Below are 144,179 nucleotides of genomic sequence, written 5' to 3'. Positions count from 1 at the left end.
TGGAACTGGCCTGAACCATCTCATTGTTAAAAAGAGCCATGTCCATCAGAATTGATCATCGTATAATCTTGTTGTTGCCATGTATAATGATCTCCTAGTTCTGCTCATTTCACTTAGCATCAGTTCATGTAGGTCCATGAGCACATCTTTAAAAGGGGAAATGCAACCTTGGAGGTCTCTCAGAGGAGGAAGGGAAAGCACCAGGGAAAAATTTGGTAGCTCAGAGGAGGGATCAAGGAAGAGCCACATGAATGCGTCTAGCAGACCAGGAATCAGATCTGTCTAAGGATAAAGCAAATCAATATCTCAAAGATTGTTTAAAGATGCCCAGAAGTTGGAAAGATAGATTATGAAGGCTGATAAAGAGTTCCAGGCTTATAATATACAAACAGGATAGTCTGGGACTTGGTTATGACTGATACTAGCTGGTTGGGTTTCTTCCTCACAAGGGAAGAGATTAAACCCAAAGTCCACATCAAAATCACTTTTGAAATTTAATGGGTACAATAAAATGCTTATTTCATAGAATTGTTATGAAGATCAAATGAGATTATATATGGGAGAATATTTTTAAAATTGAAAATTGCTATATAAATATAAGATATAATTAGCGAAGCATATCAGCAAATAAGCTTTTGTAAAACACTGATATCATTTTAAATGCTCTAGGTGGGAGAAGAGATAAGGACTGAGAAATGCTGGGGGGTGGAGGGGATCCCAGTTTGGATTAAATAGAATATGCTCTGAACCTGTGGACAAACCCTGAAATCAAGGTATTTCTCTAAGGGTACTCTGGAAACCTAGTACTAGTTGGGGATCAAGATCAATTTCATCTCAAGGGATCTATGAATTGTAGCAAATATCTCTTAACTGTCCTGGTTAAGGAAAGTTAACAGATACTTTGAGATGGTCATACCTCAATACCCCAGCAAAAAATCATAAAACCTCAGAAGGCATCCTCTCTGATATCCAGACTTTGTGTGAAGGCCTGGTAGCAAAGCATAATCCCCTATTTGCCTAAGTAGCCAATTCCTTTTTTAAGTCACTACTAATTAGGAAGGTTTTTCTTACATTAAACCTAAATCTGCCTCCCAACAGTTTCTATCCATTCTTCTTACTTTTACTCTCTGGGGCAAAGCAGAATAAATTTAATCCCTACTTAAAAAATGGAAGGTGCTAAATAAATGCAAGTTTAACTGTTGTTAACCATAAAGTAGCCAAATATTTTTCAGTCACTTGTAAAATAGAGAAATGAATCAACAATGTATTCTGTGTGTCTATATATACAAATGTAGCTACACACATTTGTTTGTTTGTTTGTTTTTCAGTGTAACTTTACAAAACAAATGAATAAATCTCAAGAGGGATTGGGGAAAAATTTTGGTTTGGGTTTTCCCTCTAAAAGCCATGCTATCCTATGCATACCAAAGGGGTAAAATAAACTATTTTGTTGGTTGGCTTTCAATCAATGATTTATTCATTGACTAATAAGCAACTCCCAATGTAAAGGAAAAGCATGATAATTTTAATCAAATCTTGAATTTTTAAGCAAATAATTTTCCTTGCTCCTCTTGCTAAAGTAGGATTTGGGGTCAATGACAGCTGAGCAGCTCAGTTTTAAAAAGACAAGAAATACTTAAAAAACCATTTTATTCTCCATAACAGGAATACCTCAAAAACTTCTATTTATATGATCCTGAAGCACGACTAAACAATTTAGAAGACAAAATAAAAGAAATGCAAAAGTTCTTTGGCCTCCCACAAACAGGAATTTTAAACACCAACACCATGGAAATAATTCAGAAACCTAGATGTGGGGTACCTGATATTGGAGAATTCACTTTGTTTCCTGGGAGACCTAAATGGCCTTCTAACGTAGTAACCTACAGGTTAGTTTTACTTTATTTCATTCTGGCAAAGAAATAACAATGACAATAATTTTGTAAGGTATGTCAAATATTGCTTTCTTGTCTGGCTATCAGGATTCTCTCTTATACTCAAGACCTGCCACGATCAACAGTGGATCATTTAGTAGAGAAGGCTCTTGACATGTGGAGTAAAGCTTCAACACTGACCTTCAAGAAAGTGAGGAGAGGAAATGCAGATATTCTCATTGGTTTTGCCAGAGGAGGTAAGGCTTTTAAATACATTCTTTTTTTTTTTTTTCATTTTTATAGTGAACTTGAATAAATACAATCATTTTAATATGTAAAGAATAGAAGAAAATCTCTTATGAAACAATGAATTCAATTACATTTGGCTATTTTTTAAACTTATCATAAATTTAACATCAATTAAAATGCTGTCATTCTTGTCTGTTATTTTTTTTCCTGAACATTCCTTTTCCTGTATACATTTTCTCAATTTTCATGGAGATTTATTTTTCTTTTTTTTGTCATTACTATTCTTCCTTCTCATAATTTTAATACCATCCTGAAATATGCAACAGATCAATATTTTAAACATTTTTAAGTTATTTTCCTAAATGTTAGTATAACATTGAGAAACCATTGCTTGAGTCAATATGGGCTAAAATACAAAACTTACTCTACCTACCTAAGGAATCATTATGCCCTAAACCCAGGAACATAGTCAAAAACAATATCAGACCTGTAATAGTCTAATTTCAAAGGAGAAAGAAAATATATATACTTTCTTTTTTTACATTGTTTTGTGCTTTTTTTTTAACCCCAACACATGGGACCACATCAAATGGGGTAAGTAACCCCAACATATGGTTTAGGATTAGCCTTAAATCTAGGGTTTCCCATGACAGGAAGAGAAAGGTATTCAATATTCAATAAAATTCAGGCATGCAATAAGTATTCATTTCCTTCATACAAAAGTCATGCTAAAACAAACAATAAGACTTAAACTAGACTGGTAACAGCATACCAAATCCAATCAAAAAGTTGATACTTAAAACCATCTAAAACTAGACAATTCATGGAACTACTGATTAAAGCTTTTACATTACTTAAAATCATCTAAAACTAAAGTCGTTTATGGGACTATTAAAGCTTTTTTACTCTGTACTGTCCAAATTCCTGGTACATGACTTCTAACAAAATAGGACAAATTTGGATCGATCCTCTTTTTGGTTGTCTTCTCCAAAAACACTAAAACCTATCTGCCTCAGTTTCTTCACCTGTAAAATGGGAGGGGGGAGATTAATGACAGTACCCACTTCATAGGGCTAGATCAAATTGCAGTAAAGATTAAATGAGATAGTATTTGCTAAGTGGTTATTAAAATAAATGGAACATAATTAGTGTTTAATAAATGTTTATTTTCTTCATCCCTTCTTGATAACACACATAGCTTGTCATAAAACCTGATATGTATAACTAGCCATTTAAGCATTAGATTTCTTTTAACTCTAACTGCTTAAAACAAAATACCTTTTTCTACCCATGGACTATCAATGGTAATAACTATTTATGTTCACATAACTATGCACACATAAATATATGTCACTTAGCTGCTATAAATAAATATATATATATACATATATATATATATATATAACATATCTTAATTTTTATTTGCCTCAGTTTCCTCATCAGTAAAATAGAGAATAAAAGCACCTACCTCCCGGGGTTGCTATGAGGATCAGATGAGTTAATAATCATAAAGCACTCAGGACTATAGAAATGCTAGTTAACATTATTATTATTAAACATGTGAAATATATGTATCTATCAGTGATGTAGAGGAGTTAGAGATACAGATTATGGATATGAATGTGGGTAGATATGGAGACAGATACAGATAAAAATATGGAAAGACAGATATAAATATACTTAACCTATGAAGAACCAGCATGGTATAGTAGATTGGAGTTGGTCTCAAAGTCAGGATAACCTTGTTTTAAGTGCAATCTTGCTTTTTCTTTGTTTTGCTAGCCCTTGGCACAGTGCCTGGCACATAATAAGTGCTTATTGAAGGTCTGTTAATTGACTGATTGACTGATTGACATATACTAACTATGTGAGCAAGGCAAACCACTTAACCTTTAGGGAGTGCCTAATACCATTCTAAAACTATAAATTACAGTGTGGTTGCTAGTCTGTATGGGGAAGGAACTCCCCAACTAAGGAAATAACAAGTCCAGAGCAAAAACACAAGATCACTCCTGGAGGGAAGTAAGATAAATAGGTAGTCTTACTTCTTCTTAGAAAGGGTAGATAGGTAGTATTTGCACTTCACAGATGAGAAGGATAAAGACTTCCAAATATGAAACGATTTGCTTAGGTTCATACAGCTAGTAAATGGCTGAACCGAGGAATCATAGTCAGAGCATAGAATTAGGGAACTTTAGATTTAAAGAAGGATGAAGCCCAAAAAGTCATCTCATCTAGGTGCCTTATTTCACAGATGAAGGAACGGTGAGTCAAATATAGGGAACTTCCAGTTCTACCAAGCTGCCTCCAGGTTTTAAGCTCAATGCCTACAATATAGTCTCTAGCTATATAAATTCAATCATTCAAATATTTCCACAAGTTTAAAAAAAAACAGTTTAACCCTAATTCCCATTTTCTTAGGCAGGCCAATGACTGTTGTTCTTTTTCCTTAGCTCATGGGGACTTCAATCCATTTGATGGAGCAGGAGGAATCCTGGCTCATGCATTTGCACCAGGAATAGACTTAGGAGGAGATGCTCACTTTGATAATGATGAACAATGGACTGATGGCAGCAAATTAGGTAATGATTTTCATGTTCTTTTCTACCTAAAGTAGAAAACCTGAAGGCAAAATGTCTCACTGGGTACCTAGAATATGCCATTTAAATATGAAAATGGGAAAGTTATGATACTAATAAATATGTTAAACTTTGTTTGACATTTACACTTTGACTACTAAAGAGATGGAGCAGAGATATAATACATCCTATTCAATTCTACAATCATTTAAATGCCTTCAGTGTAATAGGAAATGGGCAATGGGTTATACAAAGGCAAAAAAAGAATATATGTCTTATCCTCAAGGTGTTTACCTCTACTAAAGGGGCAGGAGAGGACTCTAACTTGTAGCAAATAAGAAGAGACTTCAGAGCGGAGCTTTGGGTTTGACATGTTCTAAGGAAGCCATGGCACTTCAAAATAGTGAGAGCCAATGGAATTTCACTGTGTCTTCCCAGAGCAAGAGAAAATATAGAGCTGCTCCTCTGTTCAGATGTCCCTGTATATCAGAGTAATTAACTCAGACAAATGCAAGGCAGTTCAAATTCTGATGTCTCCCTTTAACCTTGAAATCTAACTAGCTCACCCCTTACCAAGAGGTGAAAGTTCATTTTACATATAAGGAAACTGAGATAAACAGGCAAAAAAATCCAAATAATATTTGTTGCAGTTCCCAGTCTAAACCACTCTTCCTCTAAATCCACCCTAAAACTCTGTTAAAAATGTAAATATCCATCCTGCAAATAATTGAGAATTATATTTTAGGAAATTCTTGAGTTGTAATAATTTAATGTCATGTTGTAATTATAATAATAATAATTTTGTAATAATTAAATCTATCTTCTTTTATTGTAGGAATTAACTTTTTATTTGCTGCTACTCATGAACTTGGACATTCATTGGGGCTAGGTCATTCTTCTGACCCTGATGCTGTGATGTATCCTACCTATAGCTATAAAAACCCAAAGGACTTTGGTCTGTCACCAGATGATATTAGAGGGATTCAGAAACTTTATGGTAAGGTTCAGGAATTTTGACATAAAATTTCACAATTGTCAGAATTTTAGAGCAATTTCCATGACAAACTTGAACAGGAAAAGCTGTGAAATGGGCATGAACTTGGAAAGAAGTTTTACAACCTGGGATTTTTTTTTCTTTTTTAATCACTGAGATCACAAATATTTACAATCTAACAAAGCCATTTTCTTTTACCTCAACAGATTGATACAGAATGTTTAATAGATGAATGGTTGGTCATTTAAGAAGATTAAAACATCTTATTGATGAAATCAATAATAGTTCATCATTAGGTAGAATGTTGTTCACAACACTATAAATTATGTAATTTTCATCAAAACTCAGGAAAACTTCCTACCTTTCTAGTCCTCTTACACTTTATTTTTCTTTGCATAATCTATGATCCAAGAACAAGGCTTTCTTCTTCTTCTTCTTCTTCACACACAATACTCCTTCTGCTGATTCCAAGTATTTTCATTGGCTATTCTCCAGCCTATAATGCTCTTCTTCTCATCCTTGGCTTTATTCAAATCTCTGCCAAAATCCCACTTTTTTCCCTCAGTCCTCCTTAATTTGAATGCTTTCCATCACATATTATTTCTAATTTATAGTGAATAAATTGTTTATATATTACTGTTTCCATGCCCTATTAAACTGTGGGCTCTTTGAGTACTGGCACTAGTTTTTGTCTATTTTTTAAAGCCTCTATACTTAGCACAGTGTCAGATAATAGGCACTTAATAAATGGTAGCTGACAAAGGACCTAAAAGGCACCTAGTCCCACCCATACCTGCAGAAGATATCCTTCCAAACAAGTGCTCTTTTATCCTCTACCAGAAAGTTCCTAGGCCTCCTATGGCAGCCCATTCCATTATGAATAGCTTAAGTATTAGGAAGCTTTCATTACATCAAACTTCAATCTGTTTGGCTATAATCTTTCACCTATTTTTCCTACTCTTTGGCCATCTGAAGCTAAAGTAAACAAGCTTAGCCACTCTTCCATTTGATAATCCTTCAAATATAGCCATCAATTATTCTTTCCTTCATGTTCAATATCCCTAGCTCTTTCCACCAATCCTCACATGGCATGGTCTGGAGGTCACTTTCCATCCCGATCACCCACTTCTGTTCTTCAACATGACAATGTTTTCTCTAAACTATAGCATCCAAAACTAAATCCAGTTTCACTATGTTCTAACCAAAGCAGGATAGACAGAATTTAACTTCCTTCATACTAAACACTGTGCCTGTCAATTAGCCTAATATAGTATCTCTTCCAACAGCTCTGTTGCCCCCATTGAATTATATTGACCATGTTGGTATTTGGTTATTTTTCAATTGAGTCCAACTCTTCGTGATCCTATTGGGTTTTTCTTGGCAAAGATACTGGAGTTGATTGTCATTTCTTTTTCCAGTGGATTTTACAAATGAAAAAACTAAGGCAAACAAAGTTAAATGAATTGCCCAGGATCATAGCTAGTTAAGTGTCTGAGGTCAAATTCAAACTCAGGAAAATAAGGCTTCTTGACTCCAGGTCTGGCACTCTATCTATTACTAACTTAACTGTCCCTTGATTTTATGATAGCCCTGGGCTTCTTAAACTTTTTTCTACTCACAACCCCTGAGAAATTGTTACATGACCCCAGGTATATAAGTATATAAAATAGATGTGCAAATCATAAATTCAGGCCTTCCTGGTTTCAGGTTCATCACTGAGTCACCTAGCTGCCTCTTTAGATTTACCAGTCTGATTATTCTATCAATAAAAGGTCTGGGTTTAGTCTGGCATGAATTTTCCTAGATAAAATCATTCTGTCTGTTAATGATCAGCCCTTCCCTTTCTAGATGCTAATGATAATAACAACCACCACCACCCCAATGGCAGCAGTAGCAAAAAAAAAAAAAAATACAGACATTCTAGAATTTTGCTAGGAAATGAAGACAGGAAAACTCTCTTTGCAAATAAGGAAACTGTGACTTAAAGATTAAGTTTTACTCAAAACCATAGAACTGGAAAGTATTAGAGCTGTGACTTGAACCAGACTTTCTGATTCTCAATCCGGGTGTCTTTCCATTATACCCCATTGCCTCACCTTGCATTGTGTTTACAGCAGACATATATTCCTCAACTAACCTTTGAGACAACTTTTAAGGAAGAAAACAACAATTATTAAGTGCCTACTATACCCTAAACATTGTACCAAACAAAGAAAGCTCTAAAAACAGCTTGTAAACTCAAGATCTCAGAAGGATAATGAGACAACTTGCATACAACTAGGTATAAAAAGACAGAGACAGAATAAATTGGGAATGTTCTCAGAGAGAAGGCATTAAGAGTAAGAGAATGGGGAAAAATTTCTAGCAGCAGATGATACTCTATATGAGACTTGAAGAAAGCCTAGAAAATAAGAGGTAGAGATGAGAAGGAAGAGAGTCCTGGCGTAAGGGACAGACAGTAATAACGATGAGATTAGGGTTCCTGGTGGTCAAGAAGTTGGGTGATGAGGTTAGTGGCAGGTTCGGGGTTCAGGGAACCAAATGAAGAGTTTGGCTCCCTAAGTCCCCTTAAGATACAGTGCAGGGTAAGAAGTTGTGGGAACTCCCTTCAGGAGGTGCAGAAGTCCTTTGTAAAGGAATTTATGAGCCCGAAAAGTTAGAGTGGCAAAAAGAAGTTTATTATTAGCATTGGAAAGTCAGCCTTTGCTATGCATGAATAGAAAGACTGAATTCCCTCATGGCAAGGTAAAGTTCCTAATAAAGAAATCCTGACAGAGAGGTATAAAGTCTTGTTAAGGAAATAGGTGAGGAAGATAAAGAGAAGGTGATGCTGAAAGAGAATATCATTTCAGGGGGCAGAGATTGCTGCTATGCATGGCATGGTATGTTAGGTCCTCTGCAAGAACTTAGTTTTAAATTGCCATTTTTATAAGAAAATCTGAGACAGAAGTTTCAAGCAAATGAGATTCCTTCAATGCTGTCTAGCCCCCAGGTCTAGATGAGCTCATTTACTGGGAGTGGTTTCGAGCTAGAATTAGAGAAAATTTTGGAATTGAATGAATCTCTGGGCTAATCTTCAATTGAATAGGGTTGGAATTCTCCAGCTCTGGACTCAACTAGCTCATCTAGATAACAAAATGAAGCTGTTTGTCCTGTTTCCCTTGGGCGGGATATTGCTAGGATTCAAGGAGAATCTCTCCATCAAGGAATTTTAGAGAGAGTTTCGTGGCTCCCCTTGTCAATAATATCCATAGTTAGGAGATGAAATGTCATGGGGAGAACAATGAGGAAACCAATGTTCCTGAAGTGCAGAATATATAGACGAGAGCAAGATACAGGAGGCTTAAAAGGGAAGGGAGGAAGGGAGGACGTTATTAATGGTTTTAATAATCAAATAAAGGTTTTATATTTGTTTCTAGAGGCAATGGAGAGTCACTGATTTTACTGAATAAGGATGAGATATTCAAGCAAAGGGCAGCTAGGTGGTGCAGGAAGATTAATCTTTCTGAGCTCAAATCCAGCCTCAAACACTTACTAGCTATGGGACCACTGGCAAAGTCACTTAATCCTGTTTATATCATTTTTTTCTTCTGTAAAATGAGTTGAAGAAGGAAAGATATTTAAGAGTTTCAAGCCAGCACATTTCTTTCCACTACCTACTCTCAAGGATCTGTCCTAAATTGTTAGAAATGGCCAAATTGCCAATTTTCTGGGGGGACCTAAATGTACAGGAATAGGATGACTGAATACATTGAGAGTGATAACCTGGTATATGGTTAGGCCTTTCAAAAAATGTATTTATGCTGTTACCAAATTCATAACACTGGGCTAGATAAAGCACAGGCATATTTGGTCTTTGTTTTGTCTGTGATTTTTTGTTTTGTTTTGTTTTATATGATGTCATAATATTCTCTTCTGTTCTCTCAACAGGAAAGAAAAGATAATTTCAGAACAATTACAAACAACAGAAAAATATACATTCAACACTCTACTACATTTCTGTTATTTCAAAATGTTTTTATTTTGTCTTGAAATCCTATACTTAAATGCTTTTAAATGAATGGCTTTTCATAGAAATCAAAGGCTAAAACATGAAAGTACAATGTTTTATTTCATTAATTCACTGATTTTTTTTTCCAACAAACATTTGTCAAAGGCCTACTAGGAACAAAGAGCTCTAAGAACTTGAACCACAGCCTGCCCACAACATTAAGGATGACTGATCTCTTAATGTTTATTCATGTTCATAAAGTCCTGCGATTGGTACCGATACCAGAGCTTCAGATCCTCAGATCCTTTTCATAGCCAAAGTAGAAGCAACACGATCAAAATTGAGCTGGCAGTTACCCAGAACAAGGGTAGGTTTCTCTTACAGAAGAGAATCCCACAAACGAGGCCTTGGCTAGATAAGTGACTTGCTCCAATCACACAGCAATCTGATTACAGAACTAGTAATGCACTTTGAGGGTCCCAAACCCTAGCCTGCGTTCTTTCTACCACACTATTCCCTCACCTCACTTTCTTGAAAAGGCATCCCAATTCTCTGCCACATTTGTAACTGCCAAGTGGTGATATTAAACTCTGCATATGCCGGAATTCCAAATTTTTCTTCTGCTCCTCCCAGAAAAAAATCTAGATCCACTTTGGAAGTAATCACCAATTATAGGCATATGTATATATAATAGCTTTTAACAAACAAGAGAAAAGAAAATCAAGTTCTTTCATTTTATAGCCATTGTCCTTGGGAATCTGACAAAAGTTCTATGTAGACTGACAGGTATGGAGAGTTCTTTGTAGTTTATCACAGAAGCACTCTAGAGATCAATTAGATTATCTCTAAAGTTCTTTTCTGCTTCCAGTGCCAAGGTACTATGAAAGTTCTATGATTGGAAGCTCTATAATACCAAGGCTATAATAAATAGGGATATAAAAGTGGGAATACACTTTGAGCATTAAAAATAACAGAATTCTAGGTGCTACATAAACATTTTTAAGCTATTTAACTTGCCTAAAAACAAGAAGGGAAGGAGCAGGATAAGATTTATTCATAAAATAGACAGTGACATTCTTGATTCTGGTATATTCCCCCAATATTAATCACTAGTAATTAAATATTTCAGTATCATTTGTCAGTGCCAGTTAATATCACTTTTGTTTCATGTAACCAGTAGATTGCTCTTCAACAAGCAATTAACATCAATTAACTTTTTAAAATTTAAATTCAGTTTGAACTTAAATACAAAAAGATGAAAAAAATTCCCATGTACATGACACAACACAAAAAAGGATTCAATATGAAACCATGAATATCCATTCACACTGTTTACTTTTTTTTAAAAAACTATATAATAAATACTTCACATTGTTTTTAAAACTATACTACTTTTCTGTGCTTTCTTCTGAGTTTTATTTTTTTCTCTGGAGTATACTGTTTTTCTCCCTTCCTCCCTACCCTACATTAGAGAAGGCCACCATTTAGAACAGAAATGGACAGCTAGAGGCAAACTTATTTGGCTTTTCCAAAGTTTCAAAGCTCACAAGGTCATTTTATCTCCAATACTCTTTAATTTATGATTAAAAAGAAAAATAAACACAAGATACACAAAAGAAACAGCAGGGTCATGCATTCCCAGCTACAAAGCAGCCAAGAGGAGACAGGATAGCCAACTTTTCTTCCCATATACCTCAGGGCTTATTGCTGTTCTAATTCACTCAAAAACTGCCAGGAAGAGAAACAGCTAAAGTTTCTCCACTGGAGCCTTTATAAGCCTCTCTCTGTTCTCTCCAAAGGCCATTGAAAAGCTACTCTTCACCACATAGCAAACATATGAGAAACAGTCACCAGTTTGCAGTATATACTGTGAAAAAGGCAGGGACTCCATTACACACAATAATGCATTTCTGAAATCAGGTACCCAAGCATCTACATTGGGTGACATCAGGTATAACAGGCTGCATCTGCTTAAAAGATTGGGCCCCTGTTGGTCAGGTCCCACTTACCATCCCATTAACCCATTTGAGCTTCACTACAACTCCGTGAGGTTTTTACGTGGGTATTTTATTTCCATTTTACAGGATAAGAATATGTAGAAATTCCCTAATTTATGAATATACACATTACAAATGACACACAATTGTTAAACTGCTGCCCTCGTGGGTGCTCAGGCTTTAGATTAAAATTAGTATTATAGGTTAGTTATGATTTAGACTAAATAAGTTTTTATGGGTTTGTATATGTATATTATATTGTATTATTTATGGTTTTTAAAGCATTACTATTTAATGGTGATATCATTTCCCAACAAACCCAGTGCAAAGGAAATAGATCTGAAGCATATGAACCTCACTCTGCTTTCTGCAGAAGGGAAAGTTTAATGTGATTGAAAGAATCCAAAAGAGTCTAGAGGCCGAGGTGAGGGGGTGGAGCATTCCAGGCATGGACAAGATCTAGAGGAAAGTTAGAATATTGAATGCCATGTGCTAGGAACAGCAAGAAAATTATTTTTACTGGATCATAGAGGATATAAAAGAGAATAAAGTTTAAGAAGACTGGAAATATAGGAACTGGCCAAAGAATGAAAGCTTTCAATGCCAAACAGGAGATTTTATATTTTATCTTAGAGCCACAAGGAAATACAGAACAAAAAAAATTGGTTAGTAAGAAATTGAAACACAAGAAATGTGGGAAAATGGTATAAAATTACCTCAATGAAGAGAATGAGTTTAAATTATTCATCTCTAATAAAATATATCTCAAGTTACTAAAAGAAATTACCAGCATTATTGCAAAATTACTGCAAATTGCTTTTTGAAATTATGTATAATAGGAAAGGTTCTAAAGGGCCGGTTAGAAATAATTGTTGTCCTGATTTTTCAAAAGGTAATGAAGGTGAATTCTTCCAACTGGGTTAGAACTGATTCCTGATAAAATCTCAGAATGTCTTATTGAAAGAATGGCTTGCATAAACTTTGAAAATGAAATAATCATTACTACAAAACAGTACAGGTTTTTTTCATGTAATAAAAGCAATATTCTCATATTTGTGCTTCTTGGTGGGCTACATTAGACTAGTGACAAGTTGATTCCTATTTGCCAGAGACAGATGACAGCATAAGTCAGCTATAAATTTCACATAAATAACTAGTCAGAGAAAAGAGATACAAGTATAGATATTTAATCCAAAAGGTCTTATGACAATCATTGTATTTGCAGAAGGAATGAAATCTGTCTATAATACCCACAAATGGAAATACAGTTGAAAGTTTATACTTTGATACGATTACATGCTAGCAACATACATGAATTTCACTTCATTGAATCTTTGCTTAAGTTGCCTTGTTGATGAATAGAGAAGAAAATGGATAGCCATTGAAAACAAGTCAAAAAGCAAGTTGCCAGTGTTGATTCAGGTCCCAATTCCTTCAAAACACTTTATTATTGATAGAATGGCAGAAGATGATATGCATCAAGATATGTATAAGACTGTCACTGATCCCATAAATGATCCCATAAATCCCCTACCACAGAAAGTATTTGTTGCTACTCAAAACATAGCATTCATTCTAGGACCAGGAAAGCTCTACATGATAAATTTGGACATAAGATTTAGGACAGGATACTAGAGCTAGTAAGAAATAAATTTTATTGGTCAAAGAAATGTGAAACATGTTCATTGTATGCAAAGAAATATACTACAAATTTTCATTACTTACTTGATTAATACAAGTACCAGAAAACCTTTGGAATTTGTGTGCTTTGAATTTTATCTTTAGGAGATAGAAAGAATGTCATATACAAACAAATATATATATATATATATACACACACATGTGTATATGTGCGTATACTGATGCATCAGTATACATATATGTGTGCATGAATGACATGTTTTATTATATGACATATATCATATTTTATTTCTATGACTTATTTTACTAGTGGTATATACATTCATAGATTGGTGGTAACTAACCACTTCACAAAATATACATAGTCACACTTAATCAGAAACCAGAAATTTTCCATAGTTACTAAAATATTGTGAAGGAAGTATTTTTAGTACATAAATTGCATGTGACGATCTATTTCAGGATAGAGTATTGACCCGGAAACAAGAAAATCTGAATTCAAATCTGGAGAAGAAAATGGTAGACCACTCCAGTATCTTTGCCAAGAAAGTTCAAAAGGGAGTCACAAAGATTGACCACAATTGAAAAAGTGATTCAACAACAAGAAACAAAATAATCTATCCAGATTAAGGAACTGACTTTGAAAACACACAGTTCAAAGAATTGTGAACTTCAGCTCACATCAGCAAGTGTATAATAACACTTTATGCTCCTCCTTTACATTTTAGCTGCCAACTAATGAAGAACTAAGGAATAAAACTAGAATAAAAATCTCAGTAAAGTCAACATGTGGCCTCTTTCAGATATCTCCCTGGCCACTTGATATCTAATTCATTTACCCACAGAGTTAGCCTATTCTACTATTCCATCACTCTGAGGGCTTCAGGAAGATTTTCTAATAGTAAGTCTAAATTTTCAAGTTCCATCATAGCTTCTAATTCTTTCTTCTGGAGCCAAGCAAAATAAGGCTGATCCATCTTACATATGAAACACTTCAAATGCTTAAAGATAGAGAGTATGCTTCCCTCTAATCCTTCTCTCCTCCAAGCTAAATAACCTAGTTTCTTTTGAAGCAGTTGAGTCAAATTTTGTCTGTGCACTTGTATTGGAAGAAAAGACTGCATGCAACAGGAGCAGGAGAAAGTATGTCCCAGGAAATCCCTGTGCTGCATCAAAAAAAAACATCTTTTCAAGGGAGAAATTTATAAAAACTTTAGCGGCAGTATGGTTTTAAAGAAGTTTCAGAGTTCAGAAAAATAATAGCTGATAATGATAACATAATAATAATAGCTAATATTAGTTAATAATAACTAAGTTTAATTACTATTATGTCCATCTTCTATTCAGTTATCAAAGAGTTCTTCCTGAAGCACAGATCTCATCATGTCTGAGGGGGAGGGAAGGAGGGAGGAAGGGAAAAAAAGGGAGACAGATAGACAGAGAGAGAGAGAGACAGAGAAAGAGACAGAGAAAGAGTAAGAGAGAGAGAGAGAGAGAGAGAGAGAGAGAGAGAGAGAGAGAAAGAGAGAGAGAGGAAGGTGGAAAGAAGGAGGGAAGCAAGAAAAGAAGGAAGGGAGGGAGGGGAAGAGAGAAAGAGGGAAGGAGAGACAGACAGACAGACAGAGACAGAGAGAATTAGAGGAGACAGAGAGAGAGAGAGGAAGACAGAGATAGAGGAAGGTGGAAAGAAGGAGAGAAGCAAGAAAAGAAGGAAGGGAGGGAGGGGAAGGGAAAAAGAGGGAAGGAGAAACAGACAGTAAGAGAACACTTTTAATAATCCCCGGTGATTCCTATTACCTTCATGATCAAATATAAAATTTTCTGTTGGGCATTCAAAGTCTCTCTTACCTCCATTTTGTGATCCAATGTTTCTGGCATCCTTGCCATTCCTGAAATATGACACTTCATTTCCTGACACCAGACATTTTCACTGGTTGTTTCCTATTTCCACAATGCTCTCCTCCCTCATCTCTCTCTCTCCTCTGATTTCTCTAGATTCTTTCAAGTCTTGGCTAAAATCCCACCTTCTAAAGAAAGCTTTTCTTGTCCCTCCTCTTCTCCAATGCTAGTGTCTTCCCTTTGAGATTATCTCCTGTTTATAATATAAGGTATTTGCATATGGTTTCCTCCATTAGGCTGTGAGCTCTTTGAAAGCAGAAACCATATTTAGCCTTTCTTTGTATCCTCAACACTTAGCACAGAGATTGACTGACTGGCTGTCCCCCATGACTGAAATGTTCTCAACTTTATATCCACTTCTTAATTTCCCTGACTCCCTCAAGTCTCACCTTAAATTCTACCATCTGCTGGAGAATTTTCTGGTCCTTACATCTATTCCCAGCTCCTATGAAAAGTGTTCTTCATTTTTTATGTCATGAACCCCTTCCCCAATCTGATAAAGTCTAAGGATGCCTTCTCAGAATGTTTGTAAATGCACAAAATAAGATGCATAGAATTAAAAGGAAACAAATTTTATTGAAGGACAATTATTAAAATATTATTTAAAATAAGTTTATGGACTTCAGAGTATGAACTCCTGTTACTGCCATTCATTCTCAAATTCCTATTTACTCTGTACATATCATTTACATACTCAGTTATTTGTGTTTTGCCTCTTCATTAAATGTTACTTCATTGGAGGCAGAGATTATTTTTGGTTTTGCCTCTTTTTGTATTATTAGTAGTTAACACCATGATTGGCACTTAGTGGGAACCTAATAAATGCTTTTTGATTGATTGATAAGAGAAAACCAGAGAAGGATGCAGGAAGGGAGGAAAAAAACGGAGAGAGGAAGTGAAGAAGAAAGGGATGAAATAAAGAAAAAGGAGAAGAAAGGAGAAAATGAATAAATACTGAGATTCTACCAGTTGTGTTTCGTTGTTTTCTATAACATTCCACAATTGTTCTGTGTGCTTAAATGAATTCCTAGAAAAGGTTCTTGAGCAGAACAGAATGCAGAGACTTTTAGACACATTCATACTTGAACATACTCTCAAGTTATTGTTTGAATTTGCAAGTATGTTCAAGTATGGATGTGTCTGAAAGTTTTGTACTATGGTCATTTAAGGTATTCTTATGGAAGAGAAGTCTTAAGGGCAACTAAAACAAAACAAAACAATATAGAAAGTATGGAATTTCTCAGATGGGGTATATATAAGTATAATTATATAAGTAGAGGCAGAGAAAAACTGGTAAGACTTCTCTTCCATAAGAATACCTTAAAATGACCATAGTATAAAACTTTTAGGGAGATGACTGCACAGGGGCATCATGAGTACTTACTCCAAATAAGCCCTACAAAACTAATTCCAGAAATGCTACAAAGAACATTTTTCAAAGCCACAGCACAAGCAAGATAAATAAACCTTAAAAAAACAAATAAAAGAAAACCTAACATAAAAAACTCTGCAGATTAAAAATACTAGACAATCAGACTAAGGAAGAAATAGATGCTGTGCCAAGTACTAAGATGAGAGAAACTCTAAAGGATAAATTTCAATGAATACTAGGTATCCTCAAAGAAATAAAAGGAGACAAACAAACACAGAAAGAGTTGAAAGAAAAAACTAAGAGACTGGTAAACACCATGATATAACTTTAAAACATCATCTGAAGTATCAGCAACAACAAAAAATAGCATTGACACAACCAAGCAGAAAAATAACCCAAAATAATCAAACCTCAAAATAATAGGTTTTCCAAAAGAATTAGGCACAATACATTTTGAAGAAATAATTGAGAAACCACTTTCAAAGTTGAAAAGAATAAACAGTAATCTTCAATAGATTCACAGAGTATCTACAATGGAAGAACCCAACCATATTAGTCATACTCCTGAACAATAAATATAAATGAAGGATTCTTTAAGCAATGAAAAACAAAGAAATTGATATACCTACATGCACTAATTAAAATCACAAAAGCAAGGAAAAGGAAAATAAATCAAAATATTTATGGCTAAAAATATGGCCTAGACCTAATTAAAAAGGGAGGGGAAACAAAGGAAGAAAATAAAAGTACACATATATATACCACCTATCAAACACAGGCTATTCACCAGCATTTAAGTACTCAGCCCAGTCCAGGCACTGTTAAATGCTAAGGACACACACACAAATACACACATAAAGCAAAAACATATCTCTGCATTCTATGAATAGAAAGAGGAGACAACATACTAACAAACTCTCTAACTCTCTATATGTATATATCTACAAGATACATTCAGAATAAATAAGAGTTAAACTCAGAGGAAAAGCAGTAGAAATGGGGTAAGACCAGAAAAGGCTTCTTCCATGAGGTAAGGTTTGAGTATCTTAAAAGAAGCAAGGAAAGCCAGTAGGTAAACATATAAAAACATGTTTTAGACAAGTGAGATATAGCAATAAAGAAATGTGAAAAATTGGAATAATTAAACAAATCTCAAAGCACAGTTATAAGCTAGTAAAAGGTAATATAAAGTTAAAGTATGCATATATAATTTTAAAGAATCAATTATGGGAATATGATATATTTTAAATAAGATAGATTTAGGAAAGTTAATAGGATAAGTAGATCAATAAAAGATATTCTCTTCCTAAAAGCAGCAGCAACAGGAGTATAGCAGTAGTAAATGGTAGAAGAAAGCAAAATATACTTCCATAGTCCAATATTACATATCTGTGATCTAACAATGTTTGTATCCATGTTTGAGGCATGGCTCTAACCCTAGCACTCCTACTTTAAGTTTGATCTGGAGACAAAATGAGGTACCTGTAAGTCATTAAACATTTAACAAAAGGAGGGTTATTTTGCCTCAGCAGAAAAAGGAGAGATATGATAACACTTATGTTCGGCTTTGGTAGATGCAGCTTCCTTCACCAACTCACAAAAATACAATTGATTTACCAGATCATCAGGATATATATGTGATTTTAGGTACCCATCAAATCTTCATGGGGTTCAGGTTGAAGCTGGAATCAATCAGATTCCAAGAACAGTTTTGTCTTCTTTTAAGTAAAGCCTCCCCACATTGTAGATATGAAAAGAAGCTGTATCAGGGAAACTGTGGTCCTATCACAATGAGCTTCAATCATGTACATCACAACCCATGCATAACTGTCTATTCTATATGATTTCTATTCACAATTTCCTATAAATCCACCAAATTACCCACTAAAACTACTGGAGGTCTTTTTTTTTCCCATTTTCTTGATATTGTGTGAATATAAATGGAATATGTAGACTGTCTATTGGCTGGTTACACTACCCTCATTCTCTGATGGCTCATTTTTATGTTCAGTCATACATTTTCTGATGATATCCTTTATGCCACTCAAATAAAATAACTATGATACTAAAAGTTAATGGGTTAAATCCTCTTATTAAGAGAAATATGCTGACTTTTTTTTTAATTTGTAGAATTAGATATAATAATAACAAAATTCATTAGAAAAAATGATTTGAATGTCAAGAGAAATAATGAAGAGATAATTATGAAGGAGAAAATATCATTTCTAGGCATCCAACTTTATTAAAAAGATTAGTCATCAAAACCATTTGGCATTTGTTAAAAAATAGAGGTAGATCAATGGAAAATGGAAAGACTAAACAAGGAAGGATCAAACAACCAATGTTTAAAATCAGAAAACAAATTACTAAACTAAGAATTCTATTTGATAAAAACTTCTGGGAAAACTGGAAAGCAGTTTTGTAATGGGCTGAAACTGAGTTGGTGCACTAAGGCCCTGAGCACTTAAGGCTAATTACCAATTGGACAATACTCTATTAGCATATGCTTGGAGAAAGAATGGCCCTGCTCACTATTCTGTGCAGGCATGATCTGTTGTATAGAGAAATTGGGTGGAGGATTTAGAGGGTGGAGTGAGAAAGCCAGAGTCACAATTCCTCTCACTTTATATCGCCATTCCTCTCACTTTGTATCACCATTCCATTCACATCCACAAAGAATAAAGATCAAGGACTTTTGCTGATCCTGACTCCAGCTGATTCTAAAGTATCCAGGGTGCTAATAGGTTATCACATAATTTGGCAAAAATTAGGTTTGGACTAACACCTTACAACATATTCCATAATATAGTCTAAATGAACACATGAACTTAATATTACAGATCATACTATTAAAAAAAATTACAAGAGAAACCGTTTATATACCTTTCATTGCTATGTACAGGAGATGTATCCTTAACCAAAAATGGAAAAAAAGCAATTATAAATGATAAAATGTATAACTTTGACTACTTGAAACTGAAAAGTGTCTGCACAGACAAAATTAATGTACTAGAATAAAAAGAGAAGCAGTCAAATGGAGGGAAATTCTGTGTGTCAAATTTCTCTAAAGATATCTTTACTAATTGACAGAAAGGTATCTATAATGAAATATCTCACCATAATTACAATTCTATTTTAACGTTCATTCTCTACCATGTATGTATCAAATTCATACTTGGAATGATGGCACATTCCTGTAACCCTGCTACCAAGAAGCTGAAGCTGAATAATCTTTTGAGCTCAAAAGTTCTAAGCTGCATTGGGCTCAATCAATCTGGTGTCTGAAGTAAATTTGACATTAATATGATGATTCCCCAGGATCAGAGTTTCCTGAGGAGAGGAAAACCAGTTCACATTGCCAATAGAATAGGGCAAAGCTCTTATGCTGATCGATAGTGAGACTGGACCTGTGAGTAACATCTGCACTTCCAGCCAGAGCAAGATAGGGAGACCAATCTTATACATTTGTTTGCTTAAAGATGCTTTTTAAATTATTATTAATATCACATGAGCCATAAAATAAGGAAAGAGTTCCTTTCAAAGGTATTTGTCATGACTACTTAGAATGGTCAACAGAGATCCCAAGTCAAAAAAGTATTCTTTGTAGATAGTGAGTTTCTCCAGATAATCTTGTTTGTGGACAACAAGGTGGATTGCCTCAAATTCTAGAAAACTGCAGTATGATAAATGAGATCCATAATCACTCAAAATAATTCAATCTAATTTTCTGCACAGGAAAAATGAAGTAATTTCCAGTTTCTTCTTCTATAAAATGTAAGGATTGAATTGAATGACCTCTAAATCCCCTCCAGAAATTTTTGATTACTTCCTTTGTCTTTCTGGTCACTCAATGTTTCTAAACTAAACGTAAAATGCTTTCTGGATGTCACAGCATATTGTTAATTCAGAAGTTAAGCAACATGCCCTAAATCACATGGTCTGTATGAGTCAGAGGCAGGATTTGAATTCATGGTGTCTGGAATCCAAGGCTGGTCTTCTGTCCTCTCCACCACACGGCCTCTCCCCTTCTCTTTCTCCTACTTTCCCCCCCCTTCTTTGTCATTTCCCTTCTCTCTCCCTTTCCCTCTCTTCCTCTCTTCCCCTCTCCTTCTCCCTCTGTTTTATTTGGTCCTTTAATATTCAGAAACCCCACAAGTAGTACATAATAAACATTAAGTAAAAAGCGCATTCTATCTATTTTATCATAGATACTTTCAAAATAAAGAAGAAATAATATATCCAGAATCAAAAATTGGATGTAATATTAATAACTGACATTCCTATTTTTGTGGTTTGGTCATATCTGACTCTCCATGACCTTATTTAGGGTTTTTTTCCTAAAGATACTGGAATGGTTTGCAATCTCCTTCCTGGGTTCATGTCCACCTCAAATGTTCATAAAAGATTTCACCATACTTACAGTTTCAGTTTAAGGTTCTTTTTTAGCAATGTCTCTACCATTTGTATTTGTGTCTGACCTATGGCGAGCATTCCAAGCTCATATTGATCAGATCAGCTCTAACATAGAGATGTCTTTTTGGTCCTCTTCAAGAACAAAGGACAATAACTAATCATTTTACAGATAAAGAATGAGGCCAACAGGATAAAGTGACTAGCCCAAGGTCACACAGCTAGTAAGAGTTTAAAGCTGGACTTGAACTCAGTAAGATGAGTTCCCAACTCAGGCTAACACTGTCCCATCTAGCAGTACAGTACCATTTGTGTAGCACTTTATATTTACAAAGCATGTACATTATCTCACTTTGAGCTTCACAACTATCCTGTGAGAAAGGTGTCCAGATATTATTTTCCGCATTTAAAATAGAATCCCAAAAATTTCCTATGGCTATGCAGTTAGAAATTATCAGAAATAGGATAAAGTCAAAATAATTTCTAAACTAAATACTATGGTTCAGTCAGTCCAGATTTTATCTCACTTAAAGCTATAATAATTATGATAATTACAATATTATGTAATAAGCATTTATAAATGATTTTAAGGTTTTCAAAGTGCTTTAAAAATATTGGTTTATTTTATTCTCATATTCTCCCAGAGAAGCAAGGGATTTTATAATTCTTCCCATTGCACAGATGCAAAAACTGAGATTACAAAGTATAAGTGACTTAATCTAGTTAGTTAAGTGTCTGAGATCAAATTTATACTCCAGTTTTCCTGACTCCAGGTCTAAAATTTTATCCACTGCTCTACCTAGCAATCTTGTATATTGAAATAAGACAGATTTGTCTTTCTTGACTCAAGTAAAATGCTAGGGATTTTCCCTAAGAGAAAACTTACAAAGAAAATAATCAATTAAAGTTTCTGATCAAACCTACTTCTCTACACTTCTATCTTAAAACAAGCAAGAAATGTGTCAAAGAGAGCAAAAGAACACCCATCAAAAGAAAACAAAATTCAGCAAGAGAATCCCCAGAGAAAATTTAAAATAATAATAATAACAGTGACATAAAAAGCTTCACAATTAGTCTCATGTGCCTCCTGTACCTATTTCCATGCTATTAGCTTTAGTGACTATAATAGCTACTCCAACTATAATCCATATATATAGTAGCTACTCCAAGGAAGTTTGAAAGTCTTGAATGGCAAGGTGAAACAGTGAGTCAAGCACCAAATTTGTGTCCAAATTTGACCTCAAACACTTACCACTTATAAACTGTGTGACCCTGAGCAAGTCAATTAACTCTAATTGCCTTGTCAAAAAAAAAAAGACATTAACTCGGAATTGGACAACTACCAAGAGTCTTCACTCCTCCACTCAATCCTAATGTAATCTATCCTCAACAGTGATTCAATCAGAAATATAAATTCCTCAAAAAGAATAAATTCAAGAATCAAAACCCATCAAAATGGAAGCACCACTCTCTCCTACCCCTTCTTTTTTGTCTCTCTTTGTCTTTCTTTTCTCTTTGTCTGTCTCTTTCTTCTCCTCCTCCTCCTCCTCCTCCTCTTCCTCTTCCCTCCCTCCTGCCTCCTCTCTTTTTCTTCTTCTTCTTCTCTCTCTCTCTCACAGGAAAGAGACCCATAGGCTACAAAGTTAAAAGGAAGTTTAAAGATTATTTAGCTCAACTCATTTTATAAAGAAACTAAATCTCAGAGACAGTAAGGGACCTGCCAAAAGTCACACAGCTTCCATGTCAGTCTTCATCACAGTAGAATATGAAGTATCCTTATAAACAGAAATCAAGTCTCCTAAGATTCAACCAATACTCGATTGAACTATCTGATAGAACAATGAATTAAGTCTTCAACTTTTATCATAGTTTTTAAATGGAAACAAATGTGAACCTGAAAAAGGATCCTGCCTCCATCTAGTGGCACATTTTAAATATCATTCCCCCAAAATTAAATAGATTAAGATGAACTTGTTGCATTTTTTCTACTTAGAAAGCATAACTCCTTTTCCAATGCCTTGATCAGAAAAGGTATTCAATATTTATTCATTGATGATTGACGATCAAATCTTATTATTACCAAAAATTTTGATGAATGTGTTACTTTATATATAGTCTCAATGGACTTCTTTGCAGACAAGGCTTTTTATTTATGTGGTAATCATGATAGAGGAAGTATTTTAACGATAAGAGGAAATTTGTAACTAATTCATTCTTCTTGTGAAAAATTCAGCTTCCATTTTGAAGGTCTTTTAAAAAGAATAACTCTTCAGGTTTCCTAAGGTAGAGGTCCTTAAACTGGATCCATCAAAAAAAATTTTCATATTTTGATTATTGTATTTCAATATATTTGATTTCCCTTATAATCCTGTATATTTCATTGTATTCATTTACAAACATTATTCTGGGTGTTTCATAGGCTTCACCAACTGCTTAAAGGGATGTATGACATAGCCAAAAAAATTAAGAATCCCTCTTTTCATGTCTCATCTTTTCATTGCACAATATTGTGCCAATTATATATGTATTTGGATTATGGGTACAGAATCACTAAATCATATGATTAGAAGGGACTGATAATCTAAAGCAGCATTTCCCTTGTAATACTTGGCAACATATTAGAGACACTTTTAACTCACTAAAAATAGAATATATGTCTGAGATTTCTGATTTAGCTACAAATCTTTCAATTATACTTCAAAAGTTACAATGGAAATTGAGGATTCAAAAAGAAAGAAGAAAAAGATATAAACATGCTTAGGTCAAACTGATTTGTTGAAGATGTTTAATCTAACACTCATCTTTATATAATTGATTATATATGTATATATGGGTACATATATATATCTATATGCATGTAAAGAGCAATTTAAATATAGATATAAATGTAGATGCAATTATATCACAATCAAAATCTGGTCTACTTTCCACTATCCAGAGAAAGCAAACATTTATTAAGTACCAATTTAATTGCCAAGGGGCAACTAGGTAGTACAGTGGGTAGAATACCAGGTCTAGAGTGAGGAAGCCTTGAGTTCAAATGTGACCTCAGACATTTATTAGCAATGTGACTCTAGGCAAGCCACTTAACTCTGTTTGCCTCAGTTTCATCATTTATAAAAAAATGACCTGGAGGAAGAAATGGTAAATTATTCCAGTTTTTTTGCCAAGAAACCCCCAAATGTGGTCACAAAAAGTTAGACAAAATTTAAACAACTGAACACACATACATAGTGGACATCCAATTTGAGATGCATAAAAGGCAATCAAAGATATACAATTGTAGGTCAACATAGGGAATGGAGCAAGATAGATAGTTCAGCATAGATAGTAATTAAATTTATGGGAGCTGATGAGATCACCAATCAAGAAGTAAGAAAATAAGAGAACTTGGGACAAAACTTGAGGGATCTACAATTAAAAAATATGATCTAGATGAGGATCTTGGAGTAGGAGCTTTCAAAGAGGAAGGAGGAAAACCAAGGGAGAGTGGTAGTGTCCCAAAAACCTAGAATGAAGACAATATCAATGAGGAGAGAGAGAGTGATCAGCAATGTTATGGACTGCAGAGAGGTCAAAAAGTGAGAAGTGAGAAAAGGCCATTGGATTTGGCAAATAAAAGATCATTAGTAACCTTGGAGAAGGCAGTTTCTTCAAATATGGAATTAGGGGTAGAAATGTGCACAGCTATCATCTGAGAACCAGCAGGTAAATTCATTTCCACAATCTTGGCTACCAACTAAGGATTATTTTTAGCTATAGCCGATCATAAATATTTTTTCCCAAGGTATAAAATGTTATGATCTGTATTAAACAAAGAGTGTATTCATACTATTAAAATCATAGATCTTGAAAGTGGTCCTAGATTTCAATTTGTACTATGTGGGGAGGCAAAAAGGAATTAGTGAAAGAATCTAAACAAGGTGCTAACAAAAGAAACATATTATTTCTAACATAAATATTATCCATCTTTATTCTCTCATGTTATCAGTGTATCATGGTTTAAAAAAATATACCCTACCACATTTTGCATATGTTTTGTCATTCTTGATAATATTATTTGTTGATTTCCTTTTATTTCTATTATAAAAATTTGTGAATTTCAAAAAATATTATGATATAGAAAATTCTGTCATATAACTATCAATGTAGAACTACTGATAATATTCTAAAAACAGAATATAATGAAATGTTAGACACCTATAGGTATGAAATACTCAAATGTATAAAAACATGTATATATATACATATGTATCATGTTTAGGACCTACATTTCTAAATAATGGTCTGTGAATTTATAGTGTGATTCAAACATTTCCAATTATTTCTGAATTTATATGAATATTTCCTTTTGCACTCTAACAGTATGAGAGTGTCATCTCATCTTATGCATACTCACAACTTTCTTTAATTGATTATTTTCAAATGTAGGAGTTTCTATAAATCAAGTTCCATTTTGAGAAATGTAGATATAATTTTCTTATTATGAGAAAATATTCATTTTTAATGCTTACTCTTTAATTATAAAAATCTAAATTACTTACATACATATTCTATAAAACTTCTGATTGTTTTCTCAGTTTTCCTCAGTTTTCAAATATGTAAGATCATATATCAAAATTACAAAACTATAACATTCTAGTGAAAAACCATCAGTTACATTTTGGAAGTAATTAAGTGTTACATTATATATTTCACAATTTGATAAAAGTTGCAATTTGTAATTTGTGAGTACTATAATGTGACTTATAATAATGTAATATATGTGATTATGAAATAGGTTTTTGTGGTTTTTTTAAATTTATATGTGTTCTTTAACAATATATATTTTTTCTATTTCATGTTTCACTTGTATGCCAGACAGCGCATATTTGGGATTTTTTGTACATCAACACAAATCTCATGTAAAGATTTTTTAGCTGAGTCATGAGAAAAGAAAGACCCTTCCCCTTTCATCCTCCCCTCCTCTGTAATCCAATTAATTTAACTCCCTTCAATTTTCTCCTCTCTTTTCCTCAGCCTTATTGTTTGCCTATTCTGGGGAGGGGATACAGGGTGAGTTTCACTGGGATCTGAACATAATTCCACTGGCCCTATGAAAGGCACCACAAATATTATCACTAAATTCATTCTTATTCAATTCAACCTAATATGTTTCTAGGCCTTTTAAAATTATCTAGTTAGACCTACTCATTTGCATAAAAGGAAATCAAGTTTCATAAAGAGCTTTGGATGAAAGCATCATTTTCTAGGATGTACTCTGGACCTTTACTACCTTCCCCAATTCTTCATCTTACACTATCTCTCTCCTCTCCTGCATCATTTTATGCACTATCCTCCTCCCCATCAGAATGTAGGCTCTTTCTAAGCTGGGATTGTCTTTTTTTCTATTCATATTTGTATTGCCAGCACCTAACACAGTGCTTGGCGCATAGTAAATGCTTGATAAATCTAGGTGACTGACTGACTGGAAGGTGAAGTAGTTCTTATTTCAACCTAGTCCTCTGATTAAATCACTCTGGTTCATTTTAATCTGTCAAGTACTTTATGCATCCTGGTTCCATTGTCAAATTATTAGCTATTTTCTCCCAGCTGGGTGTCATCTGCAAATTTGACAAGCATGTCACCTATGCCTCTATCCAAGCCAGTGATAAAAAAGATGAAGTGGCCCAATGCCAACTGCACGTCTCTGGGGTATTTTCAGATTGGCTCCCCAGAGGAACAGAAGTGAAGCATAAGAAGTCTGGAAATGTAAGAAAGGATGGGTTTTGTAGAGCTTTAAATGCCAAACAGGAGTTCATATTTGATCTTGGAAATAATAAGGTACCCTGAAGTTCATTAAGGAGCAAGGGTGGCAGGGTCATACCTCTGCTTTAGAAAAATCACCTTGACAGCTGAGTGAAGGAGAGAAGAGACTGGGAGACACTTAAGGCAAGGAACAATTAGAAGGCTATTTCAATAGGAGAGGAGATGAGGGCTTGAACTAAGGCTGTGCCCGTGTGAGTCAAGAGGAGATATATATATATGTGTGTGTGTATATATATATATATATATAGAGAGAGAGAGAGAGAGAGAGAGAGAGAGAGAGAGAGAGAGAGAGAGAGAGTGTTTTGGGGAAACTAGAAATAACAAGATTTGGTAATGAGTAGAATATATGGGGTGACTGAGAATGAGAAGTTGAAAACCAAGGTTGCAAGCCTGAATAACTAGAGGCAGCTAGGTGGTACAATAGAGAGTACTGTGCATATAGTCAAGAAGACCTAAATTCAAATTTAATCTCATATACTAACTAGCTTGGACAAGTCATTTAACATCTTCTTCTTCAGTTTCCTCAACTGTAAAATGGAGATAATAATAATACTTACTTCACAGGGTTGTTATGAGGATCAAACAGAATAATGTTTGTAATGTGCTTAGCACAGGGCTTGATACACAGTAAGTACTATATAAATGCTAGCATGTATTATTATCAACATTATTTCTAGGACAGTGGTATCCTAGAAAGTATTAGTATTAGTAGTATTACCAATGTCCTTGTGGGGTACCCAGAATTGATTACAGTATTTCTGACTAATTATGGAATGGGGGTGGAGATAGAATAACTATTATTTAAACAGACAACTTCAAGTTTAGAATCGTGGACTCAAACTGTTAGAACTAAAAGAGAGCTTGGAATTATTTACTACTAGCTAATTTTACATATGGGGAAACAAAGATAGAGAAGACAAAAATTCTGACAGGATATAGTCCATTTATATATTTACTTTGATGAAGAATGGTTGGTGGGAAGAAGAATGATCAATTGCCAGTTGTCAGCTTTCTCCAAGTCAAATGTAGTTATCTACAGAGAGATGAAATAACTATTTCAGCAGGAGAATCAAATTATACTTACTATACTACTTCACATTTGCTTAATAAATGTTTGGAGAGCACTTGAATTTAGCATATTGAAGGAATATTCTCTTCATGTTTTTGTGAATGATGCACTTAAATGGATCTGTGGATAAGACCCTGGACCTGGAGCCAGAAAGATCTGAGTTCAAATCCTGCCTCACTTACTAGCTATTTAGTAGTGAGCAGTTCATTTAACTTCTCTCTACCTTAGTTGTCTCATCTATAAAATAGGGATAATACACTAGCATTTAGTTTTAGGATTATTATGAAGATAACATTAAATTTGTAAAGTTCTTATAAAGTTGTAAAGCTGTTCTAAAGTTCTTATAAAGTCTGGCTATTTATTAGTATTATGTTCTTGCCAAAATGGATTCTTTTCCATTTCCCATTTTTATTCTTCTTCTATCTCTGTACTAGCACCATCACTTATGACTGGAATGGACTGCAAGATCCAATACGGGCACCACCCAAGACATGGAACATGGAGGATATTGGATTTGGAGTCAGAGAATTTGGGTTCAGAACCCAACTCAGCTATTCATTGTATTTATTGCTTGCACAACTATGAATAAGTCATCTTTTGGAGTCTCAGTTCCTTTGTCTATAGGATGAACCCAGAACTATCCCCATACAGGGCTCTCAAAGCTTCCTCTCATTTGGAGCACTTTAGGGATCAAACCATTGTTTACAAGATTCTACTGGTATATTTGTGTTTACTAGACCAACAAAAGAAAGCATTAAGGAAATATAAAAGATAATTAATTAAAGAGCTTAGTTCTATAAAGGCAAAAAGGATGCCTTCCAGCACAGCAGATCCATTCTGGGATAATCAGAGCATTTACCACTAGGGACCCCCTATCTCCTTGTTCTTCTCCTTGTTCTGCCCCTTGACGAGGGACTGAGACTGGAGTCAATAACTCCATTCCTTCTAATACCACAAAAGACCACCGACCTTCACCATATTGATGCCCTACTATTTATTATCTCCTAAGATCCTCCCTGACAATCCTCCAGGATTGTCATCTTAACTTAAGGACCTCTGGATTTTATCATCAACATCATCACTACACATTTAAGGTTTCCAGGCTTTTCTATATGCTTTGCAGCTGAAGTTTTTGCCTCCCCCAATCAGAGTATGAGCTCTTTACTTTAGCTTATTTGTACACCCAGTACTTGGTATAGTGCATGACACACAGTGAACTCTTAATAGTCCATAAATCAATAAATATTTATTAAGTGTCTAATACATGCTAAATACTCCACTCAGCACTGAAGATGCAAAAGGGTAAAAGACAGTTCCTGTCCTCAAGGAGTCTACAATTAAATGGGGAAGACAACAAGCAAATAAATAAGCATTAGCAAAATATACCCAAAATAAATAGGAAATGATTAAAAGAAGGAAAGCAATAGAATCAAGAAGCATTTAGAAAAGCATCCTTTAGAACAGGAGTGGAGAACCTTTTTTTCCTGCCCAGGGCTATTTGGATATTTATAATATTATTCATGGGCTGTACAAAATTATGAATTTATAGAACTCAAGTAGTGGGGTATTATCGTACCTAGCTTTCAGCTCATCATCACCTGGGATTGCCTTAGCAAATGATTGCATAGGTCTTATATGGCCTGCAGGCCAGACGTTTCTACCCCTTCTATAGAAGATGGGTTTAAATTGGAACTTAAAGGAAGGCAGTAGACAGAGATAAAGAAAGAAAACATTCTAGGCATGTGAGCAATCAGCAATCAGGCCAGTATCTTGTTTGTAGAAGAGCAAAGCAATATGTGGCAAGAGGTATTTTTCATACATTTGTTTGTAATCTCTAACATTATAGATACACTTTCACACACACACACACACAAAGAAGGGCACACATGATCAAGGGAAAATGTCTGCAGTGCTGTTACTTGTCCCTTCAAAGAATTGCCAAGTATCTCTGGTGATACCCTAGGGCAAGCTCCTTTCTCCAGTGAAATGGAGTGCTCTGCTGTGTTCCTCTCTGCTGAACATATGTTGTACATATTATATCCAAAGTAGTTCATATTACATGAGCTCCATCAACAGATGTCATCTGCACAAGTGTGTCAGGCCTTCCCCAATACATCTGACTCCCAAGTCAACATGGTCATTGGCCAAATGGTACTGGTATTTCTGCCATGACTTGTAAACTCAAAACCCTTAGCATCCTCGGACCCATTCACCTGGAGAACCAATCTGAGGTTGGAGATGTCCCAGGGTAACTTCAAATATCCCTGAGTCAACTGGTCCATTGAACTAGAAAACTTCTCATGTCTCTTTCAAATCTAAATCTACTATATAACCTATTGGAATTTGAACAAATCAATTGGTCTCACTAGATCCGTTCCCCAACATTAAAATAAGGGGGAAGAGTCCTTCATGGGGTAGTTTGGTGACTCATTGGATAGATTCATCTTCCTGACTTCAAATCTACATTTGACAGACATTTACTAGCTGTGTGATCTGAGCAAGTCACTTAATCCTGTTTGTCTCAGTTCCTCATCTTCAAATAGAGCTGAGGGAAATGGCAAATCACTCTAATATCTTTGCTAAGAAAACTATAAATATGGTCATAGAGTCAGATCTGACTGAAATGAAAAAATAATAATAAAAATAATAAATAATAAAAAAGCCTTCATAGGGAGCTCATCCATTTCTAAATCTATGATTTTGTGATCTCCCTTTGTGAAATTTTCATTAACTATCACCCATCCTACATCCTCACCAAGAGCATTTTATGCCCTAAAATTTACCATTAAATTTTGAATATCCTTAGAATTAATCATTCTTAGGCTAGTATTATATTCTACATACATATAAAATCATAGGATCCTATATTTTAGAGATGGAAAAGATCTTAGAGATTATCTAGGTTTTGTTTTTTATTTTTTAGAGAAAACTAAGTAGAAAGAATTATCTTCAGTCACATCTGCTATTAGATTTTAAATTCCTGGAGAGCAGGATTTCTGAGTATATTTTGAAGTGTTTAGATGTTGTAAAGTATCTTACACATAGTACATGTAAATACTTAATACATATTAATTTAAACTGATGAATTAGATGGTTTACTGTCAATTGAAATAATAAGTAGATAATATAACATACTTATTCCAAACAAGTTATGCAGAATCCAACTTCTTTGCATAATGCAGGGGTGAAGTAAGGGAGTAAATATATCCTGTTCTTGTTTCCCTTATTTCCTTCTAGTATAATACAAAGCCGTTAAACAAGTACTGCTAATGTTATACTACTAGGATTGACTATATCAACAGCAGCTGAGGATCTGAGTTACAGTTTCCTCAACACTGAGTGACCAAAGAATTGCTCTTTTATCTTTGGGGTAAAAAATACTCAATCCTGGTAGATTTTTTAAAATAAACTATATTTTTCATGATTTTATAAATCTAAATTTAGTAATTATTAACAGAAATAAACATTTAAATATTTTTGGACCAGGCTATGATTCATTATCATAGGAAACTACTTCTACCAGTGAAGATTAGCAAATTGCTCTGCAATTTACAATTTACCTAGAATACTCCAAGGTTTAAGTGATTTGCTCATAGTCATACAGTATGAATCAGAGCTATATTATAGCTATAATATGAGCTATAATATAATCAGAGCTATAATATGAACCAGGTCTTGCTGAATCTAAGGCCAATTCTCTATTCATTACTTCTCCTCTGAATATTCAATTAAAGAAATAAAATAAAAAATGATTATATAACAATAGTAATAACACCCATTTATATAGATCTTCAAAATCTGCAAGACATTTTTGTGATGACCACGTATTTAAAATCAGCTGGAGTCAGGAATTCAGGTTAGGGGAAAATCTTCGATCTTTATTCTTAGTGGAGGCAAAAGGGGATCAAGATCGCAATGTGAACAGCTGTGACAAGAAGTCAGTCAGCAGTTCCCCGCCGCCCCCCCCCCTTCTTTCTCCTCTGCCTCCACCCACCAAACTCGTCATTTCCTATACAACATATCAGGACTTGCACAAAGAGTGGGTGGGAGCCATTCTTTCTCCAAGCATATATATTAATTAATAGAGTATGGTCCAATTACTATTTAGCCTCACGTGCTTGGGACCTCAGTGCATCAACTCGAGCTTCAGCCCATTACACATTTTATATAATTTCATTTATTCAAATGGAAAGTCCCCAGATTCCAACCTATTCACAGTTTATATTTTCAATATGTAAACTTAAACAAACAAACAAAAAAAACAAGTTTTTGTTTTTGCGATCATTTCTGATTTTTATTGTACTTATTTTTTCCAAATTTTGTTGGTACCATCATTTCTTTGTAGAAATTATATCCAATGCCCATCAATTGGAGAATGGTTGGGTAAATTGTGGTATATGAATGTTATGGAATATTATTGTTCCGTAAGAAATGACCAGCAGGATGAATACAGAGAGGCTTGGAGAGACTTACATGAACTGATGCTAAGTGAAATGAGCAGAACCAGGAGATCATTATACACTTTAACAACGATACTGTATGATATATTCTGATGGAAGTGGATTTCTTTGACAAAGAGACCTAATTCAGCTTCAATTGATCAATGATGGACAGAAGCAGCTACACTCAAAGAACAAACATTGGGAAATGAATGTAAACTGTTTGCATTTTTGTTTTTCTTCCCGGGTTATTTTTACCTTCTGAATCCAATTCTCCCTGTGCAACAAAAGAACTGTTTGGTTCTGCATATATTGTATCTAGGATACAATATATTGTATCTAGGATATACTGTGACATATGTAACGTATAGGACTGCTTGCCATCTAGGGGAGGGGGTGGAGGGAGAGAGGGGAAAAATTGGAACAGAAATGAGTGAAAGGGATAATGTTGTAAAAAATTACTCTGGCATGGGTTCTGTCAATAAAAAGGTATTATAAGAAGAAAGAAGAGAAGAAGAAGAGAAGAGAGAAGAGAGAAGAGAGAAGAGAAGAGAGAAGAAGAAGAGAAAGAAGAAGAAGAAAGAAGAAAGAAAGAAAAGAAGAAAGAAAGAAAGAAAGAAAAGAAGAAGAAAAAAAAAGAAAGAAAAGAAAAGAAAGAAAAAAGAAAAGAAAGAATTACGAATAGCGGAAGCTATACACAAGGAAAAGAATTTGTTTCAATAAATATGCATTCTAAAGATAACAATCTACATTTGGATTTCTTCTCTGGTAGTTTCTTATGAAGCCTTTAATTACTTTTTAGTTCAGTGACAACACATCAAACATGATGCTTCAGTCAGTTCCAAAGGACCTGGCCACAAACCTTGAAGTGAGTATTTTTTAATCTATCTTGGAGTAAAAAATGGTCAAAGAAGGAAAAGAGATAATTGAATAGAGTAAAACAATAATACTGAAGGCGGAGAGAATAGAGATGTTTAATTTTTATTTTGCTTCTGTTTTCTCAATCAAGAAGTATCTTTGGACTGGAAGGAAAAGAAGGAAGATAGTTAACAACACCTACACATCAGGTGATAGATAGTAGAACAAATAAACAGCTGCTGCCATTGATATCCACCAGAGGGCAACCTGACCTGAGAAAGGTCAAGATTTGAAAAATAATAAATTTCATTGTGCCCTGATTTTATTATGGCAGAGGTGAAGTCAATGTTCCACTGTCTTTGTGGAAAATGTGGCCAGCATGGTGCTATTTAAGCCAATACTTTTGGGGATAAAACCCTATACTCGGAAAAAATGAGAGTGAAAATGCTGCAAATAACATGCACAAATACCTCAGCAATGATGACAGCAGCAACAAAACAAAACAAAACAAAACAAGCTCACTAGTAAATGATGATAGTTCATCAGTTTGCTGGTTTGTATCATAGTTCTTCAAAACAATTCATATTCATTAGTTAAATGAATTACATGTATTAAAGTTAAAACTTCATTTAAAGTAATATGAAAAGGAAAACTCTTAGTGATCAAGACAACATATGTGAGCTTTTCTGGCTCACATTATATCCAGGATGTAATTCAGGCTTTACTTTGGTTGTATTTTACAATGCACTTCAGGACCTTATCAGAGGGAGTTAGAATTGTGTGACAAATTATTCCACAAAATAATTGTCTTGCTGTCACTCAACATCCCTACTTACATCAATTTTATAACTACAATAACCCTCTAAAATGTGCAACTTCATGACAATTATACACAGAGACTATTTCTGTTATGTGAGGGCTCTATATTTGAAAAGGCATTAAAATCATTTCAGAAATGGGCAACACATCTCTTCCAGAATTCACCTGGGAATCAAAGCAAAGAGAATCCCAGAATAGATTTGTGAAGGAACAAGTATTTATGGGAGACAACTTTTAACTCATTTTATAAAGTGTAATGTATGATAGTTTATAGCATATAATAGGCGTTTAAGTAGAACTTTCTTGGCCAACCCGTGTAAAATAAATGTGGCTATGTTCCTTAAAAAAAACAAAACAAAAAAAAAAAAAACTATTTGGTTAAACAAGGTGGGGAGGATTCAAGTCACTGGGCCCATGTACTTAGGCGAGGAATGACAGATAAGAATGTTCAGTCATTCTCAGTGTTTTTTTTAAAACTATGATGAACAGATTAGAATAGGGGGAAATATTACCAATTTTCAAAAATAGAAGAGAAGAGAACCTGTAAATTATAGGATGATAAACTTGATTTGAATTTCTGACAAAATTCTAAATGAATTATTAAAAGAATAGTTAGTGACCATTTAGAAAAGAAAGCCATGATCAGCAAGAGTTAATATGACATTAAGATTATATCATGCTAGACTAACCATAGTTCCTTTTTGGACAGCGTTATTAAACTTGAAGGGCAAAGTAATGCCCTGGATGTTAGTCTACTTTATCTGGATATCAGAAAAAATATTTGTTCTACTATTCTACATATAGAAATATGAGCCAGGCAATAATACAATTAGATGAAATCAAGTCCCTATCAATTTGGGAGAATGTTAAGGACCACGCCCAAGTGTCCCCACAGCTGTGATTCATAACACCCTTGAAGGAATTGCAAATCATCCTTTATTGATTCAGATGTTGCTTGTGAATTGGGAATGAAATAAATCAGAGGTCAGAGAGGAGAGGAGAGAGGTCAGGGAATGAAATTGCCTCTCAGTCTCCTTGTATCGGTATCATCCTCTCCCATGAAGGGATCTATTCTGCTGGTCAGAATTAGATCCCCAGCAGCCACTAACAGGTGGCTCCTGTAACACTCAGCAGCCACTAGCAGGTGGCTCCCGTCACAGGAGTTCTCTAATTGAGTGTCCCACAATTCTTCACTTGGCCCCAAGCTGTTTAACATAATTTGAATAAACACAAATATAGACTACTTATCAAATTTTCAGCTGAGACAAAGCTTGAGAAAGATAACCAACACACTGGATGACAGAACCAGGATTAATCCAATAAAATAAAATTTTTAAATGTTAAATTTTAAGGCTTACTCTTGAGTTTTTAATAATCAGCTTCACTAGTACAATTTGGGGAGAAGCATTCAGAAGATTATCTGAAAATGAACTAGGTATTTTGAGAGATTTACTGGTTCAATTAAAATCCATGGATTGATATGGCAACCAAGAAAGTAAATGTGGTACAGGAAGAGAAATGCATCTTCCAGGAACAAAGTGATAATAGTCTCATTGTATTCATCAGATCTGATTTTTACTTCTGGATGCAAAGTATAAATGGGGGTTTTTATTAGGTTTTTTAATTAATTTTTTAACACTCATTGCTTTATGAATCATGTTGGGAGAGAAAAATCAGAGCAAAGGGGAAAAGCCATGGTAGAGATTTTTTAAAAATAGAAAAAAGAAGTGACCATAACATGTGTTGATTTACATTCAGTCTCCTTAGTTCTTTTTCTGGATTCAGATAGTATTTTCTGTCTATTGGGATAGCTTTGAATCACTGAACTACAGAGAAGAGCTAAGTATTTCATAGTTGATCATTACATATTCTTGCTGTCATTATGTACAATGCATTTCTGGTTCTGTTTGTTTTGCTCAGCATCAGTTCACATAAATCTTTCCAGGCCTTTCTGAAATCAGCTTGTTCATCATTTTTTAATAGAATAATAATATTCCATTATCTTCCTGTGCCACAACTTGTTCAGCCATTCCTTAATTGATGGGCATTTGCTCATTTTCCAATTATTTGCTACCTCAAAAATAGCTGCTACAAACATTTTTGCACATGTGGATCCTTTTCCCTCCTTTATGATTTCCTTAGGATACAGACCCAGTAATGGCACTTCTGGGTCAAAGAATACTCACAGTTTTATAGATCTTTGGACATAGCTCCGTATTGCTTTCCAGAATGGTTGGATCATTTCACAACTCCACCAACAATACATTAGTGTCCCAGTTTTCCCACATTCTCTCAAACATTTATCATTATCTTTTCCTGTCATCTTAGCCAATCTGAGAGATGTGAGGTAGTATCTCAGAGTTATTTTAATTTGAATTTCTTTAATCAATAGTGATTTAGAGGATTTCTTCATGTGATTAGAGATGGCTTTAATTTCATTATCTGAAAATTGTTCATATCCTTTAATTATTTATCATTTGGGGAATTGATGAGGTTTAGATTTAGGGAACCAAAATGATATTAGAGTTTCTGGTGGTCAGGGAGTTAAATGATAAGGTCTAGAGGCAGGTTCAGGGAACCAAATAGAGAGATTTGGCTCCCCTGCAGCCCCTTGGGATTCGGCACAAGGATAGGGAGTTTGGGGGACTCCCTTCTGGCAGTGCAGAGGTTCTCTGTAAAGGAATTTACAGACCAGAAAACCTAGATTGATTAAAGAGGTTTATTATAGGAATTGGAAGTAAAGTTAGAAATCCTGACAGAGAGGCATAAAGTCTATTTAGGGAAATAGGTGAAGATAAAGAGAGGATGGCACTGAAAAGAATATTATTGCAGCAGGCAGATGTATGGAAAATGGAATTTTGCACTGAGAATGCAATTCTCAATGGGCAGAAGGTCCTGGCAGAAAAGGGAGCTGCAAAGACCTTAGTTGATAGAAGCTCATTATATTGTCTTGGTGGGGATTGGGAAACCTGAGCAGATCAGAACCAGTGGAGGGGCTGGGCAACCCAAGCAAGTCAGAATGGGGGCTGGGACAAATGGAACAGATCAGAATCAGTGGGGGTTGGGAGAGCCCAAGTTGGCTCAGATCCACTTGGGGCTGGGACAAGCCCGGATCTCCTATTGGAATTCAAAGGGATGCTTTTGACCAGGATTTGTAATTGAATCAAAGGTTTGGGCATCCAGGAAAGACAACTTTGTCTGGGGAGGATATGCTTCAGCCAGGAGGTGCTGAGAATCTGAAAGGAATCACAGATCAATAGGAAATATAGTTTCTTAAAGGGACCCCAACCCGCTTCAGAATGACTTGTATTCTTATAAATTTGACATAAGTCCTTTATATATTTTAGAAATGAGACCTTTATCAGAAATACTGATTGTAAAGATTTTTCCCAGCTTTGTACTTCCCTTTAATATATTTTTGTTGGTTTTGTTTGCGCAAAAACTTTTAAGTTTAATGTAATCAAAATTGTCCATTTTACCTTTCAAAGTGTTCTCTAGTTCTTTTTTGGCCATAAATTCCTCCATTCTCCAAAGATCTGATAAGTAAATTATTCTTTGGTGTCCTAATTTGTTTATGGTATCATCCTTTATGCCCAAATCATGAATCCATTTTGAGTGCCATGTGTAAATATAATGTTTATACGCTCCAAGGAATCTTACCCAAACTCTGTCACTGGCAAATCAGGTCCCACAGCAAGACAAATCTCATTGGCAAACTGAATAAGGAAGTCCTTTTTCCCAATTCACACTCACATTCACAATGCTATTTTCCCTCTGAAAGAAAGTCTACATCTTTCCCTTAGGGCTCTAGAAGTAATCCTGTGGAGCTGGTGGTATCTTTCTAAGGCTATTGATTTAAGTCCTATTCCAGCATGCCCTCCATTCCCATTCACCAGTTATCTCTTCAACATCATCTAATTAGTAGAAATATTTCTTTAATGTCATCAATAATTTTGATCAGCACCTAGTATCACTTAACAATTCACATCAATTAGCTTTCCTAAAAGTTAATTACTGAGATGAAGGACAGAAAAACAAAACATTCCCATCAGGTCCTAAGGGCATACTGTTTCTTCTATCACCTCAGTCCCTAAAAATAAGGAGCTCAAATTTAAATGGTTGCTACAAAGAATTCATTCCATTAAACTCATTTCCAAACTCAGCATATCCTTTCCACTATATTGTTTTCTTATTTTTGAGAAAGCATTATTTCTTCTTAGTTTCTATTCGCTGGTAGGGCAGGTCAAGTACTAGTAAGTTCACTTCTCACTGATCTTGACTGCTCCGAGACTCTGATTTGTATTCTAGTTCATCAATACTTGGTCTTTTCCAACCTTTTGAAGTTTATAAAATGACTGTGTACAATATAAAATATGTAGGAGTCTACCTACCTGCTAAGACAAACCTAGGAACTACATGTACATAATTACAAAATACTTTTCACACAAATAAAGTCAGATCTAAGTAATCAGAAAAATAAGAATTTTTTGTGGGAATTTTAAAAATTCATTTAAAAGAACAAAAGATCAAGAAAATCAAGGGAATTGATTTTTCAAAAGTGTAAAGGAAGGCAACTTAATCATACCAAATCTCAAACTCTATTACAAAATAGTAATCCTCAAAACAATCTGGTACTAGATAAGAAATAACATGGTAAATCAGTGGAACAAATTAAGTACATAATACACAGAAAGAAATGATCATGATAATCTTGTATTTGACAAATACAAAGATCCAAACTTTTGAGACAAGAACTCACTATTTGACAAAAACTGGGAAAACTAAAGAACAGTTTTGCAGAAACTAGATATAGATAATAATGCCTCATACTGTATGCCAAAATAAGGCCAAAATAGATACCAGATTTAGAAATAAAGGGTAACATTATAAGTAAACTAAAGAAATATGGAATAGTTTACCTCTCATACCTATAAATAAGGGAAGAATTTATTACCAAACAAGAGACAGAGAATGTTACAAGATATAAAATGGATAACTGATTATATTAAAGTAAAAATGTTTTGTACAAATGAAACATTGGGGTAGATTTACAGCAAACTTCTCTCATAAACTCCTCATTTCTCAGATATATAGACATATATAGACAGTAGGAGTCATTTCCCCAAATGATTAATAGTCAAAGGATATGAATAATCAGTTTTCAGATGACAAAACCAAAACTATCTATAATCCTATTAGAAATTGACTACAGAAATACAAAGTAAAACATTTCTGAGGTATCACCTTGATAAGGTTTAGATTTAGGGAACCAAAATTAGATTAGGGTTTCTGGTGGTCAGGGAGTTAAATGATAAGGTCTAGTGGCAGATTGGGGGTTCAGGGAACCAAATGGAAAGATTTGGCTCCCCTGCAACCCCTTAGAATTTAGTGCAAGGATAGGGAGTTTTGGGGACTCCCTTCTGGTGGCACAGAGGTTCCCTGTAAAGGAATTTACAGACCCAAAAACCTAGATTGATAAAAGAGGTTTATTATGGGGATTGGAAGTAAGGTTAGAAATCCTGACAGAAAGGCATAAAGTCTCGTTAGGGTGAGGATAAAGAGAGGAGGATGACACTGGAAAGAGTATTCCAGTGGACAGAGGCTCCTTAGCATAGCATGGCATGTTTAGAACCTCTGCAAAGAGAGGGTTTTAGTTTGGCTCTTTTATAATGGGAGCTTTGGCTACAAGCTGAAGGAAACTCGTGGGCAGAGTCCCAAATTGGCTCATTGCTGGGTTTCAGCATGAACTGGAATTTGAATTGAATTGGATGAGTTTCAGGACTGAGCAGACCCCCAAGGATGAAACTGTTTGTCCTCAGGGCAGGGTACCTCACTGAAGCAGAGTTGAAGGAGACTTTCTCCTTTAAGGATTTTTAGAGTTTTGGGGTCCCCTCTTCAACCTCACACCCAAGAAATTGGCTAACATGACATAAAAGGAAAATGACAAATGTTGGAGGAATTAGGAAACTGGAACACTAATGCATTGTTGGTGGAGTTGTGAACTGATCTAATCAAACTGAAGAATAATTTGGAATGACTTAAATAAATTGATGCAAAGTGAAGTGAACAGAACCAGGAGAACATTGTCCATAGTATCAGAAATATTATATAAGGAACAATTGTGAAAGACTTAGCTTTTCTTGACAATACAAAAATCTGAGACAATTATGAAGGACCTATGATAAAAAATGCTAACCACCTCCAAAGAAAGAACTGATGGAATTCGAATGCAGATTGAAAAATACTGTTTGTCTTTATGAGCAAAATTACAGACCACTTTTCACACAAATTAAGTCTGATCTAACCAATTGGAAAAATATTAAATGCTCTTGGATAGGGCGAGCAAATATAATAAAGATGACAATATTCTAAACTAATCTATTTATTTAGCACTATACCAATCAGACTCCCAAAAAACTATTTTAATGACCTAGAAAAAATAACAACAAAATTCATATGGAAAAAAAAAGGTCAAGAATTTCAAGGGAATTAATGAAAAAAAAATCAAATGAAGGTGGCTTAGCTGTACCAGATCTAAAATTATATTATAGAGCAGCAGTTACCAAAACCATTTGGTATTGGCTAAGGAATAGATTAGTTGATCAGTGGAATAGGTTAGGTTCAACAGTCAACAAATATAGCAACCTAGTCTTTGACAAACCCAAAGATCCCAGCTTTTGGGATAAGAACTTACTGTTTGATAAAAATTGCTGGGAAAATTGGAAACTAATATGGCAGAAACTAGGCATTGATCCATACTTAACGCCGTACACCAAGATAAGGTCAAAATGGGTTCATGACCTAGGCATAAAGAATGAAATTATTAATAAATTAGAGGAACATAGGATAGTTTACCTCTCAGACCTGTGGAAGGGGAAGGTCTTTATGACCAAAGCAGAACTAGAGATCATTACTGATCACAAAATAGAAAATTTCGATTATACCAAACTGAAAAGTTTTTGTACAAACAAAACTAATGCAGACAAGATTAGAAGGGAAGCAATAAACTGGGAAAATATTTTTACAGTCAAAGGTTCTGATAAAGGCCTCATTTCCAAAATATATAGAGAATTAACTCTAATTTATAAAAAATCAAGCCATTCTCCAATTGAAAAATGGTCAAAGGATATGAACAGACAATTCTCAGATGAAGAAATTGAAACTATTTCTAGTCATATGAAAAGATGCTCCAAGTCATTATTAATCAGAGAAATGCAAATTAAGACAACTCTAAGATACCACTACACACCTGTCAGATTGGCTAAGATGACAGGAAAAAATAATGATGATTGTTGGAGGGGATGCGGGAAAACTGGGACATTGATGCATTGTTGGTGGAGTTGTGAACGAATCCAACCATTTTGGAGAGTAGTTTGGAACTATGCTCAAAAAGTTATCAAACTGTGCATACCCTTTGATCCAGCAGTGTTACTACTGGGATTATATCCCAAAGAGATTATAAAGAAGGGAAAGGGACCTGTATGTGCACGAATGTTTGTGGCAGCCCTTTTTGTAGTGGCTAGAAACTGGAAACTGAATGGATGTCCATCAGTTGGAGAATGGCTGAATAAATTGTGGTATATGAAAATTATGGAATATTACTGTTCTGTAAGAAATGACCAACAGGATGATTTCAGAAAGGCCTGGAGAGACTTACACGAACTGATGCTGAGTGAAATGAGCAGGACCAGGAGATCATTATATACTTCAACAACAATACTAGATGATGACCAGTTCTGATGGATCAGGCCATCCTCAGCAACGAGATCAACCAAATCATTTCTAATGGAGCAGTAATGAAACTGAACCAGCTACGCCCAGAGAAAGAACTCTGGGAGATGACTAAAAACCATTACATTGAATTCCCAATCCCTATATTTATGCCCACCTGCATTTTTTTATTTCCTTCACAAGCTAATTGTACAATATTTCAGAGTCTGATTCTTTTTGTACAGCAAAATAACGGTTTAGTCATGTATACTTATTGTGTATCTAATTTATATTTTAATATATTTAACATCTACTGGTCATCCTGCCATCTGGGGGAGGGGGTGGAGAGTAAGAGGTGAAAAATTGGAACAAGAGGTTTGGCAATTGTTAATGCTGTAAAGTTACCCATGCATATAACCTGTAAATAAAAGGCTATTAAATTAAAAAAAGAAAAGAAAAGAAAAAGAAAAATACTGCTTTTTAATTTTCCTCATTTTTCAATAGATTTTTTTGGCTTGTATTTTCTTTCAAAACATGACTAAAATGAAAATATTTTTGCATGGCTGAACATGTATAACCTTTATCAAACTATCTGCTTTCTTGATGAGAGGGGAAGGGAAGGGAGGGAAAGAATTGGAACTCAAAATTAGAGTGGATTTAAGTTGAAATTGTTTCTTTGTGCAATTGGAAATATATAAATATATGTACATGTATGTGTACTTTTCCTATCTCAAAAAAATTCTAAAGTGGAAAGCAGGATATTCAATTACACATTTCAAGAAATTGGCTCATTAAACATCTACATGTCTTCCTGGCCCTCACTGACCATTACACAAAAGAGAAAAAAAGGAAAAGAGGAAAATAATAAATTGTAAGTATTCAGAAAGTAGTAGGCAACTAGGATGGCGAAAAATGTAGGATAAAGATCTGCGGCTGGACTTGAGTAAAAAGTCTGAGAAAAAGACTACAACTCAGAGTAAATATGGGTAGGGGTCTTCAAGTATATGAAAGTAGAAGCGGGTTTAGAATTTTGCTTGCTCCTGGGAACTGAATAGAAATTAATGAGGGGCTTTTAAAGTAGGTGCCAAGAAACACTTCCTAACAATAAAAGCTATCTAAAAGTGAAATGGCCTGCCTCAGATGATATTGTATTTCCCCTGATTGAAAGTCTTTAAGCAAAGACTGGTGAATACTTAAAAAGATATGTTATAGAGGGAATTATCTTTCAGGTATAAAAGTTGAATTGAGTGGCTTCTAACTTCCCTTCTCACGCTGAATTCTATAGTTATTTATTTGCCTCTGATTCTAATTATGAATTATCTATTCTATTACATTTATCTATTTTGCTAATTTTTATTCAGTGTGAGATAGTTTTCATAATTATCCCTTTTACAGTATAATTTGAAATCTATCAGTGCAATTCTCCCTTACTAATTTTTTTGTTCATAATTCTAGTTGAGATTCTTAACTGTACTTTCATATAAACAATCAATTCATCTACTTCTATGAAATAGCACATTGACATTTTAACCAATTCTGCATTCAATCTAAAAATTAATTTAAGTAGTATAACTTTTTAAAAACTATCAGCTCATCCTCGTTTTATATATTGAATATCCATGTAATTATTCAGTTCAGTGAACTGAATTTTTAATTGTCTTTATATTGGTATTTATTTAATTCTTGGTCATTTAATTCCCAAGAATTTGATTCTTTTGTTATTATAAATGAATGGTATTTCTGTTTCTGTCAATTTCTCTCAATCTGTTAGTGACATGTCTATTGACCTTCCAGTTTTGTATGTAAATGCTTTGGAGATTGTCTGGCTTAACTGGGTCTCAAATTGAGTTTTCTACAAATTTATTTTCCCCTCCACTTTATCTCACTGTTTTCATGAGATACTGTTTTTGTGCTGCTACTCATAATCTTTCACCAATCTTCCATGTAACATCCAATTCAACAAACATTTATTAAATATCTGATGTGTAAAGCATTACACGAGATTCTGAGAATATAAAGAATATATTTTAAAGTTTCTACTGTGAAGAAGCTTACATTTTACTAGAGAGAAAGAATATGTTCACAGACAAATAAAAAGTATATACTAAGTAATTTCAAGGAAAGCTGATGAACTTACAATTGGGGGTGGAGTGGAGGGATCAGAAAGCAGTGTCATTGGAGTCAAAAGAACAAAGCATGTAGCAGCAGGGAGTGATTAGCAGAGCTAGAAGTTGAAGAAATAGCAAGTAAAATGAGGATACATAAAAGATCACTGGAAGATTTAGGTCATAGAAACTGCAGAGGTTGATGAACTAGGAATCCAGGGAGTTCAAGAGGATGTCAGCATGTATATCCAAAGATAAGAAAGAGTGGGAGGTGGGTTGAAAAAGAAGATTGAGCCAAGTAGTAAACTCCTTGAAAAAGGAGGGAGAATGACTTGGAGACATAGAGATGGCATTATTTGGAGGTAGTAGTGGAGAACAGAATACTGGAGTGATAATGGCAAAGGAATAGCCTAGAAGCAAGAGTGATGAACAAGGAACAAGATTTATGCCTCCTTCTGACCTAGGGTTCAGAGAGTCATGAGAGAAGGAATTCTGAAGAGGATGAAGAATCTTTTGGAGACAATCCAGAGCCTACAAAATCTGAATGTGAAGTTTAAAGCTACAGGATAAGGGACGGGTTTGTTAATAAGATAAAAGGTTCCTTAAAGATGATTCATTTTACAAATGAGTTTATATTCTAAATTGGTATTGTCTTTGACTTTCACGTGTCTCCATTTGATTAAGAAATCAAATGTTTGCTGACTGAAACACTTTCAAGGTTCTTTTGAACCCATAATGATTATTACAACCTTTTGGGGCAAAATCTATACTCTATGTTCTTTTTTTTTGTTCATTTTGTAAATAGGTCTACCAGAGCTTTTATAATTATACATATATAATATATATGCCACAATTTATATTATATATATATATATATTATACAGACCATAATTTACCATTCCCCTACATATTATTATTATATATATTACAAAATATAATTTATAGTTATATAATTAAATATAAAAGAACATTTCTTATCTTTGACCTTTTGAAAAATTTAAAAATTTATATACACACACATGCAGCGATAGAAAGATTTATACATAGGCCTCCCACTAAACTCTAACAAAGCAAAATAGTTCAGCAAAACAATTCAATCAAGCACTCATGTCTGAATATATTCCATACCAATGGTCCCTGGATCTCTCTACTACAAAAAAGGAAAATTTATTTCATTGTCTGTTTCATTACATCAAAAACAGTCATTGTAATCTATCAAGGTTCAGCCATGTTTGAATATTCTTTTTGCTATTTGGCCATTGTGTGCTTTTTCTCTAATTTATGATTTCTTCACTCACTCTGTATCAGTTCATACAAGTCTTCCCATGTTAAATCCCCTTAAGTCCCCTTCCTGCTAGCCTCCCATGACATCATGCCCTTGATTAAATCTTCAAAGTCCTTCAGGCCTACTCAAACTCTGAAGTAGATGAAGCCTTACTTGATTTTCACAACTGTCTTGAAAGATCTCACCTCATCTCATTCAAACTTAATAGGGGTAAGGGGGGAAGGAGGTCTGTTTAGGAAATCTGAATATTCATGTCATTATCAAATTTATATTTCCTTTTTCAAAAACTGCCTTCACAAACTTTGACAATTTCTCCATTAGGGAATGAATGCATTTCACTCATTTATCAGTTCCTAATAGATTGTAAAAGCCAGTCCTTTTTCTGATTCATTTATTAAAAATATATTTCCTACTACATCTTTTCTTTTTAGTCTTTTAGATATCTCTTTTTCTTATAAAATCCTTTTATCTTATAGCTCACAGACTATTTCCAATGGCTTTTTTTCCCCCATTTGTTTGAATGATAAATAAGTGTCCTCTCTACAAAGATACAAATATCTTATTTCTTTTTTCTTCTGATTTTATATGATTGTTTTTGAATTTAATTGATCCAGTTGGAATTTATTGTAGCAGATAGCGTGAGGTATGGATCTAAACTAATTTTTCGCTACACAACTATCCCATCTTCCCAACAGTTTTCATTGAATAATGATTCCCCAATGTTTTTAGTCATGAGATAGCAAATGCTAATGTCTTATATACATTAGGGTTTCAGTTCTGCTTTTTCTATTTTGTTCTATTGATCTTTTTTTCTCTTCCCTGCTGCCCCCAGTGCCAGAGTGATATTTATAACTGTTGCTTTATAATGCACTTTTTGAAACTTAGTAAGCAAGATCCCATTCAACTATTCTCTTTTTTATAACTTTTCTTGATATTCTTGTGAAATTGTTTTTTTAATATGACAACTGGCCTTTATAATGCTTAAAGGTTTATAAAATACTGTATATCTATTATCTTATTTAATCTTCAAAATAACCTTTTATGAGGTAAGTATAACAGGTATTATTATATATCTTTTATGGATAAGAAAACTGAAGATCAGATCATTGAAGATATTCATATATGTAAAGAGCCAGAGCAAATATTTGATACCTATTTCTAATTGTTATAAATGATATTTCTTTTTTTCCATGCTGTATCATTATTTATCTTCCACACCAATTAAATGTTGCTATCCCCAAAGGCTCTGTCCTGGGGCTTCTATCTCTATCTCATCTTTCCTGGTAATTTTATGAGCTCCCTTGGGTTCAATTAATAAGTCTTTAAAGATGATTCCAAAACCTAATCTCTCCCTTGAACTCCATTACCATATAACTATCTGATCTTTTTTTTTTTTTTTTTTTGGCAAGGTTAAATGATCTGCCCATGGTCATACAGCTAGTAAGTGTCAAGTGTCTGAGCTTGGATTAGAATTCAGGTCCTCCTGAGTCCAGGGTCAGTGCTCTATCTAATATACAAACTCAAATACAATATGCCCCAAAACATCATGTTTCCCAAAAAACTCATTCTTCCTCTAAACTTCATTATTTTCATGAAAGACACCATCAGGTTCAAACTTTGGAATTATTTTTCATTCTTTTCTATTTCTTCTTTTCCCCCTGAAGCAATTGGGGTTAAATGACTTGCCCAAGGTCACACAGTTAGAACTCGTTTAAGTGTCTGAGGTCAGATTTGAACTGGGGTCCTCCTGACTTCAGGGCTAGTGCTCTAATCACTGCGACACCTATCTATCCTCATTCTTTTCTATTTCTTATAACATACTCATGTCTGTTATAGCCAAATTGTCCAATACACTGTTCTCCAAAGGAATATTCTTTTTCCTACCTCCATATTTTTGCACAAGTTGTGTTCCATGTCTGATATCTGAAAAACAAATATTCAATAAATGCTTATCAAGTTACAAATACTAGGAATAAAAATAGATACAAATAGGAAAACAAAATCACCACAAAACTCTTAAGATTACGACTTTTCTTCAACGATTTTAGCATTCTTTTCTTCAGCGAATTATATTGTACTTAATTATCTGCATATGTATAATATCTATTCAATAGAATGTAAACTCCTTGAGAGTAGAGATTATTTCCAAATATTTCTTTTTGCTAATCAAATAAGCAAAAACATTTAATAAGTGCCCATAGTATCTACTATGCCAAACACTAGGAATATGAATAAAAACAAAAAGCAGTTCTTATCCTAAAGGAGTTTACATTCTAGGAAAGAAGAAAATGTATATTTGCATAAGTACAAACAAGATACATGCAAAATAACAAGGTAACTCTAGAGGGGACAGTTCTACCAGCTAGGGAGCAGGGGAAGACTTGTTACAGAAAATAATGCTTGAGCTGAGGCTGGAAAGAAGTTAGTAGTTCATTAATTAGAGAAATGAAAATTAAGACAACTCTAAGGTACCACTTCTTACCTCTCAGATTGGCTAAGATAACAAAAAAAGATAATGATGAATGTTGAAGGGGATGTGGGAAAACTGGGACAATAATGCATTGTTGGTAGAGTTGTGAAATGATCCAACCGTTCTAGAAAGCAATTTGGAACTATGCCCAAAGGGCTAGCAAATTGTGCACACCCTTTGATCCAGCAGTGCTTCTACTGGGTCTGTATCCCAAAAAAATCAAAAATGTTTGTAGCAGCCCTTTGTGTAGTGGCAAGGAACTGGAAATTGAGTGGTTGCCTTTGAGTTGGGGAATAGCTGAATAAATTATGATGTATGAATATAATAGAATATTATTGTTCTATAAGAAATGATGAGCATTCAGAAATGCATGAAAAGACTTAAATAAATTGATACTGAAAAACAAGATTATGCAATGATCAACTGTGACTTGGCTCTTTTCAACAATTAGGTGATTTAAAGCAATTTCGATAGACTTATGATGTAAAGTGCAATCTGCAACCAGAGAGAAAACTATGGAAATTGAATGTGGATCAAAATGAAGAGGGTTACCCAAAATTCTGAAAATCCTTGAAGGAGAAAAGATCCTTCAATTCTGCCTCAATAAGAGACCCTGCCCCAACTCCTTTTTCCTTTAAATGAATTTAAATTTTGACTGTTTGAGGGGGGAATGAAGAGGGGACCCCAAAACTCTGAAAATCCTTAAAGAAGAAAATCTCCTTCAACTCTGCCTCAGTGAGGGACCCCCACCTCAAGGACAAACAATTTCATCTTTGTTATCTGGGTGGGGTCCCTCAGTCCTGAAATTCACTGAATTCAATTCAAATTCTAGCCCTAGCTGAAACCCAGCCAGGAACCAACTTGGGACTCTACCCAGGGGCCCCCTTTTAGCTAAATCTCTCATATAAAAAGAGCCAAACTAAAATCCTCTCTTTGCAAAGGTTCCAAACATGCTAGCTATACCATGCTTGGCAGCCCAAGGAGCCTCTATCCACCGGAATACTCTTTCCAGTGCTATCCTCTCTTTACCCTCACCTATTTCCCTAACCAGACTTTAATCTTACTTCCAATCCCCATAATAAACTTCTTTTATCAATCTAGGTTTTGGAGCCTGTAAATTCCTTTACAGGAAACCTCTGTGCCTCCAGAAGGGAGTTCTCCAAAACTCCCTACCCTTGCGCCGAATCCTGAGGGATTGCAGGGGAGCCAGACCCCTCTATTTGATTCCCTGAACCCCAAACCTGCCACTAAATCTCATTTAACTCCCTGACCACCAGAAACCCTAATTTTATTTGGGTTTCCCAAATCCAAACCTCATCAAAAGTATAGTATTTTCACGTTTTGTTGTTCTTGTTGATTTTTTCCTTTCTCATTGTTTTTTTCTCCTTTTGATCTGATTTTTTTTTTTTTTTTTTTTTTTTGCACAGCCTGGAATATATTTAGAAGAACTGCACATGTTTAACCTATATCAAATTGCTTGATATCTTGGGAAGATGATGGAGGAAAAGAGGGAGAAATTTTTGAAACATAAGATTTTGCAAAGGTGAATGTTGAAAACTATCCTTGTATATATTTGGAAAAATAAAATACTATTAAATTTTTTCTAAAAGAAGTCAAAAGTTCTAATAGGCAGAAGGCAAAAATAGCCTAGTTACTTGGGTTTTCTAGATATAGATATAAATAGATAATCAATATAATGCAAAAACTGATATTTTAACTTCTTTAATGCCAAGGCTTATTCTTCTAGTTTTATTTTCATGCCCCATACTTAACATTTGTAATATTACATCATTTAGAAGTGGCAAGACTGGGCACCTTTGTTATATCCTTGTTTTGCTCATAGAATTATAGATTTTAGAGTTAAGACTGTAATGCTGGAGAAACTGAGGCAAAATAGAGATTAGAGAGTATTTAATAATTCATTTAAAAGGGAGAGATTTACTGGGATCAAATGGATCCATGGTATGAGTTCTCAATGACCTACATACACATGACTCATACTCAGGGAGGTAAATGAGGCGGGGCAGAGTCCCAGAGCTGAGAGTAGTAATGGGGCTCTAACAGGGTGGGGTGAGCCTCCAGAGATGGGGGGAAGCATCTTGATAAAAGGGTGTCTGACATAGATAGATAGCTTGGAATGGGGAGAGGCATTCTGATATTCTAAAACATAAGATCTTTTATCCTAATCAAATATTCAGGTAAAGAGGGAGGGGAGGTTTTGCAGGACTGAGCTTTGAGCTGATAATTATAAACTGAAGCAGAACAATTAGAGAAACTGAGTCAAGACTGGGTCAGGATAATTAGGGAAATTGAGTCAGGACAATAAAAGAGAACTGTGACATAACAAGACTGCAAAAATCACCTAATTGAGCCTTCTCTTTTTATAGATGAAGAAACTGAGACTGAGGGAGACCTATCCAAAGTCATGCAGGCAATAAATAACAAAACTAGAATGTGAACCTAGTTGGTTCTTCTAATTCAAAACTCTAGATTTATTGAGGGTTTTGTTTTTTTTAACGATCTTTATTTTGGTCATTTATAGTTTTGGTACTTTGGGTCTTGAGCGTAGCTAAGTGGTAGTCAATAGATAAAGTTCAGGCCCTACAGTCAGGAAGACTCATCTTCCTGAGTTCAAGGCTAGCCTCAGACATTTAGGATCTATATAATCCTGAGCAAGTCATTTCACCCTGTTTGCCTCAGTTTCCTTATCTGTAAAATAACAGGAAATGGCAAACTACTCCAACATCTTTGCTTAAAAAAAAAAAAAAAAAAGTTCCAAATGGGATCACAAAGAATTGGATACAATTGAAAAAATTGAACAGCAGCAATAACAACTATTACCACAATTTGGATTTTCATCTTTTTAATGAGATTTGTTCCATTACCTTTTTTAATATACTTTTTGAAATAATCTGTTCATTTACTCCGATATGACTTAATATATTATTTTTTAGTTTCCACATGGACCTCCATATTTTGCTCAAAGTATTATTATTTATATGTATAGCCTACCTAATTTTTGGCATTTTTACCTATTTTTTCATTAAGATTAAAAAAGCGGTCAATTTTTGCATTGATTCTATCTCTCTTTTTTAAAAAAAAAATCACACCATCTCATTGTTGAAGGAGAATCTTTTCTACAACACGCCTAAAGAAGGTTTGAAAACAATCAGTGAGGAGCATCTTTGAACAACTCTACTAGTTAAGGAGTTTATCCATAAAACTTGGCTAAATTTTCCTCCATACAATCCCCCTCTTTGAACTCAGTTGTATTTTATGTGACTAAGCAGAACAAAGTCTCTTTCTACCATATGATTGCCCTTCAAAGTCTTGAAAACAGCTAATAAATCTCCCCTAAAATTTCTCTTCTTCAAACTAAACATCCTGGATTTTTTAAATGACATTTATAAGGTATGAATGAAGCTCTTCCTCCTATGAAAATCCTCTCTAAAGGTGATAACCAGAATGGAATACAATCAGAAGAACAGATATACAGAATACAATGGGATAATCACTTCCCTAGTCTTGAACAGAATGTTTCTCTAATGAAATCTAAATTGCATTCAATCTATTTTCCACCATATCACTGCTAAATTCATTATCAATCCTCCACGATCCCCTTTGAACTTAATGGTTTGTTTCTTTGGTGGAAGGAAATCTTGTGAGCAAACTATCTACCAGTGATCATTGATACATGTTTTGCAACTTTTTACATAGGGTCATATAGTTAATATGTATCTAAGAATCTGTACCCAGGACTTCCTGACTCTGAAGCTGGCTCACCATTTACTATACCACATTGCTTCTCCTTGTAATGATTTTTCAATCCACTAGAACCTCTGAGTCTTTTTGAAATATACACTGAGTCTCCCAATCTTGAACTTTAAAGCTTGAACTTTTTTCAACCTTTATTTTTTTTTTATCCTTTTTAAATCCAGTCTTTCAAAATTTGACCTGATATTCTATCCTGGGAGGAATGAGTAAATCTCAGTTTGGATCTTCATTGTGTTTGCTATCACTCCTCATTGTATCATCTGCAAGCTTAATAAACATGTCATTTACTGTTTCATCTAAATTATTCATAAACAACAATACAGAACAACAACATTAAACTGGACTGAGAATAAATCTTGGAAGTACTCTATCATTTTGAAGTATTGCATATTTCTCTTTGTTTCTTGTGATGGGTAAATAATCTTATCTAACTGGGATATCTTGATAAAGATTTTCTTCTTCAATATTCAATTCAAGTCATTTGAACTATGTTATGATGATGCTCTCCTTATATTCTCTAGTTCTTTGTTTATTTCTTCCTTCCCATTTATACCTTCCCTTTCACCATTAAATTTCTTGATCACATTGTTAATATTTGTTGCTTTTAATTCCATGCTCTCACTCTCTCAACCCCTTAAAATAAGTCTTTGGCACCCATCATACTACAAAAACTGCATTGTCAAAGGTTCACCTCCTGATTGTTAAATCAATGATATTTTTTCCAGACTCTTTGACCTTTTTGCTATTTTTGACACAACTGATTCATCTCTTCTCTTCCTTTAGGTTCAGAGACCTCTCAGTCCCTTAATTCTCCTCTAATAAGTACATCTTATCTCTTTCAAAGATATTGTTCCCCTCCTCTTACTATGAGGATTTCACTAAGGTTGTCTCCTTAACCATCTACTATCTACTCTCTGACTTAGAAAGTGTTTACTTATGTCAATTTTTGGTCTGGAATAATTAGTATTTGATCCTTTAATTTTGTCAGCTTGATGTTTGTTTGTTGGCATTTTTATTCCTAAAGCTGACAGTAGAATGAAATTATATATATGATAGCACTTTGAAAAATGTTTTTAAAAATAATGGTAATTTTTGCTTGTTTTTCAAGATCCAGTTCAATTTCCTTTTGTTTTCTTTTAATATCTTTTATTCTATTTTTTAGGGAGCAGCTAGGTGGCCAAGTGGATAAAATGCCAGGTCTGGACTCAAAAAAATTCATTCTTTCGAAACTCAATTATGGCCTCAAATACTTACTAGCTATGTGGACAATTTAACCTTATTTACCTCAGTTCCTCATCTGTAAAATAAGCTGGAGAAGGAAATGGCAAAACACTCAAATATCTTTACTAAGAAAACCCTAAATTGGGTCACAAAGAGTAGAACACTGAACAATAACATTTTTTAAACATCGCTTTCACTTTGCAATGCCTCTTTTCATCCAATAATGCTATCTTGTAACAAAAAGTATAATCAAGGAAAATAAATCAACACACTGGCCATCAAATGTATGCCTTATTCTGCAATTATAGTCTACTATCCGTCTGTCTGGAGACAGGAATTTCCATGAAATCTTACATCCACCTATTGTAATCTATCTTTCCTATTAATTCCTACTGGCTATAATCTATATAACTTAATGTTTACCACTATTTTATACTGTTATGGATCTTTGAGGTTGCTTTCAGCTCTAAAATCTCTTGATTCCAGTATTCCTACTACTGGAAGATAGTAGCATGTTTTCAGCTGTTCTACTATGGTCTTGTATTATTATTTAACTTTTCATAAGTAGTTTCAGGGTAAAGGCCAATGTGATAACTCAATAAATGTAATTATTAAATAAATAAAAGTTATTTCAGGATCATCAAAATATTAGCATCATTAAGAACTTCAGGAATGGAGAGTGGATTGGGAGAGGAGGAAGTATATTTCAGAAATTACCACTAAGAAAAATTTTTAAAGTCTCTCAAGAGAGGAAAACGGGAAATTCTCATCTTATTAGTGGGTTATTTCTTGCTGGGTGAAGAAAAATCAAAAATAAAGAATTAACATTCAAGTGAAACTCTCATCCAATAAACTGACCTTGGAGAGAATGGAAGTACAGACACACCAAATAATAAGTTGCAGATGGGAAAACTGAAGCCCAAGTGACTATCATCACTTAGGAATCTTCAATAGTCACTATACTCATTTTTTGCCTCCAAACTATACCTATAATGTTCTCCCTTCTTAGAATGATCTTATACCTTCTCTGGATCTCTCCAAATTTTACCCATCTTTCAAAGTTTATTTAAACTCTCATCTCTTCCAGAGAACTTTTCCTGAGTATTAAGCCTACTCTGATTTCTTTTTTCTTTGAATTCCTGTTCCAGATAAAGTCAATCATAGATTGTATTTGTTCACATCATTCACATTATTTTTGTCACAACTGGAGTAAGTTCTCATACCTCTTTTTTATTGTCCCTAGTGCCTAGTCTACTTTGGGAGCACATGGTAAGTGTACAATAAATACTTATGAAGTCATTACATTTCCTTTCTATTAACAAATCTGACTTATTGCTATGTACAAAATGCTATGTTAGGCACTGGGGGTAAAAAGACCAATATGATACAAGTCCTCTCAAGAAGCTTACAATCTAAAGGGAAGGGGGAAAGTACAAGAACATAACAAAAAATATGAAACAAAAGAGAGTAAGATGAGTGCAAAGGACAGGTTAAAGCACAGTGCTCTAAGAAATTTTAAGGGAGAAAGCACTCTTTTGTGTAGAGGATAGTAAGACTTCATAGAGATGGTTTCTACACTTAGCACAGTGTCTGGCACAAAACAGATGCTTAATATATATTTGTTGATTGAATTAGGAAGGAATCGGACAGAAATTTAGGTAGGGATAAAGAATAGCATGTATCAAGTCATGGAGATAAGAAATGACAAGCACACAACATGGAAAATCCAGTTTGACTAGAATATGCAATGTCAAAGGGAGAAGTGAAGAATATAAAATGTCAAGGGAGGAGTGAGGCTGCACTTAAAGTTAAAGTCACCTTGTAGAACATGCCTTATGCTAGTATTACAAGTTTATATTCGAATAGAATTTAGACTTGGGAGAGAACTTAAAGGTCATCTAGTCTAACTTCCTAATTTAGATGAAAAGACTAAAAGAAACCAGAGAGTTTATCTGACTTATTCAAATCCATTTCTTTGTCCTTATAATTTACACTTAATTAAATGAGAAGCTATTGATGTTTTTTTTTTTAAATGTAAGAGTAACAAACTCATAGTAGTACATTAGGAAGATTGTAGTGAAAGTATTGTGGAGGAAAGATTGAAAAAAAAAGATAAAAGACAGGAAGATCATTTGGGAATCCTTTATAATAATGTAGGCAAGGATTTATTTGAAACATGTCAAGCATTATTTTGTACAAGGTACTAGATAAATGAAGGCCAAAAAATTAAAATAGTCCCTATCCTAAAGGATTTTATATTCTATTGGAAGAAAAGTGCCAGAATTAGATAAATTGCAGTGTGAGGGGAAATTTAAGAAACGATATATATTTCAGAGCTGAAAATTTCAGGACTTTACACTGATTGAATATGGGCGATGTGGGAGAGAGATTACAACATTATTAGTTTGGAAACCATATTTAGGACTTTCATGAGAAGTGAGAAAGAGGAACGGGCATAAGAGGAAAAATAAGGAGGGAACCTTAAATACTAGGTGAGAGGATGGCTAACGAACTATATTTAGTGGTTAAAGAATGAGGGAATAGTTTTGCAGATGATATAATAGTTTATTTTTAAAATCCTAGGGAGCTAACTAAAAATTTATTGAAACCATGACTTTAGCAAAATAATGGTTTGATAAACCCAAAAACTCTAGCTTGGGAAAGAACTCATTTCTTGACAAAAAGTGCTAGGAAAACTGGACAGCAAATCTGGCAGGAATTAGGTGCAGACTAACACAAAATAATATACTCAAGATAAGCTCCAAATAAATATGTGACCTAGACATAAAAGATCACATCATAAACAAATTAGAGGAACAATGAAGAAATTACCTTTCAGATCTGTGGTAGGGAAAGAAGTCAAGACCAAATAAGGGATTAAGAGGATCACAAAAAATAATATTGGATGCTTTTGATTTTTTGATTTTTTTTTCATAAATAAAAACAATTCACCTAAACTTAAGAAAAAAGCAGATAAGTGGGGGGAAGTAAATGTAATAACTTTTTCTTATAAAAGTTTCATTTTCATATTTGTGGAGCCATTCCCCAACTGATAAAAGAAAAAAGACTACATAGAGTTTTTAAAGGAAGAAATACAGGCTAAATAACCATATGAAAAAATAATACTCTAAATTATTAGAGAAATGCAAAATTAAAGCTACTATGAGATTTTACCTCACACTCATCAGATGGGCAACAGTAACACAAATGAAAATGATAAATGTAGGAAGTGTCAAAATATTTTGGAGATATCCTGTTTTCCAGAGCTAAGGCCCAGCAAGCAGTCTGTGTCCTGAATTTGGCATAACAATAATACTTTGTACTCAGGATGAGATCACCTTCTAACAAAGTGTATTGTTTGGACCAGTACCAGGTGTTCACTGAGAGATTTAGCTCCCTCTATTTCCCAGGGCAATCACTGTTCCTTGTTTTTGACAGGTACTGCACTCCTGATCCCATCATAGAACTTTGGTCTATGGCCCGAAGGATAATCACAACCCTCAAGATTTGAGACAATATCATTCCCACAGTGTCTGTGGGATGAGTAACTAAAGACCTAAAAATGACTATGTAATAATTCAGCTTACTCGTGGTATACAAGACCTGCCTTTGCTCCAACAGGCTGTCCTTCTCAGGAAGCAAGGCTTCCATTTACAAATGCCATTTTTCTCACTCTGAAATTAATTAAACTTCTGTTTGTATCCTGACTCTCCTGCCTCCAGCCTGCTTTATGCAGCTCCAGATACCCACTGGGTAGAGGCTCATTCCAGCCTGGTTGACAAAAGGATAAAACTGCGAATTGATGTTCTTGTGCACACCCTCTGACACAGTAATGCTCCCCTCAAAGCCTATATTCTAAAAAGAACAAGGAAAGAGGGAAAGGATTCGATTACACAAAAACATTTTTGACAGATCTTTTTATAGTGGCAAATAACTGGAGACTGAGGTGTTACACATCAACTGAGAAAGGGGTGAACAAAATATCATACATGAATGTAAGTAACAGAATAATATTATACCGCAAGAAATGATGAAAAGGATAGTTTCAGAAAAACCTGGTAAGTCTTAATGAACTGATGCAGAAAGACTGAGTACAATCAAAACAGTTTTCAAACCGTGAAAACAACATTGTAAAAAAAAAAAAAAAAAAAAAAAAAACTGACAAACTTAGGGTATTTGACCAATGCAACAAAAAACCCTAAGTGCTGAAGTTGACACAAACAACCATTTCCTGAGAGAAGTTATGAATTCAAGATGCAGAAGGACAAACATTTTTGGACATTACCATTGCCAGAATTACTTTTGCTTGAAATGCATAATTGTTACAAGAGTTCTGCTTTTCTCTTTTCCTTTTAAATTGAGAGTGGAGTGGATAGAAGAAAGAGAAAATAGATGCTTGGTAATTTCAATTTAGAAAAAAAATTAGTTAAAAAAGAGAATGAGGGAATAGAATGGAAGTCATCAATGGAAGTTATATATTTGGACTTACATGGGCAAAACTGCAAAAGAAAGTTTCCCCCAAGGAAGGAATAGATTCCATTCTCTCTCAAACATTCCATGAACAAAAGCTATCTGTAAAAGCCACTTTCTAAATGTCAATGATCTGTTTTTCCTGGAAAGACCCTAACACCACTTATAACATGTTTTCAACCTGTTGTAATAAGAATTCTGACTAAAATTTGGCACAAATGAGGAAATGGCTCCATGCCAAACATACATTCTTATATCTTTCAGCTGCCTCGGGCCATTTGCTGCTTAAAACCTCCATGGCTGAGCTGACTTTGAATTTTTACTCATGAAAATATCCCTGAGACTGATTTATAACAGCTGAGGTATAATTATCTATGAACAACAAAAAGGCCCAGTCCTCTCCTCTCTGCCCCGTTTCATTCAATATGTGTGGAAATTACTATGGATTCTAAATGACATGCAGTATTACAAACTGAAGGCTCTAGTGCTCCATTTTTTTTAACCTCTAACCTCAAATAAAAACACGAGACAGGCTTCTACTATAATATTGTCTAGAAACTGATCCACTTTCAAATCATGTCAAAGAGTCATGACATCAAGCAAGTCACTTCTCTGGGACTCTTGTCTCCTAGTATATCAAACAATATAAAGAAATCTGTCAAAATCTCCATCACTGGTGGAATTGTGAAAGGGTCAAATCATTTTGTAAAGCAATTTGGAATGGCACAAAAGTCACTAAATATTACATGTCCTTTGACCCAGCTGTGCCACTTCTAGACCTACACCCCAAAGAGATCAAAGAATGAGGAAATTCAGTCCTATATGGATAAAAATATTTATAGAAGCTTTTTTGTGGTAGAAAAAAAATGGAAAATAAGGTTTTGTCCATCAATTAGAAATGACGAGGAACAAATTAGTATAGACATGTTACAGAATACTATTGTTCTATAAAAAATAAGAGGGGGAAGAGATGCTTTGAAAGAGATCTAGAAAGATATATGAACATGCAGAATGAAATGAGCCAAAGCAAAATAATTTATATTATTCAGAAATATTTTTAAATTAATAATTTTGAAAGACTTAACAACTGATCAACTAAGTGATCAACCATAATTTCAGAAGACTTATAGAAAACTATCCATCTCCTGAAAGAGAAATAATGTATTAATATGTAGAATAAGAAATTCATTTTTAGATGTAACCATTGTAGGAATGTTTTGCTTAACTATGCTTATGTAATAAGGGGTCTTTTCTTCCTTTTTCCTTAATTCCTTTCTTTTCTTTTCTTCCTTCCTAATCAATATGTAAAATAAGATGGAAAGATGTCATTTTTACCTCTATTTATAATCCATGCTATGACATATAGGATAGGTAGTCACCTAACTTTTTCTTGAAAATACTCAAAAAGGGGAAAAGCAACTACCTGGAAATCTACTTTTGAATAGCTTTGTTAGCAAGTTTTTCTCAAAACTAAGTTTAAATATAACTCTTTTGAACTTCTACCCATCTCCCAATTTTGTCAACTAAAGCCAAAAAGAGCAAATCTGGTCTCCCTTTTGTAAGACAGACTTTCAGATCTATTTTGTTGTTGATTAGTCACTTAGCCATGTCTGATTCTTCATGACTCCATCTGGGGCTTTCTTGGCAAAGATACTAGAGTGGTTTGCCATTTCTTTCTTTTGCTCATTTTACAGATGAGGAAACTGAGATCTAAACTATACTTCTAAGTTTTCTCTTGTGCACACTTCTGGTTCCTAGCTCCCATGTGAATATCTGCTTGGGCAAACTCTGAGCAGAAAATAAATAGTCAATTGGAATTAGTGGAGGGATTTCTGAAGAAAAAAACATAGAAAGTAAAGATTTCAGAGAAGATGACCAACAGTGCCCTTTTTTCTTTCTGCCTCCAATACTATTGTCCCATTCTTTCTTCCAACTCCCTTCACATATTCAGATTGCTTTCTCCAACAGGAGAGTCTGCACTCGATAAAACCTTAAACATAGAACATTTCATAGCACATGTTGCTCAGCATCTATGGAAATACTAGGAAGAAACAATTTTCTGCAATTAACTATTAAAAAAAGATGAGTTCTGCTTTACCAATTATCATCTCTGCATATGAAACTCTGATCTTTTTGTCCAGTCCTAACAACTTTCTCAATTTCTAGTCTCAAATCTCCAATTACTAGACACCTTAAACTGGATGGATGTCACATTGACATCTTAAACCGAACATTTCCACAAATGAATTCATTATTTTCCCAAACACTTCCTTCCTAATAATTTACCTAATATTTTTTTAGCCATTGAGTCAAGCCAACAAGCATTTATTTATTAAGTGCTTACTATGTACCAGAAAATGAACTATGTGCTAGGAATACAAACACAAGAAGAAAGAAACACAGAGACAGCCCAGAAAAAGCTTACATTTTAATGGGGAAAGGAGAGCAAGAAAGGGCAGCTGAAAAGGGTAGGAAAGAAGAGAAATAGAGTGAGTGCTTTTCCTGAGAAATGACAAAAACTAACCATTTAAGAGTGCAGTCTGGGAAGGAATACAGAAGTGGCTATTCTGGAGGCCTGGAAGGAATTATCCAATCAGAGGAAGGAGCTGCAATGGTGGAGGATACTTCCAAAGTGAGAAATACAAGAGTAAAATGTACTTCCGGATTGCAGAGGTGTCTATAACACTTGGAAAAGTCAAGAGAAGCATAAATGTAGCCTGCAGAGGAATGAAGACCAGTTACCCCAGACACCCAGATTTTCAATGTATCATCTCCAAGCTCTCTCCAACTCCCCCCCCCCATAACTAATCAATTATCATATTGTCATTTCTACCTTCCTATCATCTCTCTCATACACCCACTTTCTCCTCCACATAGCACCATGAATTACAAGTCTGCTGGTTGGACTGACACAAGTCTCTTCCCATTCCCATCTATCTTCTGCTAAACTGTCAAAATGATCTTTAAATGGGGCAGCTAGTTGGTGTAGTGGATAGAGAGACTACCAGCCCTGAAGTCAGAAGGACTGAATTCAAATTCAGCCTCAGACACTTAATACTTCTTGGCTGTGTGAACCTAGGCAAGCCACTTAACCCCAATTGCCTCAGGAAAAAAGAGAGAGAGAGAGAGAGAGAGAGAGAGAGAGAGAGAGAGAGAGAGAGAGAGAGAGAGAGAGAGAGAGAGAGAGAGAGAGAGAGAGAGATTTTTAAATACACTTTTGACCCGGTTATCCTATCAGTAAATTTCAGTGAATCTCCATCACCTTAAGGATAAAATGATAAAGTCCTCCTAACCCAGCTCCCTCTTACCTTTCCAGTCTTCTTATACTTCATTCCCCTCCAGGTAAGGTACTCTGTGATGCAATGACCCTGGTTTCCATGACCTTCTTCCCACAAGATATTCCATCTCCCAATCCACATCAGAAGGGAAACCTGTTTGGGAAAACCTGCCAGAGCTTGTCTTCTGCTGACATAGCCTTCTAGCCCCCAGGGTCACCCGCACAATTAAGTATCTGAGGATTTTAGCAAGGGTAATTTATTAATTATCAGGGTTTTAAGAAAGGTAGAATGACATATAATGTATAGATAATAATCTTGGAGTCCAAAAAAAAGACTAGGACTCAAGAGGTGAAGTTTTTGACGCAGCCTACCTGTGTGTCTCTGAATAAGTTTTTTTAATCTCTTAGTGCCCCATTCTAAACTGGAGAAATTTCTAGGTGGAGATTTTCATTGCTAGAGAAAGCTCCTCTGGGTGAGCTCTCTGCATTGATGAAATCATAGGTCACATCAAAAACATCATCACAAACAGGTTTTAAGACAAGGACTGCACAGAGAACAGCAAAAAATATGTTCCTTGCTTGAGGAAGTTCAGGAAAATTCTGTCTGAGAATGACATTGGATCCTGATTGAATTTCCACATCAACACTGCCTTCAAAGAAGTCTAGCAGTTATTTTCCCATGTCCTCCATAGCATATCATTGTACTTCTCATCTCTGACATGGTAACAAAACTGTATTCCAGCTCACTAATTTACAAATTCAAGGGGCTTAATAATTATAAAGGCACTGGCTCCTCTCCTCCCCCACCTCCTACCCCAGCTGCAGATGTATGCATATTTTCAGATCTTTTTTCCTTGCCAACCCAAAATTGGAACTGGAGCTGGGATCTTGTCCAGCTTTGGTTAGTAGTCACCATAGATCATCTCAACTTCTGCATATGGAAATAAAATGTAGATTTTGGTGGGAGAAAATGTGTAAGGCAAATAAATTGCCTAGACAGGGCAACACGGGAGAATACTTGGAGTCAGAAGACCTGGCTTCTGTTGTGCAGAACCATTTTATTCATCTATAAAATGGGTATTATAATAATAATACATGTGCTTCCTGCTTCACAAGGTTTTGAGATACATTCAAATAAAATATGCGACAGGTTTTTTTGAACATGGAAAGTGCTCTATAAAAATCAATTGGAATTAGTAGTAAGTAAGCTTCCTATATCTAGCCTTCAACTTCTTAAACTGTGGTTCAAGATCCCACGAGTCTCATAACTGAATGTGGAGGTGCAAAATTATGATTTATTATAAGTTATTGTTTGATTTGTACACCTAGTAAGTAGAGATTTGTACACTGGGTATCTTATATACCCAGAGTCACATAAAAAGTGCTTCACAAAAAGGAGTCAGGAGTGGAAAAAGTTTAAAAATCCCTGATCTAGCCTAACAGAACCAGTCTGGGCCAGTTTATATGATCCCACAGAAAGAGAAAAGAAAGGAACAGCAAGGGGCCGAGATTAGGTTCTGCCTTAAAACAACCATTCTCCTTTGTTTTGTAGCTTATTTCCCCTACTCCAAATTAGACCACTACAGTATGTACATTGGATTATACTATCTATATACGATATACAGTTTGGTCCTTAATCAAAGGTAAAAGGAAGAAGTCTGTTTTCTTGGAAGTCAAGAGAACTCCAAGGGGCTAAAGTAAGTTAAGGTCACTCCCCACCTCCACTGGGGACTTTAACTTCAAGGGTCATCATGCAAACTAATGAAAATGAATGTCTTCAAATCAAAGTTCTTTCTGTAATAAATGAAGCGCTATGTGTCACCTGGACGAAATAACGGAGACCCACCCGCACCGGCCCCTCGGAGTAGGGGTGGGCAACTGCACCAACTCCTTTTTTTTTCCCCCAGCCATTCCAGCCACTTTTGTCTTCTCATTTTCCGTTGCAGTCTACGCAAACAACCTCAAAGTCAGCCCTAGTGAAAACTACTTTTCAAAGACTTCCTCTTTATCGGAGCGCTCCGAACCGACCGACAAGGTCCACAAACAACAAACCTAGATCGATTTTATCTAAACTAGAAAAAATTTCCATTTCCGAAAAGAAAGGAAAACGTTCACACGCACGCACTAGTAGGCAAGTTTGCAAGACGGGGTGACTCCACACTCGTCCGTCCCCGTTCCCTTGCTCTAAGCTTGCCTCCGCCGGGAAGCGGAGGAGCCAGCCTTCACCACGCCCAGTATTGCGCGCTGGGCCCCCGCAGCGCTGCGCTCCGCCCCGCCTCGCGTCCATCTCGCCCTCCCCGGCTCTTCCCTCCCCGCCCGCCCTGCGCAGGTTCTCGGGCTGCTCTAGTTGCCCGCCCTCTTCGCTGCTCGGGGGCTCCCGAACCCTATTTGGTCATCCGGAGAGAGCGCGGAACGAGCGAGCGAGCCAGGCAGCCTGCGCGGAGCCAGCGCTGCGCGCAGGAGGAACGGAAAGGACCACGTTGCGGGCTCCGCTCAGCGCTTGGGGAGCGAGGACTGGCGTTGGCCGCAGCCTCCGCGCAGAGCTCGCGCCACTCTGTCCCACCGACTAGCCGGTGGCCTGTCTCCTTCGGAACAATGAGACTCCCCGCCGTAGCGACTTCAGCTCCCTTACTCGTGGCTGCGCTGCAGGTGCTGTTCCTCTTGGGAGCTGCGCACAACTCAAAACCCAGTAAGTAGAGCGAACCCTAAAATGGGGAGCTCTGGGAACACCTGGACAGCTAAAGCCCTCCCGGAGGGGCACCCCCCAGCCTAAAGTTGAGACCTCCGTTGTTCGAGCAAGTTCAGCATCTGGCAGTGTTCCTGGGTGCTGAGGTTGCCAGTTCCTGAACTCAGAGAGCAAAACTGGGAATCGGGGGAGTGTTGTAGAGAGGATGGAAATTGGGGTTCCGAAAGCATCAGTTGGACCTTCAGCTTTAGCCAGTTGTTGAGGAATTGTACCGAACTCAGCTACATGGCTCATCCTGCCTAATGATGTGGTGGCGTGGATTCTTACCGACTAGATTCGAGGTTTGGGGAGCAGATGTATGTGATCAAAGTTATGACTTCACTTGAGAAGGAAAAGAAACCTTTGTAGCATTTGATCCTGGTTAGTGTTTGCTGGAGGATTTGTCTGAGGCTCACGTTTGGAAACGAGATGATGAAATAGGTTGGAAAAGCTAAACGTGTTGCTTGCCTAGTTTTATGATGTGCGAGGAGGGATTAGGCTCTCCATCTCTACGCTTTTTTTCTTAGTAAGTAATAACGAGCCAAGTCATTTACAGTTTTAAGGAATCATAAGGCTAAGTGTTAAGAAAAATAATTCACTTTAAAAGTGAGATTTTAGGAGTCTGAAAAACTGCTGTTCTTGAGTTCAATAATATGCCCAGATACCTTTTCATCAGCATAGTTAAGTAAAGTAAGTTGCTTCCTGCTCCTATGTGCAAGAGACATCTTGTCTTAGGGGGCATTTGTTGTTGTGAATTCTTTCAGTCCTGTGACAACAACACTGAGATAATGAAAAATATCTCTGGATCTGGGCGGAAATTAAAACCCAATTCATTTTAATATTTCTCCACTTTTTGTGGTGTAATTTTTAATGTTTCTTTGCTATTTTTACCTATTTCCTTTTTGATGTTTTGGGGGTATTACAGTCCAATCCTAACTGCACATTTTGTCTACTTTTCGTCAACTGGTATAGGACTTCTGGTTACTGGGGAATGAGTCATCTAACCCAGATGCAGTGCTCTGATCAGCCAACCAACAAAAACTACTTTAAAATAAGTGAACTCGGGTATTTCTTTGTCATAAATGCTAGTCCTAGCCATTCTTCCAAAAAGAATTGTTTGTATTTTATGTTCATTCTACCCAGCCAAAGTTAAGTGGAGAGAGAATCTGCAAAATTGCCAAGACGGTTTAGGCAAAACACCTGCCTTTGCTCAAATAATCTCAGTGAATCAGACAAAATGGACATTTTGTCTGCATTTGGCAGATAACTGTAAATTGGTAGACCTGGATTATCTAAAGTAGGGATGTGGTTTATTCTCAGCCCTGGCTGGGCCCTTCATACTTTCCTTTAACTCATCAAGCACTTAATCATAAAGAAAATTGCTACATCTGTTGTGTAACATTGCCTAGAATCAAGACTTCTGAAATCTCAAGACCTGTCTTCTTAATACATAAATAAACTCATGCCATTTCTGTAGTCATGCTCTTAATCTTCCAAGTAAAGGCTTCTTCTCTCCATTCATTTGGCCTCATAGCGTATACTTTTTGTTCTTTCTGAATACTGGCATTCATGTTCCACCACGAAATTAACATAAACTTCCAAACAGCACTATTAAGATCCTATTCCCAAAAGCACAACCTTGGTAGTCAGCCTTAGTCAAATTGAGACCTGGGAAAGATCTTAACCTAAAAAGGCTAAAGTCTCCCACTGCATTCAGGGCCATCTCCAGTCATTCTGATCTATATCTTGCCATCAATCCAATTGGCTATGGAGGAGAAAGTGACTGTGCACACCCTTCCCTTCCCTCACCTAAATCCAATTCACTTTAATTTTATTGTGTTATCCTTTTGATATCATGATCTTCTTTGAGAAAGAAAGGAGGACAAACAAAAACAATCATGGTAAATCACATTGAGAGCTCTGGTCAGTCCTGAATATCTCAATCCAGATAAGAACTGCAAAGTGGTATAATACGGAATATTCATCTCTCAGATCCTTGTTTATTGATTTTTTTTAAAATTCTACTATAATTACTTAACTTTTAGCAGTTATATATCTGTAGACTCATTCTAGGAGGCTAAAATGGTTTGGTCAATTTAATAAATACAACAGAAATCCAGGGAAATGTTGGAGATATATATATAGTTATTATAGTTATTTGGATTCTTTTAAGACTTTTACATAAATTTGTTCTAATTGATAAGCAACATCTACCTCTGGCATTCAAGGTCCTTCCTCTCAGGTCTACATTTCTAGTCTTAGTTTATAATGTTACTTTTTACACATTATATGTTCCAGCTTAATTGAGCTATATTTCCTTGATCATTATCCAGCTTACTTCTGCTTCTCTACATTTATCTATACTACAATCCCTCCAATGTCTGACAAGGTCGTCTTTCATATCTGTGACTGCAGAAATCCTTCCTTTCCTTCCAGATTCAGTTGCTACTGTTTTCTTCCTTCTTTACTTCCTTCAGGTTAACTTACTTTCTTCTCTCCCTCCCTTCTACATTTTTATTTTGCTGTCTATCATTCGTATATGGTTATATTTGTATCAATGGATTTATTTTAAACTTAGAGGGCAGTGAATAGGTTTGTGGAGATTCCTTATGCAGAGCAGTTAGACCCAAAGCTTAGGAGTCCATAAGTATTTTACAGGTGGAAAGAACCTTAGAAATCATCTGATCCAATCCTGTCATTCTCCAGTTAAGGAATGTGAGATCCAATCCTAGTATGTGATAATGAGTTTGGGGACTTAAATAAGTTTTCACAAAAATGCCAGACAAGCTAATTTTTCAGGTAATGGGCCTATATCATATCACATTTTAACTCTTATAAGCTCCTAGGACTTGGGGAAACAGGGCAAGATAAGATGAATGGAAAGCAAAGGAATTTCAGGAGACTCAGTCCTTGAAGCCTTCGGGTCCCTGATAGAACCAACTGTAAGCCACATCAGAAAGAGATGGTCATTTATGGTGCTTCTGAAAGACTGCTCTTGAATTTGGTGCACGGAGATTTCACCAACCTTTCCCCCTCTCTTCCTAGTGAATGTGTAGGACACTTGAGTCCTTTATTTCCTCCCTACAGGACAGCTTGGCAAGAGTAGCAGAAAGTCATGGTTTTATGGGTGTTGCGGTTTCTTGATCTGATTGGTTTTTCCAATGTAACCAGAAGAAGATAGTAGAACTTGACCCTTGATATTGCAGTCATACAAGTTTGAGACTGGTTACAAAAGTTTCATGCTTTCCCTTCTGCTGAGGACACAGGCGTTTGACATTGGGGAAAGAGAATGTGGAAGTGGCCACATTCTGCCACTCTATTTCCTTTCTTCCTCCACAATGTATGAGCTCAGTTTTCTTGAAATAAAAAGCTTCCCTCCCTGCTAAGAGGGAGTTGGAAATGGATGGTGCAGGTGGATTGAGAGATTTTGTAGTGGTAATGGCAGGGAATGTCACAAGGAGTAAACCCTGAAGGTAAAAGAATTTTGGAATTCTGCATAGAACTTAGGAATCAGAGAGATTGTGCAGAGCAGATTTGTGGTTGATCACATCCTGTTGTTTGACTTCATCCAGAGACTATCTTTAGCAGATGAGTAGGATTGAATAGGTCCTTTGTGGACCTCATCTGCAAATGGATGGTCTTTTTGAGCCCTGGACTTAAAATCAGGAGATTTGATTCTGAAAATGAGTTTTGGCACTGTGTCACTGTGTGATCTTGAGCAGAACCCTTCTTTCTACACCTGATTGTCCTCATCCAAATAATGGGATTGGGATAAAATAATCACTAAGGTCCCTTCCTATTCTAATAATCAGTGGAGTGCCCAGAACACAGTAAGTGCTTAATAAATGTTTACTGATTCATTAAAAACAAAATTTTTTTTTAGAATTACCTAAGAGTTGGTTACATTCTTTTGAGGTCTCAGGAGATTTGGGGTTGGAGAACCTGGATGCACAACCAGACTTGCTGAGTAGTGACCTTGGGTTTTACTTCTCTGAGCCTTAATTTCTTCACTTGCAAAATAAAGAGTACTTTGTTGTTCTGCCAAATCTTTGTTCTTTGAGGGTAAAGTTAGTTTTTGGAAACATTCTATTCATTCAGCTGTGGTTTGATAAATAAGCTACACGATATTGTCTTTGATCAAAAACATTGAATTAGGTAACTATGTATTAGGTTACAAGACCAGCATTCTCTTATGGTCCATATGATATCTTTGAAGGCAGTTTCATAAGGAGAGTTCCATAAATGTTTGGGGGAATGGCTGCATCATCAGAATATGTATGTATCTTCCAAGGGTGATGTGCAGATAGGTAACACCTCTTTTTGGAAGTCACATTTCATACATTTAATAAAACAAATAATCTTTAAATGCCTATTATGTGCAAGGAACTATGATAGGTGCCCTTCAGGAAATGCTCCTTTTTTCTTCCAAACTGAAAGGGCTTACAAAATTTAGTGAAATCAAGTCCCAGACCTTCATGAAATGATCACTATTTGCAGATGATATGATGGTATACTTAGAGAGTGAGTCCTAGAGAATCAACTAAAAAACTACTAGAAACAATAACTTTAGCATAGTTTCAGGATGCAAAATAAATCCACATAAGACCTTACCTCATGAGTGAGTGCTGGGTAGCTCGCTATATGATTTTAGGCAAATCAATTTCTCTACCTTGATTTTCTCATCTGTAAAATGTGGATAATAATGTGTGCTACCTATCTCACAGGGTTATTGCAAGGAAAGCATTTTGTAAACATTATACCATATTAGTATTAGCTATAAAAATAATAACATCATGGAAACCTTTGAAATTTCTGCAATGAAATGCTAAGTATGAGAGTTATTCTTATAGTTAGTTATCTGAAGAGAATTTATGGGGAAATTTTTTTTAGTGTTACACCTTTCCCATCTTACCCATTCCCAGGTCTGTTTGTGGGTATAATTTGAGATTTGAGAGTGTCATTTTGTCATGCAAAAATCCATTTATTTTGATCAATGATCAGTCATAAATGTGTGACCAGTCACCTTCTGGTTGTAAACTCTAACCTTATAACATCCTTATCTAGTGAGTAGATTACAGTTCTATCTGTGAGAAATCACGATAGTTTGAATAATGTTTTTATCCCATAATTTTGCATTTTTGATGATTCTGTTTAAACTTTTCCAAAAGTAGAAAAAAACATAATGGTCCCTTTTTTCCTACACAATTTACATAAAGATTAAATAAAGATTCCGTTACCAGTAATTAAGTAAGTCACGCTCCCTCAAAAACTTCATTTTTTGGAGCTAACTTTCATGCATGGTATCATTTTAAAAGAATGAAGAGAAGCACAAATTTGTAAAGAAAACTTAAAAGCCCATGCAGTCAGACCTTCCTTTTCCTTTCTTAGGCCTGGGCTTTTCACCTAATTTGAAGTCAAAGTATCTGTTTGTTTTGCAAAACTTTAATAGAATAGGGAGAGGGGAGGTAGGTTGTGGAAAACTGGGTCACAAAGGTATTCTATCAGGATGTTTCATCCTGTACTAACAGGCTGTCAGGGGGTTTGAGTGCCATGATTCACTCTATTGTTGATGGGTGTAAGTGCATTTCTGTGAAGATACTAGATTGTCTAATCTAAAACTTCCTCTGTCATTCAGCAAATATTTAGTACCTATGATGTAGCATGGTGTAATAGATAAGACTCTGGACTTGGGATCAGAAAGACCTGTGTTGCAATTCCATTTTCCTTAACCTCTCAATGCCTCATTTTCATCTTCTGTAAAATGAAGGGTTTAGCTTTAGTGACATCCATGATTCCTTCCAGTTCTAAAGCTCCATAATCTGTGATCTCTTGATTGTCCTATTTCATAGCCTTTACTCAGTCCTCATCCTTTTTTTAATCTATGTCTTTTGACATTGCTGACCACTCTTTTCTTCTATATACTGCCTTTTCATTGGTTTTTCATGGAATTGCTCTCTTCATTCTCCTTCTGTCTGACTGTCTTTCTCAAACTGGTCAGTCTTTGCTCTCTTTTATTGGTTAATTATGTCCTTCACCTTTGAGATTTACCCTTAGGGTTCTGTCTTTTGTACCGTACCTTCTCTTTTTTCTCAACAATTTCATCTCTAGACATGTGTAATCTCACATTATCTACTCTTTGTTGAACATTTCCAACTGGATGTCTTATAGGTACTATACTTAACATGTCCAAAACAGACTTCATTATGTACCACCTCCCTCCATACCCAAGTTCATTCCTTTACTTAACTTTCCCATTTCTTTTGAGGGCACAACTATACTTCTAGTTCTAACCCAAATTTACCACCTCAGGTTGTTTCAATTGTGTCCAACTCTTAATGGCCCCATTTGGGGTTTCCTTGGCAAAGAGTAGATCAGTTTGCTATTTCTTTCTCTGGCATATTTTACAGATGAGGAAACTGAGGCAGACAGGACAAAGTGACTTACTCAGGGTCACACGGCTCATCCATATCTGAAGCCAGATTCAAACTCAGGAAGATGAAATGTTCTCAGTTCCAAGCCTAGTGCTCTATCCACTGCTGTACCTAGCTCACTGCATTCTTTAAGACTCAACAAGTCTATCTTCACATTTCTTAAATTCATTCCCTTCCTTCTGAGCCAATTTCCATCTGAATGATTTTGGTAGTCTTCTAATTGGTCTCTCTATCTCAAAAATCTCACCCCTCTCCCAGAAGTCTACTTTCTGAACAGCTGCTAAATTGATATTCTAAAGTATAGATCTTGAATATATTATTTTCTGGGCAGTAAACTCCATTGGTTTTCTCCTGCCTCTAAGATCATATACAGATCCCACTATTTAGCATTGAAAACCTTTGTTTTAGCATTTTGTTTAACATTGAAAACAGTTTGGCGCTAACCTACCTTGCCAGGATTTTTATATATCATTTTTCTTAATGCATTTTATACTCCATTCACACTGACCTTCTTGATGTTCCTGGTCTGTCTCCAGTTTTTGTGTCTGTCTGCCTCTCTCTCTGAGGCAATTAGAGTTAAGTAACTTGCTCAGGATCACACAGCTAGTAAGTGTTTGCTGCCAGATTTGAAATCAGATCCTTCTGAATCCAGGGCCAGTGCTCTCTCCACTGTGCCATCTAGTTGTCCCTAGTCTAGTCTTGTCTCTTTTAAAACTCAATTCTGTTGTTGTCTCTTATAGGAGCTCTTTCTGCATCTCCCCAATTGCTAAGTACTCGGCCTTTCTCCCAATTGTGTTTGTTGTTCTTTTTAAATTTAGACCTTTGACTTCTTTTGAAATTTCTGAAAAGGAACTTCCTTTCACTGATGCAAGATGAATAGTTGTTTTTCAGAGGGCACTAAGAACTTTTACAAAGTCCTTTAGCCATTGTTGTGTCAGAGGAATGACTTGAAGTCAGAAAAGGCTGGATTGGGGGGTGGAGAGTGGGGGGTGGCGTTCTCTATCTACTATCACATTTCCTTTGTATTCATGTTGCATACATTGTATGTATTTGTGCAATTCTATGTTGTTTTTTGTCAAAATCTAAGCTTTTTGAGGGTATGGAGTTTCCAATTTTTGTTATTGTGTCCCTATTGCCTGGTATAAAGTATGTACTTAATAAATGTATATTTATTGATTCGGTGTGCAAGACACTAAGAGCTTGAGGATATTGGGGGGCGGAGTTAATGAATAAGATCTGGTTTCTACCCTCAAATAGGTTAAAATCATATAACTCAGATAACTAGATTAGATCTAGCATTTCTCTGAAATTTGCAAAGTAGACAGATCTTATCTAGAGAGAGAGAGCAATCAATTTAATCTGTAAAAGATTTGCAGACTATTTTGCCCACAATCCGTGAGACATGATAGGAGCTGAAGAGTGAGGAATTTATACAGACTCAGTTAAGCCCTATAAGGATAGGGGTATGAGTCCCACAGAAGTTGTTGGATATCTCCCCAAGAAATAAGCCTGATTAAGAATAAACTAGGACACTTAGGTACCCATTCTTGCAAGAGTATTTTTTTTTAAAAAGAATAAACTAGGAAAGGATTTTTTAAAAATCATTTTACAGCATGGGAATCTTTTCTCTCAAATAACACTTAATCACCTGGCCTGAGTGTCAATGTCCTGTGGCTTCTCCTGGGTACTCTTTCTCCTATTTCTCTTCCCACTTCTGGTGGATCATGTTTGGGAAGCTCTTGTAGAAACATTTTCACGTTGGACAACTTGTCCTCTAGTACTGGATCACCTTGAGGTGCTTGACCTTATTGGTAGGAGGCAAAGTCTGGATCAAGAGTATAGATTAACATCAAAACCATTTGGTACTGGCTAAGAAATAGAATAGGAAATAGAATCAATGGAATAGGTTAGGCTCATAGGACAAAATAGTCGATGACTATAGTAATCTAGTGTTTGACAAACCCAAAGAACCTAGCTCTGGGATAAGAATTCACTATTTGACAAAAACTGCTGGGAAAATTGGAAATTACTATGGTAGAAACTATACATTGACCCACATCTAACACTCTATATCAAGATAAGGTCAAAATGGGTTCATGATTTAGATGTAAAAAGTGATGTTATAAGCAATTAGTAGAACAAAGGATAGTTAACTTTCAGATCTGTGGAAAAGGAAGGAATTTATGGCCAAAGAAAAACTGGAGTACATTATTGAATACAAAATAGATAATTTCAATTATATTGAGTTTAAAAGTTTTTGTACAGACAAAACCAATGTAGACAAGATTACAAGAGAAGCAATAAGTTGGGAAAAAATTTTACATTCAAGGGTTCTGATAAAGACCTCATTTCTAAAATATAGAGAATTAACTCAAATTTATAAGAATTCAAGCCATTCTCCAATTGATAAATGGTCAAAGGATATGAACAGACAAATTTCAGATGAAGAAATGGAAACCATTTCTAGTCATGTGAAAAAATACTCTAAATCACTATTGATCAGAGAAATGCAAATTAAGACAACTCTGAGGTACCACTACACACTTCTCAGATTAGTTAAGATAACAGGAAAGAATAATGTTGAATGTTGGAGGGCACATGAGAAAACTGGGACACACATACATTGGTGGTGGAGTTGTGAATTGATTGAGCCATTCTGGAGAGCAATTTGGAACTATGCTCAAAAAGTTACCAAACTGTGCTTACCTCTTGATCCAACAGATCTGTTTCTACTGTGCTTGTATCCCAAAGAGCAAAATGAGCAAAAATGTTTGTGGCAGCCCTTTTTTGTAGTGGCAAGAAACTGCAAACTGAGTGGATGCCCATCAGTTGGGAAAAGGCTGAATAAGCTATGGATATGAAAGTTATGGAATATTATTGTTCTGTAAGAAACAATCAGCAGGATGATTTCAGAGAGGCCTGAAGAGACTTACATGAACTGATACTAAGTGAAATGAGCAGAACCAGGAGATCATTATACACAGGCTTAGTACTGTACTTATAGTCCCCTGTGCCAGAAGAATTCTTCTATCTTGGGTTTATTCTGTTCAATTGGAAAGTAAATAAACCCCTTTAAAAAAAAGTCTTAAGAAAAATCTGTTGGTGGCTTTCCTTAGAGTACTAAGGAATGTGTATGTAATCATACACATATGATTATTCCATGATCATTTCTGATGGATGTGGCTCTTTTCAACAATGAGATTATTCAGGCCAGTTCTGATGTTCTTGTGTTGAAGAGAGCCATCTTGACCCAGAAAGAGAACTATGGGAACTGAGTGTGGATCACAATATGGTATTTTTACTCTTTTTATTATTGTTGTTTGCTTGCATTTTATTTTCTTTCTCCTTTTTTTCTTTTTGATCTGATTTTTCTTATGCAGCATAATTGTGGAAATATGTGTAGAAGAATTACACACATTTAACATATATTGGATTACTTTCCATCCAGATTGGGGGTGGTGAAAGAAAGGGAGAGAAAAAATTTGGAACACAAGGTTTTGCAAGGGTGAATGTTTAAAATTATCCATACATATGTTTTGAAAATAAAAAGCTTTAACAAGAATATAGATTAAGCATGACCAACAACAACCTTCCTTCTATACCCCATTTCTGCCAAATGAAAAAGATCCCAGGTACTCATACTGTGAATTTAAGGACTCTGTTTCTGGTCCCTTCCAACTTTTAATCTGTGGTCCCATGATTCTCATTTTACATAACAGGGAAACCGTCTCAGAGAACTTGTGACTTGGCCCAGGGTTTTACAAGTAGGGAATGTCAGAGACATTCAAGCCCAAGTCTAATATTTCATTGTGATCTACACAAATCACTATTATAGGGTTAAAACCTGTAAATTCTAAGAGGAGATAAAATAGTGCTAAAGGGTTCAAGGAAGATGTCATATTTGATCTAGGTCTGTAAAGATGGGTAGGATTTCAACAGATGGAGATGGTAGGGAAAAAAATATTCTAAGTAGGGAGGGAATAAAAGGAGCAAATTCATGGAGTCTCAGGGCCTTATGACATCTCTGGAAAACATAAATGTTTTTGAAGCCAGGAAGTAGTGGGAGATAGGTAGGCTATAGTAGGAGGAAGGGTAGGCTAAGAGTCAGCTTATTGAGAGTTTTGAATGGTATTTGGATGGTTTTCATTTCAGAAATTACCTTTCAAAGTAAGAAAAACATTGTTGGTGAATACATTTCATGTTGCAATATCATTTCTCAAAATTTCATATTTCAGAAAAATGACATGCTTTTATTTATACATTCCCCTGTGCCAGAAGAATTCTTCTATCTTGGGTTTATTCTGTTCAATTGGAAAGTAAATAAACCCTTAAAAAAAAAGTCTTAAGAAAAATCTGTTGGTGGCTTTCCTTAGAGTACTAAAAATAAGATTTTACTTTTTTTTTAAATGAAAAAGAAGAGGGTCACCTTAGTAACTAAGCTTGGAAAATATTCACTATCTTACATTTCCTTTTTAAATTTCAGAAAACTCTGACACCTCAGTGTTTCTAAGTGTTGACTGGCCTGTTCAACTAATTTATCTAATGTTTCTAGGATGGATAATTTTAAATTACCCTAACATGCTTCCCCCCTCCTTTTTTTAATAGTTAAGCAAAGTGTGGGTTTGTACTATGTATAATTCTATAGCAGAGATGACTTGTGGATTTGGCAGTTACTTTTTCATTTGCTGCAGACTTAAAGATGGCACTGTTTTAATATTCTTGAGAAAAATAAGCCTACCATTTGAATGATATGACAAGGTAGTTCTTTAATTTTCCTGTACTAAGTTTCATGGTTTTGTTAGCCCTGAGTTAATATAACAGACAGTAATACCAGAGATGAAATGTGAGCTCTTAAAAGTTTCTTTCTGGTATTTGAAGAACTCCATGGTCCTAAAAAATGAATTAATAAAAGAAACCCACAAAAAGGATGCTAATTGTTTTTGTTTTATTTTGGTAACAATCTACGTAACAGTCACTTTTAGAATTTTTAAAAATATTTTTATGGTACTGTCTCTGGATTACTCCCCAATTTACACTCAAGTTGAGTCCCTTGGGGCTAACCACCCTAGCTATCCTAAAACTATAGAATACAAGCCCCTACTGGTATTTGCACTTAGAATAGTCAGCCAATTGATACAATTGGCTCAAAGCAAAGGTATTTCCTGTAATGGTACAATAGCAACAGTAGCTACAAAATATTCCTCCCATAAACCTGTAGCATGCATTTAAACAACAATCAAAAAAAAATTAACACTAGGAAGAACAGTAGAGAGGTATACACAGGACATATGTGGCCAAGTTGATATCCTTTCTCTTCTTCTAGTGTCCTCATGATTTTTCTTCTGGTCTCTACTGAGCAGGTCACCCCACTGGGCTCTCTGGCCCTTTTTCTTACCAGGCATAATATTCCCAACTGTATTCTGGAGATTCTGCTTTCTACTGAGTGAGGAATATCTTAGTGAGTGAGTTGCTCCACTGCAAGATACCATTTGAAATGAGTAGGGGATTAAAGAAAACCCCACTACCCTCTTAGCTCCATCCCCTTCCCTCAGCTAGAAGTGCAAAGGCAAAGATTAAAGGGCATTTCCTTCTCAAGAACTGAGTTTTTATTCTGCAAGATTGTGTCATTCTTCTCAACTGCCAGAAATGTCTCTCAGCTAGAAGAGACGATTCCTTAGGGAGTGTGTCAGCAGATCTGGCTAACTTGCCATAAAAGGTCACTATGGATGAGATTCTTCCAACCAACCAATAGCTAACTTCCCTATAATTTCATCAAACTTATGTAAGAACCTTTTCGTTCTTCCTAAGGGAACAATGAAGGGTAGCCTTTTTTTACATCTGCAATAACGTTTTCTGAATAATCCACTAGAGGTTTGAGCTTCTTGAAGTGGCACATCCTTTATAAGGTACAAAATAATCCATTGTCAGTTGTCTAGGACCTGGGCAAGCAAGCCATCATGTGCTATAGTGATGAGCTTCTGTGGGAAACCAAATTTTGACATGATTCTCCATAAGTTCTCACGACTAAGAGTATCAAAAGCTAAGGTCAAGTCTACAAATGTTGTTTACAGACCTTTGTTCTGCTCCTGGCATTTTTTCCTGGAGTTGCCAGGTAGTTAAACATCATATTGACTATTAGCCCCTTCAGAAGCCATTCTAGCTTTCAGGTAGATGACTTTCTTCAGGTGAAGGACCAACCTGTTAAGGGGGATTCTGACAAGAATCTTGCCCAATGACTAAGAGAGAGACCCTTTGTGATTATCCAGGACAATCTATTCTCTTTAACTTTATAGCAAAGGACCACAGAGGCATCTTGCATTTTTTTTGTATCATTTTGTATAACTCAATGACCACCTTCCCCCCCCACCTTTAAAATTTCAATTGGAATAGAATGAGCACCAAGTGCTTTGCCACACCAAAGTTGTCTGATGGCTCTCTAGCATGATGTTTTCAGCCATGTTGTCACATATCTTACATGAGGACAAATATGCCATTAAAGTCAGCTATTGCGCTGCTGGTAAATTCTCCAACTTGAAAAGCCTATAAGCTAAAACTAAACTGGGGGGAGTGTGGATGCATGATTTTTTATTTGAAAATGATTGTGCTCAATGCAGTCTGCAAAGCTGAGATGCAACAAAGTATATTTGTGCTGCTTGTGCTAATTTTAGTCTACCAATTAACACCAAGAAAACACAGGTACTCCATCAGTTAGCACCAAATCACCCATATGGGAAACCATCAGTTACAGCGAATACAGATCTGAATTTTGTGGGTACGTTCACTTACCTTGGCAGTATGTTTCCTGGAATGTACGCTTTGATAATGAGGTTGATGCACACATATTGCCAGAGCTGGTTCATTGCTTGGGAGGCTCCAAAGGAAAATGTGGGAGAAAAGAGGTATTAGACGGACCACTAAGTGGAAGGTCTTACAGAGCCACTGTGCTGACCTATTGCCGTATGACTCTGAAACCTGGACCATTTACCAGTGCCGTGCCAGGAAAATGAATCACTTCCATTTGAATTGTCTTAAGATTCTGAAGATCACCTGGCAGGAGAAAGTACCAGGCACTGGGGTCCCTTCTCAAACTGAACTGCCGAGCATTCCAATTCCACTGTAGAGTGCAACTCTGTTGGGCTGCCCACAGTGTTCAAATATCAAATATATATTTCTCAAAAAAGACCATTTTATGGAGAATTCACTCAGGAAAGTGTTCACATGGTGGTCAGAAAAAGCAGTATAAGGACACTTCTAAGATCTCTCGGAAGAACTTGAGAATTGAATGCATGACATCGAAGACACTGGCTCAGGATCACTCTGCATGGTGTGCCCTTCTCAGAGAAGGTATTGTGCTCTATGAGCAAAGTAGAATGGAAGTAGCTCAAAAGAAATCAAAAGTTTTCAATGTTTTCGATGATTTCACTCCAAATGGTCACTTGGACTATCTGTGTCCAACCTGTGGTAGAGCATTTCAAGCTCACATTGGTCTGATCAATCACAGCTAACTAACATAGTGATGTCATTTTGATTCTCTTTGAGAATGAACAACCAACAAAATAATCCACCCCAAACTGGAAAGGATGAATACTTTATAAGATTTACTCTGTAAATCATAAAGTAGCAAAAATCTAAATATTTCATTGTCTCTTGTTCGCCCCTTGTAGTTCGTAATTTTATCAAATGGGCTGTGACCCCTTCAACTGATCAATGCAGTATGCTTTTGATCAATTCCCTATTATACTTTTTTTTTTTTTTTAAATATTTTATACCAAAGTTATATACCAATATACATTCCCCCTATAGAATTTTCTTTTAGGACAAGAAAAAAATGTTAAGTAAAACAACCCAATGTAGCTAACAAATCTGACAATTTATGTAATTTTCTACAACCATGATCTACAATATGTCTATCTTTCCTATTTCTTGGTTATCAGAATTTTATCAAAAAAGCTTTATGCAGAAATTTTTGTCCCTAAAATTACTCTGTTCTTCTAGTTGTGCTGATTTCATCCAAACAAAATATTTTATTTTTTTATATTCAAAATCATCATCATTATTATTTGTTAACTGCTCTATCACTTGAGTTAAATAGCATAGTGGACAGAGTTCTAGACTTGGACTTAGGGAAAAAGATCTGAATTTTAATCTTGCCTTACATATTAGATGCAGTAAGAATTACATACTACATGACCTTGGGAAGTCATTTAATTTCTTCCTGCCTTTTTCCTCTTTTATAAAATAGGGGTAATAATGATACCTGCCTCAAAGTATTATTATGAGGTTCAAATAAGTTATCTTCCCAAACCTTGAAGAGCTATAGATAAACATACATATAGGTATATAGATATCTGTGTATGTATGTATATATATATATATATATAAATTATTATTACTGTTTCCTTGACTGTTGCTACCCTTTTCCATTCTCCTCAGGCCTCTGCAGTAGCAAATAGGAAAGGGAAATTCCAAATGTCCCTCAAAGGGACCAGAAATTTCTGGGTTTCTGTGTGACCCCAGCATTTCCAAGTGACTTTTGATAGGTAAAGACCATATGCAAAAATAAATATTTCTTGAGTCTTTTAAATGCACCTAAGTCAGGCATGTCCAATATGTGTTAGGATGTGGTTAGAGTAGTGTTAAAAATGTGGTTTAATACATTTTTTTCTAAATTCACTTATATTTTAACTTGCTAATATAGTAACACTTCAAAAGATAAACATAGAAGGAGAATAAAATTCAGCAAAACTGTAAATGTCAGAGGATGATGGTCAGCAGATAGGCTAACCAATATATAAAAAATATTATACTGCAATTGTATTCTTACTTTGTTTCAAATTAAGCAAATACTTGGGGTGGAGCTTATGGGCTGTAAATTTTCTTAAGAGATGTCTCTGTCACACTTTATAAGTCCAGTAAGCTCTTTATAGGCAACTAGGTGGCTCAGTGGATAGAGCTTTAGGCCTGGAGTGAGAAAGATCTGATTTCAAATTGGGCCTCAGATACTTACCAGCTGTGTGACCCTGGGCAAATCACTTATCCTTGTTTGCCTTAGTTTTCTCAACTGTAAGATAAAAAGGATATGAAAGACCACTCCAGTATTTTTTACCAAGAAAACCCAAACGAGAATCAGACACCACTGGAAAAACAACAGTAACTACGAGTCCTGTGTGATATAAATTCCTGTAAGAGGAATCCAAAAGAAGGGATTATTACTTTCTTCTTGGTGAAGAGAATCCTTTCTGCACTCGATCACAGCATTCTTTTGTAATGTCTTCAGACACTGAGAAAGTTCAGAAGAGGGCCAGAAATGATGTGGTATGGACCTTAGGATGAAAAGATGTGCACACCCAAATCTAGAAAGATTTTGTGAAAAAAAGTTCTATGTAAGCCCTAGAGTGGGGTTGTGAATTATTATTTTTATGCTCTCCATAATCTAGCTTCCTTGGCAAAATTTCTGCAACTAAAAATGAAAGATGGAGGCTAATCAGAAGTGTCCTATTAGCATGCAGCATTGCCACAAACCACTTTTTATGCTGAATCTGGCCATTATGCCCTATCCAGGTCACAGCAGATGACTGGTTTCATCACTTGTTGATGTGTTACACTTACATAAGCTCCTTCAGGTCAGTTCTTTCTTTGGACCTTCTTTTTGGTAATGATGCAGTAGATACTAATAAGTGTTCTTAACTAACAAAGATGTTTGGTAGTGCTTTTTAAGGTCTACAGGTTTTTTTCTAATGAATTCTAAAACAAGAGTCTTTTAAATTTTCATTTTCTGCCTTGCCTCAGGACAGTTATAATTCAGAATAACTGAGTTGATTGTCTTACATTTGCCAAGGATAACACTAACAAGAAAAAGCAATTAAAATTCAGGAACTGGTTTGTATGGCCAATATGAATCATGGGAACATTGATTTTAGAACTGGAAGGTCATCTAGTCCAGTAGTATCGAACACAAATAGTAATTGGGCCACTAAATTGTGCATAAGGATATTTGCAGCCAAATATTGATTTAGAAAACCACATATGAACATTGTCTTAGTTTTATTGGATTTTTATTTTGTTAAATATTTTCCAATTTCATTTTAATCTGGTTTGAACCCCATTTGGGATAGCTGATCTCATGTCTGATCTATCTTACACCTCTGACTCCATCACTCTCATTTTACAGATGAGAAAATTGAGGTTCACAGAAGTTGTGATTCTCCCACATCTGCTATGTGATGTGACAGAATTTGATCTTCAAGTCCTTTGATTCCAAATCAGTATCCTACCCCCAACTATACAAAGTTTCAAGGATCACAAATGCTACAGAAAAAAGTGGCCTTGAATTTATTATAGCCCTCCTGTCCCTCTATTATTTTTTTTCTTAAATTATTTGAATATCTTAAGTTAATTAACTAATTCCATGATTCTCTGAGTGTGAGAACCTGACCTAAAATGTCTGTTCTGGAGCTTTTGATAGTAAACTCAGAATTTGACTCTTAACCCAGCAGTTCCAATGGCAGAATTAGAATTCTGTGGACATTAGAGAATCTAGAGAAATCTAGAGAATTGAAAATAGGCAGATAGGTTCATAGATTTAGAGCTGGAGGGGATTTTAGAGGAGGTCATTTGGCCCAGCCCTCTCATTCTGCAGATTTGGAATTGAGACCTAAAAACCTTAAGTGACTTCCATACTGTGGTCACATAGTCACCAGCTTGGTGAGAAACAGCTTATGGTCCAATTGGTCCCATAAGGAACTTTATGTAGGTGACTTCCACATTAGGCCAGTATTTAGCTGAGCTTCTATTAAGATAGGGCTGTGTTTGAAAGGATCACCCTGCTAGCAAGGCAGTATGAGTTAAACTTATAATGCCCTTCTTTGTCAAGGGTTGTCACCATAGGAAGTTTCCTTGCTTTTCTTTTTCTTTTCCTTTTTAAAAATTTTATTCATTTATTTATTTTGGTAAGGATTATTTTTCAGCAAAGCCTTTCTGTTCAGGTGAGATCCTTTGATACCACCTCCATAGGTAAATTTTAAAATTCCCAAGGAGACTGATATTCTTGGTACAGTTAAAAATAATTATAGTCACTCTGTGTTAAAGCCACACTCTGGGGAAATATAAGCAAGCTAACCAGTATATTGACCTAATTAATATTCTTTCTGAAAGTAGGAGAGCTATGAACAATTTAGAATGTGTGGAAACCAAAATATAAAATGAAATACTTTTATATCCACAAGGTTTTTGTTTGTTTGTTTTCTGGGTGAGGGGTTTTGTGTGTTTTTCTATAGCTGCAACGGCAGCCCTTTGTCCAACTATGTAAAATATCCATGGTTGTTTAAACTTTCTTTTCTCCAAAAGGTATCAGAGCATTCAAGCCAGAGAATTATGGAAAGTCAGGACAAACTTAGATGACTGGGAAGGTTTTCTTGGTTTTCATATAAAATTCAGCTATTATTCCCCCTTTCTAAAAATCATAGCTATATCTTAGAGTAAAAAGAGACTTTAGAGGCTATCTAGTCCAGCTTTTACAGAAGAGGAAACTGAAGGTCTCATATGTAATAGTTACCAAAGGTCACATTTGAGCCCATGAAGCAAAATCCACGTTGCTGCCCCCTGACAAAAGAAATTAAATGGAACCCATTCTGCTGCTTCTGCTCTTTTAGTGATTTGGAGATATCTTAGAAACTGGTTCTTCCTTGAGTCTCCTCTGTTTTCATTAGTTTGCAGAGAATTGAGAGATTAGGAAGACAATGACAAGAATGAAACACATTTTTCATAAGATTCCAAGTGGTCTACTTATTTATAGATTTATAATAATTCTTATTATTGTTTTAGTAGTTTTTCAGTACTGTCCAACTGACCCCATGTGGGATTTCCTTGGCAGAGATACTAGAGTGGTTTGCTATTTCTTTCTCCAGATCATTGTACAAATGAGAAAACTGAGGTGACTTGCCCACTATCACATAGCTAGTGTCAAGCTAGATTTGAACTCAAGAAGATGAGTCCTCCCAAGCCTAGCACTCTATCCACTTTTATTCTTGACAGTTGAATTAAGGAGAGATGTTGGAAGAGGTAATTATAAGCAGTTAACAAGCATTAAGCATCAAATATATACCAGACAACTTTGCTAAATAGGCTTTTCCTTTATTCAGCATCTTTATTAATTTCTTATTTATTCTGTGCTGCCTGATTAGTAATTATACTCCGTTTCTTCAGATTTTTTCCTTAGTTCTGTTTTCCAACCAACAAGGAAGTTGAAACTTGCATGCCACATGAGTAATTTTTATCCTTGGTTTAGCATTCTAAAAGAGAAATTTTTGAAGTTCCTCTGTTGTATGGTCTTAAAGACTCACACTAATATTCTGGGAATTCCAGGTAGTATGTCTAGTGGTAGATAGAATGAGTAAGTGGGGCATTCCAGTGGTAGAGTTCTCTTCGAATTAGAAAGGGGGAGAGGAATTAAAGATGGGATGGGATCGTGAGAAGGAGTTTCCAAAAAGGTAGCACTGAAGCAAAAGGAACAAATAAACTTAATGATATCCTGTTGTTTGACAGTCAAAGAAACAAAGGGGTGAAAACAGATTAAAGGGAAGGAATATAGAAGTAGAAAAATAGAAAATTGAAATTCTGTGGGGGAATCTTTCAAATGCAGTAAAACCCAAATTAAAAGCAATGTAGGGGGAATGAATTTGGCACAGTGCCTGGCACATATTAGATGCTTAATAAATGTTTTTTGAATGAAAAGATTGTATAGAGAAAAAAAATGTATGTCAGCAGGCAAAAATCTGATTATTCTGCCTATCTCTGTAGTTCCCTAGAAGAGCATCATCTGAATCGCAGTTCTGTCATTCTTTCTGTTTTACCAGAAATTACTAAAATTAGTTCTCTTTTCACAGAAATTTACAAATCTGGCTAAGGAAACATCTTGAAACTAAAGCAGAGAACTCAAAATATCATGCCAATTTATTTTCCATCACTCCCAGACCCTCAAAAACCTTGAAATATGAATGAGTCTTATTGTTGACTCTAGCTATTAACATTAATGAGATCTGTTCTTAATCTTTTTTTTTCCTTTATTATAGCTTTTTATTTACAAGCATGGGTAATTTTACAGCATTGACAATTACCAAACCTTTTGTTCCAATTTTTCCCATCCTTACCCCCACCCCCTCCCCTAGATGGCAGGATGACCAATACATGTTAAATATGTTAAAGTATAAATTAGATACAATATAAGCATACATGTCCTAACAGTTATTTTGCTCTACAAAAAGAATTAGTTTGAAATAGAATACAATTATCTGTGAAGGAAATCAAAAATGCAGATGGACAAAAATAGAGGGATTGGGAATTCTATGTAGGGGTTTACAGTCATCTCCCAGAGTTCTTTTGGTGGGTGTAGCTGGTTCAATTCATTACTGCTTTATTGGAGCTGATTTGGTTCATCTCATTGTTGAAGAGGGCCACGTGCATTAGAATTGATCCTCATATAGTATTGTTGTTGAAGGTATATAATGATCTGTTCTTAATCTTAAAGTAGCTTCTTAACTGATTTGACTTTTCAAGGGTGTTTTAGTCCACAAATGGTCTTTGCATAATTCTGTGCACCAACATCTGTTCTGGCTAATCAGTAACAAATTTAAATGCTATTGCCCTGTCTCAGGATCCAGAATCCAGGAGTTGCCAGGTTCTGTGTTTCTCACTTATCCCACCATGGAGTGACTGGCAGGGGAAGGTGCAGTGTTGCCTCCACAGGTGGTTCCTACCAAAATATTGACTCTTTCTGGGGCAATAGAAACTGAGACTCCCTCACCTTTTTCTGCAGCTGCTTGGGATTACTGACCTCCTCCCTCCCGCAGCTAATGGCCTGAGAATTTCCACATGTCCCTGCCCTGTTCTGTTCTTGCATCATTGTAGGGCAGTAGAAAACGAAAAGGAGCAGTGGGTTTCTTAACTGGTATGTTGGCTACCCCAGCTTCAGAACTAACTTGGAAGCCCCCTGTTCCATATCATCACCTCTCACTCCCCATTCAGAGGCCCCATTCTGCTTTCTTCGGAGAGCCTCGGCATTGCCCCACCCCCAAATGCCTAGAATAGCCTGAGTCTGGTTTTCTTCTGAAATGTAGGTTTATTTTTTAGTTCAATCATCTGTGTAAAAAGATCTACCATTAGCATCTTTCACTTAGTTATTTTTTTATAGAAATTAAGTATGAAAAGAGAATGGGGCAGTGTGGCAGTCATGGGAAGAATTCTTTTTCTTCCCCCTTCTCTCTTGACATATGTTTATTATACTTAAATGATTCAGTGCATCTATAATGTCTTCAACATTTTTAATTACATTTTAAGTGCTACCTCGTCAGGGGTGCTAGAGCAACTCAAACAACTTGGAAGAATCCAACTGTTAAATTTTAAGTGTGAACACTCACACCTCAGAAATCATTGCTACAACTTTGAGTTTGTTTTGTTGATTATCTAGACTTAAGAAAGTGATAGAAAAAAATGTTAATGATGGAGATTAAACTTAAAAACATGCCATGCCTAATTTCCCTCCATTCCCACCTCCCCTTAAATATTAAGTAATTTATCCTTGTATCTCATATTCCTAACCTACTGCTTCCATTACTAATAATCTCTCCTTTTTGAAATAACTTTGCATTATTTTGGAAAGGTTCTATATTTGCTTCCTTGTCTGTAGGTTGTATTTCCCCTGTTTTATATAATATAAACCCCTATGGGGGGGGGGGGAGATGGAGTTGTTTTGTTTTATCTTTACGCCTTGATGACTTTAAATAACAGTCTGATCGTAGAAAGATCAAATAAATGTTTATATTGATTTTATATTCTATATAATATGTATCATATTATAATATGCAATATTTATATTTTATATTGAATATCCTATAGCTTGGGTTTCTTCTCTTGAGAATTTGTTCATATCCTTAGACCAGTTACTAACTGAGGAGTAGCTGTTTTTTAAATTGAATCATTTCCATCTTAACTATTTAGGAAATATCTCTTTATCAGAGAAAGTAACAGCATATATATTTTTCTCCAGTTTCCCTTTTAATTTTAACTTTACTAGATTTGTTTTGGAAAAACTATTTAATTTTACGTCTGTGGGTATTCATTCTTTCTACAAATCTTGCTCAAGTTTGTGGATTTGTTTTTTAAAAATAAATATAGGCATATCTCTGAGATATTGAGGATTAGATTCTAGATCACTTCTAAAAACAAATAATGCAATATAGTGAGTCACACTAATTTTTTGATTTCCCAGTACATAAAAGTTATGGTTACACTGTGTAATAGTCTATTAAACATGCAATAGTATGTGTAAAAAAAAAAACAAAAAAAACCTCAATCTACATATGGTAATTAAAAATACTGTATTGCTAAAAATGCTAACCATTATATGAGCCTTAAGCAAGTCATAATCTTTTTGCTGGTGGGATATCTTGGCTTGATGATTGCTGACTGATAATCAAGGGGTGGTTGCTAAAGACTAGGGTGGTGGTGGCCATTTATTAAACTAAGACAAGCAATGGAATTTGCCTTATTGATTGAGTCTATTTCATTGGCTTTATTTCAGTATTGTTGTGTTCCAGGGAATAAGGAGGCTCAAGGAAAGGAAAAGAGCTTGGAATGGCTGGTTGGTGGAGCAATCAGAATACATAAACTATTTATAGATTATGATTGGCATTTGATATGGGCACAGTTAGTGTGCCCCCCCCAAAAAAAAATTACAATCGTAAAATCAAAGATTACTGGTAAACACATGCTGTTGGAAAAATGGCATTGATAGACTTGCTCGAGGCAGAGTTGCCACAAATGTGTTAAAAATGCAATATCTGCAAAGAGAGATAAAAGTTAAGGTACACCTAAATTTTGATATCTATTTCAGTATAATTTGTTTTCTTTTGAAATTCTACATGGTGTTTTTTGTTTTGTTTTGTTTTTTCATTTAAAAATCTTTCTGAGAAGGATTCAGTGATAGACAAAAAGTTCTTTAATCAATAGGAAAACCTAGTTCCTTTTGGATTTTAATTAAGACATCATCCATGTTAATGGTAAACATCTTTGGTGAGTATACATCTCTATTTTATGCTTCACTTCAGGTTAAAAATCAAAAGATCTTTTCATGGAGTGATTATTTTTTTTGCCTTTTTCCAGAAATTTTTTATAATCTTAACAAATTGTATGAGATACTCCCCCCTTTGCTATACTGAGTCAAATACTATGGGAGCTTATCTTTACCTTTCAACTGTGTGACTATAAAGATGTGATCTGCTATAGGGAATCATTTATGAAAGCATACTCATATTCTTCTCATTTTCACACAGGATAACTCGACTAAGTTTATGAATTTGTTGCCATTAGCAATTAAAACCTATCAGAAATGCAAACATACTGTATGCCTGTCTCCTTCTGGGAAGAGATCAGAAAGAAAATCAGAGACCTTTTGTTCCATTCTAATTTGGGGATAGGGATAAAGGAGAGGGGAAGGATAAAAACCAAGATTGGAAGCAACAGATGGTAGCAGTGAAAAGAAAAACAAGGCAAGAACCCTAAGACCTGGGGTGAGAAAAGATGGGGAAAGCTGTCTGAAAGCTAACTGGAATTTAATATTGTTCACAGATGTTTCTGTTAGCAAGAAGCTCTTGTTTCCTATGTGCTATAGGTGGTGACATCAAGATCAATAAAATCTGGATGATGTGGATTGGGATGGAGAAAACTGGGAATGAGAGTTAGGAGCCCCCAGGGCAGGGGGTGGAGAGAGATTTATTGAGAGAGGAGAGAGAACCCTTCCAGTCCTAAAAGATATTCTGGAGGAACTGAGTTTTAGTTAGCCCCCATCTAATCTGATTAGTGCACAGAAGTGACCCACCAAAAAATCCAAGCCAACGAAGTGAAATCAATCACAAGTCCTACTGGTCTAGAAAGTTGCACTAGGCAGCCCCTCAGGATCATAATGTTGAGGATTTGACATCTGCATTAATAGAAAGAATGTCTTTTTTCTATTGTTGTTTGTTTTCCCTCTGGTCCTGAAAAAGACTGACAGGGATGTGATACCATTATTGAAATATTGAAGTAAATATTTAATCATTTTGTTGGCCTTAGAAAATACCTGGCCTACCCCTAAGTGGGATGAATTTTAGCATTCACTTGGTCATTTCATTGGCAGGAGTTCTTAGATTAATTAATTTATATGGAGAACATTTTTAAGTATTTACTAGATGCAAAAATGGTGCTTAGCATTGAGGTTGTAGATACTAGTAATAGATACTAGCTGTTACATCATCATCATTATTAGCATTTATAAAGTGCCTACTGTGTGCCAGGCACTGTGTTGACTGCTTTTAAAAGTACTATCTCATTTGAATCTCACAATAATCTTGAAAGATAGATCCTATTATAAATCCCTATTTTATAGTTGAGGAAACTGAGGCAGATGGGAATTAAGTGATTTGTCCAAAATCACCCAGTTAGTATCTAAACCTGTATTTGAACTTGGGTCTTTCTGACTTTAGGCAAAACACTTTATCCACTTCCCACCTTAGTGCTCCCTTTCTAATTCTAAGGGGAGAAGACAACATATAAAATGGAAGGGAAGGAGTATGGTGTGGAGATGACTGGGAAGTGGTTTGGAGATCTGTTTCTGAGCAAAAGAGATGACAGCTCTTGTATGGAGTTGGGAGACCTAGAGTCCAAATTTTTTATGAGGGAAGATGGAAGATGAGAGCAAGAGTTTAGGCAGCATGTTATAAATCCAGTTTGAGGAATAGGGCTTCCCAGAATATAAAATGTCATAGAAATTCCAAGAATGTTGCTTGATTACACAAGCACTATGCAGAACTTCCAGACTTAAAAAGATAAATCTTTTAATGTTGCTTGTGCCTCAAGCTGTTAAAAAATGAAATATGAAAGGGCTTAGAGGGGAAAAAAGAAAAGAGTAGGCAGTATGATGAGAGATGGCAACTCTAATCCTATTCCTTGATGAATTCAAGTATATCTTATATTATTATTGTCATCAGAGGAAACTTTGGAAATGGGAAAACTCCAATATTGGAGTTCCTAGGTCTTATTGTAGATTAAACTGAGTCTGATTCTTTGATTATTTTAGAGGTTCATGATGTTTGGACAGCTCTCATTTGCATGTTTTATATATAAATACTTTATAACAATTGTATTCATATATAATCCCTAAAGTGGGTAATGTATTATTATTTCCATTTTTCATTTGAGGAAACTGAGACTAACAGTTTAAGTGACTCCTTAAGGATGATTTGTCAGAAGAAAGAGTAGAGCCCAGATTACTACACTCCAAATCTAGTGTTCTCTATGCTAACAATATCAGATATTTATTGAGAGCCTACCCTCTACCTAGCATATTAATAAAACTCATAAAGTTCCAGGATGGGAGATCAGTTAGAAGGATGTTGCAGTAATTTAGGTTAAGTGGTAATAAGAGCCTCATCTAGAGTGATAGCAGTGGGAAGAGACAGATGTGAAAGTATACAGAGGTGGAATCTCAGTACCTAGCAACCATTTGGATATGAAGATTGAAGGAGAAAAAGGAAGGAGTTAAAGGCTGACTAAAAGATTTTGTGAAATTGCTACAGCAACAGGGCTCTTAAAAGGAATAAGGAAATGAAGGGAAGAATATAGTTGTTGAGAAAGATGATGAATTTAGTGTTAGATGTATGTTTAGTTTTAGGTGCCAGCAGGATATCCAAGGGGAAAAGTCCATCAGTAGTTGGGATATCAATTTGGAAGAGAATCTAAGCTGAGTTCATTATTTATATTGAAAGTGATCTGCTTAGAGGTTATAGTTTAATTTGGAAGTAGATGAGATTTCCAGGAGAGAAAGTAAAGAAAGAAGAGGAAAAGAGCAAAAAAAAGTATAAAGCCAATTTAAGCCTAATCTAAGGGAGTAGGATAGTGGGGAGCGATTCCTAATAGTTAAAAAGATAACTTTTCCCCAAAATGTGCACCAGTTTCTACCTGAGGTAATGAATTCCCCCTCACTTGGAGGTTTTCAAATAGAGAGTAGCTGGCTGACTGTTGCAGTGTTGTAAAAGGAATTCTTGTTTAGCTAAAGGTCAGATTGCTTTTGGTTGGTTAGTAGTTGTCCTTCCTAAAAGGACCTTTGGTCAAAGGACCAAAATGACATCGCTGTATTGTAGTCAAGTTACCATGCGTCCAATTGTGGCTGATCAGACCTATATAAGCTCAGAAGGCTCTGCCACCGGTCGGGTATAAGTCATTCCTGTGAACATCTGGGGTGATTTTGCACCTCTCATGTTTCCTTTGGGCTAGTTCACTTCTGCTTTGCTCATAGAGCACAGCTCCTTCTCGGATGAGGGCACGCCATGCTGGGCAGTCCTGTGCCAGTAAGTCATCCAGTTGGTTCTAAAGTTCTGAGAGAATCCTTGTATTGCTTTTTCTCACTACCTTATGAGCACTTGCCCTGTGCGAGTTCTCCATATTTGTTTCTTTTTGGCAAGCCTACATTTGACATTTGAACAATGTAATCAGCCCCACAGAGCCGGGCTCTCTGCAGCAGAGTTGGAATGCTTGGCAGGTTGGTTCTAGAAAGGACCTCAGGGTCTGGTACCTTCCCCTGCCAGGTGATCTTCAGAATCTGCCCACGACAATTCAGTTCCCTGGCACAGTGCTGGTCAGACTACATGACATTGACTCAGAACCTGAGATTTGAGGATTTTGAAGGAGCTCATATATTCAATCAGGAGTTTTTAACCAGGATCTGCAGATGTTCAAGGGGGTCCATGGATAGAGTTTAGGGAACCTATGACTTTGGATGGGGGGAAATTACATCTTTATTTCAATATAATTGGTTTTCTTTGTAACCTATAACCTCTAAGCAGATCACTCCCAATTCAAATGACCAACTCAAGCTCAGATTCTCTTCCCAGATGGTACCAGACTTATACATACTCCTGAGAAAGGATTCCCTAGGTTTTTTCCAGATTGCCAAATGGTCAAAAAAAAAATTAAAAATCCTTAATTACAGGGAAAGGAGCTGGTAAATAAGACAGAAAGAAGCCCTGGGAGGCACCGAATCCTGTAAACCATTGCAATGGAATTGGTCAAATGAAAAATATGAGCAGTCAAGGGAGAGTTGCTGCAGTAGTGATAGTGATGGCCACTTGTCTTAAGTGCTCCATATCATAGCTTTCAAACACCTCACCACTTCCTTCTTGACACTGCTGTTAAAGTTTTCCCCACTCGTTTTCAGTTAAGAAATTTTTATAAAATCTTGGATGCAGGTGTATAAAATAGATATAATAGATATACAGATCAAACTTCTACAGTCAGTTACAAGACCCTTTATGGGGTCGCAGCCTACCGTTTAAGAAGCTTTGTTCTAGAATATAAATTGGGGAAAGGGGTTGGAAAAATTGGAAGTGCTGACCCAGAAGGAAATGGAAAAAGGGGTTGTAAGTTCCATTGAAATGAAATGGGAGCAGGAAGGTGCTGGAGGCAGCTTCCAACAGCAATCTTTTTCTTTCTTCACCATCTTTTACTGGGAGTTTACCCTATTCGTGCAGTTAGGGCACTATGACCATGTTGTGTGTCCAGTTTTGTTGCCTCCTTTGGTGCCCTTTAGCCACACGATGTTGAAATCTGAAATGGGTGTTGTGGCCTTATTATTGTTTCTGTAGCCGTGCCAAAGTGTTAGTAACCTGGTGCCCTTGGCAGACCAGCCGCATGTCACTTGGCAGGTCAGAACTCCCCCATCGTGAACTGAAAAATCAGATGAGTGGGATCACTTTTTTTCCCATTGTTTGAATGCTAGACTTTTCCCACGGAGACAGTTATGGTTTGTATAAGTAGTTCCTAGTTGCTAGGCAGCTTCTTAGACATACAGGTAATTTGCCCTGTGTTGCAAATAAGATGAGGAAATGGAGTAGAATGCTTAAAGTTAACTTAATTCAACACCTTGGTTTTACCATATTGGAAACTGGGGTTGAAAGAAATGAGGTGGCTTGCCAAAGGCCCCCTTAGCAAATAGAAGGTCAAGAGTAGATCCCAGGTTGCCTGCTGAAGGACTTGTCATTCCCAGGAGAGATTGAACAGAATGACTTTTCATGGATTCTCTGTTTCTGCAACTTGTAACCCTGTGTTCTTTTCATAACTAAGAACCACTAGTAGTTTTAATTTATCCCTAAAGAGAGCTCCTTGCTCTCTGCACGGAGATCCTAGGATCCTAACTAGAGAGTTAGAAGGGATTTCATAAGCTATCTACTCTAGCCCACTCATTTTCTAGTTGAGAAAACAGACTTAAGAAAGTTAAGGGATTTGCCTCTTGTTACACAGGTCATAAGCATCAGAAGTGGGATTTTAATTAAGCCCAGGCACTGAGGCACTGAATGTTCTTTCCCTGTACCACACTGGCTTATTGTTTAGATTTTTTAAAAAACAAATTTAATATATTTGGGAGGGTTAAACCTTTGGATTATCTTAAATTGACATCATTTGAAGGGCCAAGTTTTTTAATAGAATGTACAAGCACTGTAGTGATGCTGTATAAATAAGAGTGAAGCATTGCTAAAGGAATTTAGAAGTATCCAGAGGATAATGGTATTAATTAGGACAAGAAAGATGATTCACAGCAGGATTTCAAAACTTCTCAGGTCCTAGAGGGTGAAAGTTGTTAAGAAAACAACTGAGAAAGAAAAAATACATGATAGCAAATTTGGGAGAAACAGTGAAACTGATCAGTAAAGGGAAATAGAGAAATAAAAACAGCGAAGGAGAGAGAACTTTCTTTTCCTATCTGCTTACCTATTTTTAATCAAAAAGGGAAAGGCAAAGAAACAGTAAAGAAAACATGAGAGAAATAGAGGTCAAGGGAATGGGGTCACAAACAGCCAGGAAATAAAGCACTAAAGTCAAGCAGACTACACCTTTCCTGCCTAACTTACTTAACGAAGGCACTACTTGCAAGAGTTGGGGGAGGAGACAAGGTTATGACAGGAAGTTTTCTGGATCCTAGTGACTTTTTTTCCTGTTTATCACTTGAAAAAATTTTGATTTTCTGTGAAGTATGTGCTTTCATTTTCAGAAGAAGAAATTAGTGACTATATTTGTGTCTTATAAAAATAATGTTTTATTGATTGCTTTCATTGTTATAATCACTTTCAGAAGCAAATCCCCATAACCAATGAGACCTTCCCTTGATTTAAAAATAAAAAAAAAAAGTTAAACAAGACCAAATGAAGCATCCGATAGAGTAGATGATGTTCTGTATCCAGAGTCCCCTACCATACTGCTGAAAGGAAGGAGGTATATTTTATAGGATAGTAGATGCCACAGAGCCTAGATTAGTTAAAATTACTCATATTTCATTTTTTTTAATGATCTTTTCCTTTACTTTATTGCAATCATTATAATACTCTTCTTTCATGATTCTGCTTACTTCTCCCTGCATCATTTCATATATGTCTTCTTCTGTTTCTCTACCTTCTTCCTAGTCATCCTTTCTTATGCCCTTTACATTCATGGACCAAAATTCATTCAATCATTCTTAATAGGCCCCCATTTCTTTTCCAGTTTTTTTTTTTTTGTGTGTGTGTGTGTGCCCATAATGAGTGATATAAATATTTTAGCCATATATGAAGTTTTTGTTTCTGTCTTTATCACCCTGAGGTATATGTCCAATAGTATGGCTAAGAAAGTACCATATTGGAGGGACAGTTAGATGGAAAACTGGATGGAGTACCCACCCTGAAGTCAGGAGGACCGGAGTTCAAATTTGGCCTCAGACACTTAACAGTTTTTGACTGTGTGGCCCTGGGCAAGTCACTTAAACCCCAATTAGTTTGCAAATAAATGACTGAATACATAAATAAATAATGAAAGAAGCTATCCTATTGAAGCAAATATAAGAAATCACTGTTATAGGCCACTATTATAATATAGACCTCCTAGGAAAGAAACATACTTAAGTATATACATTGAAGTAAGTGAGTATATATGTGAGTAAGCTTTGGACATGTAATTTTCTCAGTCTGGGGAACTCCAGTTGTGGAAACTGCCTTCTCCAATCTGCAGTTCATCACCCTTAGTTGTGTAGGACCCTGGAAGGTTAATGAGCAAGTTTTCAGTAGTCCTAGTAAAATCAAAATAGCACTTTAAACCCACTTCTTACTGATTTGTAGATTGGCTCTTTATCTACTAACCCAATATTGCCTTTCTTTATATAATTTGTTGAGTAAAGTATAGACAAAATTTAGCATAAAATAAATTTACTATGAAAATTGGATGCTTACATGGTTGGAGTGCCCTGGGACCTGGGAAAAAGTCTGGTAGACATTGCCAGGAAATTCACAGACCCTTAGTAGAAGAGAAGGAAAGATTGGGGTGGGGATGGGATGGAGAGGGGGAGAGACCTAGCTGAGACAGCTGTTTCACACTCAACCCCTTTTAATTTTTGAGACAAAGTCAAAGAGAGAGACAAGCATATTGGGAGGAGGAGGATCAACTAGAATGTGATTTATAAACCACAATCAGGTTTTGCATAAGTCAAATATGGGGAAAATAGAGCTATCTGTAACTAGATCAATATGTTAATAAGAAATATGAGCCAATTCTGAGAGACTCTAAGAATCTTGGATTATATTTTAATTTTGTTCTGGCCAGTATTTGAAGGCAGCAAGCCATTTACTGGAACTTGGAAATTTTTTATTTTTTTCAGAGAAACTTAATTTTCTAAAGCAGCACTTAGACTCAGCTCAATAAAGAGCTTATCAGAAAAGAGTTACTTTGAGCTATTTTCTTCTTTCTGCTGCTTACAACCACATCATACATTTTGGCATTTGTTGTAATGGGACTTGACCAAAGTGAACAGGCTATTAATATTGTCAATGGGACTTAATGCCTGAATCAAATTTTGTCGTCCTTTCACCCTTTTAATCCTGGCAATCTAGTTCTCCTGAGTTGTCAGAGTTTTTATTCAGTATATGGCCAATAATAATCAAAGGGTAACCTCTGAGTCTAGAAGATCTGGATTATAAATCCTGCCTCCTCTAAGGATTGTAGTAGGATTGGAGAAGGCAGTTTCCACAACTGGAGTTCCCCAGACTGAGAAAATCTAGGCTGTGTAGTAACCTTGAGCAACTCACTTAATGCTTTCAGGGCACCAATCTGCTATTGTAAAGGTTGCCCATCTTAGCTGGTAGCTTTTTTACCTAGAGTTCTCTCTACTAATAAATTCACAGGTTAGCACCACCCCACTCTTCCACCCTCCAAAAAAAACTACTTATTGTTCTTTCCTTGAAAAACTTTAAAAGACACAGTTCAAGGAATTAGAGCCAGTTTGAAAGAAAACAGACTGAAGAGGAAATAGGTTTGTTTTTAACTTTAGGCTCCAGTGCTGTTTAACTCAAATTTGTATTTAATCCTTATATAAATCTCCTTTCCACCATTGGGTAATAGTAGATGAAGCCCTAGTAGTTTGAGCCAAGCTATTAGTGAATGGAAGTCTCTCAGTAGTTTTTAAATAAAACATTCTATTACACATAAGAAGGGAGAAAATGTTTAAAATGTTAGGGTAGTATGATAACATTTTATTTTAAATTAAAACTAACCACTATATTTTATATTTTCATGTTTACTAACTGTAAAATAACATTATCCAGGGCAAGTATTTAAATTTCAGAGAAGATGAGAGGGATCTTTCTCATGAGACTTTTGAACAGTCCAGTTTGAGAAGCTTTTCACATAAAACTTTTCTGTAAATAGAATTAGTATCAGCTTGAAATTGTCTATGTTGAGTGTTGGTTGTATTCTACCATGTGTCTCTTGTTCTATCTTGAAAAAAAGTTATTTTTAAAGAAACTATAGGGATGATTTTGAAAAGAAAATAAGAGTAAGCAGTAGTAAAGATCTATGATTTCAGATTTGAAATTTAATCTTCATTATTGCCATACAAATTGTCACATTTAACAATAGACAAGATTTTTGCTTTCCATTTCATATTTGTTCTTTGTTTCCAGAGTTTTAAACATTATTATATATATATTTTGTGTAGATTGACAAAATCATTTTAATCTGAGTATCAGGAAGAAGCAACCAATCACAAGGGGTCGAAGAAAGAATGAATGGTGAATAAGCTGAGGCATGGAATACAAATGATTTTTGAGTCATTCATTTTATTTATTCAATTTTTGAATGAGTGAAAAAGCATTGTGTGCCAAGCCATGAGCTAATCACTGAGGGAGTACAAAAAACAAAAAGAGAAGATAGTTTTTGATCTCAAGTAGCTGCTTAGAGAGACACAACACACATATTAGAGTGGATTCCAGAGAATGATGTTTTGATGTGGGAAGTAGCACAGATGGTGGATGGGCTTATAGGGATCTAAACCGATAGATCTGTGGAAGGAGCAGTGAGAGAATTGGTTAGATTATGGTTCCAGCGCTTGAAAAAGGGGCAGGGTATGGAGAGATGGCCTAGAGGGAAGCTTTTGGCACAAATGGATCGAGTCCTGCAGAGCTTGGTGTCTGGGCTGGGCATTATGGTGTCCCATAAGGAAATGGCAAGAATAATTATTAGTAGTAGTACAAATTAGCTCTTTGTAATTGAATGAACCTGGTTTCTCCCTTTGTCTTCTTCCTTTGTTTAAAATTATTATTATTATGGAGGAGGAAGAGGAGGAAGAAGATAAGAGATGGTTAAGCACAGAATAGAAAAGAGAAAAAGAAAAGAATGCAGATAAGAGAGAAGAAAGGATTGATTGGGAGAATAAGAGAGAGAAGGCTACAAGGAAGAAGAAAAGAGGGAAGAAAGATGATTTTGCATATTCAGGAGAGAGAGATGGAAGGAGGAAGAGAAAAGTATAAGAGGAAAAAATATTGGAAAAGGGAGAGAAGCTTGAGGTGCTAACTGACTGGTAGCTAGGTCAGTAGTTTATCACAAGAGTGCAGGATGCTCTAACACCATTTGTGTTTTATACTTAAGTTATGGGAATAGGAACTGGCTCCAAGAAAATCCCAATTAACTTTGGATGGAAAACACCATTTGTTCCAGAAAGAGAACTATGAGATTGAATGTAAATTAACACATACTTTGTTCACTTCTTTTTTGTTTTTTTTTTCTTTTTTGTGGTTTTTCCCTTTTGTTCTGATTTTTCTCTCCCAACATGATTCCTAAAGAAATGTGTTTTAAAAGTTAATATACATGCATAACCAGAAAAAAATAAAACAATTAATTTTAAAAAAGAATAGGAAACTGGCTTGTGATTTCATTGATATACAGAACTCCAATGAGAAAACTTCTGCCAAAAAGGGTCAGCACTTTCTTATTCTAGAAATTGATCTATATCATTGAGATGTGAAGTGACTTGCCAGTACCCTACAGCCAGTAAGCCTTCCTTATTTCTACTTTAGTACTCTCCATTGTGCCACACTGCTTCTCATTCTCAGTTATGGGCCATGTTGCAGTTTGGGGGTTGTTTTTTACAAGTTTTGATTCTGGTAGCCCTAAGATCAACCCACATGAGGATGGCAGAATGGTTGTAACCTTCAGCTTTTTTATCTTGGATCTTTCTCCAGCTCTTCTCTCAGTTAGCCCATTGTGGTCTTAGCTCCAGCTTCCAGACAGTTCTAGACATAACAATAACTTACACTTCCAAAGCATATTCCTAGGAAGAATGGTCATGTGACTCCATTAGACTTTAAGGTCTTTGAAAGCAGGTTTTGTTTTTTTTTTTCCCTCTTTTTTTATATCTTAGTACATTAGTACTTAGTTCAATTCTTGGCACATTATAGGAATTTAAATGTTTGTTGATTCAAGATAATCTAGATTCAGCTCCAGCTCACCCATCTCACCATAACATCTCAGTGCCCAGGTAACTCTTAAATTTCAGAGCAGATACCCATTCGCCTTGATAGAGGGAGTTTTCCTACTTGGGGAACTCCATATACTGAAAAAATCACAGAACTATGCCCCCCCAAAAAAAACCCAGCAAATTTCACCCATTCTCCATAGTCCCACAGCCTTCCATTTTGCCTAGTACATACATTATAAATTTGTTGCCAGAAGACAATGCCAAGGATATGCTGGTAAATATGTATCAACCAGCTCTCTGAGGTTGATTTTTTAAAAATACCCATTTTATCACTTTCTCAAGTCTAAACAATTAACAAAACAAGAAATCAAGACCCGATTTGTAGCCTCTGCTGATTTCCGAGGTATAAATATTCACAATGAAATTGGGGTATTTGAAACCAAGAAATAACTAAAAGATGTTTAATAAATGTTTTCAGATAAATGAGTTCACACGCAGAAGACCCTGCTATCAGATTATCAGGGCAGGAGGCCTGTGAAGAGAGTTTGCTTATCTTGTCAAATTATATCCTCTCATTGCCAGCAGCTAATCAACAATAGTGTTCTCTTCCGCAAATTTAGGAAGCATGAGTCACAAAATATCTTTGAAATACAGGTTTTGTTTGAGGAGAGAAGCTTCTGATCTTTCTTAAACATGCCTGGAATTGTTCAGTGAGGAAAAGTTGAGTCCTTTGAATATAGTGATTTCTCACTGTAAGCAAGGTTTTTAGTGTTTTTTTTTTTTTTTTAATCTAATGGGGCTTTTAACCCCCCACTCACTGTCTTTGAGAAGAACCTTGGGTAGGCACTAAGGAGAGACCAAAGCTTATCCTTTCTTACTTTTCTTGAAATTCTTTGGTTTTAGTCTTCATGCTGCATTTAAGTTTAAAATAATTTTTAAATTATATCAGCATAGATCCCTACCCTTTTATTTGTGAAAAGTGCAACTTCCCTTACTCCGTTGCTTTATTTTTGTCCATACTGAACATATCTCTTAAACTGGATAATTTTAATTACATCCTTTTAAAACAATTTTAATACATTTTATTCCCCTCAGTTACATGTTAAAACAGTTTTTCTTTTTGAGTTCCAAATTCTATCCCTTTCTCCCTCCCTCTTTTCCTCTCTCCCTGAAATGATAAGCAGATATAGGTTATATATGTGCAATCATATAAAATACTTCCATATCAAGCATTTTATATAAGAATATTCAAATAAAAGAAAAAGAATTAAAACAAAAAATAGCATACTGAAATCTGTTTTCAGACAATGTCAATTCTTGCTGTGGAGTCGGATAGTGTGCTTCATCATTAGTCCTTTGGGATTTTTTTGGATCATTGTATAGCTGAGAATAGCTGTCGTTCACAGTTCCTCATTGTACAGTGCTGCTACTATGTATAACATTCTCCTGGTTCTATCATTTCACTTTGCATCGTTTCATGTAAGTCTTTCCAGGTTTTTCCTGAAATCATCCTAATTGTCATTTATTATAGCCCAATTATTTTACATCACAATCATGTACCACTGCTTGTTTATATCTGTTCTCCAGTTGATGGGCATCCCCTCCATTTTCTATTCTTAGGCACCACAAAAAAACTGCTATAAATATATTTTGTATAAATAGGTCTCTTCCTCCCCCCTTTTTTATGTCTTTGGTTTATAGACCTAGACGTGGTATTGATGAATCAAAGGGTATGCACCTTTATATATAGCCTTTGGGCATAGTTCCAAATTGCTCTCCTAAATTTTTTTTTTCATTTCAGGTAAATTTTTTAACTTATCAGGGTTGTTTTTCATTTTCCTTTTTTTTCCTAAAGTATCTCTCTATTCCTCCTTGTGGCATCTACAAATGTGATTAATTTGGTTTCTAAGCTTATCATTCCACTTTGTCCATGGAAACATTAAATAAAACTCAATCTCAAATCATCATAACTCAAAGAAGTCCTTTTTTCTGACAATATTACCCCCAAACATTGTAATGGAATGGAAATACAGAAGAATGTGTATCTAGGCTCTAATGTTCATAGACCTTTAACATTATTACCATTCTCTAGAGAAGTAACTCCCTTTTTACTAAGAACAAGTTTTTTTCACTTCCAAAAAGTTAATTATAGTTGTGATCAGTTAACATTTGTTAGTGTCCCTTAAAGCAAGAATCCTAAACTGATCATTTTCACCTCCTTCTTCATTATCCCTATGCCTTAAAGTATATCCTGCTTCCTTGGTTCACCTTTTTTCAGAGAAATGTACAAATGTATTAACAAGTCTTTTTGTCCCAAAAACCAAGGTTTAGAGGATAGTCGATTAATGATATATAAGTAAAGTTTGAGACTCAGAACACTATCCTACATTACAGTCTTGAGTTTTTTATTTTTGTTCTTTTGGATTTGTTTTTATTTTTGTTTTATTAGAGGGAAAGTGATGTTTTACCAGGATTTTCCTGTCAGTGTATTTGGCTTACACACCTTGGATCCTGGAGGACCTGACAGGTACTGCAAATGAAATCACTTGCTTGGGTTTATTATAGCTATTCTAGCTTCCAGATCCAAAAGAAAAAGGTGAGGGTTAGAAGGATAATTCTGCCTTCCTTTTCATTATCTACCCCCAGTTCTCTGTGTGGATCAAGCCACTAACTGTTCTTTGAGTTAATCCTTTATCAGCTCTCAGCAAGCTGTGTTTTGTTTTAAAGGAGCTTCTTCTAGAAAAGTGGTTGCTATTTCAAAGTAGAAAACAGTGGGAGGGAATTAATTATACTAGGAAAATATTTTCCTTTATTCCTCTGCTCTTTCTTGCAAATTGAGAGGAAAGAATTGTAGGTACAAAATATGTGCATTCATCCTTCCTAGAATGATAGCAATGCAGCTTTTATTCCAACTCTTTCTTTCTTCCCCTTGCCTCCCAACCTGGTTTGTACCCCCTCCATTTTTTGGCTCTAAAAGATTAGCTTTTTCCTTTTTTTGCTGAGGTATGGGACTCTATTCCCTCCTCAAGAAGGTAACTCCTTACTCTACCTTTCCAGTTCTCCCTTTATATATATATTTCATTCCTTATTACATTAGGATTGTAAGCTTAGTGAGGGCAAAGACTTATATTCAGGATCTGTTGTATACTTATACAGCTGTATTTTTGCTTAAACCAATCCCTACCAAATTAAAATCTCCTTGAGGCCAGACATGGCCTTATTTATAGTTATTTGTTTGGTACAATGCCTTGTATTTGGTAAATGTGTAATAGATGGTAAATGAATAGGGTGAGAAAATGATATATCTGGAAATTAGTGTCATGTAAAAACAAAAGAATTCTAAAAACATGAAAAGGACAGTTTTTACAAAGAAAAATAATACCAGAAAGTTGATATGGTTACTTATCAGTACTTTTTGTTTTCCTCAAAATAACTTTTTAAAATTTCCTTTGACTACATCACATGCAGTAGAAGTAAGGGGAATTTCCTTACCAAGGAGTTCCCTATATTAGTGAAACCATTAGTCTCTATCCTATAGCTAGTAGCATATATGGTATTACACATTTAAAGAAATGTATGAAGTTTTACCAATATTAGACTCCAACTGCATTTGCCATTAAATATTTAATGCCTAATTTATCCTGAATTATTGGAAGAATGAAATACTTCCACATAAATAATTAAAACTTATTTCTAAATTTAAATGATCTCAATTTTGTTTCATCTAGCTTTGCCAGAAACATTTCTAAAACGTAAATATATACTCCCTTGCCATTCTAAACAATACCTTGAAGCATAATTAAACCTTTTCTTGATGTCTTGGAGTCATTATGAATATTATTTGTAAAGTATACTCTAAAATTAGCACATCCTCAGAACCTATTAAGATTTGCTTGTTCCTCTAACAAGTGATCTGGGCTGCTATAAATTTTGAATTATTGTGACTACATTTTATTGTTTTTCAAGTTTTTGGCTCTTTCTTCTCTTAAGGATTGTCAGATGTCACTGTTCACAGATCTTGTACTAAACCTCATTCTAATTTACTGATATTGGCTAGGAAAATAAGACAATCTACCACAGCAAGAGTTGTAAGTCTCTGAATGAGAGTCTGAATAACTCACCTATGAGTAAAGACTTAGAATCTTTAGTGCAAGAACATTTTAGGGTAGGTTTCACATGATGCAGATCTAGTTTGCTTACTTCCCAATTTTCTGGTGTTTTCCCATTTGAGTAGTAAGTGATTTCAAACAAAAGTTACACTTTGTTACTATGGTAATTATGTTTTCTATGTTCTGCTGCAGAAAACACAGAATTTCCAGGAGTTTGTGATAAAAAAATTAAAAGATAAGTTGCTTCTGACTACACAAACTGCTTTCATTTTGATTTCTTTATGAGACCCTATCTTTAACATGGCAAAAAAACATTTGTTTTTAGTAACTACAAAAGTTGATTTTTTTCTTTTATGTATTTCATACTAAGTCCTTAAAGTTTTTTATGCTGTCACACAGTGAATAAACATTTCAGTATTCAGGGATTTGGGGGTAGTGATTTTTTTTTTAATAAAATTCTATCTATCTCCACCTCTTAGGGGATTTCTTTTGTTCTGAACTTGAGAAGCTGGTTATTTCAGAGGGGATTTTGTGCCGACATAATCACTCTTTCTTATATTACAATATTCCAGCTTATGGATACCATGTGGTTGTTCAGTGATGGTAATTCACATATATTTTCCCCCTCTGAAGTCTGTTCTTATGACTCTAAATCTCAGGTCTCTTCCAGCTCTTGTGATTCTAGAGTACTTTTATTCTGTACCTCACAAGATTGTTATGAAGGTCCATTGAGAAAACGGATGTAAGGCATTTTGTAAACCTTAAAGTCTGTGTCACCTACCTTTCCTGGTCTGATCTCTCTCTCCCCTCATCCCCTCACTATTATTAAATTATAGATGAGAGGTGTAGAGATTCTACTTTCTCACTGACCAGCACAAAGGTCCCTAAAATTAGATTTACATCTGGAAGAGTATCTAATCCAAAGCTTCATTTTACAGACAGAACCCAAGGCCCGGAGGAGTTTGTCTTGGCTAACATCCCACAAAGTGGAAATAACAGATCTGGGATTTGCATCCTAGTTCACCAACAGCAAATAAAGTGCCTCTTCAGCTTTCACTACTGTAAATTCAAAATATAATCGTTTACCAGTACCTATAAAGATGCAGATGCCCACTTGCTCCCCTCCAAAGAGGATGGAATTCAATTTTTATAGATCACTACCCTAGGACTCCATTGCACGTAACTTGATAGAGAGTCTTATGGGCAGAACAGCAGAAAGGAGTGAGAGGATAACTGGAGTAACTTATTGCCAAGAAGAAGAGGAAAAAAGAGATGATGAAGTTTGTGACTAGCCCGTGAGAAAAAAGAAGCACCAAAGAGGATGGAAATTTGATATATAGTTTTACCACAAACTATTTTCACCACATCTGGTCAAGTCACTGTGGTTCAATCTTTACACCTTGCTCCTCTGTTTCTGTTGAGAGTTAGAGGCAAAATAAAATCTCTTTCCAATTTCTGGTTTCTCAAGCCCTATGCTATTCCCTGAGGCTAAGTCCCTAAACCTTATGTTTAAAGAACTAAGAAGGTTCAATCCAGTTAGTACCAGAAAGAAGCAGAGATGGAGAGAGAGGAAAAGACAAAAGTCTGTGAAACTAAACCCTTTAGGTAGAGTTGTGTCCAATACAAACTATAATTTGTTTAATCTGTCCTTGATAATGACAAACTTGTATTTATATAAATCAACAAGCATTTTTAATGCCTACCAATCCTTCTCAAGAAGCTTACATTCTATCCAAGGATACTATAGAGAGAGGTATATTGTGTGGAAGGAGAAACATAAAGACAAGGTAGTGAGGGAAGACAGTAAGTACTTGGAGGGATTCTTGGAAGATGATACTTAAGCTGCAATTAGAAGGAAGTAAGGATGTAATGAGATAGAGATAGGGAAGACACACATTCCAGTTACTGGAAATGCCCCAGGTAAATGGAATTGGATAAAGTGCTGAGTGTGAAGAACAAAGAGAAGACCACTTTGTTGGATTTTAGAGGGCAGGAAGGAGAATGTTATGGGAGCAGTATCTTCCCAAGCAAGCAGGCATATTTTTACATTTTTATTTATTTTATTTTGAATTTAAGAAATAAAACAAATATTCCCATAACCTAGAAGAAAAGGAAAAAACAGATGATTGTACATAATTTTATGTACAATTTGCTATTCCTTTTAAATGTATAATAAAGTTATCATGTAACTTTTTTCCTCCTCCCCCCCAGCTATTATTAGACATATATATATATATATATATATATGTGAATTTGTATTTGTATGCTATTTGCTAAGCACCATGCTAAATTCTAAGTATACAAAGAAAGGCGAAAGACAGTCCTCTTCCTAGAGGAGCTTATAGTATAATGGTGTGGAGATAACATAAAAGAACCTATGTACAAACAAGATATATAGGATGAAATGGAGATAGTATTAAAGGGATTAATACTAATCATTAGATGGACTAGGAAAGTCCTTTTGCAGAAGGGAATATTTTAGCTTGGCCTTGAGGAAGCCAGGAAAACCAGGAGAAAAATGTAAAGAGGGAAACAGCCATTGGAAATGTCAGTAGATGGACTGATGTGCAAGGAAAGGCCAGTGTCTCTGGATCATAGTGGATCATGTGGAAGGGAATAAGTTATTAGAATCCCGAAAAGGTAGGAAGGGGCCAGAGTATGAAAGGCTCTGAAAGCCAGATGGAGAATTTTATGTTTGATTCTGGAGATAATAAGGAACCACTGGAGATTATTGAATAGGGAAATGGAATAATCAAACCTGTGTTTTAAGAATACCATTTATTTGCTGAATGGAAGATAAACTGGAATTGGGAGTTTGGAGCAGGGACATTAGTTAAAATTTCAATATTCAGATTGGATTTGTTGCGAGCCTGCCTCATAGTGGTAGAATTGTCAAAGGAGAAAAAGAACTGTATATGAAAGATGTTGCAAAGGTAAAAGAGACAGGACTTGGCAACTGATTAATATGGGGAGGGAGGTGATAGAATTAAAGGGATCAAGAAATGACAACTAAGTGGCAAGCCTTGGTAATTAGGAGGATGTTGCTGCTGTCCATGACAGAATAGTTAGGAAGAGGGGAGATTTGGGGTGAAAGACACTGAGTCCTGTTTTGAACATGTTGAGTTTTAAGATATCAAATTTAAGATGTCCCATTAGACAGTTGGAGATAAAAGACATGATTTCAGAAGAGAAGAACTAGAGTGCATTATGAAATGCAAAATCATCTTCAAAGACGATAATTGTATGCTTGAGAGCTGATGAGATCACCAAATAAAATAGTATAGAAGGAGAAGAGAAACCTTAAAGAGTACCCACTGTTATTGGGAAAGAGCTGAAGGAAAACAAAGAAAACTAAGAAGGAACAGTCAGAGTAGTAGGAAGAGAACCAGAAGAGACCAGTATCAGGGGAAATTAGAGATGAGAGTATCATGAAAAAGATGATAGCCAATATCAGAGAAAGATGAAAATTAAGATTAGATTTGTCATTTCAAGTCACTGGTAACTTTGAATTGAGTAATGAGGCAGACTATAGAGTTACTAAGAAAAGGAAAGGAAAAGAAGTGGGATGCCAGTTATTATGGTTTTCTCAAGAATTTTAGCCCCAAAGAGACATAGAACAATAACTGGTGAAGATGGATGAATCAAGGGAAGTTTTTTTGAGGATGGGAAAGGCACAGGCACATTCTTATAGGCATCTAGGAAGCAGCCAATAGTCTAAATGAATGAGTAGAACTGATAGAGAAGGCACTCTGTTGGAGAGGGGATGTGATCATCGTTCATGTAAAGAGGTTTGTCTTGGTGAGAAGGACCACTTCTTAAGGTGAGACAGGAATGGAGGAGATAGTGGGTAAAGCATCTAAGTGATATGAGATGAGGTGGATGGGGAGAAGGAGGAACCAAGATTCTCAGCTGAGAGGGGAGAGGGATAGCCAGGGGAGGTTTGAGAAAGGATTTGTTTTTTTTAATTGACACATTTTATTTTTATATTTTATATTTCCAACCATATCCCTTCCTATCGTAGTGAGTGCAAAAAAGTAGAAGGAGGAAGGAAAGTTTTGTTAACCTCTGGAGCAGACACTTCTAGTTAACACAGTGGAAGGTAGGTATTTTTAGAAAGGGATGTTGTCAGGGTCAGATTGAGGAGGATGGGAAAAAGGTGGGAGCCAGTGAAGAAAGAAGAGCAGGTTTTGTATAATGCAGAAGGTTCAGAATTACTGAGATGAAGAGGGTATAAGGAGATGGGAGCATTTTACTCATTGAGGAATGAGGTCTCGTAGGTTATTATCATCTCTTGCAAGGAGGCTAAGGCAATCTTTGTGAACGTGGACCATGCAGTTAATGGAGAATGAGCAGTGAGACTGGGTCTTCACATGATATACAGGTTCCAGACAGGATGGAGTCAATTCCAGATAGGATGGAGTCGTTTCCAGGTGTGAGAGGGGACAAAGGAAGAGTCCTCAGGATATTATAGTACTGCAGAGAGCCAACAGGTGTGGATTTGTAAGAGGCTGGAGAGGGAATTAAAATCTGAATTCTTAATTGGTCCAGGGAACTAAAGCTTAATTGTCTTATTCCCTGATGGCCTGGGTAGAAAGCTTTCACACACTAGGAGTGAAGGTCACTTGCCTCAGGCTTGTGAAATGTCCTACTGTGGCCAATTCAGAGGGAGGGAAGCTTTGCCCAGTTGAATCAATGCTATTATCTTTGATAAATAACCTTTCCATGGCTTGGTTAAGTAAACTTCCTCTGTTAACTGTTAGATGATCTGCAACTTAGGTATCAAATTCAAGGCCCTTGCAGTTATTCCTGCTAAATTCTCGGTGCCACAGAACCAGATCAATGTAATTGGGAAATGTTGAATAAAATAAAAAATATATATAATACAACATAGGTAATACTAATTTGTGGATTTTTAGAAATCACATGCAACCTATGGGGAACCATTTCTATTTGAGTTTAACACTACTTATCTGTCATATTTTATACTCTTTTCTTCAAACTGAACCACCAACCAGTTCAACCTACCCTGAGACATCTCTGAAAAGGAAGGAATAATTGAAATGTAGATTGGAGCCAGTTTATAAAGAATATTAAAAGACAAAGAGGAGTTATGTTTGGAGAGACAATATGGAGCCTCCTGGAGATTATTGAGATAAGTGAATGATGTGGTTCACTTGATGCTTAAGGAAAACCACTTTGACAACATTTGGAGAATGGATTATAGTAGGAAGAGATTTGAGAACAAAAAAGTAATTCAGAGAGCCCGCAAGTAAAGGATGGCAAGAGATATTGAATGCCTGAAGCAAGGTGATGGCTGGCTGAATCAAGAGAAGGGACTGGATACAAGCATTTATAAAGGCTAAGCAACAACAATAAAAGCAAGAACTCAATAACTGGTTGGAAATATGTATTGTGAGGGAGAGTGAGAAGGAATTGGAAAATGACAATAAACTTGGAAGACTGGGAAGATGATGATGATGCTTTAACAGAAATAGGAAAATTTGGAAAGGGGCTAAGTTTTTGGTGAAGGACAAATGAGTTCTCTTATGGGTGTGTTGAGTTAAACATGTCTATTGGATATTCATTTTGAAATGTTCAGTAGGCAATTGATATGGAACTGAAACTTGGAAGAAATGGGGGCTGGATATTTAGCTTTGTGTGTCATTTACATGGAGATAATAATGAAGCCCATGGGAACTGATGAGGTCACTAAGAGAGTGTGAAGGTAATAGAAAAGAGAGCCCTAGGAAACTATCCACAGTTAGGGGATATAATAACAGCTAATGAATCAGCAAGAGACTTTTAAGGAATAGTCAACCAAATAGGAGAAGAAAAGAAGGCTTTACATGCTAGAAACTGTCAATGCTTTACAAATATTAGTAATATTATCCCCCCTTTTCAGCCAAGGAAACTGAGGCAGACAGAGGCTAAGGGATTTGTCCAGGGTTACACAGTCTGAGGCTAAATGTGAATTCCATCCTTCTTGACATTAGACACAGATATTATGTGCTGCTCCATCTAACTGTACTCTGAAGAGTAGTGTCATAGAAACCCAGGAAAGAGAAAGTATGTAAGAGAAAGGTGGTCAGCAATGTCAATAACAAGTAGGTCAAGTGGGTACAACAGAAAAGACTGTCAGATTTGGTGATTTAGAATATATATATATATATATATATATGTATATGTGTGTGTGTCTTTTCATATATTTATGTGTGTGTGTATGTAAGTAGTATTTTTTCTATTTTGAAATTTTTGTAAAAAGACCCAAGATTGTACTTTAAAATGATGACCTCACAATGGATAGAAAATTGAGGATAAACAATTTTATTCAAAATTGTATCTATTCCTCTTTCTGTCCTTTTTCATGCCTTTAGAGTCTTATATTTAAAAGGATATGACTTGAAGACAAATCCCTTTGGAGCATGTCAACAGAATCTATTGTAATACAAATAGATCTTTTCATCTGAATTGTGGATAAGTCTTGAGTTATAATGATATTTAGACTTTGTTTTTATTTTCTTGCTTTTTTCTTCTTGTAAAGTGATAGTGACAAAATCTTAATTTTGGAAATTATTTCCTTCCTAGTTGAGTGATTTTGACTTAAGCAAAAAATTATAGGATAAAAAAAATATGATCCCATTTTTAAAAGAAATACAAGATTAAGCAATATTAGGTGTTTGTTGCAGCTTTCTTTTCTAAAGAAAGTTTTGGACTTTCTTTAGATTTAAGAATGGCAAGAACAAAATGAATATAACCTTAAATGTTGAAATGCTTAAGTGAAATTGAAAAGAGAGTTTTGGAAAAGCCCTGCCATGTTTTAGAATATTTTTGGAATTAGAATTCTCTTCTTGTAGGAAACTTATTTTTAGCAGAACAACATTGATTCCTGAGATGAACTTTGAAATAGTAAAATTTAGCCAGTTGGTATAGCCCATGTGATTTTTTTTTTTTTTTTTTTTTTTTTTTTTTTTTTGGTATTCTTGTGATCTCAAGAAAAAACAAGGAAGGCCTTGAGAATATATAAGTATGAATGGACACACATAGAATAAATGGGGATGAATGGAGTTTGTGTGGTAGATCATGTTAGATGAAATACAATGATGAAAGCTTTCCCAATGTTAATTATTTCCTATTTATCCTATAGTTTGCTTTGCTTATATTTGTTTGCATATTGTCTCTCCCATTAAATTGTAAGCTCTTTGAGAATAGTGACTATCTTTTGCCTCTTTTTGTATCACAAGTACTTTGCATAGTGCGTAGTGCATATGGGGTGCTTAAATAAATGTTTATTGATTGAACAAGCTATGCTATGTGCCAGGTACTCTACTAGCCACTAGGGTACAAAGAAAAATGAAATAAACCTACTTCAAGGAGTTTGCATTCTTTGAGACAAAATATTCATATACATTTATACAAGGTGTGTGCAAAGCAGTTTTATCCACATTTGACTATTCAGCTATGCACACAGGAGGAAGTAATCCCCCCAATCCATAGAATATTGGTTTTCTGACTGTGATCCTTTAAAGTGATTTTGTTGATATGATATTAATAACAACAGTAGAGAATGAAAAATACATGTATATGTATATATACGTATATATTTATATAATTTTGTTGTTGAGGCATTTGGGGTCACACAGCTAAGCAGTGTAAAATGTCTGAGGTCAGATTTGAACTCAGGTCCTCCTGACTGAAGGGCTGGTGCTCTATCCAATGCACCAGCTAACTGCCCCTGTATTTATATTTTTAACCTACCTAGAAGTAGTAGGATTTTCAGTTATATTTTTATTGCCTCTACTCTTTATAATAGAGTATCAAGAGCAAAACTTATTGTCTAGTTATTTCAATCATGTATGAATTCCTTTGTGTGATCCCATGTAGTGTTTTCTTGGCAAATACATTGGAGTTTGCCTTTTCATTTTCCAGCTCATTTTATAGATGAGGAAACCAAGGCAAACAGTGAAGTGACTTGCCCAGGGTGACACAGCTAGTAAGTATTTGAGGCCAGATTTAAATACAGGAAAACGAGATTTCTTAACTCTAGGTCCTGCGATCTATCCACTACACTACTTAGATGTCCAAAGAATTACTTTGTAATAAATAGGAAGAAACTTAAGAAAATTCAGAAATATGTTATTCTAACCTGATCAGAATTTCCTGATTATTTCTATATACAGCAAGAATTTGTGATTGCTTTCTTCTTTCCTTTCTGCATTCTTTCTTTTTTGCCTGCCTTCATTCTTCTTTTCTTTCTTTTTTTTTTTTTTTTTTTTGCAGTGATAGTGACTTAACTAAGGAAATTCTTTTAAAGCTGACTAATTTAATAGCAGAAAAAAACATCCTTGTGATTAGTCCCTTCACCAATAAAACAAAAATTCCTATTTAGTTGGTACTCATTTACATGGTGATTAACCTGTCCCCACTTAGCAATTTTGGTCTTTGGAAGAAAGATGCCCAATCCACCTCTGGGACTATTGCTATTTGGTAAGACCTTCTAGAGTTGGTCCTTTGCTGAAATAACCTTTGGTAGCCTTGTACCACCTGGACACATAATGAAGAGATCACAGAAATACTCTAGGGGAGAGTATTTTTTGGAGGCTGGGAGAGAGAGGGTGGTCTTGTGTATGTGATTTCATAAGGTGCAGAGAATTGCTGGTATACTAGTCACATCTTTACTAATGCAGGCCAGCAATGTATCTCTAACTTAGAAAGCTGCTTGGACATGAGGTTATTCAAGATTACAAAGTCAGTATCAGCAGCAGGACATGAAACTAGGTCTTTCTGAGCCAACTCTTCAGCCAGCGACCCATGATGTCATTCTATTTCTGTCTTTCTTGATATATTTTATATTCATAGGAGCAGCTAGATGGCACAGTGGATAGAGCAGCATTTAGTTAAATTTGTGGCCTCAGATACTTAGCTCTTACTAGCTATGTGAACCTGGGCAAAACCCAAATGCCTCACACAAAAAAATATATTTATATGTGTGTGTGTGTATGTATGTATGTATGTATGTATTTTTTTATATATGCTTCCACAAGGGCCTAGTCACTATGATTGCCATAAGGTAAATATTTAGTCAAGGTAGTCCTAACTGATGACTCTAAAAGCAAAGTTTGATATGTTACTATCTGAAATAATTATTTGACATTAGGTAAACTTCTGAGTCCCTTTATGAAGATGAATTTATGAATAATAATTCATATTATAATATGAATCTTCAATTGATGAGTTAAGACTAAGAAATCTTAATTATTTGAGTGCTATATATAAACACCTTAGTATCTGGTAATAGATTTACTATCCAAGGACATCACCAGGTTGGCCCCAGGGGATGATGAGTTCTCTAGCTATATCAACTTTTGAATCAGACTAAATTCAAGAGAAGTTATGATCTCTATCAGGAGAAAGAATTATTGACAAAAATCCCAAATCCTAGAAATATTGAACCAATCAGCAATCATTCCTTGAGTTCTATGGGATACAAAAATAAACATGAAACACTCTACTTTTAAGGAACTCATTCTATTAGGAAGTATAAAAGGATCTCAAATTTTATTCAAAATGTATCCATAAAATAAAGGGCTTTTTATCAAATGTCTGTAGATTTGTCTTACTTTCAAGACCCATATGACCAACACAAATCACTAGCATTGCCAGTATAGTTGGAATCTTTACAAACTGTTAAGTCATTAGAGTTGATAGAGATTCCAACAGGAAACAATGATGAAACCCAAAAGTGGCTACAGATAACCACCATATACCTCCTCCCCAACTCCCATTCTAATCTAACGACTTGAGTTAATTGTCACAGATCATCTGTTGTGGAGTTTTCTGTACCATCCTCATTTTCCTGGTCAGCAGGCTTCCATTGCTCATTGGTAATTACCTGGTATTCCAGCTGAGTGACCAGTGGCCCATTGACTGCAATACCCATGAAGCTACTTCCAGCATGGAGGTTGTGATGCTTTTTTTGAAGGCTCATGACATACTCTGGTGGTCCTATCCATTTTGGCTGTGTAATGGCACAGTTGGCTATGTAAACAGAGGTACAAGTCACTTATTGAATATCTGGGTCCTGATTTCTGGCAAGTTGAGATTTTAAGAGGTAAGAGAGAACATGACCAGAATGTGCCACTTGCCATTAAAAAGTATCAGTAAATGGCAGTTTTCTCATTTCCCCTTGTATTTATAAGCACTTGTCTATGTTCAGTCTTTTCCCCTGTACTCAGTAGGGCTTTCATTCTTGATTCTTCATATCATTTTCTGTGGTCAGAAAACTTTGCTATCTTCAGTTAGTGTCTTTTACCAGGCCTAGTTTTTTTTATATCCCAGGAAAATGACAGAACGTGCAGACATGATGGCTGACCTGCTGTGATTAATTTTCTAGAAAACTGGAAAAATGACACAAGACTTTATAGAGATTGCAAATAAATTACTTTTCTAAAAGGGAGAGATCAGTTTCAGTTCCTACCAAAATTCTGGAATGCACTATTAAATTATTTGGTTCTTAAAAAAAAAAAAAAAGATTAACACTCTTTTTCTTTTTATATCACATTTCCCACGCTTTGTCCCTTCTTACAATAAACCTTCCATTGTAACAAATAAGTACAGTTAAGTAAAACAAATCAATTCAGTGATCATCTCTGAAAATATATCTCTAATTCTCTAATATCATTAGTAAGATAGAGAGTTTTTAGAGCAAGATCAGCTACCATTCCATGATTAGTTGATGGAACTGGAAGTGTTCTCTTAGAGAAGAAAAGATTGAGGGGAAGAAAAAAACCTGTTATCTGTCTTTGAATATTTGAAGGGCTATCATATCAGTTGGCAGGTGGGTCAAGTTTTGCTTTACTTGAACCCAAAAAGCATAATCTAGGAACACTGGAAATTTCAGATAGGTAGATTTTGGTTCCACAAAATGAAAAATTTCTTCACAATTAGAGCTTTTCCAAGGTATAATTGGCTGTCTCCTGAGGTAATGAATTCTCTGTTACTAAAAGTCTTCAAGCAGAAGTAGATCACTACCTCTCAGTTGTTGCAGAGGATTATTTGTGCAGGTACCAGTTGAATGATAAGATGTCTGAGGTAATTTGCAACTCTGTGTCCCAATCATCTGTACCCCTGACCAGTTCCCTCAAACATCTTCAAAAACAGATTGCAAAATTCTGTGTGCTTTCCATATCCTATCTCTGTCTCTCTTTGGCCTTTCTTCCAGCTCTCTTCCCTCTCTGGATCATCTGACAATTGCTCTGTGCTTGGGAGAGCCCCACCCAGCCTGCCTTCGGCTGCTGAGGCTGGGAAGTTAACTCTTGATTTCCTGCTGTTTTGTGGTGGGAGATGAAGGTATGGCTCTAATCTGGGGAAGCAGTAAGAGTTTATTACCAAGGCAGTTAGTGGTTCCTATCATTTTTGCACTCTCAATCTAGCAGGAAACTACCAGCATCCACCCATCTCTTAATTAAACAATTAACATGTTTTGATCACTTTCATTTGCATCACCTAATATTAGTCTATTACAAACTCTCATTTTTCCTCATTGTAAATTTCTATAACATCTCAGAAGTAATTTTTTTCTTACTGAAGGAGAAATGAATTTGTGTTCCTTGGGAATACTGAAAAGTAGCATTAAATTCCTTCTCTTGCTCTGCAAAGATCTTCCTGTACTTTGAATAAGTTACAAAGAATTGTGTCTTCTCATGGCTATCATTTATTATGTAACAAAGAAATTCATTTAAAAAGGGGAAAAAAAAGGAGACACTAACTTTCCCAAGTTGGTAGTTGAATAAATATGATTAACACATAATTACATGGTTTAGTACTAGCAACTTGATAAGGATCATCTATTATTCTCTAGCCTTAAGTGACAGTTGTCTCCATAACATATTTTAGCCCTGTATTTATATTAGGATATTTCTGAATAGAGAAGAAATGGAACAAGAGTGAAAACTGACAGATTCATAATTTGTTTTTTAAGATGGGAAAAACTGATTTGAACAGGAAGCCTATCTATTGAAATTTTACATAGTTGAAGTCGATTAAAAATAAATTTGGAAATACTAGTGTAAAGTAAACAAAGCTCAGAATAACAAGCAAGGGATTAACCTTACAAATGAAATGATCTTTTTGAAGGTCTGGCAGTTATGTGGTACAAGTGGTAAAAAGGCATTAATATTGTTCCCAAGTATGCCCACAGAAAAAACTAGACCCATTTATAAATCCCTTCAAAGCATTCACAGAGAACTAAATAATAAGATAGGAATACACATAGAACATAAATATGAATGAAAAATTTCAATCAACCTTTGAATGACAGATGCTTTCTACAGGAAGCAATTCCGCAAAAAGGGCAAGAAAAAAAAATTCTCAGTTCCTGAAAATTCTGCCCCATATAAATGGCAAAACCAGTTGAATAGTCTGAAGCCATAACCTCCCTACCGACCCTCCTGCCCCCGATTGTGCAAGCAACTTCAAATATAAAGTATTATAATATCCTTGAAATTTTTGTTTTGTTAGGTAGCATACTTTTGATCAGGAAGAAAATCATTTTTCCTCTAAATAGAAGTAGCAAAGAATCAATGTCATACAGCAGGATATGTCCTGGTTTGGGAGTTAGAAACCCTAAGTTCACATTCTGCTGTTTTTTTGTTTGTTTTTAACCTGACTTACCTGTTTTGGCCTCAGCTTCCCCATATCTAAAATAAGAAGATTGAACTAGATTTTCATCTAAATGTGTAAGTTTAAAAATGGTGGTTTCCCCAGGCATTGTTCATTTTTTAAAAATCGTAACTATTCTTCCACATGGAGAATTTCTGATTTGGAGAAATTCACAGCCTGTTGTAGTCAAAGGTGATTTTACAAGTAAAAAACTCTCCAATGTCAAAAGTAGTATATTATGAAATCCCCATGGAGCTGCCTGTTGACAAAGTATTTCACTTCCTCAGATATCAGGATGTGGGTGAAACCTATAAAAATAATCTTTCTATTTATACACCTACATATATGTCCTGCCAACCATCATGCCAGAGACAGACAGCTAATTTTATCTTGTTTGCCCACTCACCCAGATTGTTTAGAGGGATGTGTGGCACTGAGGTAATTTGGCAGATATTATTACACTTAAAAACCCTGATGAGTTTGTAACAATTGGAGATTCCCAACGTGTTTGTAAAATTTCTAATATCAATGCATATGGATGGAGTGATAGGTATTCTTTTCTCCAGGGTATCAAGAACATTGTGAGGAGTTGAATTTATTTGGAAACCTTTGCATTTTAGGATGGAGTAGGTTTGAGTGCCTATAGTTTTCATATATTCTAGCAGCTGAATTCAGAGAATCAGATTCCTCTTGTTAAACTGGCAAATAAAAGTAGTCTCCACAGCCTTTGTCCTTATAGGCAATAGGAGCAGTGCTGTCTGCTCTCCTTTCAACTTTAATGTTCAATGTATTTCAACAAATATTAATTATATGTGTACCTAGGTGCTAAGTTAAAGACTGAAAAACAATGTGGTCCTTGAACTCAAAAGCTTGCTGTTTCTGAGATACTTTCTTCCTCTCCCTTCTCCTTCCTCCCCCTTAAAATCTTTGATATAAGGGAATTTTTGGTGGGAGAGGGGAAGTTGGGGAAGGAGCAAATTGGGAAGTATAAAAACAAGTATCATTAAAACATTTTAAAACCATTTAATCATACCAGAATAACGCTAACTGTGCAGCTAGATGGCCCAGTGGGTATAGCACTGGGTCTGAAATAAGAAAGACCTTAGTTTGTTTTACCTCACTAGCTCTCAAATGAAATATTAATTGTAAGGCACTTAGCACAATGCCCAGCACATAGTAAGTACAATATAAACATTAGCTATTCATCCTAATTCCTTTGGGGTAGAGGTGGTAATAGTGCAGAAATACTGGCAGAGTAGGGATGGGCCATAGAGAGAAGAGGACACAAGTTAGCAGGTTTATTTGACAGCATTTCATGATCACTTTGTTGTTGTTCGTCCTTCATTCTCAAACAGGACCATGATATCAGGGAGAGATGCCATGACATGCCAGTGAATTGTATTTAAGTGAGGGAGGCTGGGCAAGGTCACCTGTCTCCCTCACCCTCCTCCCTCTCCCCCCAGAGCATCTGGGTCCAGTGGCCAGATAGCGATCAGGACCACTGGAGATGGCTCTGGATGCAATAAGAGACCTTGGCCTTTTTAAGCTAAGGTCTTCAACTTTGTTTGACTGACATTTGTGATTAAGGCTAGGTAGTAATTGAGGAACTTTAAAGGAACTTACCTTAAAGGAATATCTATCCATTAGTAGAACTTTGGGGTATAATCTTGTTCTTGTGACTTTCATTATTTTTTTAACCACTTGTTTGGATGAAAACATCCATGCTCATGATCTCTGTAAATTCTCCCTTTTCCACTGACAATGATCCCTCATAATAAAAAATCAAAAAAGGAAAAACATCCATTAGCAGGACTAGTCAAAAATAACCAAATTTGATTTTATATACATAGTGTTCCATGCCTACAGTTTTCTGCTGCTGCAAAAGAGGATGGGAGACAGTCTCATATCTCCTTTTTGGATCCAGGCTTGGCCATTTATAATTTAACATCATTCAGTTTTTATTGTTTATAGTTCTTTTCATGTTGTGTATTATTATACTTAGAGTTCTTTACCAGTATTGATTATAATTCTTTACATGTATATTTTTGTAGTCATTGTATGTATCATTTTCAGTTGTAGTTACTTTGCTTTGTATCAGTTCACATAAGTCTTCCTGTGTTTCATTCAATATTCCTTTTTCTCTCAACACAGTACTATTCCAGTACATTGATGCACCACAGTTTCTTTAGCCATTCCCCATTCAATGGGCATCTGCTTTGTTTACAATTCTTTGCTACTTAAAAAAAAAAAATTCTGGTATAAATATGGGTGGAGGGGCAGACCTGGGATGGGGGTGGTAGTGAGTTTTTTTTTTTTATAAAATAGATAAACCATTAGTCAACTTTTTTAAAGAAGAACCCCAGATTGTCAGTATCAAAAAAGGTAAATTAACAACAAATGAAGAATTTTTTTAATTATCAGAAACTTTTTTCTCATTATATGATAATAAAATTGACATTAATTTTATGTATATATAATCTACAAAAATAAAAAAAAAAGTACAAATTAACAGAACAAGAAATAGAGGACTCAGTAAAAATAGAAGGAAAAAAAAAAGACATCAAACAAACTATAAGAGAAACTAAAGAGAAAAGATACAGAACTAGATGTATTTACAAAGCAAGTTTTATCAAACATTTAAAAAGCAATTCCAACATTATGTAAACTATTTGGAAAAAAAATAGAACGCATCACATGGCATTCCTTTTATAATACAAATATGGTCTCAAAGCAGAGAAAGAAAATAATGAGCCATAAATATCCCTAGTGAATATTGATGCACAGTTTTTAAGATTAACAAGGAGACTACTGCAACATATCACAAAAACTATTTATTATGAGTTTTTTATACCAGGAATTTATTTATACCAGGAATGAAGAGCTAATTCAATATTAAGGAAAATGTAAAAAAACAACAGTATTAATAATAACAAATCATTATTTGATCAGGAGATTCAGAAAAGGTTTTTGACAAAATACGTACTCAGTATCTTTTTTTTTAATACATAAAACTGGAATATTAATTTAAATAATATCTATATAACCAAGAAGCAACTTTATCCGAAATAGAGAAATACTAGAAATCTGTTCAAGAAGATCAGGAATAAAGCAAGGGTGTCTATCATCACCATTATTATTCAGTATAATGCTAAAATGCTAGTTATAGCAGTAAGACAAGAAAAAGAAATTAAGGAAATAAACATAGACAAAGGAAACAAAATTAATCCTTTTTTGCATAGGATAGGATGGCTCACACAGAATCTCATTTAGAAATGGCTATTCAACTAAAAAACTAGTCTTAACAATTTACAACTTCAACAGTTGCAGAATATAAAATAAATCTACACAAATCATCAGCATTTCTTTATATCACCAATTAAAATTAGCAAGAAGAGATTAAAAAGAGAAAATACGTTTAAATTATATTTGGGGGTCTGCTTCCCAAGACATAGACAAAGCGACTATATGAATTCAATAATAAAACATTATTTGCTCAAATAAAGACATCTAAACTGGAAAAATAGTTAGAAGCTCATGTGTAAGCCAAACCAGTATAATAAACATAATAATACAACTCAAATTAATTGAGTTATTCCATGCCAACTACTTTTTAGAGCTTGAAAAATACCAAAATTCAGCTGGAGGAACAAAAAGTCAACAGTATCAAGGGATACAATAAAAAGAAATGGAAAGCTAGAGGAGCTAGCAGTATTAGATCTCATCATTCTACTACAAAGCAAATAAACCTCAAAGCAGGTTAAGATAGAGAAGGTAATCAGTGGAACAGATTAAAGTATATAATAGAAGCAAATAGACACAATAGCCTAGTGATGGAAAAACCTATAGATCACAGATGTTGGATCAAAAACTCATTATTTGGTCAAAAAAATGAAGTAAAATAAAATGTTGGGAAAACTAGAAAGCAGCCTGGCAGAATTTAGATATGTCAACATCTTACATCATAGACCAAGTTTCAAATGGATACAGACTTATACATAAAATATCATAAACAAATAGTTGTTGATTGTAATTTGTTTCAAAGAAAATACAAGATGAATTTTAAATGAAAAAAAAATTGTTGAATTACAGTAGCTGAGCAAAGGCTTCTGTATTCATACTTGTGATGCTTCTAATGCTTTTCCATTCATTAACATTTCCTTCCCACACATACTCTGGCTTCAGTTATAAGAATATCTTTTTTGCTGCCATTTTCCAGGACTTTGATCCATCTTCTCCCTTTCTACTAGCCCCTTTCTTTTCTATCTACATAATATGTAAAGGAAGATCCCTCCAATCTTTAAAAAAAAAAAAAATTCTCATACCCATTTATTCTATCTAGTTATTTCCCATCTCTCCATTGCTAAGCTTCTTGAAAAAGATTCTACACAAAACTGAGTCAGGGAACTAGGACTGAGAAGAAAAGAATATATACCACATCTTGATTTGGTGAACCTGGGGTTATGATAGGAATAGTTAGTTTTGGAGAGGGTAACAAGGAATGTTGTATCCTTGCCTGCTGTCAGTTGACAAAGTGCCTTATAATTTTAAATGAGCAGCATAGAGGAAATCCTTTTGTAAAGCCAATAAAATGCTATATAAATGTGAGTAATTGTTAACAATGGTGTCCAAACCTGCCACACTTATTTTACAGCAAATGACTATTCTTGCTATAAAATGACTATAATTAAAAAGAGAGAAAAAGAATGAGACCAATGATAAAATTACCCAACATCTACTTCTGATGTTAAAATAATTTTTTCACACAGTGTGTCAGATCTGAAAGGAATTTTGAAGATCATTTATTTAAACACCACCGTCCTCATTTTTACAAGTAAAGAAAATGAGACCTGGATTATGTGGATGTGATTTGACCAGATTTCATAGGTATTTAGTAGAAACAGAAGGAGAAAGTCTTCTGACTTTTGGTCCATTCATTTTTTTGTTTTGTTTGTTCTACAGTACTCTATTGCTTCTCTCTCCACCTAAGGTTCCATTTCAGGAAATACTTGGTAAAAAGCAACCCTCAGCCAAAGAAATACCAAACTCACATGCTCCCTACTGCCTGAAATTCCTTTCACAGGCCATAGAATCTTTAATGAGAAAGAAAGCTTGCATTGCAAACATTCATAAGGAAGGGCACACAGGTACTCATAGTTGGCAGATCCTTTGAGAAAAACAGACTTTATTAGGAGGAGAGTACCAGAGTCCTAAAGAAAAGAACAGGGTTATTATCAAGTCTGGAGTCAGAAAGACTCATTTTCCTGAATATAAATCTGACCTCAGACATTTAATTGCTATCTGACCCTGGGCAAGCCTTTTAACCCTATTTACCTAATGTGATTAGTCCTTTTTTTTTTTTTACCTGAAGATAGTCCTTTTGTCTAGGTCTTGGGAAGTGGATTCCCAAATATAATTTAAATGGATTTTCTCTTTTTAATCTCTTACTGATAATTTTAGTTGATAATATAAAGATGCATTTCCTTACCTGTAAAATGAACTGGAGAAAGAAATGGCAAACCATTCCAGTATTTTCACCAAGAAATTTATCCCAAATGAGGTCACAGAGACACTCACTATATTCTATCAAGTCAATCACAGCATCATAAGACTTATGTGAAAACCAGGTTTATTAAAATAGAAATTAATATGCACGTGGAAACCAAAGAGTTCATAGTTCTCACTGAAGTTTGTATATTTATGGTAATACAGCAAGAGGAGGAGGAGAAAATAGGAATAGACATGGCATGGAGGGTGAAAGGGGCAGGAACCTTTCCCAAAGGGGAGGAGCAAGGCAAAGGCAAAAGTATTCTTTTCTTGGGAACTGCTAGACTACGGAGATAGGAGGGATATTTATTTGCAAAGGGCCCCAACTTCACAAGCATTATTCTAACCTGGCACAGACTGGCTGGCGCTTCTCTTGCCTCTCAGGAACACCCAGGAAGACCAGCTTGGGGTGCCAGTTCAGATGAGTTTCATCCTTGACAGAGTCAGGGCCTCCTGCATGCTCTATGTCCAGTATTTTTGGAAAATATGTCAATTCAAAAAGAAAAGTTCAGGAGACATTCCTTAACAACAGTCAAGTCCTCGAGCATTTAGGTGTCAGGCGCTGTACTAAATGGGTAGTGGGGGAGGGAGGGGGTGATAAGGGGAGGTTATAAAGAGAAATATAAAAATAGTCCCCGTTTGCAAGGAGCTCTTAGTTGTAATATCGATGACAGCATGCAAATAACTCTACATAGTTGTGTGACCCTGGGAAAGTCACTTGAGACCAACTGCCTCTCAAAAAAAAAAAACCCCAAAACACCCAACTATGTATAAATCCAGTCTGTAAGCTGGATAAATTGGAGACAATATATCAGATAATAATGACCAGGCAATAAAAGGAATTAGGATAGGTCTCTGGCAAAAAAGTGAGATTTTGCACTATTGAGCAGAGAAATGCAAATTAAGACAATTCTAAGATACCACTATATACCTGTCAGATTGGCTGAGGTTACAGGAAAAGATAATAAATGTTGGAGGGGATGTGGAAAGACTGGGACGCTGATACATTGTTGGTGGAACTGTGAACAGCTCCAACCATTCCGGAGAGCAATTTGGAACTATGATCAAAAAGTTATCAAACTGTGCATACCCTTTGATCCAGCAATGTGTATTGGGTTTATATCCCAAAGAGGTCTTAAAGGAGGGAAAGGGACCCACATGTGCAAAAATGTTTTTGTAGTGGCAAGAAACTGGAAACTGAGAGGATGCCCATCAGTTGGAGAATGGCTCAATAAATTATAGTATGTGAATGTTATGGATTATTGTTCTATAAAAATTGATCAGCAGGATGATTTTAGAGAGGCCTGGAGAAACTTACATGAACTGATGCTAACTGAAGTGAGAAGAATCAGGAGAACATTATACACAGCAATAGCAAGATTATACAATGATCAATTCTGATGGGTGTGGCTCTTTTCAATAATAAGATGATTTGGACCAGTTCCAATGATCTTGTGATGAAGAGAGCTATCTGCACCCAGAGAGAGAACTGGGAGAACTGAGGATGGATCACAACATAACATTCTCACTCTTTCTGGTTGTGGTTTGCTTGAATTTTATTTTCTTTCTCCTTTTTTTTGGATCTGATTTTTCTTGTGCAGCAAGATAATTATATAAATATGTATGTCTATTTTGGATTTAACATTTTTACCATGTTATATGTTATATGCTAAAACATATGTTGAATTCCATGCCATCTAGGTGAAAAGGGGGAGGAGGGGGATTGGAACACAATGTTTTTCAAGGATCAATGTTGAAAAAATTGTCCTTGCATATGTTTTGAAAATAAAAAATTTCAATTAAAAAAAAGGAAAAAAAAAAAGTGGGATTTTATCTTTGACTTAAAGGAAGCCAGATGGTAGAGATGAGGAGGAAGGACATTCCAGACATGGGGGAAAGCCAATGAAAATGAATAACAGGATATAGATTGTCTTGTGCAAGAAACAGCAACAAGGCCAGAATCACTAGGTCATAGAAGAGGAGGGTAAAGTTGTAAGCATGTAAAGGTAAGAGGAAATTATAGTTGTTATGACAGGCTTTAAAAGCCAAACCAATGATTTTATATTTAATCTGGAGGCAAGAGGCAGCCATTGAAATTCATTGGAGTATTGGGGATGAAGGTTAACATGTTTAGATTTGTGCCTTAAGAATATTAATTTGGCAGCTAAGCAGAGGATGGCCTGGAAGGAGACTTCAGACAAAGAGACCAACCAGAAAGCTGTTTCAATAGTTCAGGTTTGAATTGATGAGGGCCTGGCCTAGAATGGTAGCAGTCTCAAAGAAGAGAAGGGGCCATGTAGTTTGATAGTGTAAAGATAGAATAGACCGGAAATGATTAGCAAATAGAATAGCAAATTATTGGAAGGAGCAGGGTGAAAGAGAATGAGTAATCAAGGATAATGGTGCCCTGAACAGTAATAAAGAAGTTAGGAAAGGGGGAGGGTTTAACCAGGGGAAAGATAATGAGTTCAGTTTTGGACATGTTGATTAATAAAATAAAGAAAAAGAAAATCAGTGAGCTGGGGATGTAACTTAAAAAGCTCCAATTAAATACCAAATTAGAAATTCTGAAAATTGAAGGAGAGATTAATAAAATTGAAAGTAAGGAAACTATTGAACTACTAGTAAACAAAAATAAGAGTTGGTTTTATTTTTTTAAAAATAGATAAAACTTTGGTTAATTTGGTTAAAAAAAGGAAACAAGTGAACTTAACACCAATGAAGATGAAATTAAACAATAATTAGGAACTATTTTGCCCAACTGTAAGCCCATAAGTCTGATAATCTAAGTGAAATGGATGAATATATATTCAAAAATATAGTTTGCCCAGATTAACAGATGAGGAAATAAATTATTCACATAGTTCCATTTTAGAAAAGGAAACTGAACAAACCATTAATGAACTCCCCAAGAAAAAACTCCAAGGCCAGATGGATTTACAAATATTTAAAGAATAATTAATTCCAATACTATATAAACTATCTAGAAAAACAGGGGAAGGAATCCTATCAAATTCATTTTATGACACAGATATGATGCTGATACTTAAACCAGGAAAGACTGAAAGAAAATTATAGAACAATTCCCCTAATGAATATTAATGTGAAAAGCTTAAATAAAATATTAGCAAAGAGATTACAGTAATTTATCATCAGCTTACCAAGTGGGATTTATAACAGGAATGCAGGGCTGTTTCAGTATCAGGAAAACTATCAACATAAGTGACCACATTAATAACCAAACTAACAGAAATCACATGATTATCTTAATAGATACAGAAAAGGCATTGGACAAAATACAACACCCATTCCTAGTTTAAAAAAACGCCAGAGAGCCTAAGTATAAATGGAGTTGTCCTTAAAATAAGTAGCATCTATCTAAAACCATCAGCAAGCATTATATGTAATAGGGAAAAGCTAGAAGCATTTCCAATAACATCAAGGATAAAACAAGGTTACTCATTGTTCCCACTGTTACTCAGTATCATACTAGATATATTAGCTTTAGCAATAAAAGAAGAAAAAGAAATTGAAGGAATTAGAGTAGGTAATGAGGAAATAAAACTATGACTTTTGCAGATGGTATAATGTGTATACTTAGAGAATCAACTTAAAAACTACTAAAACTACTAAAACTACTTAAAAACTACTTAAAAACACCTTTAGCAAAGTTGCAGGACATAAAATAAACCTACATAAATAATCAGCATTTTTAGAGGTTACCAAAAAAAAACTTAGCAAGAGATAGAAAGATAAGTCCTATTTAAAATAAGTTTAGATACTATAAAATATTTCAGAATCAGTACAAAATTTAGGATTGTACAAATAAAAATGAAAATCATCAGCATAGAGGTGTTAGTTGGATCCATAGGGATTGATGAAATCACTAAATGAAATAGTAAAAAGAAGAATAGAAAAGGGTCTAGAGTGGAGCCTAAGGGGACAGCACAAATGGCCTGGACGAGAATCTAAAAAAGTAGACTGAGAAGTGGTCACATAGGTAGAAGGAAAATAAGAACTCTGTGTAGAAACCTGGAAAGAAGAGACTATTAAGGAGAAGATTACTTAAAATGTCAAATCTTGCAGAGATGTCAAGAAGGATAAAGATCAATTTGACCATCAAAGGCCATTGGAGAGAATAGTTTCATTTGAATAAAGGGGATGGGAGCCAGACACACAGAGTTGAGAAAGTGGAAGCATTGATTATCCCAAGGAGTTTACCCCTTTAGGGTAGATATCTAGATAGAAGATATCTAGGATGATAACTTTTAGGGATAAACGGATCAAGTGAAGCTTTTATGAGGATGGGGAAGACATAGACTTGTTTGTAGTCAACAAGGAAACAGTTAGTGTTCAGGGAGAGATTGAAGATTAGTGGGAGAGTAGAGGGTAGATGATAGAAGGGGCAATTTGCTGAAAAAATCTCAGAAGGAATGGGATCATAGGATTGTAGAAAGGTTGTCTTGGCAGTTTTACTGCTTCCTGTGTAAGACAAGAGTAAAGGAAGACAGTGGAAGGAAGAACAAAACAAACAATTTATCCAGTTAAGCACTTTACAAATACTTTGATTGTATCAACAACCCTGGGAGGTAGATGCTCTGATTATCTTCATTTTATAGTTGTGAAAACTGAGCCAGACAAGTTGATTTCCTAGGACAACAGCTAGTAAGTATCTTGAGGCTGGATTTTAACTCAGATCTTCCTAATTCTGGGTCTTACAAGTGCACATAACTTTTTAAAATTAATTTTTGTTTTTATCCTGAACTTAACAAAGAAATAGAATGGGCATTTGCACATATAAGGAAAAACAACGACAAAAAGCTTGCACATTAAATTAAACGCCATTTCTTTTATGGACAATTTGCTCTTCATTTTAAGTATAGGGCAGGATTAACCTCTTTTATTTATTTATTTTTTAAGATGAAAAGCCACATACTAACTGTAACTGGAAGTAAAGCCTTTAGTACCTCCTTTGCTGATGCACTTTGATAAGTATTCCATAGTCAATAAGAATAGGTAACATCATATAGCATTTACTATGTGGTAGGCCCTGCATTAAGCATTTTGTTATCTCATTAGTATTTCATTTAATCCTCAAAACAACCCTGGGAGGTAGGGGCTATCATTCTCCCCATTTTACAGATGATGAAACAGGGTTAAATGACTTGCCCTGGGTTATACAATTAGTAAGCATCTGAGGCTGGATTTGAACTCAAGCCTAGCTTTCTCTTTAGAGATATGAATCTGCTTCACTTTGCTTATTCTCTCTTAAACTTAGTTTCAGTAAATGGTGAATAATAATGATAATAAGATATATGTTGCTTATTTCCAAAAGTGCTTTTATGATGCATGTTCTCGTCTTCATACTTCTGAGAGCTATATGGTACAAATATTAACATTGTATAGCTGAGAATGAGAAGAGTAAGGTTTAGAGAAGTTGTGAGTGATCCAAAGTTAGGAGCCAGGACTAGACCCTCAGCTTTCTGATTTTATAGACAGGTGTATTTCATTTTATTGAATGCCCCTTTCTCAATTATGCGAATTATAACTCTCATCTAGTAGGAAAATGATGGAATTTTCAAATGAAATGAGCACTCGTTTTCCTAACTCCTTTTTAATAACTTTTTTTTGTTTCCTATTAATGAAAGGCACCAACCAGACTGAAAATGGAAATACTGCCAATGACACGATGGGGCAGCTAAACCTGACCTCTTCTACCTTCAAACCTGTGACTGTGCCGCCACCTGCCAAGACGTTAGCCCCTGCCAACAAAACGACTGAAGCCCCTCAGGTAACAACCAGGTCGTCCACCCCTGTGACGAACAGCACCGCAATACCTTCGACAACAACAAGGAGCGCACCTCAGACCACAACAGCCCACAGTGCCTCAAAGTCGTCAGCTTCTACCACCAGCAACAGTACAGTGACAACCACTGCTGCACTGACCACAGGTAGGACCTCACAGTCTGGCCTGCCCAGGACAGAAGGGCACGGGCCGGGGAGGCTGAGGCTGCTAGGTCAGTTGAACTCATGGGTTCAGAATTGCAACAGGGCTCAAAGCTCTCTGAGGGGAAATGGAAGCTCCAGATTGGAAAAACACAGTGAGGTAAAACAGGGAAGTTTCGAGTCCTGAGTGGCTGCGACACATCCCATCTTGGGCAAGATTTTTGTTTTTTGCCATTTTCAGTCATTTCTGACTCTTGATGGGTCTTCATGAGGGAGTTTGTATTTGTGCACGCCTTATCATCCACCACTTTCTTTATATAGATGAGGAAGGAGAAGCTCATTAAGTGACGTTTTTCCATAAACAGTTTATTCAATAAGATTCACAGCATAAATGAGAATATCGCAGATTCCAGGCTGGTAGGGTCTCTCATTAGAGATTTTCTCAGCAAAAATGCTGGAGTAGTCTGCCTTTTTTTTTCACCCCTCCAGCTCATTTTGCAGATGAGATAACTGAGGCAAACAAGGTTAAAATAGGTAACTGGCCAACTAGCAAGTGTTAAAGGCCTGGTACTTTTATCCACAGCACTATGGACAAGCTAGGGAAAACTATCAGAAAAAAAAAAAAAAGAACAAAAATCAAATCCTAACCTTAAGCAATTGCTTCATTTTAGTTTGCTTCTGCATCAGAATCATGTATGCCAGACATTCTTTTTTTTTTTTTTTATTAAGGCTTTTTATTTTTATCCTTCTGCATAGATAATTTTCAGCATTCAATCTTGCATAATTTTGTTTCAAATCTTTTCCCTCCTTTCCCCCCACCCTCTTCCTTAAATGCAAGTAATATAAAATATTATGTTAAACATGTGCAATTCTTCTATACATATTTCCACAATTATTGTGCTACACAAGAAATATTAGATCAAAAAGGGAAAAAATGAGAAAGAAAACAAAATGCAAACAAAAATACTATGTTGTGGTTCATACTCAGTTCCCACAGTCTTCTCTGTGGACTATTTATCATAAGATCATTGGAACTTTATACCAGACATTCTTAAGGTGCCCTAAATTCCTGCTCTTATTTGAGGTTGTGTGGAATAATGGAAGCTGTTTTTGACTTGAAGCCTAGAATACCTGGGTCCAAATCTTGACTTTCCTACTTACTAGCTATATGAGTGACTCTATACTACAGACATCTCTTGGGTCTTGAAATTTCTTCATTTTTAAGATGAAGAGTTTGGATTTGATAGTCCCAGGACCCCACCAGCCTGGAATCTGTGATATTCTCATTTATGCTATGAATCTTAATGAATACATTGTTTATAGAAAAATATCACCTTGATGAGCTTCTCCTTCCTCATCTATATAAGGAAAGTGGTGGATGATAAGGCGTGCACAAATACAATCTCCCTCATGAAGTTGGATCTTTTTTGTTTTTGTTTTTTAAAGCAACTTTACAAACTTTAAAGCATGTTATGAAATTCACTTAACTCTGATGTCACAGTTGCTATCAAATAGCAAATTTAGGATAAAGTTTCCAAATTTTACACACAAAAAAAACCCCATTTTAATGAAAATCAATAGAATTTAGAGGTCCATATTCAGTAAGCATCAGATGCTGCTGTGTAATGGAAAGAATTTTGGATTTAGAGTCATGGGATGTGAGTTCAAACTCTGACTGCTGTTCACTACTCAAATGACTTTTTCACTGAATCCCTCATAAGCCTCTTTTTCCTCCTTTGTAAAATGAAGGGCTTGGACTAGAGCAGGGATGTCAAATTCAAAATGAAACCGGGACTACTAAATCTTATGGAAAGCTCCCTGAGACAAACCACAGATTAGCATTAACAATATTTTTATTTTTGTATTTTGTTAAATATTTCTTAATTACATTTTAATCTGATTCAGACTGTACTCTATAGTAGTTCCTTGCGTGTGACGCTTCTGTGCACTGATTCACGAAGGTTTATCCAGCTCCAAATCCTGAGATGCTTAGTTTGTTCTGATTCTTAAAATGATTACTTTTCTGCTTAGAGCAATTGAAATATATTTAGTCTTAAGCTCATCAGTGGAGAAGTAAGTAGATGTATTTTTGAGGCAGCTGGGTGGCAGAGTGGACAGAGCTCCTGGCCTTGAGCCAAGAAAACTTAAATTCAGATCCAGATTGGTACCCATAATAGCTATATAATCCGAGACAAATGACTTAACTTTTGTTCCTCTGGTTCTTCATCTTTAAAATGGGGATAATAATAGTACTTAATTCCCAGGGTTCTTGTGAGGATCAAATAAAACAATAACTGTAAAGCACTTAAGAACAGTACCTGGCATATAATAAGCATTATGTAAATGTTAGCTGTTATTATTATTGTTGAGTACATATAAATTATTAAATAGAAAATCAAATCACCTGCCTTCTAATTCTTAGTAGAATATGAGACTTTCAAGAATGACCCCAAGATACAAGATTATTAGCACCTGAAATGAAATAGCACTTTTTCTGAAGGTCTGCTTAAAATTAGAGTTCTTAGAGATTTCAGTTAAGTGAAGGGTATATATAGATAAAGGTAAAAGAAACAAGAATAGGACAAGAGATAGACAATCATTGTGAGCCACAAGAGCGAGGAAGCACTTCTGTCACCCATATTATCCCAATACCATGGTACCAGATTTTCTTGCACTAAGATTCAGAAGGATTTTTGGCTAATGTGCTATTTAAAAACCAAATGCTAAACCTCATTTTTTCCGCATTTTGTTTTAGCCACAGCCAACATCAATGCCCAAATAAGTAAAGGATCAAAATTTGACATTGGCAGCTTTGTTGGTGGCATCGTATTAACTCTAGGAGTTTTATCTATCCTCTACATTGGATGCAAAACGTATTATTCAAGAGGCATTCGATACAGAACCATGTAAGTCTGAACATATTAGGACATTGTATCTTTTCCTGTCTTTTTTTAAACTTCTATTTTAAGGCTAAAGGCTGAAGTCTGTCTAATAATGGTACAAAATAGAAGAAAAACCATGAGCAAAATTATGTCTGTATATATTCCAAAGGTGGTAGAGTCACCCCAGCAGAGGTATAGACAATACTTCCAATTTAATTTGTTAATTTAATTTAATTGGGTCCCCCAATTTAACAGGGGTCATAATATAGGAAGTGATATATGCGTGAAAAAGTCTGTCACTAATGTCTTTCAGTATAAACATGTGATCCTTCTCACAGAATATGTTGATACACCACTCTTAAGTTGGCTCAGTCATTCCAGCCTGCCCTTACATTAACAATTCTGAGTTCTCAGCAATGGGCCAAATACCACATAGTTACAAACACTCTTTCAAGGACCTATGGATAAACCTGTTGAAGGAAGACATACTCTCTTTACTCAGTAATTTAACTCTTGAGCCCCCATACAATGAATTCTTTGTCAACACAGCCATTTGTACACCAGATAACTCATCTACACTGTATATGATAGTTACACACGCAATCATTTACAATAATGGCACTTTTAGATATGAAACATCATAATTTTAAATATGTAATTAGTTTCTAAATTATAATATCTTTCCTTAAAGGCAAGATATAAATAATAACATATAAGTACTAATGTTAAAGTCAGTGCTTTAATAATAATTTTTTTACATTGCAGTATACATATCTAAATTTGGATCATTCTTTTACCAATATATTCAGTGTTTGGGTTGAAGAGTGGGTGTACTTGCATAGGAACCTGTCAGAGAAGCACATGAGATGGGAAAATCTGTGTGCTTAAAGTAATTCACAACTTGGGTCATCAGATTTTGACATCTTTGAATCATTCGGAAACATCAGTTGGTCACTAATCGTTTATTAAGCCCCTACTATGTACCACACATACTGCCAAGCCATCACCATAAGAAACTGCTTCTCTATTCATTGTCGGTTTAAGCCCATCATTCTTGAAGCTCTCAATTTACCATCCATCTTAAAAGAATGTGTTATTTCTTAATATGCATGCCAATTTTGTTTAAGAAACTGAAAAGTTCATAGAATCCATGATCTTTGGTTATATAGACCAGTCTAGTGCTCTCTCACCCAATCAGAACTTCACCTACAGCATTATATACAAATTGACTCTTTAAACCAAGCAGACAAATCAAGACAATTTAATGCTATCAAAGGTTTTGCAAAGTGTCCCCTTTGCTTTTCCTTCTTCAGCCAAAGGTAGAAGAAGAGACCAATGGGAATCCACCTTGTTTTAATTAAAGCTTCAGTTTGTTCTAACCTTTGGGATACCCTGTACTTTCCTCATGAAATTCCCATGAAACTAATATGACATTAAGTATTTAGAGTGTCTTGCATATGCTTTAAAGCACTAAATAAATGTCAACCTCTCCTGTTATTACCCAAGGTTACCTAACTTCATACCCGTTTTCAAGTTCAGATTGATTTCAGTTTGAACAAGAATAATATTTATTCTTTAAATAAATAACATAAAACATGTTTACACTTAGGCATAAATTGTAAATATAAGTTTAATCAATTATCTGTTCTTTCCTGTTTGAACATTCATTGTCTTTTGGTCAGTAATCACACATTAAAATCTCTAAATTTTTACATCAATATTCTACTTCCGTAAATGTATTTGTGTTAAAGGATTTATAGTCTTATGCTTTCAATTATCAAAAAATACAAACTAAATTTTAAAATGCTAAATGTTACCAAATAGTTTATATACATATAGACACGTTTCTGTATGCCATTTATAATTTATCAGAATAATAAATGTGTGTAATTTTCTAATTCTTAAATAGAAACACTAGAGTTCTTAATATTAAGAATCACAAATATTCCAAAAGTTAATTGAATTGGAAGTGCCATGGCATGTTCTTTAATTTTCTGTAGCAGGAGAGGTTCATAACCTAAGGTCCATGAACTTGTTTTTTAAAAAAAAAAGATTTTTAACTATTTCTGTATAATTTTGTGTTTTATTGTAGTCCTATTTTATTTTATACATTTAAAAACATTCTAAAAGCAAGTCCATAAGCTTTCCCAGAATAGCAAGTCCACAACACTAAGGCTAAGGACTTTCTGATGTATTATCACATGGTATATATACAGATACTTAATTATTTATATATATGTAATATATGCTATATCACTGCATTTATCCAAATTTGTACTTAATTTGATAAAAATGTCAAATATAGGTTATATTTGTTTATTTTATTATTTTACATGATATATATATTTGTAGCTTTTACTTCATCAAATAAGTGCAGATTTAGACAAATGCATGGGTGTGTGTTTGCTTGCCCAATTCAGATTCAAGAAAATGTTTGCTGTAACCCAAACCCAATCCACCCAAAAATACTTTTGAATATTGAATATTTTAAAAATATGCCCAGAATTTTTGTGGCCTCCTTCTCAAATCTCACCCACAAACCTAAAAGCCATGACTTGATTATATTTGTCTTATTTAAATGCCACTCATTTTTGTAAGATAAAATTTGTAAAGTAACTGGTGTAGTAATTTAGTCCCAACTCTGCTTTTCTTCTTGAAACCATTTTCAGTGGAATATATAAAATTTTAACTTTTAAAGAAGTGGTCTTTCTTCACAACTGTCTTGATTGCCTACCTGCTTATGAATTGCCATGAGGTCCTTGATAGCCCTCACAGCAATGAATCTCTGCTGACACCCCTTGTTCTGTAAAGGAAGCTTGATTTTCATAGTCAATATTTAGTGAAATAAAATCCATAAAGAAAAAAGGAATTTTATTCTACTAAATTCTAACTGTAAAATCAATCTGGGCTTAGAATCAGAAGATCTGGCCTCAAAACACTTATTATAAACCTTGGCAATTCACTTAACTTCTGCTTGCTTCAGTTTTCTTATCTGTAAAGTGGGGACAGTGATAGCACCAACCTCCCAGGGTACTACCAAGTTAGAATTAGAGGTTTTTAAAATTTTGGAGTTATATTGAAGCATGGACAATTTCATCCATATAGGTACTCCTTACAACAGTGGAGATTTCTTCCCATCTATGCTAGTGTAGACTTTTCTCATGAGTTTTTCTCAACAAAAGTAAAATCATATGGTATCTGCACAATGATAAATCTCTCTAAACTTAGTAAGGTGGTCTTTGGGTTACATAAAGTCTGGCACCAGAGCTAAGTACGTGGAGCCCTTCTAAGTTGATAGGGTTAGAACTATTGTAATCTCTAAGAACTTAGAACCACATTTACCTTCATGAGGAGGCATCCAAGAAAGACTATAGACCCAATTCCTTGAATTAAATCTAAAATATGAAAATTCTGACTAACATTTTTAGCTGCCTGTTTCTTATATTCAAGGATACCTTTCTATTAAAAAAAAAAAAATGAAGCAGAGCAATAGAAATGAATCTAGGACTTAAAAACTATTCTGCATGGCAACTTTCCAGATGCATGTGAATAGTTGGGTATTCTTAGTACCACTACAAAACAGAGTATTAAATGTAACCAAATAGTTTATATTCATATAGACCCATGTTTCTATATGCTATTTATAATTTATCAGAATTATAAATATGCACAATTTTCTAATTCTTAAAGCAGAAAATATTAGAGTTTTTAAGATTGAGAATCACAAATACTAAAAGTTAATTGAATTGAAAGTGCCATGGCCTGTTTAATTTTTTGTACATGAACTTGTTTGATTTTGTTCACTATTTCTGTATAATTTTCATATTTCAATATGAAATTTTCAATATTTTATGTTGTTACAGTGATGAACATGATGCTATCATTTAAAGAAAATCGTCCAAAAACCAAAGCAGAGGAAGAAGACAATTCGACCCTCATCGTTAATTTCAGAAAATCTTTCCCTCTTGAAAAGCATAAAAACCAACCCTACCTACCAAGTAAAATATATTCTATGAATGTGTAAAACTTCTCCATGGTCACTAAAGGTAAAAAAGGGTTGTTGCATTTGTTTTCATGTTATTTGTTTTTTAACGACAAGGCTAGACAGTTTCAAGATCACAAATTAACACAAAGCTTGTATCCTCTTCCCACAAATACACTTAAAAACAAATGAGTTTTGACACAGTGAAAGCCATTTGTGGTGCTGTGAAATTGACTCCATAGAGTCAGCAATTGGAAGGCATCCACATGGAAAGGCAGGGATATCATCTGGGCATCCATCCACCGGGGATGGGGGAGGGACCACTGATGCCTTGGCTGATCATGACTCTCACTCTTTGGAAGTGCCCTTACTTCATGAGCACATAATTTCCAGCAGCGGGGTATACCCCCAAAATATAGAAACCTTCCAGTTTGTCAGTGGTATAGATGCAACAGAAACTACCCTACCAGCTAGCAAAGATTGGGGGTGCTGAATTAGAATCAGGCTTAAAATGTGGCCCTTTTTTCTTCAGACAGCACACACAATGTTCAGTGCAGTTTTTTAAAAATTCTTCTCTAACTCCCCCTCATCTCAAAACCCCAAACTTTCAGAATTTTTGCTTTAGAGAGTTTTACCTGAGCTGTGTTCCATTAGGGATGCCAGCTGGAGAGTTTGGATTTTTATTTTTTAACTTCATTTGGGCTTTTAATCATAGTTGAGAGGCAATCTTATTTTTACTTTTCTTTGTCTTAGTTTTGATGAATTATGTTTTACATGCTGTAATTACGGACTAGCTGTTAGGAACAAACAAATCAGATTGACATGACAGGAAAGAGCTTACACTGTGGATTTTTTTTTTTTAAATACTGTGAAAATATAGACTGCCACTGGAAATTTCTTCTGATACTATCAGCTACATTCAGAAATGTCTAAGGAAGTCTCTCCCACCTTCATTTAAAACAAACAACTTAACTCTTTTTGTGATTCTTGGCCTCTTTTAGGGCAGTGTATATAGTAGAGATACTATACTAATGAAAGCACAGTGCATTCCTGGGACACTTGTATTATTAGGAGTAAGTGCCCAGAGCTCTCTGTTTGACCCAGTGTGTAGCCCAGCATGTGAATCTCAGGGCAAGTCAAGATTGGGGTGGGGTATCTAGTCAGGATGAAAAGAAATTCCTAACAAGCAACCAAAGTAAACCACCGAAAAATCCATATTATCTAGGATGCAATGAAGACTTCCTTAGGTACACCTGGAATTAACCATTAACAGGAGCATAAGGAATATTTTTCTAACCAGTTCTTATCTGCAGCAAATCCTAGCTATCAAATGGACATTAAATTACTATGCCTTCTTACTGTACACAGTGGCCAAGGGATATGATTAATGTAGGGACTGGTAACCACTGATCCCAAAGACCAAGCTGTGCAAGTTAAGAGTCCGTCTGATGCTGCATTGGTTTTTTTTAAAAAAAAAAAAGATTTTGTATAGCACCACATGTGCATACTTTGAGGAACAATATGGCCAGATAGCCAAACAGGAGCCTCTGGGTTTTATGCTACTGACTTCTCAGACCCAGTGTAGGTCATTCAACCACTCACTGCTTTTGTTTCTTCTCTATAAAATAAGATGAGAGAATAGTAAAGCCTGCTTTTTCCCAGGTCTGATGCAGGAATGGGACTGTATTCTGTTAATGCCCATCCTGTGAGCTTGTTGTTTGAAGTCTGCAGGAACTTGTGTAAAACAGGCCTCCTAAGTTTTTCTAAAGTACTTGTTTCGCACTTTGAAGATGGCAAGCTCCTGAAATTCTGAATATCAATATTTGCTTTGAAATGTTCTACTTTGTCTTGTGTTTTTACATAACTTAGATAATGCTTTTCTCTTGTTCTTTACATGGCGATATAATTTGTTAATATGAAAATGCCATTATTTACAAAAGCCAGCTCTTAATTGTTTGTTCCCATTGCTCCTCCCTCCCAAATTAGGGGAACTAATACAGATAATGAGAAGTAATTTTTATTTGATTTCGGATTACATTCTGGGTTTTTTGGTTGTGTATTTATTTTCTTAATTATGTTGACTTAGGCATTTATTAAAATTAGCTTGCATTTGGCTGACTTGACAACAGATGAAGATAATCCAGGTGCACAGTTGGATGATGGGCACAAACGAACCCAAGCTTTAAAATAGTCCATAGATAATAATACACGGATGGTATAATAAGTCAAACATAGGTAATTGAGAGTTGGCAACATATTAAAGCAACTTTAATTTTGTCTTTTCAAAAATATTTTTAAAGTAAATTCTTATTTCCTTTTTGTTTTTCTTTTTCTTTTGTTATTAGTAAACCAGCATTTGGGTATATTGTTGTTGTTGCTGAGGTCTATTTTTAGATAAGTAATAAAATGAAAATTTGCACTTCATCAACAAATGGTTCCAGTGTTTTGATTTATTTGATTTGATTTAAGCAGCAGAGCAATCAACAGAAAAGCCTGAAAAACAAGAAGCAGCTGTCAGGTGCTAAACAGACACTATAAAGTATTTTGACATGGAAATCTGTTTTGTTTTTTTTTCCTGTGTGTGCAAAAGAGGGATAGCAAAGATCACCTCATAATTCAAAATTTTAAGTGCCTTCATAAACTGAATTTGCAAATGAAGTAAAACACAATAATTCATTCAGCAAACATTTATAGACCACCTTCCTGTTAAAAATCACACTTAATATTCCTTGGGGAATTAACAATAATAAAATAATTTATAGTCTGGGGTTTTTTTAATGTGTTTTTTGGGGGAATTTGTTTTATTTTGTTTTTAACCATTTCTGCTCTGTGTTCTGTGGCTAGATGTAGTAGTGTACTTCTGAAGTTAAAACATGCCTCACAGTACTGAGACAGCCTGCATGAAAGGATGCTATCTTCTGAGTTTTTAGTCCAATAAAAATAATATTCCCAACCTTTTATAGAACTTTTGAAGAGTAAGCCATCTAAATTTATTATAATTGCATTTTGGGGAAACATTTAGTCACCTATATAATGTTTTCCTCATTAAAACAAACTTCTTGAAGACAAGGATATCATTTTTTCTGTTCTTGTTTCACCCTGCAAGGTCAGTGTTTAATGTGCATTGAATGACTAAAATAAGAAAATTAAATTTTTTTTAATCCACTCTTGTGATTTTAATAGTGTAGGGAATTTCTTCCAGAGTAGTTTTATTTAATGATTCTTCATTTTATGATATTTAGAATTGCTTGCATCATTAAGAGATTGACTTGTCCTTGTTCACACAGTATGGATCAGAGTCAAGACTTGAACACAAGTTTTCCTGACTCTTTAAATCACTGTACAGTATTGCTCTTCCTTGAAAATGTGTAAAGACACCAAGTTTTACTAAACTTTCTCACTCCCATTTCAGCATCTTTCTGGGTGATGTCAGTGCAGACTGTTTCACAGATCCCTTTCTAGCCCCCAGAGCAGTGATTTCAGTTTGAATCCTAGCACTCACATTCCTCAAGAGGAAGCATACAAAGTACCTGCTTAGCCCCCTGAAAGAAAGGAAAAGATAATGGAGAACAGGAAAACAAGACAGCTTAGAGAAAGTTGGCTATAGAGGGGAAAAGAGGTAAGAAACCTTTCTGGGGTCAGTCCTTTTTCACCCACAGTTTGCAGTGGAAAGGAAAACAGACATTCCTAATACATTGGAAATGGAAGAAATAGGAGTTAAAGGGAAAACAGAGAGAATCAATGCAAATAAGAGAAAAACCAAAAGTCAAAGGGAGAAAGCCTAAATATAAATGAGTTCATGAGTAGATAAATCGTCAAAAAGAGTAGAAAAGACAAAAAGGAAAATTAAAAATAAATTTAAGGTCAAAACACATTCAACATTTTATTGTGTTGTTATAAAGGGAAATTAATCAAAAATCAAAGGAAAAAAAGAATTTTGTGGACTCCCCAGAAATCAAAAACATTATTAGAAATTTTTTAATGGTTCAAAAGTGAAAACACTTAAAAGAATGGAAATTGGGATCTGAAATCAGTTACCAATAAAGGATTAAAGACAAAGAACAAGAAGATTCTGGGATGGTGGGGCTATGGATAGGTCAGAAAATTGAGTTCTCTAGATTTCCACTCCTCCCCCAAACAAGACAAAACTATGCCTCAGGGCAAATACAAAGCAGTTAAAAACAAATAGGAGTTGGGACAGAACAGTGGTCTTTCTGGGACAATCAGAGAAGATCTGAAGAAAGATGCCTGGAAAGAGTTTGGCTCCTGTGAGATGTATACACCTCCAAGCTAGTTCCTCTGAAACACAGGGCGATAGAGCTTCAATGAAGTAAGAGAGTTTCAATCATTTCTTTTGAAAAACCAGAACTAAACAAAAATTAATCTACAAAAACACAGGACTCAGAAGAAGCATAGAAAGGTAACAGGAAAATATATATTATTCAAAGGTTAAAACTCTTTATATCCCTAGATGGGAAAACAGTGTAACTCTTGAGAACTGTGTCTGTCACTGGAAGCTGACAGAGGGGGGGCATCATATGGACTGAAGCTAGGGTTGTCTATGGTCTCTTGATGTGATGACAAAGAAAAATTCATTAAGGGGTGGGAAAAGGTCTGTACTGAAAAAAGAAAAGGGGAGGTATAATGGGACAATTAGTTAACATGAAGAGGCTCAAAATGATGAGGGGAGACCCAAAACTCTCCTCTTTCTTGGACTTTGGGGGGAAAGCTTGAGAAACTCCCTCAGAGAAGCTCTCCCCTAAGAGACCTGCCCCAAGGAATCAAGATAAAGTGGTTTCATTCTGTTATCTGGATGGGATTAGTTGAGTCCATGACCACTCCTACTTAGCCCGAGCTGGAGATCTAGATTTTGACCTCTAATGAGTTGGAGATTATAATGTCCAGGGACACTCATTCAATTCCAAGATTCTCTATTCTGATTCCAGATCAAATTACTCCCAGCCCCCACCAAGAGCTGCCTATATAACAAGCTTCCTTCAGCTCAACTCCTTGCAGAGGACCTAATCATGCCAAGGAAGCTCTCTTCTCCCCTTGTCATACCTGTGACCCTCCCCGCTGGCTGGTACAAAATTTATTAGGCTTCAGCTGAAGTTTAAAAAAAAAAAAAAAAAAGCGGTAGCAATTCTGATCTCAGATAAAGCAAAAGTAAAAATAGATCTTAGTAAAAGAGATAAGGAAGGAAAGTACATCTTGATAAAGGGTACTATAAATAATGAAGTAGTAATGATCCTAAATCTGTATGTACCAAGAGGTAAAGTAGGCAAATCCCTAGAGGGGATTTTAAGCCAGTTACAGGAAGAAGTAGACAGCAAGACTATAATAGTGGGGGACCTCAACCTTCTCCTCTCAGAGTCAGTCAAATCTAACCACAAAATAAACCAGAAAGAAACTAGGGAGGTTAATAATAAACTAGGTATGATAGGCCTCTTGAGAAAACCAAATGGGGACCTTTTTCTCCGCAGTACATGGTACCTTCACAAAAACTGACCATTTATGGCATACAAACCTCACAATCAAATGCAGAAAGACGAATAGTAAATGCTTCCTTTTCAGATCATGATGCAACCAAAAATTATATTCAATAAAGGGACAGGAAAAGATAAGACTAAAAATCAATTGGAAATTAAATAATCTAATTCAAAAAAATGAGTGTCAAACAAATCACAGAAACAATCCATAATATCATCCAAGAGAATGACAATAATGAGACTACATACCAAAACCTGTGGGGTGCAGTCAAAGCAGTTCTTAAGGGAAATTTTATATCTCTAAACTACATGAATAAAATAAAGAGATCAATATATTGGGCATGCAACTAAAAAAGCTAGAAAAAGAACAAATTAGAAACCCCTAATTAAATACTAAATTAGAAATTCTATAAGTCAAAGGAGAGATCAATAAAATTGAAACTAAGAAAACTATTGAACTAATAAAAGAGTTAATTTTGTGAAAAAACACAAAATAAACCTTTGGTTAATTTAAGTGTCAGAAACAAAAAGGGTGAACTTAACATCAATGACAAAGAAATTAAAGCAATAATTAGGAGCTATTTTGCCCAACTGTATGGTATCAATTCTGATCTAATCAAAATGGACGAATATTTACAAAAATAGAAATTGCTCGGATTAACAGAAGAGGAAAGTTACTTAAATAGTCCCATTTTAGAAAAAAATTTGAACAAGCTCGTTCCTCTGAAACAAGTCGGGAGCCCTCAGGTTAGCTGGATTAAGAGGTAGCCTGCCCCAAAGACCGGAATTTTCATTTCCCAGACAATGTGGGACGTCAGACATGTAAGGTTGGGAAGGTTGAAGGAATCTCTATTGAGAAGAAATGGTGAGCCCAGCTGTGCTGCAGAGATGGCCCTGGGTGAGAAGGAACCAGCACATGGCAAGTGCAGAACCAGTGCGGCGGGAATACTGTGGTGGAAACTGACTCGGAAGTTTGTAGTTTGAGGTCCCAGGCCAGAGGGGAGAACTGAAGGAAAACCTGAGACTAGAGGCACCATTCCCTCATCACTCCAGGACTAGAGGTGATTAAACTAACAAGCACTTAAAAAAAATGAGCAGGCAATTGATAAAGAACTCAACTATGAAATGTTACTGTGGGAATAGGGAAGACAGGAGTTCATCTTCAGAGAAAACAAGTAAAGAAAGCCACTTCTACCTTAAGGAGTAATACCAAATGGTCACCTGCCCCAACATAATTTATAGAAGAACTCAAAAAAAGACTTTAAAAATCAAATGATACTGAGGAAAAAATAAAATAAGAACAATCCAAGAAAAGCAAGATTATAAAAAGCCAACCAACTAGAAAAGGAGACCAGTCTTAAGAATAGGATTCTTTGAAAATTAGAATTGAGCAGGGGGAGGCCAGCAGTCATAAGAGACCAAGAAATAATAAAATATAAAGAATGAAAAAATCGAAGTGAGACATCTCATAAGAAAAATAACCTGATATGGAAAATAGATCAAGAAGAGAAAATGAGATAATTGGACTACCTGAAAGCTATGATCAAAAATAAAAAAATAATCTTGATACGATAATATGAGAAATGATTAAAGAAAATTGTCCTAAAATGTTGGAACAAAAGGGGAAAGTAGAAAGAGGAAAAAATCCATCTGAAAGAGATTTGAGAAAAATCTACAGAAAAATCATTGCTAAATTTTAAAATCTCCAGATAAAGAGAAAATTTAACAAGAAAAAACAAAAACAATTCAAATATGCTGGAGCTATACAATTAGAATCACACAAGACCTATCAGTGGCTACAATAAAAGACACAAGTCTTAGAATACTATGTATCAAAGATCACAAGAAGTAGGATTGTGACCAAAAAATATTATATCCAGCAAAGTTAATCATATCCTGTATGAGTAAAAATGGACATTCAACAAATTGCCACTTTTTCAGGATTTGGTTGGGAAAAAAATACCTAATAGAAAATTACACGAGAAATATGAAATGTCAAAAACTAATTTCAAGGGACTTAATAAGAACAAATGGTTTGTGCTTTTATATATGGAAATGTGAAATGTAAACCATCTCTAAAATTCTAATTAGTAATTGGGTAGCTCAAAAGAAGAGTAGAGGTAGCTAAATATAATGATTCTAAAAAGCAAAACCATGTAGGAAAATATAAAAACAATAATTGTAAAAATGAAATTTTCTAGTTATATGAAAAACTGCTCTGAATTACTGTTGATTTAGAGAAATGGAAGTTAAGACAACTCTGAGGTACCATTTCACACCTCTCAGATTGGCTGAAATGACAGGAAAAGAGGATAAATGTGGGAGGGGATGTGGAAAAACTGGGACACTAAAGCCTTGTTGGTGGAGTCATGAAATGATCCAACCCTTCTGGGGAGCAATCTGGAACTATGCCCAAAGAGCTTTAAAACTGTACACAGCACACAGCCTTTCAGCTAGCAGTGTCTCTACTGGACCTGTATCCCAAAGAAAACATAAAGGAGGGAAAAGGACCCACATGTGCAAAAAATGTTGGTAGCAGCCCTTTTTGTAGTGGCAAGGAACTAGAAACTGAGTAGATCAGTTGGAGAATGACTGAATTAAGTTATGGTATATGAATATTATGGAATATTATTGTTCTATAAGAAACGATCAGCAGGATGATTGCAGAGAGTCCTGGAGAGATTTACACGAACTGATGCTAAGTGAAGTGAGCACAGCCAGATCATTATACACAACAGCAAGATTATAGGATGATCAATTCTGATGGATGTAGCTCTGGAGAGAGCCATCTGTAAATGGGGGACTATGGGGACTGAATGTGGATCACAATATAGTATTTTCTCCTTTTTTGTTTTTTTTTCTTTTTCATTTTTTTTCCTTTTGGTCTATTTTTTCTTGTGCAGCATATTTTTAGAAATATGTATAAAAGAATTGCACATGTTTAACCTATATTGGATTACTTGCTTTCTAGGAAAGGAGGTGGGGAAAAGAGAGGGAGAGAAATTTGGAACAAAAGGTTTTGCAAGAGTGAATGCTGAAAACTCTCCTTGCATGTATTTTGAAAATAAAAAGCTATTATTTTTAAAAAGAAAAAAAAAATGAGGGGAAAGCAAGAACTGACACACAAAAATTTGATGGGGGATGAGGGCTGGTAGTTCTGAAATCCTATTCATATGAGGGAGGAATGGATTAAAGAGGGAACAGTACATACATATTCATATATGTAGTATACATGTGTATTTGTGTGTGTGTGCAGAGAGAGAGAATAGTGTAAAACTTCAAAATTTAAAAAGAAATGAGTGGGGCAAGGAAGGGTGTGTAAATTAACAGGAAGGTAATATGGTGTGTAGTTTAATGGAATGGGATGAAAAGAAAGGGAAAAGGTGAGGAAAAAGGATAAAGGAGGGAACCTTGGAGGGGGGAAGTTCAGTAAGAGTAGGGAAGCTATTGGGTAGGAGTAAAGTACAATGGTCTTCAGGGATAAGAAACAACTAACACAATAATAATCAGGAATAGAATTTATTAAGAAAAAATGCAGGGATAGTAATCATTGATCTCACTCAAAAGAAAAGAGGAACACCAGATTATTTGTCAACCATGTTAATATTGTTTTAATCTATTCAAAACAAATAGTACTGTTGTGGCATAGGAAATTAGTTAGTGGATTTAGAAAAATATGGAAATATTTAGACCTAAGGAAGATGTTATCTACCTTCAGAGAAACTTGCCAAACATAGTATAACCTCCCATAGAAGTATATGAATTTGTCTACATATAAATGTGTATAATAGGGTATCTATGTGTGTGTGTGTGTGTGTGTGCACGTGTGCATATATGCAAATGTTTATGAATGTATATATCTGTGCTTAACTGTAGCCTATTTGGAGGAAGTGGGGAGGATGAAAGGGGAAAAAAAGAATAAAGTAAAAAATATTCAGCAGAGAACAAAAGAAAACCTACAAGAAAACAGAAAAGATGGACAGTTCTCAATACAAGGTGTTTTATATATGCTTTCTTGAAATGGAAACTTGTTACATATTTTGAATATGCTCTAATTTTCTGCTGTGCACGTGGTAATTTTTTTCCCTATCTTTTAAGTTTTAAATATTTTTTTAAAACTGAAGGACTCACTCTCCCCCAAAAAATGAAATGAAAATGTATAAAGAGGAAGTAAACATTTATTAGGGGAAAAAAAAAGATGAAGAACAAGATACAGAAAATAGATTTCATAATGGAGGCTCTTCAATAATAAATTGTGAAGTAATCTGTGAGCATTTTTAAGTGCCTAGTGTGTGCTAGGCAATAGGAATACAAATAGAGAAAAATGAATGCCACTACAGTTGCACTAAAGAGAACTGATTAAAAACCTACAAAAGTTGGGGCCAGGTGGTAAAAAGCTCTTAGAAAGAGACAGACTTAGAGAAATATAGAAGCAGAACAAAATTTGGTAGTAGAGAAAGAAAAGGTAACAACTTTAAGGAACACATTAATTCTACACAAATCAGAATGACAAAATTTGAAGATGGATCACATAAAAGTAATTTAAATTTTTTAAGTTTTCCAAAAGATGATGTAAAACAACAACAACAACAACAACCTGAATATCCTACTTAAGAAAATATAAGATAACTGCCCAAAACTGAGTATCAACAACAAAAAAATACTGAACATATCCCCAATGGAAAAAAACAATGATGCTTGAAAATAGATATAATGATGGTAAATTGTAATAATACCAGTAACAAATTTTGTAAGTATTCAAGTGAAATACCATCAACTGTAAAGGAACATCAATTTGAATTACTCAGGATTTTACGAGTCACAAGAAATCAAAGAATGGAATGAGATATTACAAATAGCAAAACTGTTCAATTTTTAACCCCAAATGATATTCTGTAAAGTTAAATGTAAATCATCAGGTGAAAAAAAAAATTGAATCTTTATCTAAAAAGGGGTAGATTGAGGTCATTACTTAAAAAAAAAAAAAGTGAGCAAATATTTGAATTGTAAACATTACAGGTGACAACATGGAAAAGGCATGTATATAGTATAAGTAAAAAGGCATGTATATAAAAGGCAAGTATATAGTCTTGTCTCAATAAGATACAAACAAAATGGATATAAATGCCCCAGGGGACTAAAAATTTAAAAAAACCTTATAGAATTAGATGACTTAACACATGGACTAAATCCTGATCTCCTCCAAGGAGGAGGAGGATATATCTTTGGGAGGCAGGAATAGTAGATCTATGAATGGGGAGATGAAAGGCAAAAAACAAAAAGGTACTGAAAATATGCCTACACCAATTCCACAGGTGAAAAGAAATAGTACTTTATACTTTAGTCTTTTCACAAGAATAATGAAGCATTATAGACCTGGATAAAAAGAAAGGTGGGGATGGAGTGGGTTGTGGGAAATAGAATATTAACTCTCACCCTTAAACAAGGAAATGATTTGCCTCTTAAAAAACATTTCTTTGGGGGGCTGAAGATGGCCTGGTCAAATCCACACTTTAGGAAGATATCTTTGACAGCAGAGGAACCAAATAATAGAAAGCGATTTGAAACAACACTTTTTAAAAGGGGATCAAAATGCTCGTGCCCTTTGACCCAGAAATCTCATTTTTAACATTACATACACCAGGAATGTCAAAGTCAGAAAAGTTCCATACCTGCCACCATATTAAAAAGTGGCACTTTTTGTAAAAGCAAAACTAGAAACAAAGTCAATGCTTGGTCCTAGGAAACAGAAGTGGGATCAGTGACTGGAATGTGAAGAGAAAAATGTAAGCTTGATGTAAGGAAAAAAAATCTCTTTTTGTTTCATCATCATCTACTTCTTTGTGACCCATAGCATGCTGGAAAGGTCCTTCTAATCCCCTCTTTCTTTCTTTTTTTAAATTTAAACTTTTTATTTACAAAACATATAGATGAGTAATTTTTCAACATTGACCCTTGCAAAGCCTTCTGTTCCAAATTATCCCCACCTTCCTCCTACGCCCTCTCCTAGATGGCAGGTAGTCCAATATATGTTAAATATGTTAAAGCATATGTTAAATCCAATATATGTATACATTTTTATACAGTTATCTTGCTGCACAAGAAAAATCGGATTTAGAAAGAAAAAAAAAAAAAAACCTGAGAAGGAAAACAAAAATACAAGATACAAAAAAGGATGGAATGCTATGTTGTGGTCCACACTCAATTCCCATAGTTCCCTCTGTGGGTATAGATGACTCTCTTCATCAGTGAACAATTGGAACTGGTTTGAATCATCTCATTGTTGAAGAAAGCCACATCCATCAGAATTGATCATCGTATAATCTTGCCGCCATGTACAGTAATCTCTTGGTTCTGCTCATTTCACTTAGCATCAGTTCATGTAAGTCTCTCCAGGCCTCTCTGTATTCATCCTGCTGGTCATTTCTTACAGAACAATAATATTCCATGACATTCATATACCACAATTTATTCAGCCATTCTCCAGTTGATGGGCATCCACTCAGTTTCCAGTTTCTAGCCACTACTAAAAGGGCTGCCACAAATATTTTTGCACATGTGGGTCCCTTTCCCTCCTTTAAGATCTCTCTGGGATATAAGCCCAGTAGAGACACTGCTGGATCAAAGGATATGCAGTTTTGATAACTTTTTGACCAAATTGTTCTCCAGAATAGTTGGATCCATTCACAGTTCCACCAACAATGTTATCAGTGTCCCAGTTTTCCCACCTTCCCTCTAACATTATCTTTTCCTGTCATCTTAACCAATCTGACAGGTGTGTAGTTATCCCCTCTGTTTCACAGTCTGAGTTTATGCGTTGCTTCCAAGATATTATCCATTTTATCATATGCTCTTCCTGATTCCTAGCCCAGTGTTTTATCCACGGAGCAACCCTACCTACCTTTCACTAATGATTAGAATTGTCCAAAAAACTGGAATGGGATGCTTAAGATAAAGTGCCTGAAAGCACATGCTGGGTACTTAATAAATACTGATTAATAGCACTTTCCTTTTCAGTAATAGTCTTCAGACACAAGCTGGATGACTACAGGTATGCTAAAGAGGGATTTCTGTCCAAGTAAGGGTTAAACAAAACTACCTCAAGTTCTTTCCAACTCTGAGACTTTGCGATGTCTTTCACCTTGCCTTCAACACATTCAAATACCTGAAAGAGTTGTTTAGTCAACAGTATAAAAAACATTGATTTTTAGCTTATATAGGATTACATGCTATCTGTGGGAAGGGGGTGGGAGGAAGGGAGAGAAAAAAATTTGGAACACAAGATTTTGCAAGGGTAAATGCT

The 144,179-nt window shown here is 35.3% G+C and overlaps 2 protein-coding genes across 2 annotated transcripts in view; both read left to right on the top strand.

Annotated features, from left to right (window-relative positions):
- The window catches only part of MMP7 (matrix metallopeptidase 7), a 15,688-nt gene extending 4,631 nt beyond the window's left edge, over positions 1-11,057 (top strand). The window contains exons 2-6 of the mRNA XM_023499487.2: positions 1,666-1,889; positions 1,983-2,131; positions 4,577-4,705; positions 5,538-5,699; positions 9,627-11,057. Coding sequence (XP_023355255.1) covers positions 1,666-1,889; positions 1,983-2,131; positions 4,577-4,705; positions 5,538-5,699; positions 9,627-9,640 — 678 coding nt within the window. The 3' untranslated portion in view covers positions 9,641-11,057. The remainder of the gene's footprint in view (positions 1-1,665; positions 1,890-1,982; positions 2,132-4,576; positions 4,706-5,537; positions 5,700-9,626) is intronic.
- A 51,067-nt stretch (positions 11,058-62,124) lies between these two features.
- On the top strand, positions 62,125-132,867 carry TMEM123 (transmembrane protein 123). Its single transcript, XM_031961396.1, has 5 exons — positions 62,125-62,346; positions 62,388-63,000; positions 124,226-124,528; positions 127,279-127,429; positions 131,269-132,867. The coding sequence occupies exons 1-5, from the start codon at positions 62,125-62,127 to the stop codon at positions 131,291-131,293; spliced, it is 1,314 nt and encodes a 437-aa protein (XP_031817256.1). The 3' UTR covers positions 131,294-132,867.
- Positions 132,868-144,179: the final 11,312 nt, after the last annotated feature.

The sequence above is a fragment of the Sarcophilus harrisii genome, chromosome 3, assembly GCF_902635505.1.
Source record: "Sarcophilus harrisii chromosome 3, mSarHar1.11, whole genome shotgun sequence".
Taxonomy (NCBI): domain Eukaryota; kingdom Metazoa; phylum Chordata; class Mammalia; order Dasyuromorphia; family Dasyuridae; genus Sarcophilus; species Sarcophilus harrisii.
Note: the sequence above shows the minus strand (reverse complement) of the source record. Positions and strands in the feature narration are given on the sequence as shown.

Coding starts and splice junctions, on each gene's coding strand:
- TMEM123 (XM_031961396.1), top strand. CDS start 62,125: ATGTGTCACCTGGACGAAATAACGGAGACCCACCCGCACCGGCCCCTC. Junction 63,001..124,225: donor TGCGCACAACTCAAAACCCA/GTAAGTAGAGCG, acceptor TATTAATGAAAG/GCACCAACCAGACTGAAAAT. Junction 124,529..127,278: donor CACTGCTGCACTGACCACAG/GTAGGACCTCAC, acceptor ATTTTGTTTTAG/CCACAGCCAACATCAATGCC.